At 42.9% G+C, this 142,804-nt stretch overlaps 3 protein-coding genes across 9 annotated transcripts in view; 1 reads left to right on the top strand and 2 right to left on the bottom strand.

The window, feature by feature from the left end:
- Positions 1–25,555: 25,555 nt before the first annotated feature.
- On the bottom strand, positions 25,556–60,592 carry UTP18 (UTP18 small subunit processome component). Of its 2 annotated transcripts, XM_066263988.1 has the most exons (14): positions 60,243–60,592; positions 58,504–58,616; positions 55,452–55,550; positions 54,048–54,115; positions 51,406–51,494; positions 49,513–49,638; positions 49,241–49,415; positions 47,625–47,725; positions 47,254–47,344; positions 35,485–35,608; positions 33,689–33,863; positions 28,357–28,499; positions 27,036–27,074; positions 25,556–26,287 (listed from the first exon to the last, which is right to left on the bottom strand). In XM_066263988.1, exons 1-13 carry the CDS (start codon positions 60,579–60,581, stop codon positions 27,050–27,052), a joined length of 1,668 nt encoding a protein of 555 aa, XP_066120085.1. In that variant the 5' UTR covers positions 60,582–60,592; the 3' UTR covers positions 25,556–26,287; positions 27,036–27,049. The 2 variants fall into 2 exon arrangements, with proteins under 2 accessions (XP_066120085.1, XP_066120086.1); XM_066263989.1 differs by lacking the exon at positions 33,689–33,863.
- A 313-nt stretch (positions 60,593–60,905) lies between these two features.
- On the top strand, positions 60,906–127,524 carry MBTD1 (mbt domain containing 1). 6 transcript variants are annotated; one of them, XM_066263984.1, is made up of 18 exons: positions 60,906–61,046; positions 61,973–62,036; positions 65,854–65,951; positions 87,308–87,509; positions 90,135–90,274; positions 91,574–91,688; positions 92,914–92,996; positions 101,404–101,521; positions 103,632–103,766; positions 105,325–105,413; positions 105,582–105,816; positions 106,460–106,515; positions 106,854–106,958; positions 112,389–112,536; positions 113,449–113,531; positions 114,313–114,547; positions 115,046–115,123; positions 125,918–127,524. In XM_066263984.1, exons 4-18 carry the CDS (start codon positions 87,356–87,358, stop codon positions 126,034–126,036), a joined length of 1,893 nt encoding a protein of 630 aa, XP_066120081.1. In that variant the 5' UTR covers positions 60,906–61,046; positions 61,973–62,036; positions 65,854–65,951; positions 87,308–87,355; the 3' UTR covers positions 126,037–127,524. The 6 variants fall into 6 exon arrangements, with proteins under 6 accessions (XP_066120081.1, XP_066120082.1, XP_066120083.1 ...); XM_066263987.1 differs by lacking the exon at positions 60,906–61,046 and adding an exon at positions 61,080–61,331 and having other exon boundaries at positions 90,135–90,268; XM_066263982.1 differs by lacking the exon at positions 60,906–61,046 and adding an exon at positions 61,080–61,331.
- An 8,240-nt stretch (positions 127,525–135,764) lies between these two features.
- The window catches only part of LOC136327122 (nucleoside diphosphate kinase B), an 8,008-nt gene continuing 968 nt past the window's right edge, over positions 135,765–142,804 (bottom strand). The window contains exons 3-5 of the mRNA XM_066263980.1: positions 141,262–141,363; positions 138,189–138,301; positions 135,765–136,020 (exon numbers count right to left, since the gene is read on the bottom strand). Coding sequence (XP_066120077.1) covers positions 135,903–136,020; positions 138,189–138,301; positions 141,262–141,363 — 333 coding nt within the window. The 3' untranslated portion in view covers positions 135,765–135,902. The remainder of the gene's footprint in view (positions 136,021–138,188; positions 138,302–141,261; positions 141,364–142,804) is intronic.

Genomic DNA, 142,804 nt, shown 5'->3' with positions numbered 1-142,804 from the left:
TCATGAAAGATACTACATAAAAATAGGGCTCTGAGCCCTGACTGGGTAGCCCCATTGGTTAGAGCTCATCCCAAAGTATAGAGGTTGCCAGTTCGATCCCGCTCAGGGAACATACGGGAACAGATCTGTTTCTCTCTCTCTCTCTCTCTCTCTCTCTCTCTCTCTCTCTCTCTCTCTTCCTCACTCTCTAAACTTAATAAATAAGAAAAAAAGATTTTTAAAGAGCTCTGAGAATAAACTTGAGGAATACTACCTTGTTGGGCAGATAAAATGTATTATGCTCACTTTGTTAAAAATGGCGCTGCCCACGTGAGGCCATCGCCCAGGTGATATTAATGTGTGTTGAGAATCCTTGTAGCCTGGGGCTTGGTTTTGGGATTAAGCCTTTCCCACCCTTTTTGATGTGGGGTGGTACAATCCAATCATGCCTCAGAGAAGTGACTTTGTATTAGAGACTTCCCTATTTTGTATATTGGATTAGAGGTTGTGAAGCTACACTATAAAGTGGGGGCAGAATGAGAGTTTGTGCTCTCTTGGTTCCTGGGATGATTAGCATGAGAGAGCAGAGGGAGAAGAGCAGAAAGCAGAAAGAGGCCATGTGGCCAGGAGAAGCAGCCAAGATGGCAGAGTATTGAGTGAGAGGCCAGTTTGTGCAGTTTGACGCTGGAGAAGGAAGGAGATGGGGAACTGAGGAGAATAAGGCTGGTGAGCTAGAAACCTTTGATTCTAGGAAACTCAAATAAGTCAGTGGCTTTGTGAGCACTGAATGTGAGTGGGTTTTGGAGCCCAGTGTATGTTTTTACTTGCCTGCCGGGTGCAAGCTAGGATTGGAGACTATGGCCCACCAGTTTGTGGCTCCGTTGTTTCTTTACCGACTGTCCAAATCCAATGCGAACCTGCATGAGCCAGGCTGCTGTGATGGTGGCCCTGGCTCCTGGTTTTACATACCTGCTATGTCCTCCTCCTAAAAAGTCACACAGCTTTTTAACAATTTAAAGACCTTGAAGAGTCCCGCGGTAAAGAGCCTGGGTTCTCCAAACTCATTTGACTACTTTTTCATGCAGTACATACTTAACATTCCACAGAATGTATGTCAGGGAAAGGCTGCCATAAATTAACTCAACGGCCACAGGGAAAGTGCCAACTCTGACGTCAGCCCCGGGGACCGAAAGCTCTTTAATTGAATAGTCCATCGCTACACGTTTCCTGTGCGGGCCCATGAGCAGCACAAATGCCCTGGTCAAGCCCCAGGCTTAAGGTTCCCATCCCCAAGGCGAGGGGCGGGCGGGGCGAAGCGCACGCTCACGGTTTGATCCCTGGGAAGGAGGAGGAGGAGGGTGACTGGGGCTGGCTTAACGGAGATTTACTTCCCCGGCAGCCTCTGGAATGGATATCCTGCATGATTGAGCCGGGCTTTGTTCAATTCTCAAAGCAATTTGCCAGGAGTGAGAAAGGAGTGCTTAGTAAAGCAAGTTGGTCAGTCCTGGATGATTACTTCTTATTCCAAAACAATTACTATAAAGGTAAAATGGGTTGTGTTGCTGTAAAGAAATATGACTCTCTCCAAATAGTAACACATGAATTCCCAACCAGAGCCACCGGGCCACGGCCAGAGGCAGGCCCGGGCGTGGGGAAGATGCGTCTGCCCTGTCAGACGTACTGGTTGTGTCTGCCCTGTCAGACGTACTGGTTTCAGACGATTAAAACAGACAAGGGAGGGCTAGGTGAGTGGAAGGAGTGGGAAGTGATGGGGAGCCCTGGGCAAGTACTGAGCCCGTTCCTAGAGAGAACCTGGGGAGGAGGGAACGACCGCGCCAGTGTCTTTCACCCGGACCCCCAGTCCCATTGAACCTTCTAAAGCAATCATATTGAGCAGGATTTCTCAACCTCGACGCTACTGCTACATCGAGGATTGGGTAATTCTTTACTGGGGGCTTCCTATAGGATGTTCGGCAGCATCCCTGGCCTCTACCCACTAGATGCCAGTACCAACCCCTCCCTGCTCCATGTTGTGACAACCCAAGCTGTTGTGACAGAAGCCAACGGGCGTCAGGGAGCCTTCCTGACAAGAAGCCAAGGAAAGCATTCTAGGCAGCCTCTCTCTGTCCCCTGCTGGCTCCCAACCAACCCCCTGCTGCCTGAAGGCTGGCAACTTATAACAGAAAGGCGTCTTGTAAGACCTGGAGGCCGGTAGAAAGAACTTAAGACTCTTCCTCATTGTTCCCCCAGTGGCAACCAACTGGTGACGTTGCTACACAAGGACCTCAGTCTGTTTCCCACAATTTATGAACAACCCCCTCCACCCCCCCCACCCCCCCACCCCCCGTTAATATCCACCACCTAGGGAGGGCAGAGGGAGGAATGCCTCTGCTCAGCGCTGGATGCTCTGGTGTGGGCTCGGATGCTAACAAAGACAGTAGCAGCACCCACCTCACCAGGTGGCTTCAAAGTTTGAACAGGACAGCATCTGTGGAAGTGCTCTGTAAATGGTCTGTTGTTTTTATTAACTCAAAAAGTATAAGCAGAGTTGCAAAGCAAATCAGTTTTAATTCTCTAAATGTAGTCCCCGCCGTGCAGACCTTTGCAGAGGAGAGTGAGAAGGAATACCTGCTGTGAATTAGTGATTAAGAGCAGCAAAGATGGGGGAGGGAGGGTAGGACAGCGTTTTTAAGATTTTAAGAGCAAATACTAAAACATCTCAAACTCTTAGGTACACTGAGAAATGAAATAGCGTTGCTCTTCAAAGTGGTCCTTTCTGTCTCTCTTTTTTCCTCTCCCACCCCCCAGTTCTTTAGACCTTTGTTCTCTTTTCCCCCCATTCACCTCATTTCCACTGTGGCTCAGGCCCCTCAAGTTCACTTCCTTGTCATTGCCAGCCTCATCCAGAGTCCCTGCGAAGATTTTACCTATTCATGGCACCGTACCAGTCACTGTACTGAAAACATTCTTTACTCTTGGTGTAGGAGGGAGAGAGGGAGAGGCAGAGAGAACAGAGGAAGAGAAGGAGGGGGTGAACAGAAGGAGAAACTCGCCCAGCCTGAGCTTTCTGGGGCTCTACATCTCAGACTGGACATACAAACCCAGAAATGGAAAGGGAAATTAACATTGTTTGGGGACCTGGACATGCCAGGCGTTTCACAGGGCTCATTGCCTCTAATCCTTGCTACAATCTAAAGGAGAGCAGCCTTTCCCAAAGTATATTCCAGGCAATGCAAGTTCGTTTTTTGATTCATTCATTCAGCCAACATTTGCTGTGTTTTCTCTATGCCGCTGGCACTGGACTTAGTAATGATAAAAGCAAATATTTACATATATTACATAGCCATTTGCCAGGCGCTTTTTTCTATATGTTAAACTCCTATAATCACAACTTCATAAGGAAAATTTTATTACAGTCATCCCAACTTTACAGAGGAGAAGGCTAAGGCACAGTATAAGTTATTGCGCAAAATCACAACTCATGCGACAGACCAACTCTCAAATGGCCCCTGATATTCTTGCCCTTGTGTAAGCTCTCTCCTCGAGTGTGGGCTGGCTGAGTGACTGCTTCTGACCAAGAGAATATGGCAACGGTGACAGGCTGTCACTTCCACGGTAAGGCTATGTAAGACTATGATTTCCGACCTGCAGGCAGACTTGCTCCCTTGCTGGATTTGAAGAAGCAGTCTGCCACTTTGGAGAGGCTCACACAGCAAGAGAAACTGAGGGCAACTTCCAGCCAACAGTCCACAGGGAACTCAATCTTGCCCACAACCTCGCGGGCTTGGAAGCACATCCTTCCGCAGCAGAGACGTCCGCTGAGACCCCGACCCTGGCCTGGGGAGAGGCACAGACACAGTGAGCCAGCTAAGCTGTCCAGACGCCTGACCCACAGAAAAGTGAGATAATAAGCGTGTGTTGTTCTCAGCTACAAGGTTTGTGATCATTTGTTAGGCAGCCGTAACTAACTAATACAACTAGTAAGTGGCAAAGGTGAGGCTGTACTCAGGCAAGGTGGCTCCCGAGTCTGTGTCCTGACCCACTGCACCTCATCCCCTTTCATATCAATAGCTAAGGGAGTATTCTGTTTATAAGAAAAATGCAGTAAAATAAATTTGGAAATATCGACTATTATACCCCCCTCTTAAAGATTCATATTGCACTAGGTTCTCTAACAAAAACATTCTTTATCTTCACCTGACCCCATGTTGCCCACATTGATCTGATCACAACTTTCCATTTATGTGACACCTAGGGCACCCCACTCCCAAAGCAGGATTCCATAGAAGATATTTGAGAAAATATAATCCCTTTACTCTGCAGATGAGAAAACTGAGACTCAGAAAATTTAAATAATTGTCAGAAGTCATTCATGAAGGTGCTGAGGCTGCACAGTAGACATAAAGAAAGCATCTAATCATCATGACCGCTTGAACCTCAGCCAATCAGCACACAGCCAGCTCCACCGAATGCACCTCAGCCAATCAGCACACAGCCAGCTGCACATCAGGAAGCATCAGTGCCCAGATTATGTGACTGGCACCGCGGGAATGAAGGAAGTCTCATTCCCTGTGGCCACAAGGGCAAGAGGACTATGGTGAGAAAGGATGGGTGAAAGGTGCACCCTGGGACCTGTGTCTAGGCATATGCAGTGACAGCTTTCCCTACACGCCTTGCTTTGCCTGGTCAAACGGGTCCTGAGGCCCTAAAAGTGCTGCCCAGAAGTGACCTGAAGATCTGCTGTCCTCTTAGGATTGGTGGCCATCTAGAACCATTTCCTGTTTGAGGGAACTTAGCCTTATTCCACCCAATTAGCTCCCCTTTTCAACAGCCTCTAAGGAAAGTGAGGGGAAGGTGGGAAGACCATTGCCAAGAGGCTGAACTGTCTGCCCCCTGCTAGACGCCGAGTCCACATCATAGCACTTACTCCTCCTAGCCATCTTATGAGCTGGGACCTCTCCTCCCTCCCCCATTCTACGAATAAGGAAACTGAGGTTCACAAAGATAAGGCATCTGCTCAAGGTAAGTAGGTAGAAGTCTAATGGAAATCCTTTCACCTCTCTCTGCCTTTCACGTAAGGGTGATGGAAAGTGGGTGTTTGGGGCTCCCAGAGAATGAGCAATGCTAAGGGAAGACTCCTATCTCTTCAGCATGGGAAACAGCCCATGTTCCAGAAAACCTTGGTGCTAAAAACACCTCTAGAAGGGGACATTTTGCCTCATCTGTGGACAAATGTAGGAAAACACCCTTAGGTTTAGCCTAGAATGTGAGTTTTAGGTTTCTTTTTAATGGCCATTTTTATAAATAAAACCAAAAGAGCTATACTTCCTGAGATAGCAGAGAGGGAATTTTGTGACCAGGATGTTTTGGAAGCCTCGTGGCTCAGACGGAGCCGAGTGCACCCACAGCCTAATTTCTGCCTTGTACAAGGTGCGATGTTGGTACACTGTTGGCATACCAACGAAAGCAGGCTCCACAAACAACCCGTGTGCAGACAAGCTGTGGAAGCAGACATCTCAGTTAATATTCTGCCGGGCTACTCCTGGGCTCACATTCCCTTCTGAGTATGTGTGCGTGCATGTGTGTGTGCGTGTGTGTGTTTTGTAAGACTCAATCACCCCTAGGTGGGCAAATAGCTATAAATCATTCCATCAACTCACAAAGGAACGTGGAAGAGGAAATTTGCATGTAATGAAGTCACCCCCAACTCAGCATGAGGTGAGTTAGTTTGGGCAAAGCTCAGCCTGAGAGGTGGGCCCTCTCCCACCTGCCCTCACCTGTTTACAGATGAGGAAAGGGAGGCTCTGAGAGGTTAGGCTACCTGCGCAGGACCACACAGCACATCCATGGCCAAGCCAGGATTTCACCTTTGCTGCAAAACTTACTCCTATCCTCTGTACCATGCTACTCCCTAAAGGAGGGACAAAGGAGAAAGGGGAGGGAGCGAACACTGACAGTCCCACCTGCAGGCACGGTGTCTGTGCTGGCCACATTACACGTGCGATGCTTACAGCAGCCCTGCAAGAGAGGGCTTATTATTCTCACTTCACAGATGAGAACGAGAATGAGAAATCGCTGCAAGGTCAGGGGTGACCTGAACCTCGCTGTGTCTGCCTCCGAATCCCGGGCCCTTTGTGCCACACCATCAGTACTCACTGCCACCAGGGCCCTTTGTGCCACACCATCAGTACTCACTGCCACCCGGGCCCTTTGTGCCACACCATCAGTACTCACTGCCACCCGGGCCCTTGGTGCCACACCATCAGTACTCACTGCCACCCGGGCCCTTTGTGCCACACCATCGGTACTCACTGCCACCCGGGCCCTTTGTGCCACACCATCGGTACTCACTGCCACCCGGGCCCTTGGTGCCACACCATCAGTACTCACTGACACCCGGGCCCTTTGTGCCACACCATCAGTACTCACTGCCACCCGGGCCCTTTGTGCCACACCATCAGTACTCACTGCCACCCGGGCCCTTTGTGCCACACCATCAGTACTCACTGCCACCCGGGCCCTTTGTGCCACACCATCAGTACTCACTGCCACCCGGGCCCTTTGTGCCACACCATCAGTACTCACTGCCACCCGGGCCCTTTGTGCCACACCATCAGTACTCACTGACACCCCCTGACCCTCTTCCCCACCCCACCACCCCTCTGCTCTCCTCCCACCCCTTCCACCCAGCTCCTGGCACTCTGGGAGGAAAGAAGCAGGGACAGGAGCTAGACTGGTCATTTGGGCACCAACACACAGAGGGCGGTGGGGGGTGAGTGTTGGTCTCTGCCAACGTTGGTGAGAAATGGTGGATTCCTGGCTGCAGCTAAGAATGCTTTTCACTTAATTCAGCGATGAGTACACACTGGTTGAGAAAGGGGGTTGGGTTAAGGAAAAAGCATGCCTTTGTTGCCTCTGGCTTAGTAATTGTGGTCACTTAGCTTCAGTGGTCCCAGCTGTAAAGTGTGGTCAACACAAGCAACCGTCCCCCGAAGGCAGTGAACCCTGGAGGGAGCTGCCCAAGCTGGGAGAGAGGAGGTAGTTTCTGGGGCGAAACAGCACAGTGACGCAAGCGCCTTCGGTCCAAAGCCAAAATCAGGCAGCCCCTAGAGGCCAGAGGAAGCTCACACAGGACTGGACACGCTCGTCTTAAACTCTTGCCTGCCCTCCTCCACGCTCCCTCCGCTCTTCTAAAAGATCCGTGAACGGTGTATTAGCAGGTCTAGTCTGTTTACTTCTGCCTAGATGGGAACCAGTTCGCTTTCACTTTTTGTCAGATTACATTATGTGACTCCCAGGTTCGGTTCTCTGCATCTATTTAGGGAAGCGTCTTTAGAATGACGGAACGTGTTCCTCAGTGTTTCCAAAGTGAGCTTTCATCTCCTTGCAGGAGGCCAGAGGTCCCAGCCTACCGTTCCGTCCTGGTCTGTGTTCCCTCCAATCCAGGCACAGCGGGCTGCCTTGAGTCATGACTCCCTCTCACAGCAGCTATCCGTCTATTTGTCAATTCCCTCATTCACTGAAATGTGTTTGTTATTTAGTTAACAGTCGCCAAGTCACAGACAAGTTGGTTGCTTGGGAAACATGGTCATGGATAAGCAAAAACTAGATACTGTCCTTCTCCTTATAGAAGTTGAAGTCTAGTGGAGGAGAAAGAAATTAATCACTGGCAAAAAATATAATTAAAAACCGTGATAAGGAACAGTCCTTGATTCTTTTAGAAGGAACAGTCCAGGATGCTTTGAGAGCAAATAACACAAGGCCCTGACCTGGTTGAAGAAAGCGAGGTTTGATATGAGATCTAGAGGCGGAATGGGGCTGGGGCTCCAGGACAGTCAGGTCTGTATTTCGAGAAGACCCTTGGATATAGTGTAGAGAGTGGGACGGAGGCGGGAGCAGTGGGAGAGCCTACTCTCCTGGGAATAAGAGGAGAACAGATGGAAGAGTGCCCCGGAACCCCAGGAGAAAGGTGATGGTACCCTGAACTAGGGTGGTGCCACAGGTGGAGGACAATGAACAGATCTGCAACCTATGACAGCGATATGGTTGATCAGAGGGTGACACATGGAGGTGCTGAGATTGACTTTGGCCTTGAATCCAGAGAACTGAATGGTTGGTGGTACCATTTTTTGAACTGCCCACCTACCACGTGCCCAGCACAATGCCCAATGCCGTGAGAGCACCAGTCTCAGGATTTCCTCTGCGTCGCTGCCAGACAAATGCCAGGTTCCATAATCTCTCATCCAAACCCCACCCAGGACTTAGGCCCACTATGAATGCTATCACGACTCCCGGTGAGCTCCCAACCTGGCCAGAGTGAATCCCACATCCTGTCTGTCCCAGAACATGCCAGACTCCATTCTATTGATAGATTCAGCAGTAATTAAACAGTCACGGCATCAGCCCTGGTGTGAAGGTGGGCCTTCCCTCCCCAGCCAGTCCACAGCCCTACTCTCAGCCACTGTCTCAGAGCCTTTGGCTGGGCTGTGACCTGGTTCCTAGCATCCCTTCCATTCCAGTTACCAACAGCCTCTCGTGCATGATCCATGGCCCCATCTCGGCTGCTCTGACGACTGAGTTTGGCTCTCCCGAAATTCATCCTTGTGCACCCTGAGGTCAGAACTCTGCTCTCCCTCTAGCTCCTCCCATCGTCCCTGCAAGTCAGTCTTCTTTAACAGAAACAACTTGAGAGAGTCATTAAAATCCCCGTGACAAAGAGCATGAGTGCGTCCATTTTTGTTGTTTTTTGTTTGTTTGTTTGTTTGTTTTCAGAGGAGAACAGTAAATGTGTGAGAAGGTGATAATTACATGATTCAAGATTATCAGAGAGCAAGAATGAAAAGTGTCTAGATTTTCCTGTGAAGTCACCGCTATAAAGCTGGGTCAGTTTTCTCACGAAGAAATACTTACCAGGTTCTAAAGAAAAAACCAAGTTTGCATCCCCACTTAGCTGTTTATTTAAGTAACTGATATCAGAGAGGTTAATCTTTCTGAGTTTGGTTTTTCTCTCCTGTAAAATAGGAAAGAGCATCCACCCAATAGGGTTGGGGGTCCAAACGGGGTCGTGGTGCACAACGCCCCGTACACCACTGGGTCTCATGACTGCTCACGGTCCGCGGGCTCATTGTAAAGCCTCCATCCTCACCTCCACCTTCTCAAACATGTTTCCTCTGCCCTCTGCTCCAAGGGCGCTGTGGGCAGCAGACTTCCCAGAGGCCTGACGGACACCGCCTCCTCTCTTTTATCCCCAGGAGAAGGGAGTGGTGCATTCCAGTCCCAGAATTTCAGCCCAGCGGTCACTCTCCCTGGGGAGACCCCCCAACCCTGTCCATTCATTCATTCATTCAGTAACTACTTAATGAAAATCAATTCTGTGGTGGCCATTGTTGGGTGCTGGGGGTCCAGAAGTAAAAAAAAAAAAAAAAGACAGCACCCTGTAAGAAGTTCATGAGGAGGGATGGGGAATAGCTAAGTTAACAAGCAAGTATCCTATGATAAGACATGATGGGTGGTTAAGATAGAATGGCAACAGGGGGAGATTTAACCAGGAGGAGTCCAAGAGGTTCACAGAAGAAATGAAGCTTGAAGGGGACACGGAGCAAATGCAGTCAACCTGTGATCTTCACGGGGATCATGAGCAGAAAAGAAGATGCTGAGGACAGGAGGGCTTTCTGGAATGAAAAGGAGCCGTGTTGGAAACAGCACGAGAGAGAGTGCCCTTCCCTCTCACCCCTCTCCGGGCGGTTTTGGGTCAGGCCAGCGAAGCTGTCTCCGCCCAGAACGCCAGCCTTCTTGGATTGGAGAGTGAGACTACTCACTGACACATGCTCTTTCCAAAGCATGTTCGTGATGGAACTGGTGACCTGGGAAGAGCCTACCACAGGCTGTCTTCTTTTTATTTTTATTTTTCTTTGCTTTCCCTTTTACCTGAAATGAACAAACATGATCTGTACCACACATGACGATAAATTAGCCACAAACCATGAGCTAAGCAACTCTAGGACAAGTATACCTTCTTTTGTAATGATCACACACACGCAATAATCAAGGGTCAAAGAAATTAGCAAACTCTTCCAGTTACATTCAGAACCCGGTCCCTGGCATTTCCTTGAAAATATGAAGCACCTGCGAGGCAAATCACTAAGTGGCTGAGCAATCTCCACCGCAACATTTAATGATGCTGATAAACCCTAGAAGAACTCTTACGAAGCTATTCCTGTCTGGAGAGGAAACTGTGCTTTCTGTCTCTGAAATTGTGAATGCTTAATTACGTCTAACAACATCAGTTATCAATAAAGCATGCATCTGTGTCTGAACTCAATTTGTCTCTTTCTCTGTCATGCTGGGTGTCCAGAATCTCTCTGACGGGATTGGCAAACTTTTTCTGTAAAAGTCCAGATAGTGAGTATTGTAGGTTTTCTGGCCAGACTATCTTTGTCACGACTACTCATCTCATCTCTGTCACGGTGAGGGCAAAAGCAGCTACAGAAACTGTAAGTGAACGGGCAGGTCTGTGTTCCAACAAAACTTCATTTAGGAACACCACAATTTGAATTTTCTATAATAATTTTCATGTGTCATGTGGGTGGATTTCGCCTGCCAGGCATAGTCGGTCTAGCTCTGATTTTGAATGAACTGGGCTATGTGGGAGCAGTGCAAAGACCATGAACTTTGTAGGTTTCTTTTTTTTTTAATTGATTTAAAGAGAGAAGAAGGGAAAGAGAGAGAGATCAATTTGTTGTTCCACTTATTCTTCATTCACTGGTTGATTCTGCTATGTGCCCTGACCAGGGATCGAACCTGCAACTTTGGTATGCAGTATAAGGATGATGCTCTATCCTACTGAGCTATCCAGCCAGGGCCTTAACTTTGCCTTTCCACAGTTCTTAAATATGGGCAGCCAGGCAAGATCCTTAACCTCCCTGGGTCTCCATTTCTCCTCTCCAAAATGAGGATAATCAGAAGGTCTTGGTGAGAATTAAATGAGGTGATGTATGTAGACAGAAGTTCTGGAAGAATCCAGAATGGTTTAGCTCAGGAGGGATTTGAGTGCTCTATAAATACCAATTCTCATTCTTTCCCCTAATTGTCTTCCTACCTATATTTTTTGTTTATTTCTCTTTCTTTGTATTCAGTCTTCCTTCGTACAACTAATTCAATAATGAAGCGTGAGAATGGATTTGCTCCCAACAACAAAAAAGCCAGCCCCTTCCCTTGTCGACTTGAGCCCTCCCAGCCTGACCCTTGTCCTTTTGATGGTGGTGCCTGAGCTGGTCCCTGGAGAGCCAAGTGTCAGCTACTATTAAGTATCAGGGAGAGACTAATGAAGCCATAATTGATCATCAAGCTGGACGCCATCCCCCATGAAGGCATCCTGTTAGAGATATGGGGTGTCTTTGAGAGGCTTTACAGCAGAGGTCAATGTCAGCGGCAATTATGTGCACCTCATCCTTCTTAGCAGAACTCCCACTTCCCCTCCCCTCCCTCAGGCTCCCTGAGGTTTGCAATGACCACAGCTACCAGTCACAAGAACAGCAGGTCAGAGTATCCTCTGCCAAGCGCGGTATGTCCCACAGGCCGGATGGGGGCGGGGTGACATCTCTCCCCAGCATGGAAAGAAAAATGAATGATGAAGCCAAGGAATCACCAAAAACAGATTCTCCCCAACTCTGAAAATATCCAGAAGTTATTTTAAAGTGTCTACTGCTTCTTGAGAAAAGGGATCGGAAATCTACCAATAGCAAATGCTTTATATCAGGTCTTGAGAATATCCAAGGAAGTCTACACCCACTGGCCAAGACTCCGAAGCTGAACAGATGTCATGGGAAGAGCTGAGATGCACCCGAGGTGATGCAGGAAAAGCAAGCAGAACGCGCACTCCGAACACAGGAGAGGGGTGGGGAGCCTGGGTTGTCCGGGTCCAGCCCACAGGTGAACCGGCGCTCACATCCTCTCCACGACCTCCTCCAGCCCGGTGCAGACAAACGTCATCTCCCAGTTCTGTCTACTGAAACAGTCTAGAAACAATAACCGACCTCAGTCGTGACAAGCGAGCATCACTAACAACCAGAGTGTGCGGTCTTGAAATATAATTTCTCATTCAAAGCAACCAGGAATCCTCAGAGAAACAGCCGGCGGCAGGCCCGGTGCAGGAAACGTGCAAGACGAGCCTGGAACATTTTGTCATAGCAGCTAGTGAGGAAGCCACAAAAGGAAACACCACTAGTGTCATGTCAAAAGGACTCAGAACCCAACCTGAAGAAGCTCCCACTGGCCAAAGATGGCACAACTGAGCTTCAGTGATAATAACTGCAATAGATTAAAACCCATCAAGTATATATAAATCCATAGGTTTGTAATGATTTTATATATATAAGGTCTACTGGAAAGTTCTGTCCATTTTTGGAATAAAACAAAATACAAATTTTTCTTACTGTCAATAAACTTTATTAAATAATGTAATTGCCATTATTATTAATGATTTCTTGCCAGCGTGAGGGCAATTTGTATATCCCATTTTTGAAAAATGTTTTATCTTCTGATGCGAAAAATTGAACCAGTGCTTGTTTGATATCTTCTTCATTTTTGAATTTTTTGCCCTTCAAAAAATTTTGTAAAGACAAAAACAAGTGATAGAGGGTGCTAAGTCCGGGGAATATGGTGAATGCGACAGACATGCTTTTGTAGCATTTCTTCCTTGTTGAAATTACAGTGGTGTAAATGAACTTTATCAGTAGCCATGAGTACACTATCACTTCACACATAAGACTAACGTGAATCAACTTTGTTTTAGTTAATTTGCTATGTCAGTATGTATACATTAAGTGATAAAAATAGAGAGGCACACATGCGCCAAATAAACATGTGGCTTATGTGTCGAAACTTGTGATAAGAAATGGACAGAACTTTCTGGTAGACCTTATATATACATATATAAAATCATTACAATAAATAAATAAATAAAATCATTACAAACAAAAAAAATTATATATATATATATATATATATATATATATATATATATATATATATAAAGATTGGTCACCCTTAGAGGATGATAAGAAGCTAACTGGTTGTCTTGGAAACTGTAAAGGGAAATAATCCAGTATTTATGCTGCCTTTCCTATGACCGTACCACTGGGTAGCCAAATGATAAAAGAGGGTATCTCTTTATAAAAGCATTCCAACCACACATGGAAAAAATTACAGAATTAGAATATTACCATTCTGCAACCCGGTGAAAAGAAAACCACCAAGCATTATGTACCTACCCCCTATGGTTATACTTAAGACTCGCCCATAGTCACACCGAAGATAATTTCTTGCATGAGGAATTATCCTTTGTAGAAAGTGCAATAGTGTAAAACTCACTAGTACCTTTTCAGTGACATCATCTATATATTACAATATCTGTTACACGAGTGAAGTGATTCTGCCATTTTCAAATGCATAAACTTATGATAGGTCTTATTTCAAACTGGAAGGACTCAAAGTAACTCCACTGAATAGACAGTTAAGTGAACTCCCAGCTGAAGGCTCAGGTCATCCACTGCATGAATGAACCTTGCAGCCATTTAGATCCTTCCTGGGACAAAGCTGCATCCCATGGGTCTCTGAGTGACAGGGGTAGTTTTGACCCATGGGTTTCTGGAAAGTAGCACCAGGTAGGATTCTGGCAGGAAGTAGAATTCAAAGATGTGAAAGCTGATCAGGCATATTGATGCCCAAGGGAAATACCATTCATTCCAGAGGCCACTCTAAGAGTGGAAGGATCACTGGACTTGGGGTCAGGACTCCGGGAGTTCTGACTGCCATTTACTAGATAGGTGACCTCAGATCAAGTCATTTCACATTTCTGAACTCAGCTTTCCCGAGGGGTATAAAAGGGTTAATAACACCTGCCCTGCCTACCTCCCAAGGCTGCTGTGAGATCAGGCGAGAAAATAAAAACAGCTGGCCTTTACTGAGTGCTTGCCACGTGCCCAGAAAGGGCTGCGTGCTTTATCTGCTGCAGTTCATTCTCCATTGGGCCCCTGGAGTAGCCTCTGTTGTCCTCTTTTCCAGGTGAAGAAACAGAGACTTGGAAAGCATAAATAATTTGTCCCAATTAGGGCTGGCATTGAAAAGCAGGTAGATTGACTCTGGGTTCTGCGCTCTTAACTATAACGCTGTGAGGCCACCTGGAGCACGTCTCTAAAAGGGCTCCGTGTCCTTAAAACGGCACAGCTGAATATGCAGCGTAGCCACCAAGGGGCACCTACAGGGTAGTGTCTGCACACGCAAGGCGGAAGGGATGCTTTGAGGACATCTCCAAGCAAAGACTGAAGGACAGACGTAGGGAGGTTCAGGAATACAGGTCCTCCAGATAGGGCAGACTGGGAACGAGCAGGAGGGGGCACTGTATTCACCCCACCCCACCTGCCGGAGAGACAGTGAGAGGTGTTCCCTGGAGAGGCAAGTGTTCCTGGGAGTTTCCAGAGTTGCAGGAGACAAGTCCACTTTTTTTTTGCAGAAGAGATAAGAGGAGCTGAGACACAACCTCAAGGCCTTTGTCACCCTTGTGGTGGTAGCTAGCGAGCAACCAAACGGAGCCCCGATTGGCCCACCATGAAAGCTGGAACGCCCACTAGTGGGCAGGAGGAACCAGGTTGACCAGCACTGCAAAAGTGGGTGGTTTTTATAGAAAGGTTCGCCATCACGGAACTAGGGTGTAACATTTCTCCTGGCTAACTCCTACTTGCTCTTCTGATCTCAACTTAAACATGGTTTCCTCAGGAGCCTTCCAGCACACTGTGGGCCAAGTCAAGTTTCCCTGTTCCATGTTCCCAAAGCACTGTGCCCTTCCCTTTCATCATACTTGTTTAACTGTCATGTGTATGCCTGACCTGTGGTGGCGCAGTGGGATAAAGCGTCAACCTGGAAATGCTGAGGTCGCCAGTTCGAAACCCCGGGCTTGCCTGGTCAAGGCACATATGGAAGTTGATGCTTCCAGCTCCTCACCCCCCCCCTCTCTCTCTCTCTGTCTCTCCTCTCTCTCTCTCTGTCTCTCCCTCTCCTCTCTAAAAAAAATGGATAAATAAATAAATAAAATTTAAAAGGCCCTGGCCGGTTGGCTCAGCGGTAGAGCGTCGGCCTGGTGTGCAGGGGACCCGGGTTTGATTCCCAGCCAGGGCACACAGGAGAAGCGCCCATTTGCTTCTCCAATCCCCCCCTTCCTCTCTGTCTCTCTCTTCCCCTCCCGCAGCCAAGGCTCCATTGGAGCAAAGATGGCCCGGGCGCTGGGGATGGCTCCTTGGCCTCTGCCCCAGGCGCTAGAGTGGCTCTGGTCTTGGCAGAGCATCGCCCCCTGGTGGGCAGAGCATGGCCCCTGGTGGGCGTGCCGGGTGGATCCCGGTCGGCTGCATGCGGGAGTCTGTCTGTCTCTCCCGGTTTCCAGCTTCAGAAAAAAAAAAAAAAAGTTACTGTCATGTGTGACCTTCGCTCCATGAGGGAAGGGGTTGTATCCGTTCCTGAGTGCTGGGAATCCAGCATGAACCACATAGTACCTGACATACAAGCTGCTCAATTGACATTCACGGGGTGGATGCATGGATGGATGTTCGGAGGATAGATGGATTGATGTTTTGGATGGATGAATGGGTAGCTGAGTGGGTGGGTGTGTGGATGGATGGATGATTTGAAAAACCAGATGAGGGCAACAGGAGGAAGATGTTACATTTGAGGAAGCAAGGAAGAGTTTGAGAGAGAACAGAAGCATATAAAAATAGCAGTATGTCACCTTACTGAAATTTCTGGGAAGTTGATTTCATTTTACTGGGCCATGCCCACACATGCTCTCTGCAAAGAAAGCAGGACCTATGATGAGGGAATTTTATCCCCACTTAGCTGTCAATGAGAACATGCATTTGCCAGCTGCTGGCTGACTTGAAGTTTCATGGTTTATTTTCAACTCATGATCTATTTTTAAAATTACTAACTTGAGTTTCGCCTCTGGCTATCTACAGTTCATCTTTCCTTATGCCTCAGCATTCCCTCTTAAGCTCTTCTTTACAAACTTAACCTCCAAAATAGTCCCAATTCCAAATATTCTGACCTGCTATCTGTATAAACCATATAAACCATCAAAATATCTCAGAAGTCTGTCATTTCTACATTCGTATTGTACCGTCAAGACACACACACCTGAGTCCCAGAAATCCCTAGTCAATCTATGTACATTGATGTGGGATTCAGAAAATGTGCTCTAAGCCTGGTCTGTGGTGGCGCAGTGGATTGAGCACCAACCTGGAACACTCAGGTCACCAGTTCAAAACCGTGGGCTTGCCTGGTCAAGGCACACGTAACAAGCAAGCAATGAACAATGAAAGTGAAGCAACTAGGAGTTGATACGTCTCACTCCCCGTTCCTCTCTCTCCTCTCTTGTTGGAAGCCGATCAACAGCTGTTGGTTGACAAGGTCACAGCAGAGATCAACGGCTGCTGGTTGACAAAGTCACAGCAGAGAAAAGGCACAAGGATACTTCCCCCTTTAACTTTTTGAATTAATTTGGCCTTTTATCCCCCCTTTTCTGGGTGTGTGTGCTATCATTGATGGCACAGGGATAATAGCACCGTGCTTTCCCTGCAGATTCGTAGTAATTTCTTTGGAAATGAGACAGAAGGTGTGAGTTCCACAGAAAAGCCTGTAAGCCCCTTTGCCTGGGCTCATAGACATAAGAGGCTGACTATGATATCTCTTGAAAAGGGTTAAGTTTGTAGGAGAATTCCTTCTTATTAATCATGTTAGAAAAAATAGATTGTGGCTTATGAATAGGTAGGAAACAGTAACTATACACAGAAGCACCTTTCAGCCTTCACTTAATTCATTACATTACCTCCCTAGCCTTTTCATGTGGTAGAGAAACTTTCCTTTCTTCTTACATACCTGACCTGCAGGTGGTGGAACACTCTGAGAAAAATTAAGTTAGAACTTAACTAGTATATGAATATAGTAGGCAAATAAAATTTGACTAGACAATAGGACATTAGGTAAGGTAGAGTTATTAATCAGTACTGACCTTTTAGAAGTTTGTACCAATATTGTTATTGCTGTTCAAGTTATTGTATAAACTATACTTAGAATGACTTATCACCTGATTTATAGCTTGTAGAAATGAATTCACTGTTGCCTAGAAATATGTAACCATAGTGAAACAAAAACAATTATTAATCAATGTATTCTGAATACCATGTGATTGTTACTTAGTATGTGTATATAAAAATAAAGCTAAACTAGCCATTGGCAGAGATGCCTGGCAGTGAATGCTAAAAAAGAATTCGGCTTTCTCACTTGATTCACGCCGACGCTGTCTCTTCCTGTGGGACCCCTGGATTCCTACCAGGGTTGGACCCTGGCACTCTCTCTGTAAAATCAATAATAAAATCTTAAAAAAAAAAGAAAAGAAAATGTGCTCTTAGTCATTGTTACCCCATATTTACCCTTTGTTTTCTCTGTTTCAAGTCAGAATTTTTTAAGCTTATAAAATTATGTGTCTTATATACGGGACAAGCATTCAGCTAGATGCTGGAGATACAAAGATGAATAAAATACTAGCAAGAGAAGAATATGTTAACAAATCCTGTCAAGACTGGGAGGTGGGGGGTGGGGGGGAGACTACTTTCCCAGCAGAATGAGTATTAACTTCCCTAATGGAAAATGTGAGTCATATAACTTTTGTTGTCCTTTTCCAATAGAAGAAATAAAAAACACAGCCTAATCAACTAAAAAACAATAGGTATAATTTTTCACTCATTAGGTTACAAACAGTAATATCTAGTGATGACATTTTGTCACTGCTTAGCTGTCATAGCCCCTTTTGAGAACAAGAACAATTTTTATCAAACTTTTTAATTAAATCTTTCTTTCTTTTTAAGTGAGAAGCAGGGAGGCAGAGAGACAGACTCTGGCATGAGCCCCAACTGGGATCCACCAGGCAAGCCCACTAGGGGGTGATGATCTGCCCATCTGGGGCTGTTGCTCCGTTGCTCAGCAACCAAGCTATGATAGCACCTAAAGCAAGGTCATGGAGCCATGTTCAGCGCCCGGGGCCAACTTGCTCCAACTAAGCCATGGCTACTGGAGAAGAGAAAGAGAGAGATAGAGAAGGTAGAGGGATTAGGGTGAAGAAGCAGATGGTCTCTTCTCTTAAGTGCCCTGACTGGGAATCAAACCTGGAATGTCCATACACTGGGGCCAACGCTCTACCACTAAGCCAACTGATCAGGGTCTAATCAAATCTTTCAATGTGTTTATACTGAAATTCTCCTTCCAGGTATCTCCTCTGGAGAAATACATATTTGTACAAAGAGACCTGTATAATAAAGTTAACAGCTGTCTGACCAGGTGGTGGCACATTGAATGAACATTGGACTGGGACGCAGAAGACCCAGGTTCGAAACCCCAAGGTTGCCGGCTTGAGTGCAAGCTCACCAGTATGAGCATGGGGTTGCTGGCTTAAGTGTGAGATCTTAGACATGACCCCACGGTCGCTGGCTTGAGCCCAAAGGTTGCTGCCTTGAGCCCAAGGTCAGTGGCTTGAGCAAGTGGTCACTCGCTCTGCTGTAGCCCCCAGTCAAGGCACATATGAGAAAGCAATCAATGAACAACAAAGGTGCCACAATGAAGAATTGATGATTCTCATCTCTCTCCCTTCCTGTCTGTCCCTATCTGACCCTTTCTCTGTCTCTGTGTCTCACACACACACACACACACACACACACACACACACACACAGTTAACGGCAACATTCTTTATTATTATTGACTTTAAAGAGAGAGAAACATCAATTTGTTGTTCCACTTATCTATGCATTCATTGGTTAATTCTTCTATGTGCCCTGACCAGGGATCGAAACCACAACCTTGGCACATTGGGACGATGATCTAACCAACTGAGCTACCCAGTCAGGGCTTAACGGCATTCTTTATCATAGTAAAAGACAGGACTATGCAATAGTTACAAAGAATGAGATAAATCCGTATGTACTGCCTTATCTGCTGGATAAATGAAAGGAAGTGAAAATACTGACTTGGAGAATATTATAATTTCGATCCATTGCTATTAGGAAACTAAGACAAAACAATTTTTAAACGCATGTATGTAGCTGTAGTAAGCGCAGTTGGTCTTTTATAAGCAGTCACGCTCTCCTCCCACTTCCTCCTTGCAAACAGAATGCCCAGAGCTTTTCTAAGCAACAGCCGGATAGCTGTGTCCTCAGGAGCAGCAAGCCTTGCGATGAAGTGTAATTGATTTTATGGAAAATCAGTTCTTTTTGCCAAGGAAACATGAGGAAAAGCCTACAGGGTGACTTCTAGGACAAACTTCCTCCTTTAATCAAAAGGGAAAGGCTTGTCAGGAAAGAAGCTGCTTTCTCCCCGCCCCCTTCCTTCCAGCTTCCTTCCCCATGTTGTGTGAGGACGTGGGACTTGGGGTGCAGCGGCCATTTTGTAGCCATGAGACCCTGGCAAAGAGAACCACAGACACGCCAACCAAAGACGGAGCCTTGTTGAGCAACCTAATGGATTCTGAAGCCAGTCAGCCACCTCTAGAATCCCTAAACAATAAGTGTCCTTATGATTTAAGCCACTATTTTTCAGGTTCTGTTTCTTGCATCAAAATACATAACGGACTCAACAACAAAAACCTACTAGCAAGCTATACATCAAACTGTTCACAGAGGTTTCCAGGGGGAGGGAGGAAAAAAAGACACTTTCTAAAAAAACACATTTTTCATAAAACATATTTGAGTTTTGCTGAGGTCAAAAATGGGGGGGGGGATACAGTTCAACTTTAGTCACCATGTGTGGTCTACATATTTGGGTTCTAATTCCCCGTCTTTGCCCAGGCCCTGGTTCATGTAGATTTTCCCTTTGGAGTGTGTTTTGGAAAGGCACTTTACATCCTACATGGAAAGTCTAAACAAACATATGCAAGGAGGGCTATAAGTACAGTAATAGAAGTCCACCTCTGTCTGGCTCGATGTGCTGAGTTTGAAAGGCACGAAAAGAAAAGGCAAGGAGGGAACATGGGCAATGACAGTCATGGGGGAGAAAACAGCCGCCTATTCAGGGAAATTTTGAATAGCTCACGATTCCTGGAGCATAAGGTGAGTGAGAAAGCTTGAGACGGGAAGAGACAGAAATAATGGGCCTCTCTACCGAGCGAAGGAGCCTGCATATCCGTCTTGTACCCAACCGTCGTAATGATGATAATGACAGCAGCTAGCATTCACTGAGAGCTTGCTCTGGGCCAGGTGCCATTCTGAACCTAATAACTAGTCCTTCAAGGCAGGTCTATTTTTATGCTCTTTCCATAGATGGGGAAACAAGTTTGGGCAAGACCAACTGCTGAAGGGTTTCAAGCAAGAGTAGCAGGTTGAGATGTGTATTTTTAAAACACATTTCTATACATACTCAAATATTTACAGATCAAATGAGATACATCGTGGCTTGGATTCAAAATAAGCAGCGAGCCTGTAAGTAGGGATAGACTCCCAGGAGCTGATCGTTGCCGAAGCTGGTGATGCAGCCAGTTCATTATAGCAGCCGCTCTTCTTTTGTGTGTTTGAAACTCTTGAGTATGTAACACCCCCCCATAAACATACCGTTTATAAATTATCCACATGATCTACAGTATAAATACATTATAAAACAAAAATAGTTTTGCACAGCGTACAAGTTCTCTTTTCTTTCCACAACCTAATGAGCTGTCCCATGCCGTTAAGAACATGCACACCCTGCATTATTTACAATAGCCAGGGTAGGAAGCAACCCAAGTGCCCAGCAACTGATGAGAGAATAAAAAGGCAGTGGTACAGATATACAATAAAATACTCCTCGATCATAAAAAGAATGAAACCTTACCATTTTCAACAGCATGGATGGACCTGGAGGGTATTATGTGAAGTGAAATAAGTCACAGAAAGACAAATACCGTATGGTTTCACTTACATGTGGAAACTAAATAAAATAAAATTGAAACAGACTCAGAGACAGGTTGCCAGAGGGGAACAGGGTTGGGAGACTGGGTGGAAAAAGTGAAGAAATTAAGTGGTGATGGAAGGAGACTTGACTTGGGGTGGTGAACACACAAGACAATAGATCATGTGTTATATAATTGTACACCTGAAAACTATATACTTTTATTAACCAATGTCACCCAAAAAAAGTCAATGAAAAGGTATTGTAATTTTAAGAAGTACACACTGGTAGTTACAAAATAGTCACGGGTGTCAAGTACAGGACAGAGAATAGAGTCAATATTCTAATAACTATGTATGGTGCCAGGTGGGCACTGGAAATATCGGGGTGGGACACTTTGTAAAGTATATGATTGTCTAACCACTGTCCTGTACACTTGAAACTAATACAAAATAGTATTGAATATAAACTGGAATTTAAAAAAATTTAAAAGTACGCACATCCTACTTTGAGAACTACTCATCTAGGTAAGGATGATGGCTTTAAGGTTGGAATGTCCAACCTCTCTGGACCTCAACTTACTTCCTTATAAAAAGATTATTACTCCCTATACAAAGGAACAGTGAGGATTCCCTGAGGTGACCCATACATCCTCATGTCAGCACAAATACGCATCAGGAGCTCAGAAACGCTGTCCCGACCCCCTCTCCCTTCCCCCCACACCTCTGACCCCAGCACCATCTCCTCCAGGTAAGAACGGAAGAGACCGCCATGCTTTCTGCGTTCTGTGTGAGGAATCTGGAGATGAATTTCAGTGAGATCCCAAGTCACTGAAGAGCAGACTGCAGGCGTAAGCATCCTTTCCACGGGCAGGGTCCGCTTCCATCCCATTCCCAAGCTCAGGTATAAAAACGCTGGTCACAAGTCCTGCAGCTGGTCGCCTCGCTCTCTGCAGGCCTAGGAAGGGTAATATATCCTCACCAGAAACACACAAGCAATAAGGCAAGAGACTTCTACCTGTAATTTTTTCAATGAGAAGGAAGTTTCTGAGATTTAAATAAAAAATTTTAATTGATTTTAGAGGAAGGGGGAAAGAGAAGAAGAAAGATCTGTTTGTGCCCCGATTGGGGATCGAACCGGCAACCTTTGTGTGCCAGAACAACGCTCTAACCAACTGAGCATCCAGCTAGGGCCAGAGAATAGAATTCTTTAGTTTAATGAGTATTAGTGGGAATGGGAGAGATGAGCGGGATACACCAGACTTCAACTTGTCCATTCATCACTCCAAATAAACCCGAGTATACCATGTGGCTCTGGATGGCAAAATATCACCTCGCAGCTCAAGATAATCCCCCCAAAACAGAAGTATGAGCTACATTCATGTTAACTTAGCAATTGCCAGTAGAGAACTGTATAAATGAGTTCATCACTGCAGCTCTCATCTCCTTGGAGAGTGAACTCTGGTTCCAAAGAGAAGCATGAAGAACCTGACCCAAATCCCCAACACCCACTGAGAATGAAAAACCACTAGAAGATACAGGATCGGTAGCATCTCTGTCTGCAGGACAAATAGCATTTATCTATCTTGAAGATTAGAACTGGGAATTCTTGACTCTACCCCTAGAAGAGTATGAACTGACCCAGAGGTTTTGGAGTGAAAACTTAGAATACTGCTTCCATCCTTTTCTCTACTAACTTCCTATAAATCTTTCACCCTCTGAAAACCATATGCAAAATAAGCACATATAAGGCTTGGTGTCTGCTTCTGAAAGAATGGCTTAGCAGAAGGTAAAGACAAGGTGGTAAAAAAAAACTACCAAAAAAAACCACCTTCCTTCAATTCCTCTCATAATCCAATGCTGCCCTCTAGCAGCTCAAGAGAGAAATAACACTAACAAGGCCAACTGGAGTCGGGAATCTGAAATGTTTAGCATTGTATTATTTACTATGAAAAATGCTGCTACAATCGGAGGGGACAGTCTCCATAATTGTACAGCAAAAGCCCATCTTAACAGAAAGATGCTGGATGTGTTAGCACAATCCACACCTACTGGGGTGCTCTAGGGCATTGCCAGTCACCCTGGAAGGGCCGCAAAGGCACTGAAGATACCCTCCATTGACCTGCTTGTTTGAACACTAAAGTGGGATTACTTTTCTGGGCAGAGCCGTGTTTTGTCCCTGGAAGAACTTTCTCCTCCCAACTGACTTTTCCATGTTCAGCACAGAGGTGGGGTAAAAGCTCTTAGACCTACTTGATACTTCTCATAACCAATACAAATACATGGTCCAGTGTCAGTTTTTCCTAAGAAATGTAGGGAACCAGGGGTTGGGAACCTTTTTGGCTGAGAGAGCCATGAACGCCACATATTTTAAAATGTAATTCCGTGAGAGCCATGCAATATGTTTAACACTTAATACAAGTAAAAGTGTGCATTTTATGTAAGACCAACACTTTTAAAGTACAGTAAGTCTCTGAATTCTTTTTAATAACGTTGTTACACTGTTGCTAAGCAATGATGAATAAAGTACTTCTTACCATTAATGCAACTTCTGGTGCTGCATGGTTTTGCTGATGGCTTTGTAGTCTGGTTGATACGTGGTGAGGTTAAGCTTCATGCAGGCGTTGAGACTTCTATCCGTTAAATGTGATCGTAGGTTGGTCTTAACGTTCTTTAGATGTGAGAGACTGCTCACATGCATAGTAGAACCAAACATTGTCAGTACAGCAATACTCACATGCTGCAGTGTGTGGTATGTGACAGGAAGCGCATTCCAAGTTTTGACAATCAGCCGGTCCGCGGGTTGAAGTTTTTTCATTTCTCCCTACTTGTGTTTGCTCGCCAACTCTGCTTGCTGTCGTGCAAGTCTTTCTAAATCTTCAGTGACTTGAACTTATTCACCCACATGTCTGAGGCCTTCCAGTCAGCAGCTTGTAGCTCAAAATCTCTGACGGAGACACTGGGGATGTAACTCAGGTCGGCGCTGTCTACTGCACACTCGTGTGGATGGGTGATGAACTTAAAAAGACGAGTGCACTCGCGAAATTCTCCAGAGCGTGCTTTGAATGACTGCAGATTAGATGTGAAGCTCACTAGCTGCTGGAGATCAAGATGTTGAGCAGGGTCACTTGCTGTGCAAGCATTTTTAAACTCTCTAGTAAACGACCTGTTTCAATGTCGAGGATGAAGAGTTCCAGCTTGTTTTCAAATGCAAACACTGCTTGTTGAAGAGATAAGACTATATTTCCAGCGCCTTGCATTTTCACATTGAGCTGGTTCAGATGTTCAGTCATGTCCAAGAGATAGAACTGCAGGAGCCACTTAGTGTTAGCTAACTCAGGATGCTCAACGTTTTTCATTTCAAGAAAAGTCCGGATTTCGCTCAGACAAGCTGTTAAATGCCTGAGCACCTTCCCTCTTGACAACCAATGCGCATTGCTGTACAGCAGCAGACCTGGATAATTATTCCCAACTTCAAGCAGTGTTTTAAACTGGCAATCATTTAAAGTTCGGACAATAAAGGACCAGCGACATCCCCTTACCAAGCTGCTCGCCACACATCTGAGCACAAAGCACCTCCTGATGTAGGATGCAATGAAAACTTAGGATGGGTCTCTTTCCATGTTCACGAGGAAGCGCTACAAATCCTGTTTTTCCCCACCATGCACGGAGCACTATCAGTACACAATGAAATGTTTATCCATCAGTAATTTTTTTTCTTTAGCAAACTCAGTGAAAGACTTGAATAAGTCCTCCCCTCTTGTCTCTTTCATAGGCAAAACAAAAGACTTTCCTCATGGAGTGTGCCACCGACAGCATACCTTGCAATCACGCTGAACTGGGATAAATGGCTTACGTCTGTTGACTCATCCAAAGCAAGAGAAAAGAATGGTGCTGCATTTATGTCCTTCACTTGTGTTGCCTCAATTTGATTTGCCATCATGATGGTACGATCGTGAAAAGTTCTTGCCGACAGAGGCATGTCTTTTATTCATTTGATTATCTTGTCTTTATCCAAAAAGTCGTCAAAGTTCATTGGCAACATCAAGCATGAATGTTTTGGCATACTCCTCATCTGTGAATGGCTTTCCGTTTCTTACAATTGCTAAAGCACCAGCAAAGCTAGCCGAATTCCAGTCACCTTGCTGGGTCCAAACACGGAGTTGCTGCTGACTAGCTTGCACTCTGCACAGTAGCTCTTGACATGCTTTCTTCCTGCTGTTCCCGCTGGATATTTCAATGCAAAAGTAGTATGGCGTGTATCGAAGTGCCACTTTATATTCGTTTCATCGATGCAATTTTATCATTACATATCAGACACACTGCAGAACCTGCTCTCTCCACAAAGGCAAATTCCTCTGTCCATTCCTGCTGAAAAGTACAATACTTCTCATCTTTTTTTCTTCTAGCCATCTTCGTCAAAAGGGTTTCTGCAATTAGCTAGCTGACTACTTGATTAAAAAAGTAATTTACTTTCTGACCTCACAATGACCCGTGTACATTAAACATTATCCAATAAAAATCTGTTGTTGTCCCGGAGGACAGCTGCGATTGGCTCCAGCCACCCGCAACCATGAACATGAGCGGTACGAAATGAATGGATTGTAATACATGAAAATGTTTTATATTTTTAATATTATTTTTATTAAAGATTTGTCTGAGAGCCAGATGCAGCCATCGAAAGAGTCACATGTGGCTTGTGAGCCATAGGTTCCTGACCCCTGGAATAGTCTAATGCAAGTTTTTATTACAATTGAAGAATTATGTAATCAATTGTCAACATTAAAACGTCAAGGAAAATTTAAGTTGGTGTAATGAGTATTTCCAGGAAGGGAAGGAGGCTATAGTAACAGGTTTTCACATGCCTCCATTTCCAACAATCACAACCATTTGAAGTACTAAGGCCAGAAAATCTTTTCATTTCCATAATCACTTTTTCAGGACACCTTGGAAGTTGAAAATTCATTCTGTAAGATCTCATCATTCTCACATGAGGCAATCCGTGCCTCTGTTGGTTGTCACCCTGAAACAGGAAGGTCTATGCAGGGAAAGGAGGAAATATCAATCAGGTTAATTGTGAAGTATGAGAACATCTGCCTGTTACTTCTGGCTAGCAAGAGGTGTTGTCAACCTCTCACATTTGGTCTTAGAAGCAATGCACCCAAGTTAGTGTGCCTGTGTTTAGGTGGGGAGGGAAGAACTGCATACATTTATTTTCAAACAAAAGTTGCCATGTGTTTATTAAAACATTTCTATTAACTTAAATAAAAATCTTTATCCATATCTTCACACATTCTGGAAAGTTTCTGAGAAGATATATCAGGACGGGCTTCTCTTGTGACTCAACCGAACCTGAGGAAAGAACAGAAGAAATTACACACTTGATTTTTAACTGCTGATCATCAACAAATAACAGGTGTTGGCAACGTAAGTTTGGAAGGCAGGACAGCTGGACACTTTTCCCTCCTGGCTAATGTTTTGTTCAACATTTTTCTACTTTCAAAATTTATTTTCTCTATTTAAATCTAGATGTGCTCCCAGAGTATCTCCTCAACAATATGAACTTCAAAGAGCACAACTGCAGAGCTCAACCTCAGAACTACCACCATGTCTCAAAGATCAAGCCAGGAGACAGGAAGCACAAGCTACTGTTTTGAATTCGGGGCAGCAAAACTAATGACCAGACATTAACTAGGTCTGTGACAAACTCTATTACTCAGCTACAAAGCAAGCCACTTATGATCTCTCAAGAACACAAAATAAAAGGACTTGAGCTCATGGAAGCCTTACTTATATCTGAAGATACTATCTCTAGCTGTTCAGTCTATTCTCCTTTGTGGATTAAATGTTCAATACTTACAATACTAGAGAGCTGATCTCAGAAGAGAAGCCAGATTGTTGTGATTTGGGATAAGAAATTCCCAAGAAAGAGTCTAATTCAACCAGGCTCTTCCTGATCTCCTTCCATCACCCTCCCCAAACTGAGCACAGAGCAACCCAGGGGCAAAGAAACCAAGACCAGCTAACACGGTCCCTCTGCCAGTGACAGCAATGGGTGGGACTTAAAACCCAAAGAAGCAATTTAAAAGGATTTTCTTACTTCAAATAATGTCTTTAGAAGTCTGAGTAATGGTGCAACCTGCAAAAATAAAAGACAAGTCATCTAAACCACTTTGCGGTTACCCAGAGTACTGTCAATCACATCACAGAATGGCACTTAGGGATCCTTTCAGGGGAGAGGGTGGTGAGCACATTCTCCCCAGGCAGCCAGGGAACGACTTCGCAATCTCACAGGCTGAAGGATCCTAATGCTAATACCTTAGATTTTAGATAAAAGCATTTAACTCGCCCCAAAGCATCAAACTGGAGTCTATGAAATACCTGATCAGCCATACCCAATAAAAGTGGTGTCAGTCCAATCTACTTGTTAGAAACGCTCACTAGAAAGCAATGCTCTAGTGAAAACTCTAATGGCCTTTGGGGCTTACTTAAAGAAAAATTCAGTTACAATAAACCAAAGCTTTGGATGATAATTTCTAAGTGCAGTAATACTCTGCATTCTTTTATAAAATCTGAACTAAATCAACAAAAATGATCTGAGATGAGAATGATAGAATATATATCAATTTTCCAGGTATAACCCGTTTTCCTTTCAAAGTAAACAGAACTTGAAGCCATATATTGTTTGCTCTATTATTCTCTTCTCACAACTATATCCTCAAAATCAATTTACATGCCTACTTTTCTTCACTCCAGATCTCATTCTGTTGAGAAAGCAGGCCTTCCCTGAAGCGTACACACATAACCACAGGCCCCTAGACACACTCACTGCCCACCCAGGGAGCAAGAAAGGGGCTCTGACTGGAGACGCAGGCTTCCAGCTCTTCGTTCTCCCTCCAGAGCCCCCTGTCCCCTGCATCTGGCAACAATACTACCGGACTTCACCTGTTCCTGCTTTATAGCAGTACATTGAGTGCAGAAGAGAAGCTGCACAGGGCCTAACTTCTGGGTAGCTTACAGCTGCAGGGAAAGAAACATCATTTTTAAAAATCATTTAAATCTAATGGAGTCAACAGTGAGCTGCCAAATCAAAAGGTTCATCTAAACATAAGGCACCAAGAAAAGGGCAATATTATTAAAGTGGCTACTTTTCCTCAACTTGACATTCACAAACTAAACAGCTCACTCAAAAAAAAGAAATTCTCCAGGTGAATGTTTCTGATAGTGCACATTTTGTTAAATAATGAAGATGATATGTCAAGCAATAATCTATAATTTGTTAATAACTTATTATTGTAATAAATTATAGAATTAACATATTGTATATAATTATAGAATACGGAATGTAACAAGAGCATCTCTTCACATTTTCTAAAGAAGATTATAGGCATTCCTGAATTTTACACATAAATAATACCTACCTATACATCACAGCCTTGCCCTTTTCATTGCCCAAAGCAAAATAGCCACTTCTTGGAGAAAAATCCATGGTATGAACAAGAGAAAGGTTCTTCTTTTTGAAGACTGGGAAGTTTGAAAACACTGTACAGGAAGGAAGGTGAACCTGCAGGAAATAACAACAAGCTTTCAACTGCAACAGCTGGGAACTCAGCTCTCTCCAATTTTCATCTTCACCCTATCTTTTAGCTAGAACAGAGAATTCATTTTGATTGTAGCAATATCCTAAAATTAAAATGTGACTTCCTATGTGCCATTCATTCCCTGATAGGGAAGGGAGAGGAAAAAGGGTTTCCTGGATGCTTTGATGCAGCACCCAGCAGGGAGCCTGGGTAGCCAGGTGTTTGCTGAATGAATGAATGAACTAAGCTGAACAGTCGGCAGCAATACCCATCAGTGCCCTAACTTAAGGACCACAGGAAAGAATATGAAAATCTGTCACAGGGAACAGACACTTTAAACATTATGAAGAGTCTGATTTTATGTAACTGAACCTACGCAAAGTCATACCAACCAATTACTCTAGTATCATATCATTTCCTTCTCTCACTTTTACTTTTCAACTATGTGACACATTCTTTGCCTTTTGCAATCTCTCCTCCTCAAGGAGAACTGAATTGTGAAAACCTAGCTTCTCAAGTGAGACTGTGTTCTCATTTCGAGCCAAAAGCTCCCCTCAAGGCCAAGCCTAAGCACAGAGGGACACAGTCTCTTTCTCCAACCGAGTCTACTTCTGGGGAAAATGAGCCCAAGTCCAAGATAGGCGACACAAGTCCTCACCCAATGGGTAGGTAAATAAACCCAAGCAGGGAATCAGTTACCTTAAGCAGAGTAGGATTTTAACTGTCACTTTCAAATGTTCCCTAGCTCTTCCAAGAAATATAGCCCCTTCATGTTCAAATACATAAAGCTACCATTTAGCTATTCATCTCTTTATTTATATTTATTTATCTTGGTAGTATGTCATCCTCCACATTTCTAGATGAGACTGTAATCATACAATCAAGGGGGTTTTCGTAGACAGGTACCATTAACACATGCACCTGCCTATTCAACAGGTTCCACAGTCACTCGTTAGGGCCTACTCCCTGACTCTGTGCCTGCTGACCAGTACGTCAAGAAGGAAAGTGTACAGTGAATCTTCAAGCCATTTTCAATTACTCTCAACTTCTCCCAAAGACAGGCTCTGACTGCACAGCATGGCATCAGTGCAAAGACATAAGTGCTAACGAGAAGTGGTCTTGACCCACGAAAGCGAAGAGGTTGGCAGTATCCAATTTGATTTTAACTTTTAAACTTTTTAAACACCACTGTGTATAGGTCCTTTGAAAATTTAAGTGTGTGTATGTGTGTATTTAATAAAGCAAAATAGTATTTTAGGAGACATGTCATAATACTGATATTGCAAAATGTATTTATACTTTGTTTTAGAATGCAGAAATTGAATTTGTAACAAGTGATGTGGTGCCTGATCTGGTAGTGACGCAGTGCAGAGAGCGTCAGACTGGGACCCGGAGGACCCCGGTTCCCCGAGGTCGCCAGCTTGAGTGCAGGCTCATCCAGCTTGAGCGTGAGGTCGCTGGCTTGAGCGTGGGATCACAGACATGATCCCATAGTTGCTGGCTTGAGCCCAAAAGTGGCTGGGTTAAGTAAAGGGTCACTCATCACTCTACTGCAGCCCCTGGTCAAGGCATTTATGAGAAAGCAATCAATGAACAACTAAGCTGCAACAATGAAGAATTGATGCTTCTCATCTCTCTCCCCCCTTCCTATCTATCTGTCCCTCTCTCTAACTCTGTTCCTGTAAAAAAAACCAAACAACAAACAAAAAAAACAAGTGGCGTGGTTTAATTGTTTTGCTTGGTTACTATAAGTCTGCATCCTCCAAGCATGCACCAACTTTGAACAGGCATCATGGGAGCAGACCATCAGGAAATAAGCATTTGCTGCAAGCGCCAAGGACAAAACTGTCCTCGATATAACCTAATAGTCTTAAAGTATGCCTATATATTTGCTCATTAACTTTTCTATCATGACTTAGAAGTTTGGGGAACTGTTTTTCTGACTCTTCCAAAATAAAATATACCAGAAGCAACCTTCCTACTTGCATGACTTCCTAAAGATGATTATATTAAACCATCCTTTTTATTTTCTGACTGAAATTGGGAAGAACAGTCTCCTACTTTGGATTCATGAACTTTATACTTAAGTCAACTGCTTATCATAAGTAAGAAGCTCCCTACAAGACAAAAATTGGGGCATGAGACACAAAAAGTCCCAGAAATACTGTGGTGAATACATACACTTAGAAGTTTATGATGTAATCAGCACCCCCTTAGGTGTGGTGCCTTCGTAAGACAAATAACCCACACAACTGTACCCAAAGCCATTCCTTCACACAACAGGCCGGTGTGTTCTAGAATAATGGGGGAAAACACCAATTTACCAATACCTCTTTTTCATATTTTATCTCCTTTTATTGACTTGGCTATTGGGAACAAAAATAAAATGTTTATCATGTCCTCCTTAGAGACTCAGCTATATCTATAGGCAAAGCCACTCACCAGTCAGCTATATCTATGGGCAAAGTCCCCAGTGTAATCTACCACTTTATTAATACACCTTCCCTCAGACCAATGACCCCCATCTGGTTAGACGGTGGCTATGTTCTAATCTCTCTTTATGGCCCTTGTATTAAAAGCTGTAATTGAAGCATTAGGAAAAAGCCCCATAAAAACCAAACTTCTTCACCTTAGAAAAGTTCCCTTGATCACCACCCACATTTATGATTACAGTTAAGGACCCAGATATCAAAAGTCAACAAGTAAAAGCTAACTCATCCTTAATTTAGTGGGTAAGAAGTTCTACAACTTCCTACTACATTTAAGATTATAGCTGTAATAACAATTTAACTTCTGGGTCTCTTCCTAGAGCAATGGGTGTAGATCTATATTCATGGCGTTGTGCTGGGTAACAGAATTGTTTGGCTCATTACAAGAGACAGCGTTTAATGAGGCTAACACTGTTTCTCTGAGCTATTCTGAAGCTGCTAACCTGGCTTCTTCCCAGTAGATATTATGGTTGACTAACATGTAAAAAATGGGGTTTGGCTGTTACTGATGAATTCCTTGTATGATTTTGCCACAATAAAACACTGTAAGTGCTCCATGATCAGTGAAGCAAAGTAGGCAGAACCACTAGACGTTTTGCAGAATATATTATGTCACCATGAGATAGAGTCCATGGTTTTGTAAAACAATTTACTACTATTAAAATGATAAAAGATTAGTGGAGATTTTAAAGCTGACTTGAATTAGAACCTTCTTGTTTATCAGATGATTCACTCAACAGAGAGGCAATAAAACAATGCTAGGTTTTTCAAACACTTTGTTCTAGCAGAATCCTTCTCCCTCAAAGAAAACATTACGTGGAATGCCAGCACACAGCAGGCGACAGGGAAGCAGCTCCTCGTGACCGGGGGAGCGCAGCGCAGCCTCGTCCCGGACCTCTCTGCCCTCTGAAGTCCTGCACACACTCTGGGCTCTGAGGACCTCAGTGGGAAAACAACTGAAGTGCTTGAAAAAATATAGAATCTAGAAGCACAGTTCTGCCCTTCACCCTGCCCCTCACTCGCTGCTGACTTGGGGTAATCTAATCCTCTGAGAACTGTTATTTGACTCACAATTTTTTATAGACTTCCTCGTAAGTCTTTGTAAACTATACACTATTACAAAAAGCTGATGGAGTACGCAAGAGTCTTTGCTCAGTGTAGGATAAAAATAATGGTCTCTGTGAAGCGCTTACAACCTGGTAGTAGACAGGTGACAGCACAATGCAGTACTAATATTCAAAGCTCTGTGCCATCTGTTTACCTGGCGCCTAGAGCAAGTCACTAATGAATGAGTAAACTGAGCCTGCCTAAAGGGACACAAGTTCACAGAGAGGCAGAGAGGCAGCCACACTGAAGCTGAGCTCTGAGAGGAGGCAGAGAGGAGTTAACACAGGCCGAGGCTGTTACCTCAGAAAGGCAGGGGTGGCCCTGAGGTGGCATCTGGGAACTTTCTGGTAAACAGTCCCCTACACTGATGTGAAACGTTCTCTCGATGACAAGGATGGCTGCTATGCCTAAACCATCTGTACAATGTGGTCCACACTAAACACCAGCTCTACTTCTGGAGCCTAGAACTTTGGGACGTGCTAGGCAGAGAGAACCTACACGATCAACCACCAGGAAACAGGATGGCACTGAGTCTCTACCGGGCCTGCTGGTGGAAGACGCCGAGCACACGCTGCCGCACTCCCTAGAGGAGCTCCCTCCCTAGAGGAGCTCCTTAGAGGAGCTCCCTAGAGGAACTCACTAGAGGAACTCCCTAGAGGAGCTCCCTAGAGGAGCTCACTAGAGGAACTCCCTAGAGGAGCTCACTAGAGGAACTCCCTAGAGGAGCTCACTAGAGGAACTCCCTAGAGGAACTCACTAGAGGAACTCCCTAGAGGAGCGGTACGTGTCCTGTGACTCCACAGCAGAGGACTGCAGGAAGCCCGCGCTGGGTTTCCGCCAGACTTCGCCCCGTGCTGACTGTTCATATCCTTTCCCTGTGGTAACTCTTAGCCTTAAGTACCACCTCACACTGAGTCCTGTGAGTGCTCCTACAGAATCATCAAACCTGGGAGGGGTCCTGGGGACTCCTGGCAGAGTATATGCACAGTACTATCTAGCTATTTAAAGCGCAATCCTTTTACACAATTTACTTTCCAGTGCAATTTATCTTCAAAATCTAAGACTTGCCTCCATTAAGACAATAGGCCTTAAAAATAGATGAAGAAAACTATAGAGGAAAAGAGCATTTGCCTTAAATATATCCCTTAATAATAGGCTGAAAAGAAACTTCTGATGACAAAAACCCACTTAAATGTTAATAAACAGCAGTTTTCCCAAAAGAACGGACATAAAACAATTTGATGGCTACTGTGCATCTTTTCCACAACCACACCCAAAAGCTATGATACTAGTAATTTCTACATTAAAAGAAGTTACTCTTTTAAAAATAATCCAAGCCCTGGCAAGATAGCTCAGCTGCTTAAAGTGTTGTCCCAAAACAGAGGTTGTGGGTTTGATCCCTGGCCAGGGCACATACAGGAACTCATCAACGTTTCTCTCTCCCTTCCTCTCTGAAATCAACTAAAAAAAAGTTCCAAATAAAACATTAAAAATAATCCAACACCCTCCTATTATCTTTCCATGTCTTCAACTTAAACTTTAATATTATCAATGATAAAAGGGTTAAGAAATATTACCAATCTGACTGCTTCTTTCATTTTTTCTGAAGCAATGGCCAGGATTTCCGTGGTGGGATTGAAGGTCAGAGAAGAAACACCTGTAACCAGGTTCATTATAGCTTTTACTGGCTTTGGGTTTGTTTCCTGGAGACAAGAATCCTGACTGTATATGTTTACCACTCCACAATTAGAACTGCAAAGAGAGAAGGGAATACAACAGATGAAAAAGAAGCAGACGGGCCAAGATGGCCCCAAGCCGTGGAACACCTCGCCCCACCGGCTCCCCTCAGCCTGGCTGGAGCGGTCAGGTGTGCCCACCACTGCTCGCTCTTCCTCCAGGGCAGGAAAGGGAGGGCACCAAGAGCTGCAGGGGCACAGGAGTCCTGACCACCTCTGCCTCTGCCCCTGGAGCAGCCGAGGCTAGTGCCTGCTGGGCCCTGGGTCCCTCGGCTGAGGGCCAGGAAGGCAGACTGCCGGTGACCACATGTCCAATGACCCTCGCCCCGCCAGAGGCCGGTCCACGCTGGACCTGGAGGGATGGGGAACCCCAGCGTGATCCGGCCTGTGGGCTGCACTCTCCGGGGGGCCTCCCCACACTCCTCACAGCCTTGTTCCTGGGCTATACATGGAGCCCGTTTGTGTGCTCAGCTTCCAATCCAGCCCCTGCCCCTTGGGAAGGGTTTACTGGGGCCCAGGATCTTAGCCCGTTGTTTTCAGCGACCCCCAAAAAGGCCCAAGAAGCTCTGCCTTTCTTTCCCCTCGAAGTCCTGCTAGTTGTGGACTGCTGCCTAGTGCACGCAACTCGGGCCAACGCTCGGCTCCTGCTGCGAAGTCCCTCCCTACGAGACCGCACAGGGGTGGTGACCAGAGCTACCACGGGAAGAGGGGCCTTAACCAGCGCACTCCACACCGAGCGACCTGCTCCTGTCCTGTCCACAGCACATCACACGGTGCTGCCCTGGTCTCCAAGCACCGCTCCTGCTTCCACTGTCCTCTGCCCCCAGGCCCCAAAGGTAGCAGCTGAACAGTTTTCAAATGTGGTAGGATGTTTACAAACCATTTCCCCAATTTTCACCCCAAAGGAGGGAATAAAGTGAAGAAAGAATGATAAGTACGCTATCCTTCTAGACAGCAAGACTCACTGGACCTCCCACCATTTGATTTGACAGAATCTCTACGGATCAATTGTGTTTAGTCCAAGAAAGTCATAAAAATCCACTTCTGGTGCTGAGCAGTGGTTAGCAGGGACCAATTACAGGTAAGTCTCTAACGCCTCCTCCTCCTACCCTGCATCTCTAGAATCAAGCAGGGGAGTAAAGCTATCTGTTCCCCAGTGTAATAACCATTTCTCCCGTGATCACAGAATAACGTGCCCTAGCTAATATTCTACGATACTAGCAAGCAGTGTTCCCAAGGAAAACGTTTGGTTTATACCAGCTCACCAGATGAGGGCAAACACGCCTGAAGTATCTTAAAGACGTAAACCCAAGCTCGCCTTATTCTACTTCCTCACCAATGACAAGCAGCTGAAACAGAAATAGGAACTTGATGTGATCAAATGGATATTTCAAATATAAGAAAAAAATACAATGATTTAAGGCGGTCCAGTATGTTCTTTGCTAAAGAACTGATAAGCCAACAAGATTATTAGATGTTGCATCGAGACGGCAAAATGGGAAGGACCTGGTTCACCGATTGCCTATTACTAAAAAGTTTAAGAACATAGCTACTCGAGCACTCTAGTACAGTCAACCCTTCAGTATTTCTCATTAGCACAACGTGATTCATAGTTACAGGAACCTCTCTTTACTTACCTACAAGCCACATACTGTCCATTCCTAGATGCTGCAATGCTCAATCCAAATGAACTGCCTTCATCAACAAATCTGTTCAGGCACTTCCTGGAATTCACGTCCCAAACGTAAACTTCCCCATCCCCTGAGTGGAAAAGTCCAAAGAGGTTTGGTTAATTTTGCTATACACTTGAAAGACTGACCATTCTTCGTCCCTTTCGAATAGTACAAGGGACTACAAAGGAAGACCTAGCTCTACAAAACTGGCCTAAAAGTAATTTCTGCATGCATTCCCATATACAGAAAACTGCATCTTCAATTAATCATTAATAAATAGTATCTTCAGATTTAGAGTGAAAAACTCTTGGCTTGAGTTGTGCTTTTAGAAAAAGCTTCTACAATTCACTCAGCTTACAAAAGCAAATTTGAAAAAAGGACAAGAAACAAAACACCCATCAGCAAAGGTCTTCCAAAAGCTATCAAGAGATATTAAAGCACCTAATATGTAAGACGAGGTGATTTAGATAGCAAACTGAAGATGATGATGACAATGACAATGACGACGACGATGACGGAGAGGAGGTGAAGAATGAACTGACCCAGCCAAGGCATTTATAATCTAATTAAGAAGCTACGCACAATTAATCTATTACCAAATAAATAGTAGGAAATGCTAAATATAAGTAAACATAAATAGTTCTGAGGAAGGAGAATTTGTACAAGGGAAGAAAGAATATTAAATCTAAAGAGAATGCAAATATTTTCACAACAGAAATGACCATCTAACTGCCAACACCAGTCCTTGTTTCTCTGCCTCCTCCAGCACTCAATGCTGCTGCTCGCCCTTTCTCCCACCCAGAATGGATTTATTTCTACAATGCCCATACATGCAGCTCAGAGTGGCTGCTCACTCACTGTCAGCTTTCTTTTCTGTGGCTATTCCTCTAAAGTTCACTGTTTTGTATAGTCTCGTCCTCCCAGTGGGAATTCAATAAATCTGTTTCAACCATGTCCTTAACAATAAAACTTCCCAGGCTGGCACGTGGGTCTCGGTTAGGAAGCAGTGAAACACAACTGGAAAAATTTAATAGGGTCATTTTTCAGCACTTTGTCTGCAGGGCAATGGCACAACGAAGGAAGGTGTTTAAAGACTAGCTAGTAAGAGCCTAACACGGGCAGAGAAGGGATCAAGGGCAGGAAGGTCATCTGGAGAGCAGGGCCCTTAAAGGGTCACAGGTTGATGGTGACTTAAGCACAAGGGGCAATGATGAAGCCATGGGGGGGAAAAAAAAACTCTGATAAGGTTGAAAAGATAAATTCTTTTTTCAACTCTTCCTCAAAACTTTATATGTGACAATATGAACAATACGATGCCAATCACATAAACTACTCCTTTCAGAAAAGGAGGAGGGAAAAGAACAGGGGAGAACAACAAGCAAAATACAGGCGACCCCTGGTTACCAAGGTTCGGCCTTGATTACCCCTTCCTGCTTTTTCTTATGGTCAATTTGACCTCCACCATGGGGACCAAATTTGTAAATATTTTACATCTCTATCCAATCCATACCAAATCCTGGCCCTCCACCTCTTCTCTCCAACTCTGACTTTCCCTGGGTCCAAGGGCCATGTCATTAGGGTTATAGCTCTGAACCAGTATTTATTCCTTACCTCTCAGAAAAGCTAGCATAGAAGATGGCGCTGGAGTAGGCGAACGTACCAGCATCTACCTCCCAGAACCAATGTGGATTACAAACAAATTTTATGAACTATCAACTGGAAAAACCAACTTTGGACTAAACTAAAAGGACTCTTCAACCCAGGAACGCTGAAGAAGCCACCCAGAGACTGGTAGGAAAAGCGGAAACGCGGAGAGGGCTGCCCAGCTTCTCGGAGCGAACGGCAGCAGGGAGAGATTCGCGTGGCGGGAAGTGAGTTTAGCAGAGGGGAAAGGGCCCTGAGCCCCAGGAACAAAGCCCCAGCCTGCAGCCCCAGAGCCCAGAAGAAGCATAAGGACAGTATTTAGCTGGAAACAAGTCAGGATACTGTTTGTGAGAGAGTCTGATTTCTCAGACCCAGGATCCTTCTTAAAGGGACCACACAGAACATCTCTCTCACAAACACTCACCCGGGGCTCCTGGAGACGGAGGGAGAGGGGAGAGAACCACAGTAACAGGAAGAGAGTGCAATCTAGGAGGCATAGGGAGAAACATTTTTGGGAGATAGCCACTCTAACCCCTAGGACGAGTCACTCCCCAAAGCTGAAGTGAATATTTCCCCCGGAAACAGCAATACCAGCAAAGGGAAGCAGGAGAGCAGCCAAACAAGCTCCCCCGCGGCATTCAGAGCAGAGTCGCATAGAAGGAGGGAGCTTTCGGGTCTACGGTAGTGAGTCTTAGGGTCCGAGCTGCAACGCCCCCACCCACACGGCTGAGGGCGCACCGGAGAGCGGGCGGCAGCGGGAGACAAAAGCGCGGTTCTGCTGGCAGGGGCGGAAGCCGGCTGGCCACCAGTGGGCTCAGGTGTGAGCTCAATCTTGCCCGGCTAGGGAGAAGGGGGCGTGCAAAAGCGGCTAAGCTCAGCTGCCGGCAGCCTGTAATCCAGCCTCCAGGAGAAGGGCGGGAAACCCAGAAAGGGTAGAAACCAGCCCCGGAGCAAGGGCAGAGGAGCACATCCCTGCCCCGCCTGTGCAACCCAGGCTTGCGGTCTGACTTGGTAGCAGGCTCCTCCCGCGGGGGTGGAGCCAAAAGCCCAGAAGAGGCGGAGTTCCGCTACGAAGCTGAGCTTGGGCACGCAGCCTTTCCTGGTGGTAGAGCCAAGGCTAGCAGCTGTTCCTTGAGTGGGATCATCCTGCAAAGGCAGGGCGAAAGCTCGGAAACAGGCGGAGACCCGCAGCTGAGCAAAGGTGCTCGCCAGTGCCCTCAGGACCGAGCATAACATCACACACGGGGGCGGGGCAAAGGCCAAGGCCACCAACCCTTGTGCACCCGAGCACGTGATCACAGCCACTCTCGTGAAGAGAAAATGCGGAGGCAGAGAAATACAACACAAATAAACCAAGAAAAATCCCCAGAAAAGGACCTAAGTGAATCAGATATAACCAAATTACCAGATGCAGAGTTTAAAATAACGATTGTTAGGATGCTCAAAGATATTAGAACCACCATAGATGGCCATTACGAAAACCTAAATAAAGAGATAACAAATATAAAAAAGGACATTGAAATAATAAAAAAGAATCAGACAGAAATGACAAATACAATATCTGAAATAAAGAATACAATGGAAGGAATTAAAAGCAGGATGGATGAGGCAGAGAATCGAATCAGTGAGTTAGAGGACACAATAAATAAAGGCATGGAAGCAGAGCAGAAAAAAGAAAAGAGACTCAAAAAGTCTGAGGAAACTCTAAGAGAGCTCTGTGACAACATGAAGAGAAATAACATCCGCATCATAGGGGTTCCTGAAGAAGAAGAGAAAGAACAAGGGATAGAGACTTTGTTCAAACATATTATAGCGGAAAACTTCCCCCAATTAAGGCAGGAAAATATTTCACATGTTCAGGAAGCACAGAGAACTCCATTAAGGAGAAATCCAAAGAAACCAACACCAAGACACATCATAATTAAATTACCAAAGCTAAAAGATAAAGAGAAAATATTAAAAGCTGCTAGAGAAAAAAAGACAATCACCTACAAAGGAGCCCCCATAAGGATGACTTCTGACTTCTCAACAGAAACACTTGAGGCCAGAAGGGAATGGCAAGAAATATTCAAAGTAATGCAGAACAAGAACCTACAACCAAGACTACTTTATCCAGCAAGGCTATCATTTAAAATTGAAGGAGAAATAAAAAGCTTTACAGACAAAAAAAAACTAAAGGATTTTACTACAACCAAACCAAGGCTGCAAGAAATGCTAAGGGACCTGTTGTAAACAGATCAAAGGAAAAAAAGAATATAGCAAAAGAGAAAAACAGTTTTAAAGAAAAAAAATGGCAATAAACAATTACATATCAGTAATAACCTTAAATGTTAATGGATTAAATGATCCGATCAAGAGACATAGGGTAGCTGCGTGGATAAGAAAACAGGACCCATACATATGCTGTCTACAAGAGACACACCTTAAATCAAAAGATGCACACAGACTGAAGATAAAAGGATGGAAAAAAATATTTCATGCAAATGGAAATGAAAAAAAAGCTGGGGTAGCAATACTTATATCAGACAAAATGGACTTTAGAACAAAGACCATAGTTAGAGATAAAGAAGGTCACTACATAATGATAAAGGGAGCAATACAAAAGGAAGATATAACCATTATAAATATCTACGCACCTAATATAGGAGCACCTAAATATATAAAGCAGACTTTGATAGACTTAAAGGGCGAGATCAACAGCAATACTATAATAGTAGGAGATTTCAATACCCCATTAACATCATTAGATAGGTCCTCAAGAAAGAAAATTAACAAAGAAACAGCAGACTTAAAGGACATATTAGATGAACTCGATTTAATAGATATCTTCAGAACCTTTCACCCTAAAAGAGCAGAATATACATTCTTTTCAAGCGCTCATGGGACATTCTCTAGAATAGACCACATGTTAGGGCACAAAAGCGGGCTCAACAAATTTAAGAAGATTGAAATCATATCGAACACTTTCTCTGATCACAATGGCATTAAACTAGAAATCAACCACAATAGAAAAATTAAAAAACATTCAAACACTTGGAAACTAAATAGCACGTTATTAAACAATGAATGGGTTAACATTGAGATCAAAGAAGAAATTAAAAAATTCCTAGAAACAAACGATAATGAGCATACATCAACTCAAAATTTATGGGACACAGCAAAAGCAGTCCTGAGAGGGAAGTTTATAGCATTACAGGCATACCTCAAGAAGCTAGAAAAAGCTCAAATTAACAACTTAACCCTGCATCTAAAAGAACTAGAAAAAGAACAGCAAGTAAAGCCCAGAGCTAGTAGAAGGAAGGAAATAATAAAGATCAGAGCAGAAATAAGTGACATAGAGGCTAAAGAAACAATACAGAGGATCAATGAAACCAGGAGCTGGTTCTTTGAAAAGGTAAACAAGATCGATGAACCTTTAACAAGACTCACCAAGAAAAAAAGAGAGAGGACTCAAATAAATAAAATTAGAAACGAGAGTGGAGAAATAACAACTGACACAACAGAAATACAAAATATTGTAAGAAAATACTATGAAGAACTGTACGCCAAAAAACTAGACAACCTAGATGAAATGGACAAATTCCTTGAATCATATAATCTTCCAAAAATCAATCTGGAAGAATCAGAAAACCTAAACAGACCAATTACAACAAATGAGATTGAAACAGCTATCAAAAAACTCCCAAAAAATAAAAGTCCTGGGCCTGATGGCTTCACAAGTGAATTCTACCAAATATTCAAAGAAGAACTAACTCCTATCCTTCTCAAGCTATTTCAAAAAATTCAAGAGGAAGGAAGACTTCCAAACTCCTTTTATGAGGCGAGCATAATTCTGATTCCAAAACCAGGCAAAGACAACACAAAAAAAGAAAATTATAGGCCAATATCCCTGATGAACTTAGATGCAAAAATCCTCAATAAAATATTAGCAAACCGGATCCAGCAATATATGGAAAAAATCATACACCATGATCAAGTAGGATTTATTCTTGGGAGGCAAGGCTGGTACAATATTCGCAAATCAATCAATGTGATTCATCACATAAACAAAAGAAAGGAGAAAAACCACATGATAATTTCAATAGATGCAGAAAGAGCATTTGATAAAGTCCAGCACCCATTCATGATCAAAACTCTCAGCAAAGTGGGAATACAGGGAACATACCTCAACATGATAAAGGCCATCTATGACAAACCCACAGCCAACATAATACTCAATGGGCAAAAATTAAAAGCTATCCCCTTAAGATCAGGAACAAGGCAGGGTTGCCCCCTTTCACCACTCTTATTCAACATAGTTCTGGAAGTCCTCGCCACAGCAATCAGACAAGAAAAAGAAATAAAAGGCATCCAAATTGGAAAAGAAGAAGTAAAACTATCATTATTTGCAGATGACATGATATTGTATATAGAAAACCCTAAAGTTTCAGTCAAAAAACTACTAGACCTGATAAAAGAATTTGGCAAGGTGGCAGGATATAAAATCAATACTCAGAAATCAGAGGCATTTTTATACACTAATAATGAACTGTCAGAAAGAGAAATCAGGGAATCAATCCCCTTTACCATTGCAACCAAAAAAATAAAGTACCTAGGAATAAATCTAACCAAGGAGATTAAAGACTTGTACTCAGAAAATTATAAAACATTGATAAAAGAAATCAGGGAAGATACGAATAAGTGGAGGCATATACCGTGCTCATGGTTAGGAAGAATAAACATCATTAAAATGTCTATATTACCCAAAGCAATTTATAAACTCAATGCAATACCAATGAAAATACCAATGACTTACTTCAAAGACATAGAACACATATTCCAAAAATTTATATGGAACCAAAAAAGAACACGAATAGCCTCAGCAATCCTGAAAAGGAAGAAAAAAGCGGGAGGTATCACACTTCCAGATATCAAGTTATATTATAAGGCCATTGTACTCAAAACAGCATGGTACTGGCATAAGAACAGGCACATAGATCAATGGAACAGAACAGAGAACTCAGAAATAAACCCACAGCTCTATGGACAACTGATATTTGACAAAGGAGGTAAGACAATACAATGGAGTAAAGACAGCCTCTTCAACAAATGGTGTTGGGAAAACTGGACAGCTACCTGCAAAAAAATGAAACTAGACCACCAACTTACACCACTCACAAAAATAAACTCAAAATGGATAAAAGACTTGAATGTAAGCCATGAAACCATAAGCATTTTAGAAGAAAACATAGGCAGTAAGCTCTCTGACATCTCTCGCAGCAATATATTTGCTGATTTGTCTCCACAGGCAAGTGAAATAAAAGACAGGATAAACAAATGGGACTTTATCAAACTAAAAAGCTTCTGCACAGCTAAAGACAATAAGAACAGAATAAAAAGACAAACTACACAATGGGAGAATATATTTGACATAGCGTCTGATAAGGGGTTAATAACCAAAATTTATAAAGAACTTGTAAAACTTAATACCAGGAAGACAAACAATCCAATCCAAAAATGGGCAAAAGAAATGAATAGACATTTCTCCAAAGAGGACACACAGATGGCCAATAGGCATATGAAAAAATGTTCAACATCATTAATGATTAGAGAAATGCAAATTAAAACCACAATGAGATATCACCTCACACCAGTCAGAATGGCGCTCATCAATAAAACAACACAGAATAAGTGCTGGCGAGGATGTGGAGAAAAGGGAACCCTCCTGCACTGCTGGTGGGAATGCAGACTGGTGCAGCCACTGTGGAAAACAGTATGGAGATACCTCAAGAAATTAAAAATCGAACTGCCTTTTGACCCAGCTATACCACTGTTAGGAATATACCCCAAGAACACCATAGCACTGTTTGAAAAGAAGAAATGCACCCCCATGTTTATGGCAGCATTGTTCACAATAGCAAAGATTTGGAAACAGCCCAAGTGTCCATCAGAGGATGAGTGGATTAAAAAGCTTTGGTATATATATACTATGGAATACTACTCAGCCATAAGAAATGATGACATAGGATCTTTTACAACAACATGGATGGGCCTTGATAACATTATACTGAGTGAAAGAAGTAAATCAGAAAAAACTAAGAACTATATGTTTCCACACATAGGTGGGACATAAAGATGAGACTCAGAGACATGAACAACAGTGTTGGGGTTACAGGGTGGGGGGAGGAGAGGGAGGGGGTTGGGGGAGGGGAGGGGCACAAAGATCATGGCTTTTCAGCATTGGCCATATTCCCCCCTTAATCTATAGACAGACAGCAAATATTTACGTATGGTGTTCCCACTATAAAGACTGCTGTCTTAGGGACAAATGCTGACAAACTATTTCAGCAGTTCCTCCTTCTTCAAAGACTTATATGTAAACATAGAGCTCCATGTTTCATAGGACATACTCAAGCTCACTCCAGGCTTCCTGGTGCTTTAGCACAAGGGAATGCCCCCCCCCCTTTTTTTTTTTTGTATTTTTTTTTATTTTTTCTTTTATTTATTTATTTTTTGTATATTTCTGAGGATGGGGATGGGGAGGCAAGCAGACAGACTCCTGCATGTGCCTGACTGGGATCCACCTGGCATGCCTACCGGGGGGAATGCTCTGCCCATCTGGGATGTTGCTCTGTTGCAACCGGAGTCATTCTAGCAACTGGGGCGGAGGCCATGGGGCCATCCTTAGTGCCCAGGGTAGATTTGCTCCGGTGGAGCCCTGGCTGTGGGCGGGAGGAGAGGGACCGGGAGGGGGGAGAGGGGGAGGGGTGGAGAGGTAGATGGGCGCTTCTCCTGTGTGCTCTGGCCAGGAATCGAACCCGGGAATCCTGCACACCAGGCCAATGACTCCGACGGGTCTACCATATCATGCTTTTTACTTAAAAAAAAAAAAAATTTACATTTCTTTTGAAAGCTGATGAACAGGAGACACCAAATCTACCTTCTTTATTAGATCTAGCTAATAACACTGTTCTGTCTTTTTTCCAAATAGCTCCAGATATATGGAAAAGATTTATATAGGCGGATGGGGATCCTCAAACCCCTCAGCGAGATCTTCTGAGAATGGCTTTTAAGATACTAGAGGCAGAAAAAGCCCAATAGAGATCAGGGGGAACTACCAGCTTTTAGGATACACCCTTAAAGGCTCCAGCACCCCAAAGGGGTCTCATAGGATGCCATCTGGGTCTTGCTTCAATAGTGGAAAGGAAGGTCATTGAGCTAAAGCCTGCCAGGCTTACACACCTCTGCTGTGAGGAAACAGGGACACTGGAAGGTGGGCTTCCCCCTCGCTCCTCTAAGGGAGGGTTCAGTCTCTTCCAGCCCTGCTCCAGCCACCTATGACCTAACCTTGCCCAGAATGCTGGGGTTTGCCACTGAAGGCTGAAGGTGCCCAGGGCCGTCGACCCCATCTACGACACTGTGGACGAGCCTAGGGTATTTCTTCCAAGAAGCAGGTAAACTGATCTCATTTGCACAAGGGCCACTTAACTATGTTTTGCCTGAATAGTCAGGTTCTTTATTCTTCCCTCAAAGATCTCTGTTGTGGGTGTTGATAGTCCTATTTTCTGCTGCTTTGCTTAATATATAGTGTTTCCTTTATTCCTCCTACCTCAATGCCCCACTCATATTTCAGGCTTGGACCTACTCTTAATTTAGAGCTCTTTCCTCCTTTTGCCAACTTGTATTATGAATTTACCTTTGCCACCCAGCTTAGTGTATCCCAAGGTTCTCTTTACCAGGCCACAGTCACAGAGCTCCAGGGAAAAGCAACCTGGTCTCAACTCTCCAGGCAGAGGAGAACAGAAGCTCCATATCCACGCATGCTGCAAATGGCTTTTCCCAGTCTACCTGAATCATTACCAGCTAGAAGCAGTGGTCATTGGGACTTGGACATGAGCTGCAAAGTATAGAATGGTGACAACAATTCCAGTGCCATACGGACTTTTCCTGTGGGGAACTTTCCTGGACTCCTGCTCCCTGTGACAGCTCCTAACAGACTGAACTGTGGTTGGGTTGCATTTTTCAGGGATTTGGCATGGTGAGGGGGCCAACTTGGACTTGGGGAACATGTTAAGGACACTACTCATTTATGGATTCTTGCTGTATTGGCCAAGAGTTTGCTTAAAGGCTTTTAATCACTGTAAAAAAAATAGAGGACTAGATGAAGAAGATGGGGCACATATACACCATGGTATATTATTCAGCTAGGAGAAATGGTGACATTGGATCACTTCTAGCGGAATGGTGGAGTCTTGGTAGCATTGTGCGGAGTGAAATAAGCGAATCAGAAAAAAACAGGAACTGCAGGATTCCATACATTAGTGGGACATAAAAGCGAGACTGAGAGGCATGAACAGGAGTGTGGTGGCTATGGGGGTGGGGGGAGGGAAGGAGGGAGAAGGGGAGGGGAGGGGGAGGGGTACAGAGAGAACTGGATGGAGGGTGGCAGAGGACGATCTCTCTTTGGGTGATGGGTATGCAACATAACTAAATGACAAGATAACCTGGAAATGTTTTCTTTGAATGTATGTACCCTGATTTATTGATGTCACCCTATTAAAATAAAAATTTATTTATATAAAAAAAAAAAAAAAAGAAAGAAAACCTAGCATAATGTAGGGAATATAGATACTGTTGACCTTCTTATGTCAGCTGGTTTAAAAAAATACAAATATAAGTAATTCAGCTTTGTAAAAGTTGGACTGTAGGCCAAAACTAGAAAACTTAATGTAAAGTTAATCCTTTTCTATTTTTATTGATGTTTTTTAAAAATTTTTATTGATTGATTTTATAGGAAAAGGAGGGTGTGGGGAGCAAGAAGTATCGACTCACAGTTGCTTCACTTTAGTTGTTCATTGCTTACTTGTCATATATGCCTTGACCTGGTAAGCCCACGGTCTCGAACCAGTGACCTTGCGTCCCAGGTCTTTCTTTGCATTATCCACTGCGGCCACCAAAAGCCAGGCAAGTTAATCCTTTTTTAGAAGTTGATCCTCCTTTAAATTTTTTTTTTAATTTATGTTATCAAATGTTCCTTGCTGAGGGAAAATAAAAATTAAGCTAAAAGCTCCACATAAATTGCAAGAAACCACTTACAAGCAGAACCCCTCCAACACCTCCCACTATCGAACAGCGAGGACCACACTGAGATAGGGACGGCCCTCAAAACCTTCTGGAAAGGGAGCAGGAGCCAAGATGACCCTGGACAGTCAAAACGGCAGGAGAGCAGAGAAGCACAGTAAGAGACATTATCCCCATCAGGGACGAAAAAGAGCTGGTCACAGGACTAGAGACATCAGGGAAGATGAGGCCCAAACTGCTTTCACACGATGGTCAAGACAATTCCAAACATTATCCAAGTCAAAAGTAGCTGGAAGAGCCTGACCTGTGGTGGCACAGTGGGTAAAAGCGTCGACCTGGAACGCTGAGGTCGCCAGTTCGAAACCCTGGGCTTGCCTGGTCTAGACACATATGGGAGTTGATGCTTCCTGCTCCTCCCCCCCCTTCTCTCTCTCTCTCTCTCTGTCTCTCTGTCTCCTCTCTCTAAAAAATAAAATAAAATCTTAAAAAAAAAAAAGTATCTGAAATTAAATACGTGATTTGCCTGACCTGTGGTGGCGCAGTAAATAGGGCATCAACCTGGAACGCTGAGGTCACTGGTTCGAAACCCTCTTGCCCGGTCAAGGCACATATGACAAGCAAGCAATGAACAACTCAAGTGAAACAACTAGGAGTTGATACTTCTTGCTTCTCCACCATCCCCTCCTCTCTCTGTAAAATCAATAAAATCAATCTTAAAAGGGGGGGAGGCGGTAACGATTCTATGTAACGTTCTAAAAGAAAGTCTTAGACTGACTCATCTTTTAAGTAAGTACATCATTTGCATCTTTTCCCCAAACATGGTAGCAATGTATGTTAAATGGCTAGCCCTTCACTATTACTAGTTAGTAAACGAGAAGGCCAATGACAACAAAAATTGCATGCTAGAAATAATACCGATTTGCTTACTGAAAGAAAAAGTCTAAAATCAACCACAATTTTTGGTTAAATCTGAAACATAAATACAATCAAAGCTTCAGAGAAACTTCTGATCACCATGTTGTTACTTACCTGAGGAGGCGAACACTTTCTTACTATCCGAAGAGAATGTGGTTGCAGCAACCCGTCCATTGATTTTCATGCTACCAATCAATTCTTTCGTCTAAAAGAACAGTAAATGCTACCTATCAAACTGCTTTAGGAGGTGCACAGAAGAATCACACTGCATAGCAAATACAACCTACTCCTCCACGTTTTGGCACCGACGCGATGTTTTCCCCTCTATTCCACAGTTCTCCCCAGCTGCCCGCAGCTTCTCTCCAAGTGCCACCGTGCTCCTCTACTTGAGCCGCAGACTTAAGGACACCCTGAGTTATGGTTCAAGACCACCCCACACTAATGTCTTACCCTGGAAGAACAAGCAACAACTAAAAATGCTTCACCTTCATTGACAGCAAATGAAAATATCCAGCAACGCCATTTATGAGCAAGAAGGACCCATCTGGGGAGACTTCGAAGCTCCGTACTATCTTCTCTTTCAAACCTAAGAAAGGGAGGTGAATCAATTGAGTAAGGATTAATATATGGTTTTCAATAAAGCTATCTTTCACTGGCAAATGGGTTTCTGACCTTTTAAAATATCTAAGTGCCTCACATTAAACAAAACCTAGGCTCAGACACTGAGTAAGTCTGACCCCATGCATTGAGTATGACCCAAATATAAGTCACTACAATCTTTAGCAAACTTCTCATCTTGGTTAATATTCACCATTTTAATTGCAGGCCAGAGACTCAACTCTTCTCTGAACAGAACACCTATCAACTAATTTTCCAAATGTAAGCAGTAATATCCACAATTAACTAAAAAGATAGATTATACTTTTGTCACAAACACCATTTCCAGAAGGGAAATACACTGACATTACCCAAAACACAATATACATAAACTAGTTGCTGGCCACCTACTAACATCCCGTGATAAACTGGGAGCCTAATCCTGAACTTTGTGGATACAAAAAGAAAAGGAAAAAAACGCACACACATACACACATCAGTGGACTCTATAACTAATAAGCATCTCAAGATGTGACTCATGTAATCAAGTCACATGAGCTAGGTATATAACCCAGAGTCAGTTTACTTATTTACAAAGGAACGAGTCCCTTTTCCATGCCTGAAAGACTCACACTGACTATGCAAGAGACTCCTGATATCAGATGCTTAGAAGCCAAGTTACTCATTAAACAGTTGCCTAGTGGAAAGGATAGATGAGGAAAGGGCATAGCTGGCTAGCCACCTCCAGGGAAGAGAAGCAGGTGGCCAGAGAAATGAAGCAGAGAAGACTTTTCACTGTGCACCCACTTCTAAGTATTGGATTTTTGCACCATGAGAACAGACTGCCTGGTCAAAAAAAATTATTTTTTAAAAGATTTAAGTTGCTAATTTAAAATACTGATCAGAGAAGGCCCTGGCCGGTTGGCTCAATGGTAGAGCGTCGGCCTGGCGTGCAGGAGTCCCAGGTTCGATTCCCGGCCAGAGCACACAGGAGAAGCGCCCATCTGCTTCTCCACCCCTCCCCTCTCCTTCTCTCCCTTCCCCTCCCGCAGCCAAGGCTCCGTTGGAGCAAAGTTGGCCCAGGCGCTGGGGATGGCTCTGTGGCCTCTGCCTCAGGCACTAGAATGGCTCTGGTTGCAACAGAGCAACGCCCCAGATGGGCAGAGCATCGCCCCTGTGGGCATGCCAGGTGGATCCCGGTCAGGCACATGTGGGAGTCTGTCTGACTGCCTCCCCATTTCAAACTTCAGAAAAATACAAAAAGTAAATAAAATAAAATAATAAAATAAAATAAAATACTGATCAGAGAGCTCTGGCCAGATAGCTCAGCTGGTTAGAGCATCATCCCAAAATGCAGGGGTTGCTGGTCCATCCCTGGTCAGGGCACATGCATTCCTGTCTCCCTCTCTCTCCCCCTGGCACATGTCATCAGTTTGGCTCAAATACACACTTATGGGCTGGAGAGCGAGAGGATGACCAACTACGTACTCAACAGAAACCTTACCTCTCACTTGATGCACAGGAATTAACTTCCCAGCCAGCATATCATAGACATAAAGCACCTTGCTGTGGGTACTTGTAGCTAAAACCTCTTCTCCATTAGCACTAAAACGAGCCTTAAAGATTGGAAACTTTTCCAAATAGATGCTCTGAATTTTAGGATTTGTTTTTCCATCAACCTAGGAAAAATGACAGAACATTCCTTTTGGTTATTTCCATAGACCCTGTACCCTGGTAGAAAACGTCTCACTACAAGCCTTTGTTGAAAGTGCATACCTGAAAGAGCGACACAGAGTTATCCAGAGCCGCGACCATGATCACCTGGGCACAAGGGTGGAACTGCACGGACGAGATCCGAGCAGCAGTAGGGCGTTCGGCATTAGCAGGTTGGCAGTTCTTCATCTATGGAATAATGAAGCTGGAGTTTTATCAATTCAAATGGGTGAACATTCTTTTCTTTAGAGCATGAAGGAAAGGCATATCAAGTGCTTTATCTGCATTAGAGAGCAGACTGGGACGGTAACCAGAACACAGCAGCTCTGCCACCAATTAGCAAATCATTTTACCATACAAAAATCTATTTTACCATCTTTCAAATGAGAGGATTAAATCATTGAGGTCTTGGAGCACCAGGATACTGTCATTTCCCCAAGGTATGCCCTATTCGGGTTAGGAGACTGACTTCTAGGGAAATTTCACTTAATATTCCTACTCGGGCATCTTTGCATCCATGGCACAAAACCAGAGGCACTGTGTGCTTGTCCCCAGGTTTCGATGATTGGCATGAATTGCTTATGTTCTCCAGGGTACATGGCTGTTAAGTAATGAAAATCTCATGCATCATTTGCACTATTTTCAGTTGTTTTTATAGGGTTTTCCCTCTTCTCTGCACTAAAAACTCAATTACATAAAAAACAAAGTATTATATGCATGCTTCCTTTGTAACCACTGAGTTAAACTTTTACAATGACTACATTTTCAATGGAGGTGAAGTCACCCTCTGAAGAGCTCAATGAACTAACTGTCTTCTTAAGGTTGGGGGGAGACACTATCCCTCTGTCTCCTAATAATTTACCATAATAGGGTCCCCTTCCCCACCTAAATGCACGTGCTACCAGGTTATAATGGGGGAAAATATCCATGTCAGAGTGAAATCTGTTCATGTGGCAGATATTTAACTGAAGCACTGTGCGGGCAGGCACTTAGTTACCACAGCAAACAAGCTAGACACTGGCAAGTGAGAAAATAACTAGTGTAGGCCAGTTTAGATAGGATGGCCAGCAGAGACCTTTCTTTTTTCTTTTATTCAGTGAAAGAAAGGGAGGCAGAGAAACAGAGTCTCGCATGCGACCTGACCGGGACCCACTCAGCAAGCCCATAAGCGGGTGATGCTCTGCCCATCTGGGGCATTGTTCCGTTGCTTAGCAAGTGAGCTCTTCTTAGCACCTGAGGTGGAGGCCATGGAACCAAGCTCAGAGCCTGGGGCCAACTCACTTCAATCTAGCCATGGAAAGAGACATTTCTAAAGTGTCATTTGAGCAGAAAGGTAATGAGTTGGCCACTAGCAGTGCTTGAAGAACAAACAGGCAGAAAGAAGAGCAAGAATAGTTCTGAGGCAAGGGAGGACTCGGCTCATTCAAGAAACAGAAAGAAGGCCTATATGGCTTAAGAAATATGGGGGAGAGGTCTAAGATGAAGGTTTAGATGCAGGCAGAAGCCAGATCATGACGGGCAGTGTAGACAATGACAAGGAATTTAGCAATGAACCATGATATGACCTGATGCTGTATTTTTAAAATATCCCTCTGGCTACCACATAAAGAAGAGCTGAGAAGAAAATGAAGTGGAAATGGGGAAACTAGTCACGAAACTACTGCAGTCAACAGGGTGACAGATGACAGCAGCATGAACTAGGCTGAAATCAAAAGAAATAAAGTGAAATGCAAAAAGAGAAATCAGATAGGATTGCTAAAGGATTCCTGGGACAAAATTTGATTTTCTTGATCATTTCTGTAAAGGATAAAAAACTAGCATAAGTAGTTACACCAAGGCAAAATGACAGCAAATGCATTTAACCCCACAGACAAAAGAAATCCACAATTGTAACTGGGAAGTATACTGAATTTCAGAGGTAATTGGCTGGGCAGGCCCAACCTCACCGACTCTCACCTTTAAGATTCCTTTAGGAAGAGAAGTTGATGTGGATATGAAATTCCCAGTCCTTTGCAACAAATCATCTTCGTCCTCTTCGCTTTCATCTAAGTCAAACAAACCCACAAGGCTGACCTTTAGAATCAGTAAGATGGCCATTACCTACACCAGTGTCCACAGTTCAAATTTCAACTCCCTTCTAGCCTCCCAACGTCAACCACTTTATTTAAACTGCAACTGATAAAAGTAAAACAGCAAAATAAATTAGAAATAGGGGAGAAAGACCTTGATATATGGTGAACAATAAAGCCTGGCTCTGGAGTGAAAAGCCACACATTCAGACAGCTGACTAAAACAAGATGGCTTTGGCTTAGGGATACAAATGCAACACCTACGATTAGAAATGAAATTAAATTAGGAGAAAATCTTCCAGGAAGTGAACATTCTAGCTCTGAATCCTCACAAACTCTCCGAGGAAAAAGCTCTGAGACTGCTAGTGCCCCTTGCCCCACGAACTACCCAGAAACAACTACAGTTGACCCTTGAACAATGCAAGTTTGAACTGTGTGGGTCAACTAAACTAACTGAAAAAAAAGACACATGTAAGTGGGCCCATGCAGTTCAAAAGCCTGTGTTGTTCAAGGGTCAACTATATACGTATTCACTGGAGAAAGATACCAGATATCAGTGAACTAGGTCTCTAATCAATGCCATTTTTCATATACAATGTCCAACACTCAATGAAATATAACCAGGTCAAGATAACCAGGTCAAATATAACCAGGACCTGAGCCTGACCAGGCACTAGTACAGTGGATAGAGTGTCGGACTGGGATGCAGAGGACCCAGGTTTGAAACCCCAAGGTCGCCAGCTTGAGCTCAGGTTCATCTGGCTTGAGCGCTGGATCACTGGCTTGAAGCGACATGACCCCATGGTCGCTGGCTTGAGCAAGGGGTCACTCACTCTGCTGTGGCCTCCTAGTCAAGGCTCGTATCAGAAAGCAATCAGTGAACAACTAAGGAATCACAACAAAGAATTGATGCTTCTCATCTCCCTCCCTTCCTGTCTGTCCCTCTCTCTGCCCGTCTCTGTCACATACACACACACACAAAGATAAGGTAACTTGACTAAAAAACATAAGGAAAAATAGACAATCCTCATAGGAGATCTAGATAACGGAGTTTTCAGACATAAACTAAAAACATAATGTTTAATATGTCCAAGAATAATGAAAGACAAGATTCAGAATGGACCCAGAGAAAATGATTTTATGATCTCAAAGCATTTTTTTTTTTTTTTTGTATTTTTTGTATTTTTCTGAAGCTGGAAACGGGGAGAGACAGTCAGACAGACTCCCGCATGTGCCCGACCGGGATCCACCCGGCACGCCCACCAGGGGGCATCGCTCTGCCCACCAAGGGCCCATGCTCTGCCCCTCCGGGGCGTCGCTCTGTTGCGACCAGAGCCACTCTAGCGCCTGGGGCAGAGGCCAAGGAGCCATCCCCAGCGCCCGGGCCATCTTTGCTCCAGTGGAGCTTCGGCTGTGGGAGGGGAAGAGAGAGACAGAGAGGAAGGAGAGGGGGAGGGGTGGAGAAGCAGATGGGCGCTTCTCCTGTGTGCCCTGTCCGGGAATCGAACCCGGGACTTCTGCACGCCAGGCCAACGCTCTACCACTGAGCCAATCGGCCAGGGCCTCAAAGCATTAACAGTGTATCAAAACTAGTTGAAGAATTAGTGCTCTGGAAAACAGATCAGAAAATATAGCCACACTAAAGTACAAAAGCCAAAAAGAATCCAGGCTATGCTGAAAATAAAACCATTCAACATACACATAATTGGTAAACTGGAACAGAAATATCTGAAGAGATAACAGGTAAGAATTTCCAAAACCGAGAAAGACATCAAGGGAGATTCAAAAGCACAATGAAGACAAGGCAGAATACAAACAAATCAAGTTAAAAAAGATTAGGAGCGTGTGGGGGTAAATTAACAAAACAGCAACAAAGAAAAACACATAATACTAGGAATTACTGTTGATCCTTTAGGTGTACGATAACATTATAATTATGTTTAAAAGAGGGAGTAGTCTTTTAAAGGTAATCAAAATATTTATTGATAAAAATAATATGTTGCAAATAACTGTGAAACTGGGTTCTAGTTACCGCAAGGTATATAAGAAATATACCTTGGGCAAGTCAATTTTACCTTGTTGAACCTTACTCCTCTTATCTGTAAAACAAAGGACGCAGACTAGCATATCCCAGATGGTAGCAGACTGGCTAATTATTGACCTAATCCATTTCCTTTTTATCCTGGGCACAAAGTCAAACTTCCCTTTCTCTCCCCTCCCTTTCCCCTCCCTTAGCTATGGCTCCATGGAGCCTCTGCCTCAAGTGCTAAAAATAGCTCAGTTGCAAGCATTGGCCCCACACGTGGGAGTCTGTGGGACTCTGTCTCTGTATCTCTCCTCCTCGATACAGCCATACCACCCTGAAAGCGCCAGATCTCATCTGTATCTACCCTTCTCTCAACTTGGAAAAGACAGATAAAAAGATGTATTTGAAACCCCAGTTTTTAACGAACCTCATGAGAAAGATCCAATAATAACATAACAGAAATAGAATTTATTACTAAGTTAAACAGAGTTATCAACACTCACCAGCTGAAGATGTTTTCCGCTTATTAGTCTCCACCCAGGCAGGCACTCCCCCCATGGCATGCTGGAATCTAAGGAAAAATATGAAAAATTTGTATGATAACCACTACATGTTCACAGAGCTTGCTATGTTTAAAGAATACAGATTAGGTCATCCTTGAGAACATATATACATTCTCTTCCAAAGAAGTATCTTTAAGAACAGAAGGACTAGTCATAAAAAATAGTCCCAACATGCTTACTTTGGAAACTTTCTTTCATGGACCTCTAACCATCTAAACTAGTTCTGGAAACAGGATACCCAGATATATATTTGTTAATCGTTTACAAGTAATTACATGGTGTCCTATTTGTTCATTTCAACACATTTTGGGACTAAATGGAGAAGTTTCTTTGTGCTTCTAAGCCAACACATGATCGAACATGCCTGAAAGAAAATGACGAGATTGCTAACAATACATAAAACTTCCATCATATATCCTTTGAATGAAATGGGAGTTTCACTCTGGAAAAAAGAAGCATTAGGAGAAGCATGACAGTTATATTCTGAAGGGCTGGAATCTAGAAGAGTGCACAGTCATTTCTATCTATGTAATACAGAAGTACAGACAAGCCCACCAAACTAAGCCCATGAGCCATAAAAATACTGGAAAACAGGGCCCTGGCCGGTTGGCTCAGCGGTAGAGCATCAGCCTGGCGTGTGGGGGACCCGGGTTCGATTCCCGGCCAGGGCACATAGGAGAAGCGCCCATTTGCTTCTCCACCCCCCCCCCTTCCTCTCTGTCTCTCTCTTCCCCTCCCACAGCCGAGGCTCCATTGGAGCAAAAATGGCCCGGGCGCTGGGGATGGCTCCTTGGCCCCTGCCCCAGGCGCAAGAGTGGCTCTGGTAACGGCAGAGCAACCCCCGGAGGGGCAGAGCATCACCCCTGGTGGGCAGAGTGTCGCCCCTGGTGGGCGTGCCGGGTGGATCCCGGTCGGGCGCATGCGGGAGTCTGTCTGACTGTCTCTCCCCGTTTCCAGCTTCAGAAAAATACAAAAAAAAAAAAAAAAAGATAGAACTGATCTTCAAGCTAATTAACAGCCTCCCAACACAAAGTTCACCACTTATTAAAAGCAAAACAAACAAAACAAAACAAAATCCAAACCCTGAACAACAGTCACTCACCTCAGAATTCAATCTAAATTACTAAACCTGCATAGAAGCAGAAAAATATGACCCATTACCAGCAGAAAAATCAGTCAAAAGAAACAGACACAGAAATGACAGACGTAATAGAATTAGCACAAAGAGACTCTGAAATAGCTAATAACTACCTGAGAAGCTATTACGGACAAAGACTGAGCTAATCAAAATAAACCACTGGTAAAAACACACCCTGGTTAAGTTGTACGGGAAAGGGTACTTACTCTTCCTTGAGGCGCTTCTGAAGCTCGTGTTTTGAAAGTTTACTTTCACTGACATTTTTCATGATATCTTTCCGAAAACGATTGTTCATCATGTCAACCCTATAAAAAAACAGAAGAGCGTGCATTAACTGACTTTTAAAGAATAAACCTAACTGGTTGTTACCTTTAGTAGTTTGAGAAAGCTGACTTAATTGAATATAGGTCAAGATATGTTAGACGGGGAACATCTCACATGCATATTCTCCATTCTACAATAATAAAAAGGCGTCTCCAACATTCCAGATCATCCACTTTACCTTTTGAAGAGCTAATACTTCAAATTCATAATGCCTTCAAACACAGCTTACACCATTCACTTAAATCAGTGGTTCTCAACTTTTCTAATGCCGTGACCCCGCAATACAGTTCCTCATATTGCGGTGACCCCAAACCAAAATATAATTTTGGTGGCTACTTCATAACTGTAATTTTGCTACAGTTATGATTCGGAATGTAAATACCTGATATGCATTATGTATTTTCCGATGGCTTTAGGCGACCCACAGATTGAGAACCGCTGACTTAAATAAATTCCAGGCCAAACAAAGAATTAAATACATAAAACCAAATTTTAAAATACTATGAAGAAAAAATATAGGCAAATGTTTACGTCTTTCTCTGAAGGACTTTATACTTTTTAACCACAAAAAATAAATAGCCTGCCCAGGCGGTGGAGCAGTGGACTGGGATGTGGAGGACCCAGGTTCGAGACCCCGAGGTCGCCAGCCTGAGCGTGGGTTCATCTGGTTTGAGCAAAGCTCACCAGCTTAAACCCAAGGTCGCTGGCTCAAGCAAGGGGTTACTTGGTCTGCTGAAGGCCCGTGGTCAAGGCACATGAGAAAGCAATCAATGAACAACTAAAGTGCCCCAATGAAAAACTGATGATTGATGCTTCTCATCTCTCTCCATTCCTGTCTGTCTGTCCCTATCTATCCCTCTCTCTGACTCTTGCTCTGTCTCTGTAAAAAAAATAAAAATAAATTTAATAGATAAATAGATTCCTATAAAAATTTAAATATTCTGTCAGACAACATTAAAAACAAATTAAAAGGCAAACAGAAAGCTCAGAGGAAAACCTACATTAAACATCATATAAAGGGTTGAGATTCTCAATATGCAAGGAGCTGATATAGCAATATCATTAAGAAACAGTCTCATCCTGCCATTGTGACATGAATGAACCTGGAAGACACTATGCTAAGTAAAATAAGACAAACAAAAATACTGAATGATCTCCTTATATGTGGTATCTTTAAAAAGTAGACATGTAGAAGGAGCAAGTAGCGTGATAGTTACTAGGGGTGGGGAGGTGAGGGAAATGGGGTGATGTTGGTCAAAATTGCAATTATGTAAGATGAATAAGTCTACAGAGCTAATTAATGCACACACAATGACTACACTGCATAATACTGCATTGTATACCAGAAATTAACCAAAAGAGTAGATTTCAGGTGCTCTCACCACAAAAAAAAATTGGAACTATATAAGGAGACAGATATGTTATTAATTAGCTTGACTAATCAATTCACTATTTACATCAAAACATCATGTTGTACACCTTAAATGTATATACTTTTTACTAAAAATATAAAGTCTCCAGTAGAAAAATAAACACAACAGAGAATATTTTTAAGTAATACCAATGACTAGTAACAAAAATGTTTTCTCAACACAAATTAAGTAGATATTTTCTACCTATTAAAGTAACAAAGTCTAGCCTGACCAGGCGGTGGCGCAGTGGATAGAGCATCGGATTGGGATGCGGAGGACCCAGGTTCGAGACCCCGAGGTCGCCAGCTTGAGCGTGGGCTCATCTGGCTTGAGGAAAAGCCCAATCAGCTTGAACCCAAGGTCGCTGGCTCCAGCAAAGGGTTACTCAGTCTGCTGAAGGCCCGCAGTCAAGGCACATGTGAGCAAACAATCAATGAATAACTAAGGTGTTGCAACGCGCAATGAAAAACTAATAATTGATGCTTCTCATCTCTCTCCGTTCCTGTCTATCCCTCTCTCTGACTCACTCTCTGTCTCTGTAAGAAAAAAAAAATTTAAAAATAAATAAAGTAACAAAGTCTAAAAAGAAAAGTCATTGTTTGTAAGAAGGTAGTGCAAAGGGACACGACACCTTTCAATGGGGCAGTATACTGGTGAAACAGAATCTCATGCTCACTCGGGCAGTAGTTATCCAGAGCCTTAAAACTGTCTATGTTTTTTAAATAATTCTACCTCAAAGGCTCTTTCTTACAGAAAAAATTAGAAAAGTGAGACACTATTTTTACATTGATGTGTTCCTCAACATTAACTTATTAAGGAAAAAATAAAAATACTTCCCATCAACAGCAATGGAAATTATGGTCACTTCATACAATGAACTATATTATACAGTGTTTTCTAACAGCTGGTCTATTAATGGAAGACTACAGACTCAATGATTATAGACTCTACAATCATTCACACAACATCAGTGGTTAACTCTTTCGCAGACCAGAGGTTGAAAAACACTGCTATAATACACCTCTTTAAAAATGTTTATGAAGGTTTCTTTTTTTTAAAGTGCGGAGAAATGTTTACAATATAGCTGTTCTCATCTACTAAAGTGTATATTGTGTGTGCCAACTTTTTTTTAGTCTTTTCTCAGTGTCAAAGCATTGTGCTAAGATCTCTACATACACTATTCCATTTACTCTCAAGAGTCTTCTGATATAATTACTATGATACCTCCATTTTACAAACGAGAAAAGGCAGCTCCAAACCTGCTCGTGGTCAGTTAGGAACTGGCCAAATTAGGGGGCAAACTCAGGTCTAGACAACGTGGAAGAGAAGAGAAACGAAAAGAAGTATGCCAACATGTTAAAAGTGGTTATAGACCAGTGGCAAGATTATGAATGACCTTTTCTTTCCAATACTTTTCAAGTCTTCACATAACCCCATATCCATAAAGAGAACTTTTATCAAACCTGCAGTATAACTTTTAACGTCTTCAGACAGATTCTGGAAGAAAAATTTGGCAACTTACATTTCCTCATCATCATCTTCTTCATCCACCCAAACTGGCTTCTTTCGAGGCAGAAAATTATCTTTTGCTTCATTTTCCACTTCTGAGTCACCTGATTCTTCCTGGACTTGAACCTAGAGAAGACAAAATGCCTTCAAGCACTGTTTTTCACATCCCATGGTAGCAGACACACAGACCTTGACGTTAGGTGGCCTACAGAACGCTTTGCCTCATGGCCCTCTGATGGAATAATAGGCTAGAATGCTACCACAGCAAATGCTGGAGGAAGAAAAGAAAAGGAGGAAATCAGAAAACGGTACCGCATACTGGGCAGGTGAAGTAGGATGGAACAGTCAAGCACAGAATGTCATCATGCCCAAAGAAAGAGAGCAAGCAAGACAAGAACAAAAGGTGAGTTGACAAATGAAGAAAGGAGCAGGAAAAGTCCCAGAACCACAGAAATTACAGGACCAGAGGCAGACTAGCATCAAAGACCAAATAACATGACTGAATGTCATAGTCAACTCATATTTCACTCTTAGACACAACTCCACTTTTTGTCATGCCTGACTCCCTACCTTCTTAAGAAATGTTATACTGTACCATCAAGTCTAAATCTAGACCACAGAACACCCCCAAAGTAAGCTAGAGCTTTCCCCAAGCCACATAAAAATAAGAACAAAAGATTTCTACTGGCTGTTACTGGCCTAGGGCCTCTCAATGCCTGATAAATCCCACCTCACATTGACTGTTTCGTTTCCTGACAAAGCAAGTCACACGCTTCAGCATTTTTCCAGAAATGGTTCTCTCTCTTCCCCACTAGATTTCTGCAGCTTCTCCCACAAGCACCCCCAAAGAGTTTCTGGTAGTCAGTTGATACTAGGGAGGTCCCCATTCATTCATCACACTTCAATTCTCAGTGAGGTTCTACCTGGCCTCCCTAGGTAAGATTTCACGGGGCTTCTCAACACACACTTATCTCCTTTTCCCCCGAATGCTTTTATTTTTTTCTCTTCGGCACTCAGTGAGTTTCACAGTAGTTCTCATCTCTTTTACTTTCTGCCTCTGCCACTAGTACATGAACTCCACGAGGGCACGGGTTTTTGTCATTTTCCAGTGCTGTTTTTCTTCCAGTGTCTACAGCAATGCCTGAGATTCCCTGCCTTCGAAGAAAAGCCAGGTATACACAATAAAGCGATGGTTTTTTAAAGTACGCAAAAACTGTCATCACGCAGGGCTGGTTTTTTTCTTTTTTCTCATTGTCAGGACGAATATTTGGCACTCAACAGGCTCAAAAATATTTGTCGCACAGATGAACTCGTGGTCATTCTCAAAAGTTTGCGAGTCAACCATTCAGACAAGCTACTGTTAACACGCAGTTCTATCCCCAGGCCGTGCCCACGAATTCGGATTCCACAAACGAAGTGGAACTCCTGATCACGCAGGCGATCAAAAAACACTTGAGTCTGAGCACAGCGAGGCTGAGCCACGAAAGATGCTCATGACCGCAGCTCAACAAATCCACATCGAGCGCCTGCTCAACACCCGGAGCAGCAGCTCCCAGGGGCGGGGAAAGGCGCGGTCCCCGCCCTCCGGAGACCTTCCGCCTGGCCCCTCGGCGCCCGCGTTCTCCGGCTCCCTCCCACCTGGGTGCTCCCGGGGGCCCCGGGTCGCCCAGGCTCCGCCCCCGGGTCGCCGCCTTCCGCACGCCCCGCCCGATCGCGCCCGGCCCGCGCACCGCGCGCCGCGGCCTCCCTCACCCGCGGGCCTCGCAGACGCCGCAGCAGCGCGTCCTCGTTGTCTTCGACGTCGCCGAAGACCAGCTCCTCCAGGCAGCGCTCCACTGCGGGCTTGTCCTCCTCCAGCGCCAGCCGGTTCCGCTGCCTAAGCCGTCTCTCCTCCTCCGCCGCGACTGCGATCGCGGCGGCCGCTGCTCCCGGCCGGGCCGGCGGTCTCCGCTGGGATGAATAAGCAGCCTTTCGGGGCGGCCCGCCCGGCCCCGCTCCGGCTTTCCGGTCCGGCTTCATTCGGGTCTTCTGGTTTGGCCTCGCTCTGGTTCTCCGGTCCGGTCTCGTTCGGCTCCTCCGTTCCGGCGGCATCGCTGGGTTTCAGAAAAAACGCAGGCGCTCACGTGGAGCCCCACTGCGCGTGCGCCGAGGCACGGAGCTCTCCGCTCTGGCTAAGGCCCCCGGAGGCCGGAAAGAGCCTGCGCAGCCTACTAACACGTGACCAGGTCTCTCGCCCTACGTAACGCCCACTCTCCTCACGAGCCCCTCCCCGTATGGGAGTTTCTCGGGGAGGACCAATCTTTCCGGGTGGAGGGGGAGGCGGCGTGTCTGGAGTGGAAAATTTTTTCCAACACAACTTAGCAGCTGCCACTGATTGAAAAGAGCACAAGAAAGCTGGAGTATAAACTGAAGTGACTGAATGAAAGTTTTACTATTCCTCCTGGCTTTTTAGCTACTCAACACGAACCCAGTTACATTTTCCACCCCTCTCGTCTTAGTACGGTCCTTGGAGTACGGAGCCTGCAGAGGGTCCCACGCTGGAAGAGAGCAAGGAGGGTATGTAGGGAAGTGGGCCAATCGGGGCGCGGGTCACGGCGCAGGCGCGCTGGGGAGGGAGGGCTATGCTAATGTTGTTGATATCCTGGGGCCACCCTAGTTAAAGGGGGGAAATCCGGGGGCTGCCGCAGCCGCCGCCGGTCTGGGCCCAGCCGGGGCACCCCTGTAGTCGCCGTAGCCCCGGGGAGAGGCGCCTGCCCCCAGCTCGGGGAGGGGGCGCCGCAGGTCCGGGGAGCACGGACAACCCCTACCCATGAGGCCCTGATGGAAAACACAAAGGATCTGGTGAGAGCCGAGCGCGGCAGCCGCTTTGTGTGCCAGGTGGGGGGGACGCCTGCAGCTCCCCGACCCCAGGAGCCCCTGCCGCTCCTTGACCCCGCTCCCGGGCCTGCTTCTCCATCCCACGCCCCCTCAGCCTCCGGAGCTCCCCTCCCCCTACCGGCCGTTAAACGATGGGGGCTCCCTTCCCCCAACCCGCTCAGTCCCGGACCCATCAGGTTTATCTCTACACTCTACAGATGCTCTTGGGAAGGAGAAATTGGGAAGAAAGTTTTTCTTCGTCCCGCCCCTCCCCCTTCAGTTCTGGCTGGGCGGTTTGGGGGGCGAAGCTGGATCTGAGACTTACTTTTTCAGCCGGCCGGGTTGGAAGAGTGGGGTCCTCCTTTCCCCCTGGGGTTGGGGGGCAGAGCTGTGGTGCTCTGCCCGGGAAGGCGCCCAGCCGCTTTGGGGCCAGTGCCGCGAGGCATTTCGCACGTGGAGGTGGAAATATTGAAAGGGGGCGGGGTGGGCACGTGTGGGAGGGAGAGGTGGGAGTGGTGTTGAAGAAGCAGCCGTCTAGGCCGCCTTAGTTTGGAAGGGTTTTTAAATGGGTGGGCTTCTATGACCGTTGCATTCTCTTTTGTGAAATAAAAATCCTAACGTTTCAGAGTCGGAAGAGACGTTAGAGGTCACCCAAAGCAGCCGTCCCCTCTGCAGCCTCTCTGACAAGTGGTAGGTAGTCTGGCCTCTGCTTAAACCCCTGCAGACACTGAGCAGTCCCTGCTACCCAGGAAAGCCCGTTCCGTTTTTCAGTAGTTCTGATTATTTGCCTACCCTTAACGGACCCTGGAGTCTCATTCATGTCCGTATTCAGTTGCTGTCTTTTACTTCTCAAATTTTCTCCCACATCCTCCTCACCCACCCACCGCTCATTGGCCTATATTTTGTGTGCCAGGAAAGAACAACAGGGAAGTGCAGGGAGGAGGGTTTGAGAGAGAGTGAGGGCCAGCAGAAAACTTTGCCGGGTCAGTTTCAAAGGTGCTGGTTTATATGTCAGAGAATGGTTGATATGTTTCTACAGGGAGCTTGGGAATTAAGGCCTGGGGAGTTTGGCTGTTTTCTCTAGCTGGGGCATCTTTTTGAAGTTAGAAATTTAAGCATCATCACTGTCGTTTTTCCTGTTTCAAAACACCTTTGCTTGTTGTCTAAATCACTTTCCCTAAGGATGTCTAAAATTGCCTCTTGGGGATAGAACTGAAGCTGTTAGAAGCATCTCCTGGTAGAGGGGTGATCAAAAGAGCCCTTTCGTCTCCTCCTACACATTGCTTTCATTTCTTTCTCTTTTTTTCTCAACTCTTTTATGAGATTTGAAGCTTTTGCAACACTTTAATATTTGCTTAGAGTTTGCAGTATTTTTCATGCTACTTACATTAATATGCATCAGTCTTTAGCATGTGGTAGTTGAGATAGTTCAGTTTCTACTGTTGTCTATCACTTAGCGTTTTTCTAATGTTCTCTTCCATTTGGTTAGCTATACTGCCACTAAAAGTTCTGTTGGCATGAGAATCTAGGGGGGGAGCACATGATTTCCTCTTCCTAATATAGTGAAGTGGGAGTCAAGACAGCAGATAAAATGTAGAAGTAATAAACCTGGTTTAAAAGTCTTAGAACAGCAACATTTTTTCTCTCCCCACTTTATGACTTAGAAGACTGTTGTTGCTCTGCTCTCCTGTGCTTAAATTCTGTGTGTGTGTTTCACTTGTTTACCTCAACACCAAAGAGTGTTTAGGAAGAAAATAGCTGTCTTTTTGCACCACCTCCTCAGAATAACAAATTGCTTCTATTTATATAGAACCCCATTCCAGGCTTCTGGATGCCTTGCAAATTATAGCAAGAACTGTCTTAAATGAGTATTGGTTCATAAGTATCTTATTTGGGTCATGTTTTTTAACCATTTAATTTTTATTTTTATACAAACTTTGACATATAGTATTTCCTCTAAATTTAGTCACTGGAATTTAGCATGGCAATGAATGCTGGGTACTGAAAAGAATTAATAGAGCTATATAATTCTGTCTTTAAAGTATTAAATACTGTAACATGGAACTCCAAGTTATTTCCTGCTTGCTTTAAACATGAACTGTCATGACATAAGTTGACTGACTTTGGAGACATTTGCATTATAAACGTACTAGACAGGAACAACTGGTTTTATTTTAAAGAAGACATTGCTGTGTTTTTTATGGCTGGCTATATGTTAGCCTAATTGGTATCTGAACCTTCCTAGGTATTCAGGTGCTTCTTGTTCCTCAGTTACATTGAAAGCTAACACAATGTAAATTGTTTTAAAACATGACATAGTGGTCAAAAGGTAAAACCATAGCTTAGAAGTGAACACAAGTATTAAGGCATAAATACTAAACCACTAAATTACTATAAACCACAAGCGCTCGGTGGCCACATTCTAAAATTAGACAAGTCACTGTTCTTTTGGTTCCTCCTTGTTTCTCAATTTTCTCAACTTTAAAATATTTGCTAAATACGATTTAACCATTTCACGTTTATAATTTTAAGGTAAGCCAAATGAAATGTGTCATTAGTTTCAGGATTTCAGATACAAGAAAGGTAAAAACATCAACACAATAGAAGAGAAAGGACTTAAAGCAGTTAACACAAGCCAAGATCTGCCTTCTAACACCAGGATATTCTTAACTGTCCAAAATTACTATTGATTTTGGGGGGGGGGGGGGGTTAGGATTTTATTTATTGGTTTTGTAGAGAAAAGGGCAGGGGAGGAGTGAGAAGCATCAACTCTCCCATATGTGTTTAGAATGGGCAAGCACGGGGCTTTGGACCAGTGACTATATTTCCATTCCTGCTTCATTCTTACAGAACTGGTTGTATACAATAATCCTTAATTAGTATAGTAATTTGCCCTCACTACTCTTTGGCCATTGTTTACAGTCTCGTCATAGGGCACGTTAAACCTAACACTTTATGTATTTCTGGTGCTTGGCATAATGATTTGTGTAGATTGCTCAAAAAATATTAGATAATACCCGAGACGGGTGGGAGGTGAGGGAGTTATATTCAGTGGACACTTGAACCCATGTAAACACAATAAATTAAAATTAATAAAAAAAAATTTTTAAAGAATAAAAAAATATATATTAGATAATACCACCTATTACTTTGAGACTTCAAAACTTTAGTTAGCTAGTGTCAGATTATTTTATACACCAGAGAAATAACCCCCTGTTTACACATAGGTGTTTAGCCCTATTTTGTTTTATTATTAAAACTCCATAGTTATTACTGTTTAGTGATTTTTATATCTTCTGAGCAACTAGCTCCAAGTATAGTTTTAAAAGCTAAAGCCAAGAGGATCTGACCTGTGATGGCACAGTAGATAAAGGGTCAACCTAGAATGCTGAGGTCATTGGTTCAAAACCCCAGGCTTGACCGGTCAGGGCACATACAAGAAGCAACTTTTTTTTTTTTTTTTTTTTTTTTTTTTGTATTTTTCTGAAGCTGGAAACGGGGAGAGACAGTCAGACAGACTCCCGCATGCGCCCGACCGGGATCCACCATGCACGCCCACCAGGGGGCGATGCTCTGCTCCTCCGGGGGGGGGGGGGGGTCGCTCTGCCCCGACTAGAACCACTCTAGCGCCTGAGGCAGCAGTCAAGGAGCCATCCCCAGCTCCCGGGCCATCTTTGCTCCAATGGAGCCTTGGCTGCGGGAGGGGAAGAGAGAGGCAGAGAGGAAGGGGGGGGGGGTGGAGAAGCAAATGGGCGCTTCTCCTATGTGCCCTGGCCAGGAATCGAACCCGGGTCCCCCGCACGCCAGACCTACGCTCTACCGCTGAACCAACCAGCCAGGGCAGAAGCAACTATTGAGTTAATGCTTCCCACTCCTCTCCCCCGCTAAAGTCAATAAATAAAAACTAAAAGAAGATTTTAAAAAATATAACACTACCTGACCAGATGGTGGCACAGTGATAGAGCGTTGACCTGGGACTCTTTGAGGACCCAGGTTTGAAATCCCGAGGTCACCAGCTTGAGTACAGGGTCATAGACATGACCCCATGGTCGCTGGCATGAACTCAGAGGTCACTGGCTTAAAACCCAAGGTTGCTGGCTTGAGCCTAAGGTTAATGGCTTGAGTCGAAGGTTGCTAACTTGAGCAAGGGGTCACTAGCTCAGATTGAGGGCCCGCCCTATCTCTCCCTCCCCCCCTCGTGCGCATGCTCTCTCTCTCTTTCACACACACACACACACTAAGAAAAAAACCAAGAGAATATCATTTTACATTAATATTGTTAGATTGTATCAAATCAGCATGATGCTGAATAACCTGTTTAACTTGCTTTCTCAAAATTAACATATTAATAAGTCATATCATTTGATTGCTCAAACTACATTTGCACTGCAGCTTTTAGTATGAATTCAGTTATTTGGTAGAATTGATTGCTAATAATAAGCTTAAAGACCCTGTAGGCGACTGTGTTTCAGACTCAGTTTTGACATGGCCATCTTCTTTTTAATAGCTTTTCAGGTTCATACTTAAGGATTCATAGCTTTCTTCTGAAGAACTGAAAGCCCATTCATGTGACTTATTTATTTTATCATACATCCTTCCTGCGTGGTAAGTGGTGTTTTCCTTACTTGGAAGAGAAGGAAACTTGAAACCCAAGTAATAGTTATATCCAGAGGAATAAGTGGTAGAAGCAGAACCCAAAGAAGTAGAAATTTGTATTTCTTACAAATCAAGAATAGTGCGGGTTTTTGCTCACTGTTACTTTAAGTCTGAGAATATAGTTACATATTATATTCATCTCTCCTGTCATTCTCAGGGTACTTTTCAGTTTCTATAGATGGATTATTTAGGATATTATTGTTTTCCATTTTCTTATGACTGTATCATTGACCTAAGTTTATTCTTTCTTTTAGTTTGAATTTATGGGAAACAATAACCCAGTAATCCAAAATCCTTACCATTAATTTTCCTTTTAATAGTAAACTTAGAAAGAATGAAGGCATATCTGTGTAGGCCAGTGAATTGTAGTACTATGCTAGACTGTTTTTCATCCTGTGGTGGAATGAGAGAGAGACCAGTGAAAGCTAAATAGCTCTTCAGCGCCTACTGAGTTCGGTCATCATACGTACCTATTTTTACTTTGAATTTTGTAAGTTCACACATAAAACTTTCAGATTTAAAGATTTAGAAAACTTACATTCCTCAACTAAAAATAAAACTGAAGTTTTTTATATTTATATGGGCCACCCTATTGATTTGCAAAATGGAGAGTTAACTTTTGATGAATTTATTTGCATCAAAATATACTATTATTTCTTGGTTGCATATTTATATATATGTATGTTTGCGTTGAGAATCTCAAGTATTTTCTGGAAAATTTCTCCTGTAAGTGTTTATATGCTTCCAGGGGAACTTTAGGTTGATTATACCAACAAGGTAACAGCTGTACTTTTTACTTTGTAGATTTTGTAGGGAGAAAGGTTCATTAGAGTGACAGTTATATTAGGGAAACAAAATTCTGCTGATTTGTGACTATAATATTGTGCCACTGTAAAAGTCTCCTTTTGTTTTACTTTTCATTACAGAAGTATTACATATTTGCTGTTTAAAAAAAAGAAAATGAAAAATATGAAGTTTAAATTATTCCACCATCCATCTTCGCCCTGTTAAGGGTTTAGCTATTCCTTCTAGGATCTTTCTAAATGCATATATAAACAAAAACAGATATTTCAGTCTGTGTTTATACCTGCATGTTTGTTTTTAATAAAAAGTGAGTCATAATATTCGTATTTTACCATTTACACTTTTCACTCAGTATTTTACTTATTGCTAATCATTCTCCTACTGATGGTTACATTGTCTCCTATTTTTCCCTGTTACATTATTGCTGCAAGAAACCCTTCCACACAGATTCTTGTGTCCTGTGAGTATCTCTGAAGGACAGATCTCTAAAAGTAGAATTAGCTGGTCAAAAGGCATACTCTTTTATATATATATATAAGTTTTCATCAGTAATGTCAAATTGCATTTCAAAAGATGGCATAAATTTGCTTTCCTATGTAAATTTGCCAGTGCCAGAAATCATCAATGTCTCCATTTTTATCGGTTTAATAAATTTTTAAAAAGTAGGTTATACTTTATAAAAATTAACTTTTGCTTTTTTAAAAGACATGTATTTGATAGTACAGAGTTAAACAATATAAAAGTACTGCCCAAAAAAGTATCCTTTTCTCTTTCCACTTTAGCTCTCAAGAGATGACTACATTTAGTTCTTTTAGCTTTTTTACCTAGTCTCCATTATTCTCAGTATTGTACATATTGGGTTTGTATTACTCGGCACGTGAATTTTAGATGCTCTCTTTCAACTTCCTCTGTGATGGATGAAGAGTCATATATGCCCACCTGCCGTCATCCCACCACTGTGCATTCAACGTCCTAATCACCTAACATAATTTTTCAGTTTTCTTTTGAAAAGCGAAGGGTTCAAAAGGCTCATTACCTGGAACAGTTTTATTTGATCCTTGTTTTCTAAGCTTGCAGAAGTTGCTAACAGAACCATAATTAAGAAAAAGGGCCTGACCTGTGGTGGCGCAGTGGATAAAGCGTCGACCTGGAAATGCTAAGGTCGCCGGTTCGAAACCCTGGGCTTGCCTGGTCAAGGCACATACGGGAGTTGATGCTTCCAGCTCCTCCCCCCGTCTCTGTCTCTCTCTCCCTCTCTCTCTCCTCTCTAAAATGAATATATAAAATAAAAATTAAAATAAATAAATAAATAAATAAATAAAAGAAAAAGGAGAAAAGCGGCTAAAATTTAACACAGATTTAAGATTATTCCCTTGATTCACACTACTAGTATTCATTTTAGCTGCATGACCTGGGGCAAGTTGCTTAGTGTATTTGAGCCACTGCTTCCTCATCTGTAAAATGGGAATAATAATACCTGTAAGGATGAATACATCACTACACACTAAGTGCTTAGACTAGGGGTCCCCAAACTTTTTACACAGGGGGCCAGTTCACTGTCCTCAGACCGTTGGAGGGCCGAACTATAAAAAAAACTATGAACAAATCCCTATGCACACTGCACATATCTTATTTTAAAGTAAAAAACAAAATGGGAACAAATATAATATTTAAAATAAAGAACAAGTAAACTTAAATCAATAACCTGACCAGTATTTCAGTGGGAACTATGCTCCTCTCACAACCAATGAAAGAGGTGCCCCTTCCGGAAGTGCGGGGGGGGGGGGGGGCAGATAAATGGCCTCGGGACAGCATGCGGCCTGCGGGCCGGGCGTAGTTTGCAGACCCCTGGCTTAGACAGTGGCTAACACGTACTAAGTGTCCTACAAATATCAATTATGTTAATAATTATGAAACCTTTTACAAATCACTAGCAAAAATAATCCTACAAGAGGTTATTAAGGAATTTACAAATAAGCTCGTGTAGGACAAACTGTGTTTCTGAACCAAATTAGATGAAAAGAAGGAAAACTTACTCTGGAAAGCGGGTAGATGAGCAAGAAAGTGAATGTGATGACAGGCAAATTGATTCAGAAAGTGACAAAGGCAGTATTTCTCAGATAATATATTCCTATGTGCTAATTAAATATGCATGTATAGACTTCTGGGTCTAGCTTGAACCAGTTTTCCCACCCATCTTCCTATAAAGCTATAATACCAACAAAGAGCACATATAAATCACAAACTAACCATGCCTTCCGCGTTGTTAAGGAACAGGTTGGTACAACCTTCAAGTTACCTATAAGTAGAGAAGTAAGTCAGATTCTAAGAGCCTGCTGCTTGTTCCTGTGGATGGGAAGAATGGAAGTGGGAACAGTTAGCAGGCTCGCTGAAAGAGTTTAGGGGCATGGAAGACTTAGAAGCACAAATTAGCACTTCCAAAAGAGAAAATTCCAACACTAAGTTCCAAAATATTGAATGTAGGTTTGAAATTTGATAGATCTCAGCTCTTAACCACAGAGAAGAGCTTGAGAGTGAACTACGAGCATCAGTAGCCCTAATTATAAACATTGCTTCATAGATGTGGAGTGAGGATAGGGAGACTTGGGAAATAGCGGTGAAGAAGGGAAAAAATTAATGCTGCTCCAGGAAAAGAAAGAATGTATACTTAAGATGTATTCATGAACTGAGAACTCGGAACATAAAATGAATAGAAAGGGAAAAGAGTGGACCTCATCAGTGCAGAACTGCTGTAAGAAAAAAACGGAATCGCCTGACCAGGCAGTAGCACAATGGATAGAGCATGAGCCTGGGATGCTGCGGACCCAGGTTCAAAACCCAGAGGTCGCCAGCTTGAGCTCAAGCTCGCCAAATTGAGCATGGACTCATACGCATATAACATCATAGTCGCTGGCTTGAACCCAAAGGTCGCTGGCTTGGTTGGAGGCCTGGTTGAAGCACAGGTGAGAAAGCAGTCAATGAGCAAGTGAGGTGCCACAACGATCAGTTGATGCTTCTCATCTCTCCCTGTATGTCTTCTGTCTGTCCCTCTCTCTAAGAATTAAATCACAAGTAAGTCTGAGGACATAACTGGCATCATGCCGTTTCTAGAGCTGGACAACTTAGATTTTATTCATCAGCCTGTTGAACTGTTCCTTTTTCAAAAACCATCCAAAATTCTTCTGATATTCTTATTAACTTGTGGCTTACTAAATCAAAGCTGAATTTGTTGCACGTTCAGTGTCATCTCCTTCAAGAATTAACTCATCTTTCTGCGCTCAAGATACTGAACTAGCAACATCTCTCATCTGAACCTTGCCAATGTATTTTTCACCCAAGGAATTTCTGATTTCAACAAGAGAACCATTCTTCTGAATAACGACATTGTTGGGAAAGGAAGCATACATCACTATCTTGTAATGGAAGCCCAAGGTAACACCCTTGATCATGGTCTGTACGGGAATGCAGATGGTGCAGCCTTCGTTTCTATTTCCCCACCATTTGTCAACCTGGAGCCTCTCCTTCTTTCCGAGGAGACGGAGTCCCTCACTGATACGATGGAAGTCCCGCATGGGGTGCCTCTGGGGCCTTCTACAGATCTGTACATCGCTGCCGGGCGATGCCGACATTTTCTGGAATGTCGACAGTCTACTGAGAATGGTCTTTATCCTCACAGTGGATGCAGCAAGAAAAAAATGTTTCACTTGTCTTTCTGAGCTAAGATTAAAGAATAGGAATGTAGAGAGAAGAATAGTACCTACATACCACTTGTTCTGACAGACAAAGAATGTAGCTAAAAAAATTAGCTGACGGGAAAGGGAAGGAAAAGGAAAATCTAGAATAACAATGAGTATAGTTTAGCTATTAGGAGTGATTTAGAAGATATCATCAAAGTGAAAGACCAGAAAGTTTAGATAACCAAAAGATCCTTGCTGTCCTGCAAAAGATACAGGCATACAGCCTGACCAGGCGGCAGCGCAGTGGATAGAGCATCGGACTGGGATGCGGAAGGACCCAGGTTCGAGACCCCGAGGTCGCCAGCTTGAGCACGGGCTCATCTGGCTTGAGAAAAAATAAAACAACTCACCAGCTTGGACCCAGGGTCACTGGCTCAAGCAAGGGGTTACTCGATCTGCTGAAGGCCCGTGGTCAAGGCACATATGAGAAAGCAGTCTGACCTGTGGTGGCGCAATGGATAGAGCGTTGACCTGGAACGCTGAGGTTGCTGGTTCGATACCTGGGGCTTGCCTGGTCAGGGTGCATACAAGAAGCAACTACTATGAGTTGATACTTCCTGTTCCTGCCCCACTTTACACCTACTAGAACTACTACCAGAATAAAATAAATTGGCAAGAGAAAGCAATCAATGAACAACTAAAGTCTCACAATGAAAAACTGATGATTGATGCTTTTTATTAAAAAAAAAAAAAGATACAGGCATACCTTGTTTTACTGCACTTTGCTTTGTTGTACTTCATGGATGTTGCAATTTTTAAAACTGAAGGTTTACGGCAACCCTGCACTGAGCAAGCTTATTGGCACCATTTTTCCAACAGCATTTGCTCATCTCATGTCTTTTATGTCATATTTGGTCATTCTCAAAATATTTCAAACGTTTTCATTATTATATCTGTTGTGGTGATTTGTGATCAGTGATCGTTGATATTATTATCATTGTAATTGTTTTGGGGTGCTAGGAATCATGCCCATGTAAGACAACAAATTTTTTTTGTGTGACAGAGACATAGACAGACAGGAAGGGAGAGAGATCAGAAGCATCAGTTCTTCGTTGTGGCACCTTAGTTTCTCATTGATTGATTTCTCATATATGCTTTGATCGGGGGCTTCAGACCAAGAGACCCCTTGCTCAAGTTGGTGACCTCAAGGTGTCAAACCTGGGTCCTCCATGTCCCAGTTCGACCCTCTATCCACTGACCAGCCATTCCTCGCCTACCTATTCCTTAAGACAGGCGTCCCCAAACTACGGCCCACAGGCTGCATGTGGCCCCCTGAGGCCGTTTATCCGGCCCCCCGCCGCATTCCCGGAAGGGGCACCTCTTTTATTGGTGGTCAGTGAGAGCAGCACTGTATGTGGCGGCCCTCCCAACGGTCTGAGGGACAGTGAACTGGCCCCCTGTGTAAAAAGTTTGGGTACCTCTGCCTTAAGACATAACGATATTGAAATTTGGCCAGTTAATAACCCTGCAATGGCCTGACCTGTGGTGGTGCAATGGATAAAACGTCAACCTGGAAACACTGAGGTTGCCAGTTCAAAACCCTGGCTTGCCTGGTCAAGGCAGATATGGGAGTTGATGCTTCCTGCTCCTCCCCTTTCTCTCTCTCTCTCTCTCTCCCTCTCTCTCTCTCTCTATCTATCTCTATCCCCCCCCATCCTCTCTAAAATGAATAAATAAAAAATTTTTTAAAAATAACCCTGCGATGGTCTCTGTTCAAGTGAAAGGAAGAGATGCACATTTTTCACTTACATCAAAAGCTAGAAATGATTAAGCTTACTCAGAAGGATATGTTGAAAGCTAGGTCTCTTATGCTATATGGCCAAGTTGTGAATGCAAAGGAAAAATCTTTATATTAAAAGTGCTATTCAGTGAACACATGAATGATATGAAAGTAAAATAGCCTTCTTGCTGTTAATGAAGAAATTTTAATGATCTGGATAGGAGATCAAAACAACCACAACGTATCTGTAAGCCAAAGCCTAATCCAGAGCAAGGCCCTAATTCTCTTCCCACCCCTGAAGGCTGAGTGGTGAGGAAGCTGCAGAAGAAGTTTGAAGCTAGCAGCGGTGGGTTCAGGAGGTTTAAAGAAGGAAGCCGTCTCCACAACATAAAAGAGTACAAGATGAGCCTGACCTGTGGTGGCGCAGTGGATAAAGCGTCGACCTGGAAATGCTGAGGTCGCCGGTTCAAAACCCTGGGCTTGCCTGGTCAAGGCACATATGGGAGTTGATGCTTCCTGCTCCTCCCCCTTCTCTCCCTCTGTCTCTCTCTTCTCTCCCTCTCTCTCTCCTTTCTAAAATGAATAAATAAAATAAATAAATAAAATTAAAAGAGTACAAGATGAAACAGCTAAGTGCGGACGGCTGCAGCAAGCTATGCAGAAGATCTGGCTATGGTAATTAATACAGAAGGCCAGACTAAAGAACAGATTCTCAATGTAGATGAAACAGCCTTATGTTGGAAGAAGAATGCCATCATGGACTTACGCAGGTGGAGAGGAAAATGAAATGTATGACTTCAAAGGACAGGCAGACTCTCTGGTTAGGGGCTAATGCAGCTGGTGTAAGTTGAAGCCAGTGATTATTTACCATTCTAAAATCCTAGAGCTCTTAAGAATTATGCTGAAACTATTTTGCCTGTGTGCTCTATAAATGGAATAGCAAAGCCTCCATGACAGCACTTTGGTTTACAACAAGGTTTACTGAATATTTTAAACATACTGTTGAGACCTACAGCTCAGGAAAAAGATTCTTTGCAAAATATTACTGTTCATTAACAGTACACCTGGTCACACAACTCTGATGGAAACATTAAGATTATGTTTTCATGCCTGCTAATATAACATCCTTCCTTTAGCCCATGGATCAAAGAGTTATTTTGACTTTTAAGTCTTATTTAAGAAGACATTTTATTAGGCTGTAGCGATCCCTAGGGTGGATCTGGGCAACGTAAGTTGAAAACCTGGAAAGGATTCACCAATCCAGATGCAGTTATAAACAATTTACATCTCGTGGGAAGAGATTAAAAAAAATCAGCATTAACAGGAGTAGAATTAGAAATGGAGCCTAAAGATTAGACTGAATTGCTGCAGTCTCATGATACACTTGAACAGGGGAGGAGATGCTGCTTCTGGATGAAAGAGTTGTTTCTTGAGATGAAATCTCCTGGTGAGGATGCTGTGAAGACTTGAAATGACAGCAAAGGATTTGGAATATTACATAAACTTAATTGATAAAGCAGCAGTAGGGTTTGAAAGGAATGACTTTAATTTTCAGAGTTCTGTGGGTAAAATGCTATTAAACAGCATCACACACTACAGGGAATGTTCATGGAAGGAAGTTAATGGATGTGGCAGACTTCATCCTTGTCTCAGAATAAGAAATCACCACAGACACCCCGCCCCTCAGGAACCTCCACCCTGATCTGTCAGCAGCCATCAAAGTTGAGAAGGCCCACCAATTACGAGTCACTGAAGCTCAAGTGGTAGCATTTTTTAGCAATAAAGTTTTGTTTTATTTAGCGAAAGACAGGAAGGGAGACAGATGAGAAGCATCAACCTGTAGTTGTGGCACTTTGGTGGTTCATTGATTGCTTTCTCATGTATCTTGACTGGGGGTTCAAGCAACCTTTGGGCTCAAGCCAGCGACCATGGGGTCATGTCTATGATCCCACACTCAAGGCGACGACCTCAGGGTTTTGAACCTGGGTCCTCAGTGTCCCAGGCCAATGCTCTATCCACTGTACTACCACCTGGTCAGACAACAGTCAAGTATTTTTAGTTAAGGTATGTACTTTGTGTTTTTAGACATAATGTTATTGTTCACGTAGTAGACTACAGTATAATACAAAACTTACACTGGGAAACCAAAAAATGTGTGTGACTTTATTGCAATATTTGCTTTATTATGGTGGTCGGGAACCAACTGCAGTATCTCCAAGGTATGCCTCAGACTACTGCAATGGTTAGTAAACTCATTAGTCAGCAGAGCCAAATATCAACAGTACAACGATTGAAATTTCTTTTGAGAGCCAAACTTTTTAAACTTAAACTATATAGGTAGGTATATTCCTTATTGAGGTAGCGCCCGCATGTTGTATTTTGTGGGAGAGCCACCCTCAAGGAGCCAAAGAGCCACATGTGGCTCACGAGCCACAGTTTGCTGACCAGGGCCTCAGAGCATCACTAGGTAAAAATATTTACCTTCCAAACACTGAAAGGAATTTTTTTTTTTTTGTATTTTTTTTCTGAAGCTGGAAATGGGGAGGCAGTCAGACAGACTCCCGCATGCGCCCAACCGGGATCCACTGGCGTGCCCACCAGGAGGTGATGCTCTGCCCATCTGGGGCAGCGTTGCTCTGTCGCAACCAGAGCCATTCTAGCACCTGAGGCAGAGGCCATGGAGCCATCCTCAGCGCCCAGGCCAGCTTTGCTCCAATGGAACCTTGGCTGCGGGACAGGAAGAGAGAGACAGAGTGGAAGGAGAGGGGGAGGGGTGGAGAAGCAGATGGGCGCCTCTCCTGTGTGCCCTGGCCGGGAATCGAACCCGGGACTCCTGCACACCAGGCCAACGCTGTACCACTGAGCCAACCGGCCAGGGCCTGAAAGGAATTTTTAAAGGACCAAAGTTGTTTTCATGAAGTGAAAAAAGGATTACATGGTAAATATTACATAACGCACCCATTAAGTATAACAAAATAATGTGACAGAATTGGAATCAGACATACTGGTCATATCAGTGAAAATTGTCTAAACAATTAAAGAAGCTTTTCAAATTAGCTCAAAAATCAAAACCCAACTTTATTACATATAAAAGTCGTTTGAAACAGCTAAAAATAAAAGAGTGGACAAATTTATACTAGGCAGATAGAAATAAGAAAGCAGGAGTTGTGATGCTTATAGCAAAGGAGAAGTAAAACCAAAAAGCCTTGAACAAGACAGAGGAAGACCATTTATAATGGTAAAAACCACACTTTACAGCAAAGGTAATAGCCATAAATATATACCAAATAAAACATCAATAATCTGCCTGACCTGTGGTGTACAGTAGGTATAAAGTGTAAGCCTGGAACGCCGAGGTCGCTGATTCAAACCCTGGGCTTCTCAGGTCAAGGCACATATGAGAAACAATGAACAACTAAAGTGAAGCAACTATTGAGTTGATAACTTCTTGCTCCCCCCACAACCCCCATAAAATCAATACATAAAATCTTTAATAATTAAAAAAAGACAGCAATAATCTTGTATAAAACAGAGAAATGCAAACAGTAAAATGAAACACTAAAGATAGGCTTTAACACAACAAGATTGGTATAGTGAACAAAAATTAGGATGTAAAATCTAAATGACATAATAAGGCAGATCTGGCCTGACCAGGTAGCCTAGTGGATAGAGCTTCAGCCTGGGACACAGAGGACCCAGCCTTGAGCACAGGGTCACTGACTTGAGCAAGGGGTCCTTGGCTCAGCTGCAGGTCCCAGTCAAGGCACATGAAAAAGCAATCAATGAGGCCCTGGCCAGTTGGCTCAGTGGTAGAGTGTCGGCCTGGCGTGCAGGAGTCCCGGGTTCAATTACCAGCCAGGGCACACAGGAGAAGTGCCTGTCTGCTTCTCCACCCCTCCCCCTCTTCTTCCTCTCTCTCTCTTCCCTCTGCAGCCAAGGTTCCATTGGAGCAAGGTTGGCCCGGGTGCTGAGGATGGCTCTGGTTGCAGCAGAGCAGTGCCCCCTGGTGGGCGTGCCGGGTGGATCCCGGTCGGGCGCATGCGGGAGTCAGTCTGACTGCCTCCCTGTTTCCAACTTCAGAAAAATACCAAAAAAAAAAAAAAAGAAAATCAATGAATAACCAAGGTGACACACAAAGAATTGATGTTTCTCTCTCTGTCCCTCTCTCTGTTTCTCTGTCTCACTAAAAAAAAAAAAAAAAGGTAGATCTGCAGGTATATCCATCACTACCTGCTCATAATAAAGAATATACTCTTTCAAATACTGTATTCACAAAAATTGTCCATGTGGAGGGAAAACATCAGTAGGGCCCATACAAGAATACAAAAAGCAAAAGGGCCCTTCCACCTTAAAATCCAGAAACCCCTGCCTGACCAGGCAGTGGCGCAGTGGGTAGAGCTTCGGACTTGGATGTGGAGGACCCAGGTTCAAGACCCTGAGGTCGCCAGCTTTAGCCCAAGGTCCCTGGCTTGAGCAAGGAGTCACTCGGTCTGCTGTAAACCCCCACCCACCCCCGTCAAGGCACATATGAGAAATCAATCAATGAAAACTAAGGAACCGCAATGAAGAATTGATGTTTCTCATCTCTCTCCTTTCCTGTCTCTCTGTCCCTATTTGTCCCTCTCTCTGACTCTGTGTCTCTGCCACAAAAAAAAAAAAAAAAAAAAAAAAATCCAGAAACCCCTCCTATCATGTTAGAAAGCTTTAGATAGCAGGCCCTTGAATAACATCATTTTGTTCGACATTGCTTTGTTGTAACTTGGATGAAGAAAAAAACTGATTCTCTGCTTAGCCCACTTTCCATGTGGAATTTGCACGTTCACGCTAGGTTAATTAGCATGTCTGAATTGTCCCAGTTGTGAGTGAGTGTGGGTGCGACAGTTCCCTGTGACGGAAGGGAGTCCTAGCAGAGGGCTGGTTCTCGCCTTGTGCACTGCCGCTGCCAAGATGGACTCCAGACACCCTCGACCCAGAACTACAGTAAGTGGGTTGGAAAATAACCTTTCAGAAATATATGAATAGCTCACATTTATTTCAGTGTTTAATATTAGAAGTGTTTGGGGGTCTTTATTTAGAAGTTGAGTAATGTTTCTGTGATCAGAAATAATCCATAGGAATTTAAATCTTGTTTGTAACAATTAGCCTGTGGTAAAATTGGTTCTTCTATACATAGTTTCACTTAAAGTCCCAGTTTCCAAAAACATTGCCATGTTAAGTGAGCACATACTGTAACAATGTTCATAGCAGCTTTATTCATTATAATCAAATATGGATGGAGAAGGGATAAACAAACTAATACAATATTACTGAGCAATAAAGATTACTGAACCGTTTATACATGCGATAACATGGATAAATCTCAAAAATGCTGAGAGAAGTAAATTAGATACAAAAGGGTCAATACAATTTTTATCCCATTTATGTAAAATCTTAAATATATGCAGCAGTAACCAATGATGCTAGAACTCTTCCAGGGAAAGATGAGGGGTAGGCTGGGAAAGGACGTGGGGTGGCTTTCTTCAGTGACAGAAAAGCTCTGCATCTTGATACACATTCAAAATTATGCCTCAGTTTAAATAAGGAAAGAAATTGCCTGACCAGGCGGTGGCGCAGTGGATAGAGCGTCAGACTGGGATGCGGAGGACCCAGGTTCGAGACCCCGAGGTCACCAGCTTGAGCGCAGGCTCATCTGGTTTGAGCAAAGCTCACCAGCTTGAACCCAAGATTGCTGGCTCAAGCAAGGGGTTACTCGGTCTGCTGAAGGCCCATGGTCAAGGCACATATGAGAGAGCAATCAATGAACAAACAACTAAGGTGTGACAATGAAAAACTAATGATTGATGCTTCTCATCTCTCTCTCCGTTCCTGTCTGTCTATCCCTGTCTTTCCCTCTCTCTGACTCTCTCTGTCTCTGTAAAAAAAAAAAGAAAGAAAAGAAAAAAAAAAAACTCTTGGGTAAATGCGGAATACAAACAAATTACAGTTTCTAAACAATAAATACTACGTATCAGCACCTGGGGAATAAATTAAAAGCAGTGAGCACAGGAAATTTTTTATAGTCTTAAACACCTGTTTCAGTTTTTAAAGAACAAAATTCAATTGAGAAAATTTTAAGATCTTACTGGCTTTTTCAGCAATCTCAGAAAAGGAGCTCTGAAGAGAGATTTTTATAGACAAAGTGAGCAGAACAAGGAAGTTATACTGGGCACTTGCTGATTGGTTCAAGCAGGTTTACTTCCCCTAATTGAGCAGAGGGAAATCTTTGAACTGGGGCAGGTAACTTGTGCTGAGCAGCTCAGTACTGACAAATTGACCTAAGCCTGCCCTTTCTAAGAGACCCAAGTGTTGGAACTTGGTAAACTTTGGTTTGCTGATGTGTAGCTGAGCATGAGCCACTCCATCTTGGACATAATCTGGTTACTATAACAAAAATTTTTTAAATTCATAAATTTCTAACTCAGAAATAAAAAAGAACAAACTAAGCCAAAGGAAAAACAAAACAAAACAAAAGAAAGGAAATAATAAAGATACGTGTAGAAATTAATAAGTTAACAAAAACTATGTATCAAAATGATGATTCGATCCTGGGCCTTTAGAGAAAAAGTTAGGATCTAGATATATCACTAGCTAATTTAATCAAGGGGGAAAAAAAGCACAAATACACAACATAAGAAATGACAAGAGGGGCCTGAGCTGTGGTGGCGCAGTGGATAAAGCGGCGACCTGAAACGCTGAGGTTGCCAGCTCAAAACGCTGGGCTTGCCTGGTCAAGGCACATATAGGAGTTGATGCTTCCTGCTCTTCCATTCTCTCTCTCTCTCTCTCTCTCTCTCCCCCCCCACCTCTCCTTCTCTCCCTCTCTCCCTCTCTCTCTTTCCCTCTCCCTCTCCCTCTTCTCTCTAAAATGAAATGATGAGGGAAATAACTTGATAACAGAAAATTGAAAAAAAATGGATGTAACTGCCCACATCTGTGCAAATAAATTTGAACACAGGTGCACCTAGCTCTTTATTTCTAGTATCATGTGCCAGCGAAAGGAAATAATGCTCTTCAAAGAAATGGTTGATTCCAGGGCTGGAATAGGAAAATGGGTATAAGATAAGCCTAGAATATCTTATTATATTAGAAAGCAAGAAATTACTAAAAGAAAAAAAAAGAATGATGCCGGAGTCAGCTTGATGGGGCTCCCACTGGCCTAATTTGGCTCAAATTGAGCTTTTAAATAATTAAGGACAGCAATTAATTTTAAGGCACTGAAAAGGAGGAATGATGAGTTGGTACCCAAAATAGGAAAAAGAAGAGGAAGAGGTATCCTCCTTACTGAAGAAATTCTGGTGTTGGAAAAGCATAAAGATTGGGCAAGAATCATATGCAGAAACTGGAATAGGATTTTTAAAATTGATTTTATTGAGCTGACACTGGTTAACAAAATTACACAGGTTCGAGGTGCACACTTCTTCACATCTCTGTACACTGTACTGTGTTTACCTCCCCCAAGTCAAGTCTCCGTCCATGACCATTCACCCCTTCCACCTCACTGTAGCCACCATTGTTATTTGTGTCCATGAGTTCTCTTTCTCTCTCTCTCTCTCTCTCTCTTTCTCTCTTTCTTTTTTGCTCAGTTCATCCACCTAGAGTGGAGTTTTTGATGGCAGAATATTTGCATAGTCTTAAATTGTCTCTCTATAGAGTTCTTATTAAAAGAGGGAGACAGAAAGGAGAATGAGACCACACCTAGACCAGGTCTTCAAACTTGTATTACCAATAAGAGGCAGATGGACATCATGTAATCTGGCTTTGTTGTTTGTGTTGTATTTCAGCTGGGATGTAACACCCTGAATCTCATCATGTGAAATCCTCAAATGAATAGAAATATTTATTTTAGGAAAGGGAGGAAATCTGTGTGAGAGTTTCCCAGATAATTTGTGTAATGTATTAACTCTACATATATGGGGTTTTATTTACCTGTTCGGTTATTATAGTGGTTTACCTATTAAGATAATCTTATTTCTTTATGAGTTTTGTTTTTGTGTCTTTCAAGGAATTGGTCCATTTCATCTAAATTGTCAAATTTATTAGCATAAGGTTGTTAATATTTTTACTGTCTTTTTAATATCTGTAGAACCTAGTGATGTCACCACTCATTCATGATCATGGAAAATTTGTGTCTATTTTATTTTTAATTTTTATTTATTTATTCCTTTTTAGAGAGGAGAGACAGAGAGAGACAGAGAGGAGAGAGGGACAGGGGGGAGGAACTGGAAGCATCAACTCCCATATGTGCCTTGACCAGGCAAGCCCAGGGTTTCAAACCAGCTACCTCAGCATTTCCAGGTCGACGCTTTATCCACTGCGCCACCACAGGTCAGGCTGTGTCTATTTTAATCTCTTCAAAATAGATTTAAAGCTTATTAATCTTTAAAATTGATTTAAAGGACTGACCTGTGGTGGTACAGTGGATAAAGCATCAACCTGGAATGTTGAGGTTGCCACTTTGAAGCCTTGGACTTGCCTGGTCAAGGGACATACAGGAGTTGCTTCCTGCTCCTCCCTTCTCTCTCTCTCTCTCTCTCTCTCTCTCTCTCTCTCGCACTCTCTCTTGCTTTCTCTCCCACTCTCTAAAATGAATAAATTTTAAAAAAATTTTAATAGCTCAGTTGCTGAGCAATGGAGCATTGGCCCCAGATGGGCAGAGCATCAGCCCCATACAGGGCTTGCCAGGTGGATCCCGGACAGGGCGCATGCGGAGTCTGTCTCTGCCTCCCTGCCTCTCAAAAATAAATATAATAAAATTGACTTAAAGTTTATCAATCTTACTGCTCCTCTCAAAGAACCAGCTTTTGCTTTATTATTTTTTAATTGATTTTTAGTTGGAGCTTTGAGTATATAGATTTTCTGGCAAGTTTTTTTGTTAGAAGTTTAGATATTTTATCTCTCTTGCTATTCAGTCCATTGATTTCCCTTTCTTTTTATATAGCATGGTATCTTTCTTGAAGCCTTTTAGTGTCTTTATTGTCAGTGTTCTGGAATATTTAATACAGTGCACCTTGGTGTCGGTTTTAAGTCACTAAGTTGGGCTTGCACAGTCTCAACATAGAGCCTCTGTCTTAGTGCTGGGATTTTTTTCCTTTATGAAACTTTTCCCCCATCTGCCTTGTCTTCAGTATTTCTGTTCTTTGGGTTTTCGATCTTCTGGATTTGATTCTTATCTTTTTTATTTTCTAGCTTTTGTCTCATGTGCACACATACACATTTGCTTTTTTTGAACGATTTTTTAAATTTTACTATCCATTTATTTTACTTATTTTGTTTCTTCTGTTTTTAAATTCCAAGATCTGTCTTGTTCCCTGACGGCATTTTATAATATATCTGAAGAATTCATTTCATTTTTTGAAGTTTTCTTTTGCTCCCTGCATTGCTTCTGTTTCCTATAGATAATGTTTTCCTGAAGATTTGATTTGGTCTGTCACATTCCTAAAGAGGCCTTTGTCAAATGATTGGTGGTCCTTGCCTGTCAGTTCACATTCAGTGGTTAGTTTCTAAGCAGCTAATTGGTGATTGGTGGTCCTTGTCTGTCAGTTCACATTCAGTGGTTAGTTTCTAAGCAACATTCCCGAACTGAAATACAGTATGTACCTGAGTTGGACATGTTGACCAGTGAGATTCACTGTGGTGGTTGGTTGATTTTTAAATCTTCTCTGGTGTTCTGCAATTTTACTATGATCTATTTAGATGTAGATATCTTTTTGTTGTGCTTAATATATATTGTCTGTCTGTGATTTTGTACTTTCTTTTTTGTGTGTGTGACAGAGATGGAGAGACAGATAGGGACAGACAGACAGGAAGGGAGAGAGATGAGAAGCATCGATTCTTCGTTGCAGCACCTTAGTTTCTCATTGATTGCTTTCTCATATGTGCCTTGACCAGGGGGCTACAGCAGACCAAGTGACCCCTTGCTTGAGCCTGCGACCTTGGTTCCAAGCTGGTGTACTTTGCTCAAACCAGATGAGCCCGTGCTCAAGCTGGCGACCTCAGGGTCTTGAACCCGGCTCCTCCACATCCCAGTCCAACGCTCTATCCACTGCGCCACTGCCTGATCAGGCTGTATTTTCATTATTTTTGCAAACTTTTTAGCCAGTATTTCATTCAACATTACCTTTCTCCATTCTCCATATTCTCTCCTTATTAGACATTTATTAGCTCATTTTGTTCTATGCTCTTTTAACCTTCCATTTAGTTATGCACTCATTGGTTGCTTCTTACATGTGCCCTGATCAGGGATCAAACCCACGACCTTGGTGTACTGGGTCAACTCTCGATCCACTGACCCACCTGGCCAGGGCTACTTTGATTTCTTGACCATCTAGGAAGGGTAAGTTATGACCAAGACATACTTAAGAGGATAGCACTGTGATGGCAGACTCCCAGAGAAGCCTCCCTATCCAGAGCATGGGCAGAGAAGGCTCCCTTGTAGGGCCCCTTCGCATGTAGTCAAATTATTTTCCTCGCCCACCCTTCCAGTGAAGTTGCAACTCCCTTATGCATTTTGGTTTGATGCAGAAATTTCCAGTTAGGCTCCCCTACAGTAAATAAATGGTAAATTTTACCTAGCATAAATTGATTACAACTTATATGCTTAATTAGTATTCTGTCCTAATCTAAGAAAAATTGTTAAGGCGCAACATTCCCGAACTGAAATACAGCATCTCAGTAGGATGCCTTGAATTATGTGATGTCAAGATAATCCTTCCTACAGTACTGGGGACAGTCAGAGCCTCAGTCTGGGTACATCCAGGGGCTTATTCTTCTTGTATTGTATCAGGCGTCCCCAAACTACAGCCTGTGGGCCGCATGCAGCCCCCTGAGGCCATTTATCCGGCCCCCCACCGCACTTCCGGAAGGGCCACCTCTTTCATTGGTGGTGAGAGGAGCACTGTATGTGGCGGCCCTCCAACGGTCTGAGGGACAGTGAACTGGCCCTCTGTGTAAAAAGTTTGGGGACCCCTGTTATAGATAATCATTTTCTGTGTGTGCTGGGGCCTTGGAAAAGGTCAGAGAGCTTTTCTCTAGAACATTGGTCCTTCAGTATTCTTTGGGAAACACTGCATATTCTATATCTCTCTTTATCATAATGTTCATAAGCATATTACAGGCTTAAAGAGGCCTTGAAGTAAGGACAATTCTGAAATTATTTGACCATAGTACTTTTTGTAAAATGTTAATAGCCCATAATTACTGAAACTCAGTGTTTAGAATCATCGACCCCCTAAATTTCAGGGTTATATTCTCTGAGAAGCAGCATCAGAATAGATACTTTGCATTGGCATTTAAGGGTCAGTAAATATGCATGAGCTGCCAGTGCATTAACTGGCTATAAAGCGGACGAGCCTGTGGAAGCAGTGGGTACAAAAGGTTATCTCTGTGTGCTGGTGGGCTGTACGAATTTATTAGAACTTAGACTTCCAGCCAGTGTTTATTAGGTGTGTCTTCCAGGCACTGTGATAAAGTTTTATAATGTCTTCCCACTGCCCTCTGGGAAAATACCAGTTCTTTACCCAGACTTTTAAGAGCCGTCCTCGGCCCTGGCCGGTTGGCTCAGTAGTGTCGGCCTGGCGTGCAGAAGTCCTGGGTTCGATTCCCGGCCAGGGCACACAGGAGAAGTGCCCATCTGCTTCTCCACCCCTCCCCCTCTCCTTCTTCTCTGTCTCTCTCTTCCCCTCCCGCAGCCGAGGCTCCATTGGAGCAAAAGATGGCCCAGGCGCTGGGGATGGCTCCTTGGCCTCTGCCCCAGGCGCTAGAGTGGCTCTGGTCGCAACAGAGCGAGGTTCCGGAGGGGCAGAGCATCGCCCCCTGGTGGGCAGAGCATCGCCCCCTGGTGGGCGTGCTGGGTGGATCCCGGTAGGGCGCATGCGGGAGTCTGTCTGTCTCTCCCCATTTCCAGCTTCAGAAAAATACAAAAAAAAAAAAAAAAAAAGAGCCGTCCTCATGTACGTCCTCCTGTGACCTCACCGCCAACACCTCTCACACTGGGCCCCAACCACACTGATCTTTCAGTGTGCCAAATGTATTCCAGTCTGAAAGCCTTTGTCTTGCTTTTTCCTTTGCCTAGAACATTCCAGCACCAGATATTTAAATGAGTGCCCTTTTTGTCCTAATGGTCTTGTCTCGGTTGACTACTCTCGCCTTAATTACTGTTATCACAGGTTCTTGCTTGAATTTCTCCAGCCAGCAGGCGTGTCACCTTTGTGAGAGACATGGGTCTTGTCAGCTCCGGACCCCACTCTGTCTTTAGCCTCAGTCACTGTGAGACACACCAATGCTTGATAAATAGCTGTTGAATGTTTCATGAGTGAGGATCTCATAACTTGCCCCAGCTCACAGCTGATAAATGGCAAAACTAAGTCTCAACTCTGGGTCTTTCGGAGAGCTGTGTTTTAAGCACCACTCTTTTCCCTGCACAAGGACTGTCCCATTCCCTGCCACCTTAGCAATTGGGATGCCTTAAAACTCGCCTTTATTCTTTTGAAATCTCCTAGTGGTAGATTTTTGATTCTCTGAAGATAGATTTGAGTTGTAGAAATATTTGAAAGTTATTCAGAACCAAATCTGCTGAATAAGATGGGTAATCAAACTAAAGAAAACTGTTAGGAGAGATGGGAGGATAATTCTAAAGTGACCACAAACAATAGTTGTTGTTTTTAATTTGGGTCTAAAAGAGAGTTCTAGAAGAATACTAAAAAGTATTAGAGGTTGTGGCAACATTAGAACATGTGTAGAGACTCCCAAGGGACTTCCTTTATTTATTTTTTTTTAAGATTCTATTTACTGATTTTAGAGAGAGGAAAAGATAGAGAAGGGGGTGGGGAGCTGGAGACATCACGTCCTAGTTCCAAGTTTCTGTATTTGCTTCTCATATATGTGGGCCTTGACCAGGCAAGCCCAGGGTTTTGAACTGGCAACCTCAGCATTCTGTTGACGCTTGTTCCACTGCACCACCACACAACAGGCACCAAGGGACTTTTTTTTTTAAGTGAGGCGGGGAGATAGTGAGATAGACTGCCAGTGTGCCGTAACCAGGATCCATCTGGCAACTCCCATCTGGTGATGGTGCTCAGACCATCCAAGGTATCCTCAGTGCCCGGGGCCGACACTCAAACCAATTGAGCCACTGGCTGTGGCAGGGGGGCTAGAAGGAGGGGAAGAGGAGCATATGGTCCCTTCTCATGTGTGTCCTGACCAGGATCAAACTCAGGATGTCCACCGGGCCAACACTCTATCCACTGAACCAACCGGCCAGGGACTTCTTATAAGGCAGTATTTGCCTGACTGGTGGTGGCACAGTGGATAGAGCATGGACCTGGGACACTGAGACCCCAGGTTGAATCCCCCAGTCACGGCACATAGGAGAAGCAATCAGTGAACAACTGAAGTGATGCAACTACAAGTTGATGCTTTTTACTCCCCTCCCTCTCTCGCTAAAAAACAAACATACAAACAAAAAATAGTATTCACTTGGATACAAAATATTTCCATTGTGTGGATTAAGAAACCGGTTTTGTTGCTTTGGTAATTACACCTGATACAAGTGCAAATCAATTTCGCATCTCAGTACACCTGTTTAATGCCAGCATACCCAAAAATGACAGTTCATTCAATAAAACTGAAGCGCATTTAGATGGCTTTATATTGTCAGACTATGAACAGCGATTTCAGCTTTGTTATCGGTCATGTTAATTTAGACAAGGCAGAAAAGAAATTGTGCACAAAGTGTAAGAGGATACAAAAAATATTGATTGAAGCAAAAGAGTAAGGATGGATACCAAACTAAAGATTCTATGTTGATTATATTTGCTTTAGTTGTAACTCGCTACATGTTTAATGGCGGCTTGTTTTTTTCCCAAAATATATTTTTTTTGTCTCTTCCTATTTTCTTCTTACTAAAAAGTTTTAGAATTTATTTCAGGAGAAGTTGGAGTAGTGTATATTAGTTTCCAGGGGTATTTTCGTTGCTTGAGTGAAGGAGTATTTTTTAGAGGAACATAGGAGTAGCATTCACTGCAGAATATGTACTGTCTTCATGCTTTTCCTTTCAAAAGAAAATATTTAGCTTGAGCTAATTGGGTATTTTTAAACCACTCTTTCTATTAAAGAGTAACGTAAATGTAAATGAAATAAGGTTGTATATGCATATATATCTTCTTTAATTTTTGAAATAACTACAGTATAAAAATTGTCCCTGATATTTAAAATTCTCAGTTAACCTTCTAGAGCTCTTAGCATTGATTTTTTAAAACATCTTTGTATTTCCTGGATGCGCTAAATTATTATAGTCTAGACCAGCAACTTTTGACCTTTTTCATCTCATGGCACACATAAACTAATTACTAAAATTCTGTGGCACAACGAAAAATATGTTTTTTGCCGATCTGACCCCCCCAAAAAAAATAGGTATAGTTTTGATTTACAAAATAATAATAATAGTAATTACCCCTTTTACTGCAAAATGACTGTTTTTAAAACCAGGTGCCTATACTTGTATATAAGAATTTCTGCGCGATGTGCCCAGTAAAATAAAACTCTTAAGGGAAAAGAGGTCAGTGCCCCTGATATTGAATGTTTTAAAAATTCTTGAAGCATATTGGTTAAAAATCACTGGTCTAGACCTTTGTAACATTTGAGATGAAAAACAAATTAATAAATCATGTTATGTGTATTTCGGCACATTTTTTAAGTCATGTGATCTCTTTTATAGAGAAGAGACACACCTAGTATATGGCAAAACTTGAATTACTGGATGATCTGATCCCGTCAGTATTCTCACCATCATGATTGTCAGTTTTTTTCGCTAACATTGTAGCTGACAGATTTGTCCCTGAGACTACATGTAGGATTCCATTTTGACACAAGTTGTTTAGCCTTTCATTATTACTTCTAAGCCTAGATTTTCATTTTTCAAATCTCATTTACCAAAATTTGAACTAAGTTTGTTTAGGGAGTGTAGATGAGTGCTGTGTCATGTATTATTAATTTCTTCTACTTTGAAGATTGAACATTCTTCACGATCCGAAAGGAAAAGAAGAGACTCGTTCGGGATGTTTGACGGCTATGACAGCTGCAGTGAGGACACAAGTAGCAGCTCCAGCTCCGAGGAGAGTGAAGAGGAAGTTGCTCCTTTGCCTTCTAATCTCCCGATTATCAAAAACAATGGACAAGTCTACACATACCCAGACGGCAAATCTGGCATGGGTGAGTCTAAATAAATGGCTCAGCCTTCGGTGACAGCCGTCACCTGTTACCCAGCGTGAGGTCTACGGCTGTGTTCTGATTCCGTTCCTTCTGTTGTTTCTTGTCCTTAGAAATGTTAAAAGGGCAGTTTGAAAAAACTTACAGTTCTAGAGTTCAGCTCTTTGCGTTCGAGCTCTTTATTTTGTCTGTGTACCACCTTCTGGTGGGAAGCAAGGAGAACAAACTGAAAGCAGAAGGCTGTTGAGAAACTTAATGTGGGCTTAAATTTTGTAATTAGATAATAAAACCCTATGTAATTGAAAGTGTGTAGGGATAAAGAGACATAGATTTGAACGAGATTTCTCTATAACAATTCCTTATAAGAAATTTGCTGTTTTAACACTTCCAGTGATTGAGTCCTCCAATTACAAGAATATTCTTTACTGTATTGAACCAAAACTGTCCTTGCTTTCACATTTGCCTTTTGTCTTAATGTTGTTTTGTAAAGGTACACAGAATAGTTATTTCTGTCGTGTTGACGTAGTTCTTGTCTATGTCTAGGGCACACTGAGTTAAGCCAAGCCTAGTTGCTTCAGCCATTTCTCATAGTATCACAGCGGTTTCATTCATTAATATCCTGCTCCCTCTGTTCTGGGGATACTTCAGAGGATGTGGTAATAGGGTGACAACATCCCCACATCCTGGAGAATAGCTTAGGAGAATGGTTTGTCACTGTGGTTAGGGCAGAAGCTGTTCAGTCTCTTAGCTCCCTTTATTTCAGGACAGTGTATTTCCATTCATGCCACCAAAAATGGCATTAACTTGTTGGAAGCTGATCCTGAGTTTTCAAATAACTAAAGCCCTTGGATCTTTACCACATGAACTGAGCCGATCTAAACCAGTCTTGTGCTTTTACAGTTGATTTTCTTCTTAAACCAAGGTGTAAGACTTGAAAACTCTCCAGGTAACCTTTTACTTACTAAATGCGGTGTCTTAATAATGTTTTGTTCCTATTTCTGTCATCTAATGTCGAGTGTTGTGTCCTGTTATCTTTCAGTTTTGTGTCATTTGCAGTTGGGCTTAGTCTTTTGATTAAAAAGTTGAGCAACACAGGGCCGCGTACAGAGTCCTGCAGACCGCGTCCGAAACTTCACTCCCTTTATCAGGACGCGTGGGGTGTGGTTGTCCAACCAGTTAACACCTACCAAGGTATCTCCTGCCTGGTAGGGTGACTGTTATCAGATAGACTACAAGAGGTTAACAGCTGTGACACTGATCTAGGGAAAAAGAAACCCTGGTGCACTGTTGGTAGGAATGTAAATTGGTACAGTCATTACGAAAAAGAGTATGGAGGGTCCTCAAAAAATGAAAGCTCCAACTACCATATAATTAAGCACTCCCACTCCTGGGTATATACCTGTTTCTTTTTGAGCTTCAGTTCTTGTGACCCTTGTTCTTCTAGTCAGCCTTTCAGATTATGGTCCATTATGATCATTTACAAAAGAGGCACAATAGTCGTTTCATTGCCCTCTGTTACTAGTTAACAATAAGAGCATATTGCCCTCTGTTACTAGTTAACAATAAGAGCATATACCTCAATCTTGAGCCCTACCCCCTTTATCTTGTACCCTGAACATATATCCCTTTTTTTTAAGATTTTATTTATTGATTTAGAGAAGACAGAAAAAAGGAGTGGGGATGGAGCAGGTAGCATCAACTTGTAGTAGTTCAGGGGTCCCCAAACTACGGCCACATGCGGCCCCCTGAGGCCATTTATCCGGCCCCCGCTGCACACCCGGAAGGGGCACCTCTTTCATTGGTGGTCAGTGAGAGGAGCATAGTTCCTCTGAAATACTGGTCAGTTTGTTGATTTAAATTTATTTGTTCTCTATTTTAAATATTGTATTCGTTCCCATTTTGTTTTTTTACTTTAAAATAAGATATGTGTAGTGTGCACAGGGATTTGTTCATAGTTTTTTTATAGTCCAGCCCTCCAACGGTCTGAGGGACAGTGAACTGGCCCCCTGTGTAAAAAGTTTGGGGACCCCTGTAGTAGTTGCTTCCCGTGTGTGCCTTGACAGGCAAGCCTGGGGTTTCGAAGCTGCGACCTCAGCATTCCAGGTCGACGCTCTGTCCGCTGCACCACCACAGGTCAGGCTCCCCTGAACATATCTTGAGAGAATACTTATGTCACCCTTAGCAGTTTTCCAAGAATCGGTTCTTCTTAGATTTCAATCTTGGCAATAGTTTAAAGGCTTATGCAATACTTTGTATTAATTCTTAGTTATGTTACACTTTTCATCTTTTGTTTATAATCCTTTCAAACACTGCAGCTGATAATGTATATGAAAATTTGGGCATCTGGTAAACACTAAGAGAATGTTTATTGTTTCTAACTTTTATTTCTTTTGTCTTTTGACCCTTTTAAAGCCTTCCAGACCTTCTGGAGATCTAGCCATGGCATCATACCAGTGTTTTCTCTAACTTGTCTAGGCTTTTCTACCATTTGTGTACAGAAGAAATTTTCTACCTGTTAGAAGAGAAACTTTTAAATGAAAACTTTTAGATAGTTGAAGAAATTATTAAACTGTTAAAATTGATTTTATTATATGATCATGACACCAGTATTTTTATTTTTTTCCTTAGCTACCTGCGAAATGTGTGGGATGGTTGGTGTGCGAGATGCTTTTTACTCTAAGACAAAGCGTTTTTGCAGCGTTTCATGTTCAAGAAGTTACTCGTCGAATTCCAAGAAGGCAAGCATTTTGGCCAGACTTCAGGTAACGGTACAGAAACCTTCTTATTCTTTATATGTTTTTATGGCTTTCACTGTGTATCTGTCATCTGTGAGTCACTGTACTCCACTTCTGCCTCATTGGTCAGTTACAGTTTTACACCCCACCTGTCTGTCTAGGAAACAGGCAGGCTCCCATGTTTGTTCAGTCTGTGAAATTGACAGCTACTATAAACAGACAGGGCATAGTATTCAGAACAAACTGAATTGTGTAAGTGAAATAAAAGTACCCTTTTTCTAAGTACTTATAAATATAATAAATACCTTTTTATATACAGAAATCAAAGCCATTTTTCCCCCTTGTTTTCTTTTGAGTTAGCATTAAGGTGGAATCATTCAGCATTTGAGGGGATGTAATTTTACCATTTGGTTTTATTTTCTCATCATCTTTGCTTTGTACTTTTGATAACAACCCGTTTGATACCTTGACAAAATGTATTTGGTTAATCCAACTAACCTACCTGAAAGTGTTCATGATAAAAAGGAAAATCGTCTTTCTCTGAATGTGCGTCAGCATGTCCAACAAGACTGGACAGCTGACCATTGGTCCACGTTGTTACTGTTGCAGCATAGAGAAAACTCTTTAAAGGGTTTACATATCTCATTTTTGTAACGTGTTTTATTTTGGTGATCACATTTTTCTTATTCTCCTTTAACTTATTATTGTGATCATTACATAGCACTGAAAGCATTATATAAGTCCCCCAAATAAGGAAATACATCACTTAGATGTATTTCTATATTTCAGAAAGACAGTGTCTAAAGATCCTGAGCATTGGTCTGTACCCAAATGGATGGCAGTTTGTCACACTGTGAATTTGGCCCATGATCATTTTGTCATTGATCTTTTGCGTTAGCACTAAAGGTATAAACCTCAGTCACTTGCTCTTTAAATGTTAAGTTATCTTTTCTTACCATATAAATAGCAATGCTTGGCAACCTGCATGAGTGAATAACCACTGGTTTTATCAAGCAAAAAAAAGATTCAAGTCTCCACCACAACCTATATTTTAACATTTTATGGGATGTAATTTTTTATTAACATATTAATTTGCATATTGCTATTTTTGTCTGTGCCAGCTCTGCTACCAATATTAGATACCTACATTGTGGCAGAGCTCCAGAGAACATTTCTCATGTTAAAATTCCTTGTATGTTTCCTCTGCTTTAATAATTTTCTAAACCCTCAATGTTTACTTAAGCAGAATGAGTAGTATGCAGTCAAGTTAGTTCTTGGTGTTGAAGGGGGGGTATGAAAAGAATCCTATTTACTTAACTCTTCTTGTTTTAGGGTAAGCCTCCAACAAAGAAAGCAAAAGTTCTTCAGAAACAACCTTTAGTTGCTAAACTAGCTGCTTATGCTCAGTATCAAGCTACCTTGCAAAATCAAGCAAAGACTAAAGCAGGTAATGTGGGTGAATGTAATAAAGGTGAAATATTTGATACTGATTCATCTAGTTTTAGTGACATTTTAATTTTGAATTCTAGTTAGCTATTTCTATGCCTCTCAACACATGACACTGGGCTTCCTGATGATGTTTTGATTTCAGTAAATTACTCTAGGAGAGGATATTTGCATTCATAAGGTCCAGTGCCTGTGACAGTCTCCTTTATATTGATGATTTTTATCTGGTTAAGTACTTATTTTTTGTGTACCGATTCTCTTTGCTTTGGATGGTAAGGAGCATTGTGGAGATAAATGGCAAAGAAATAGGGCATTTAGCAGCTTTAAAGGGACTGGGGAGATCCTGGCCGATTGGCTCAGCGGTAGAGCATCGGCCTGGCATGCAGGAGTCCCAGATTCGATTCCCGGCCAGGGCACACAGGAGAAGCGCCCATCTGCTTCTCACTTCTCCCCCTCTCCTTCCTCTCTGTCTCTCTCTTCCCCTCCTGCAGCTGAGGCTCCACTGGAGCAAAGATGGCCCAGGCGCTGAGGATGGCTTTGTAGCCTCTGCCTCAGATGCTAGAATGGCTCTGGATGCAACAGAGGGATGCCCCGGAGGGGCAGAGCATCGCCCCCTGGTGGGCATGCCGGGTGGATCCCGGTCGGGACATGCGGGAGTCTGTCTGACTACCTCCCCGTTTCTAGCTTTGGAAAAATGCAAAAATAAATAAATAAATAAATAAATAAATAAAGGGACTGGGGAGAAGAGAATCCTAAGAGGAAGGGACCGTTTCTAGTAGGAGATTCTTAACAGATGTGCAAAGGCAAAGGCAAGGAGGAGGTAAGTAGGGAGTAAGGTCATGAGAACCCCTAGTATAGTGGTAGAGCCTGCAGGCCTCTCCCGGAGGTTCGCCGTAAGAGCTGCGTGGGGATGAAAACAAAAGCAGCCATAGCCGTGTTTTTACCATGAATACATCTGTTCTCAGCTTTTCTTGGCTTCTCGCGACTGGGAGTCCTTCACTTCTGAGAGCACATGCTAAATGTAAAAGACTTAAACTGCTATTTGTTGGCAAATATGATTTATGTAAAAGTTGATATTTGTTTAGAGAAGTTCTTTAATCTTTACAGGAAAAATAACTTTAAAGGTGATAAATTTTATATCATTTCACGTTTTAAAACAATTGCCTTTTAAAAAAATCAAAAGATTTGAGAATTGTAATATATCTAAATTTATTTTATTTCAACAGTAGTCTCCATGGAAGGTTTCAGCTGGGGCAACTACATCAATAGCAATAGCTTCATAGCAGCTCCAGTCACCTGCTTTAAACATGTGAGTATGCATTTCTCACGGCATATGAGATGTTTGTTCTCTGCTTAAATAGGAACTACAATGATACCTGAGCCATTGCGTCCTTAAATCTTTAGACCTTGTAATGGAAATTTATTTTATTACACTTAACCATAGCTAAAAAATAACTTCTTTAAGTTTTGTAAGTAAAAGCTTTGTATAAAAAAATTACAATCTGAAATTATTTTAAACAAGGAAAAATACTAGTCTCATTCAGGTTTTATATTAAGTTGCTGGTTTGTATATCAAAAGTAATTGTACATTGGCAATGTCATATGGTTCACCGAATGGAAACTATTGTGTACATTTCTAAATCTTTGTGATTGGACCTGATAATTCAGAAAAGAAAGGCTCTTTCTTCCAAAAGTAAAGTCTCCAAGAGTAAAACCACAAAAGCAAAGAAGGAACTACTAGTAATATAGTACAGTAGGCTGAAATACGTAATACATAGCATGTAAAACCCTTTGCATCAGAAATAATTCAGAATAATGTTTAAAATGTATCTGACCAGTGTTTTCATTTGGATTTTATTCCTCTTTAATCAGTTATCTGTGATGAATTATCTATAATGCTTTTTTAACCTAACTACAAGTATAATTTACATTTAAAGGTTCTATCTCCTACTGACCAGGTACAAAAAGAAAAGAGAATTTAGAAAATTAATAAATGAAATTTTGTTTACCCGTAACATTTTATTAAGTTAGGGCTATACTTTTAAATAACAGTGTTTAAACAAAACTGAGTTTGAGTTCTTGCAGTGGAAATCCAAATAAATTTTCATTCATTCGTGGCCAATACAGGATCTTGATCAAGGCCAACCATATTAACTTAGTGGTAGAAATATAAATTAAAGCGTTCATTCATTTGCTGGTTTTCTTTCTTGAAAGAATAGGTGTTAGCCCTTAGTCCTGGTGGCACGCTCACTAGCTGAACTCACTTAGGTTTCCTCTACATTCTGCACATGCCTTGTCTTCAGCTGGAGCACAGGTTGGGAGCCTCTCCCTGCTCCCAGGGATTCTTTATTCAGATACAATTCTAAAAAACAGCCTGTGTACAACATGGAAACAGGTGTTCTGATTGAACCAGCAGTTGAGGGTTCAGGCGGTGTCAGATCCCTGGCTTCTTTGCTTTTTTCTTTTTAACATAACCCAACTTTCTGGAGTAAGGATCCCAGGTACACAGTTTATATTTTTTAGCACTTCAATATGATTGTGGTTTGTCCTCAAATTATAGAATTTTAAAAGTAGAATTCCTGCCCTGGCCAGTTAGCTCAGTGGTAGAGCATCGGCCTGGTGTGCAGGAGTCCCGGGTTCGATTCCCAGCCAGGGCACACAGGAGAAGCGCCCATCTGCTTCTCCACCCCTCCCCTTCTCCTTCCTCTCTGTCTCTCTCTTCCCCTCCCACAGCCAAGGCTCCATTGGAGCAAAGTTGGCCCAGGCGCTGAGGATGGCTCTGTGGCCTCTGCCTCAGGCACTAGAATGGCTCTGATTGCAGCTGAGCAAGCATCGCCCCCTGGTGGGCATGCAGGGTGGATTCCGGTCAGGCACATGTGGAAGTCTGTCTGACTGCCTCCCCGTTTTCCAACTTCAGAAAAATACCAAAAAAAAAAAAAAATAGAATTCCTCTTCTGGGAATGAAGTGTCTGTAGATTTATAGTAGTTTACATATATATCAGACTTATAGTAGTTTATGCATATCATAGAACTATATATTCTCTTTGATAATTGCTGTAATTATACGTAGTGGTTTAAACTCAATCACAACAACATTTGACTTCTTTGTATAATTTAGCAATGGAAAGGAAGCCCAGTTGTCATTAAATCTATTTAGAAATCTGTATATGTATTTTATTTTCCAAGATTTTATTTATTGATTTTACAGAGATAGGAGAGGGGTAGGGTAGGGAATAAGAAAAGTATCAACTCATAGTTGTTTCACTTGAGTGATTCTTTGATTGCTTGTTGTATGTTTCTTGACCCAGCAAGCCTAGGATTTCGAAACAATGACCTCAGCGCTCCAGGTCATTGCTCTATCCACTGTGCCACCATAGGCCAGGCAGAAATCTTTATGTTATATTGCCACATATCTGTTTTAGCTTTTATTTGATCTAGGAGGTCGTTTTAGACTTTTTTTTTTTTTTTTTTTAAGCATTAGGACTCCTCTTTCCCCTAATAAACACAAGTAGCATAAGAGGAGGCTGCTCTGATTGGCCAGGGTGGGTGGCTGGGATGGCCAGAGCCCGGCCCCTGGCCCTCAGCTCCCCCTTTCTTGACAGTCTCTGAGGTTAGAAACCACTGAGTTAGATAATATCACTGTTAATTAGTCCTAAGTTATATGATCACAAAGTTACAAGTCATCTTAAAAACCATTTAGCTATCTCATTATAAATGAAGAAACTTGCTATTTTTAGTAGCTAGATTATAATTTTCAACATTGGGCTTTCCCCTGCATTTCATAGTGCAAAGGTTTTTGGGTTCTTTCGTGTGTTTAACACCGATTTGAATTCAGCCCCTGTAAGGAAAACGCGCCTGCAGTTCTTGACTCACACGCAAGCACTACACAGTATACCTGACACTGGACTTACGGGTTTTCCGTACATCGGGCAGCTCTCTGACACCACCTAGGTATCTCTTAATTTAGTTCACTTCTTATGCTACCTACGTGGAGTTAACGTCAGATCCCACAAGATAAGGGCTCAGACACCAGTCAGAAGTTCCTAGTTGTCACCTGTACTTCTGACAGACCAGCTATAAATTAGTGTTTCCTTGACCCCTTGGGGTCGATAATTTGCTAGAACAGCTCACAGAACTCAGGGAAACACTTACTTGCATTTACTGGTTTAACATTCAAGATATAATAAAGGACAGAGATGAAGAGCTACATAGGGCATGGCACATGCAAGGGGGCAGAGCTTTCATGAGGTCTCAGGGTGTGCCCCTCCCTCAGCACCTCTGTGCGGTCACCAGGTCACCATCGCGGGAGCTCTCTGAGCCCTGTGTGCTGGGCTGGTTATGGAGGCTCTCACACAGGCAGGAGCTCCCTTTCCGGCCCCTCGCGCTGCCGCACTGTGGTTGGTGTTCCTGGGGTCCAGCTCCCATCCTGAAGCCCTTCAGAAGCCCAGAGCTCCCTCATTAGAACAGAAAGCACTTCTTCACCCAAGACATTCCAAAGGATTCAAGCTGTGTCAGGAAGCAGGGCCAAACACCAAATGTTAGAACAAAAGATGCTACTAACATCTTTATTACTTAGGAAATTATGAAGGTTTTTAGAGCCCGGTGCCAGGAACCAGGAGCAGGGACCAATATATGTTTTTTCTTATTATTTCATAGCCTCTAAAAGCAGTATCCGTGTCTGCCTATGAAAATTTTCTAACATGCTACTACAGAACCACAGACAGTTAGGTACCATCTATACATCAATGAATTTCTGCTATTAGTCATTTCTGTTTGGACCCAGGAGAGCCGCCAGTTGATCTTTGTATGTGCTGAATGTTTAGCTTTAAAGCACTGGGTTTTTTTTAAGACTGCAGTCTCTAAATTGAAGCACTCTTATTTTCCATTATTTGCCTTATAAAAACAAGTTTTTGCTAGGCATTACGTGTGGGGCAAAATATGCTAATGTCAAATGTACATGAATCATACAAAATCTAAAATTATACTCCTTCAGTAATGTATTCACAGATTTTATAATTCTTTTGTTTGGCACCTGGACTGTATACTCTGGTGTCTTGTTATTGTCATCGCTAAAGCCAGAAACATAATTATCCTTTTTTTCCCTTGAAAATAGTTGTGGTTTTGTATTTTTTAAAAGGTCCCTTCCACACATGTGCTATAACTTTAAATGTATATGTTTTCATCCTGCTTCCACCAATATTTCCTGGTATTTTTTATAGGATATTTTCTAATCCTCTCTTTGGTACCTGACTTGTATACCAGCTGTTTTGAGGGGATAAAATTATCCGTATTTTTTACATCTATCATGAGTATATTTAAAATTTTAAGAATAAAAGAAAAGCCCTTTGTTTGTAGGTACAGTAACAGTAGTTTATAGTAAAACTTACCTATTTCCTAGATATGTGCTTATCAGTAAGATAATTTTTCAAGTAAAAAAAAATGTTTTTCTCTAACCTCTACCACACATACGCACTTACACATGACTCCATTGAAAGTTGAAAATAAATATCACTTTGCCTCCATTTTAACTGTTAAAATATTCACTACAGATGAAGCATTTCTTTGTAATGGAAATAAAACTTATATTATTTCTTGCACTTACCCTGTTTCCCCAAAAATAAAACCTAATGCAATTTTTTTCAAGCTTAGAAATATAAGACTTCCCCTGAATATAAGACTTAGCATGTCTTTAGGAGCAAAACTTAATGTAAGACACTGTCGTATTTTCGGGGAAACAGGGTAGATTGTTGTACATGGAAATAGAGTCACAAGAAATTCTTGATGGAATTCAGAGTTTGGCTGGTTATGCTGATGTTTTTGATGACCTATGTTAATAAATGTTGATATTTTTTTTTTGTTCAACAATAAATATAAATTCTTGTTCATGAAAAAGTAAGACATCCCCTGAAAATAAGACCTAGCATGTCTTTAGGAGCAAAAATTAATAGAAGACAGTGTCTTATTTCCGGAGAAATACGGCAGTAGTACCTCATCTGAGTGACTCCTGTCTTACCACAAAAGATTCTCTGCAGGAAAGCAGTGAACTGGAATTAAAAATCAGTTGTTTCTTTGTTTGTTTTTTGGTTTTGTTTTGGGTTTGTTTTTATTTTTGTTTTTTAATTAAATCTAGTTTATTTTTTTTAATTTGGTCTGTTTTGTAAAGTGTTTTTCTGTTGCAGTCTCCCAATTCTTAAACAATGTTAGCTTTATCGGCTTAATGTTTTTTTTTAATAATGTACTGTTGTATACCTTTCAAACTAGTGACCTCTGCTCTTTTTGTGTGTGTGTGTGTGGTGTGTGTGTCAGAGAAAGGGACAGATAGGGACAGACAGACAGGAAAGGAGAGAAATGAGAAGCATCAATTCTTCGTTGCGGTACCTTAGTTCTTTTATTTCTTTCTCATGATTGCCTTGACCCGGGGACTATAGCAGAGCGAGAGACCTCTTGCTCAAGCACGCGACCATGGGGTCATGTCTATGATTCCACACTCAAACCAGTGATCCTGCGCTCAAGCTGATGAGCCTGCGCTCAAACCGACAACCTCGGGGTTTTGAGCCTGGTTTCTCGGCATCCGGGTCCACCGCTCTGACCACTGCGCCCCCGCCTGGTCAGGCCCTGCTCTGCCTCTGCGTGCACCTGGCGCTCTCCCCTTAGGGCTCTCCTTGTGCGCCCCGCCTCCCTGCCGACACCGCCACAGAGTAGATTCTAGTACCAGGATGTGAGTGGGCTTTCAGGAGAAAGAGGGAACATTTTGTTTTTTCCTGTTTCTGCTTCCTGTTAATTCTAGCAAGTAGTATTTAAGAGTTCTAATTTCTTTCTCGAAATCTTTTTCTTGTAATATTTTCTCCCTTTTTTTAACCAAATAATATTTCATCGTTTTCTACTTGATGCATTTTAGTGATCATATGCCTGTTCGTCTTAAAATATTTTAATGGTGGCATTCTCAGCGTTTTCCCTGTCGGGATTTTGGTTACCTGTGTGCAACTTCAGGGCTGACCTCTGCCCACCGCAACTCTGTTATTGAAGATTGTGTGTGATTATCCAAAGTTACCGGCCGGCAGCCGTGTGGGTGGAAGTCTGCGTTCTGCAGTGAAGCCTCATGTGCACAGCGTATCCGTCCTCTGGGATTCTAAACGCTAGCTGTCCGGGTTCTTGGACTGTCTGGGGATGTTCTTGAAGGGCAGGAAATAAGACCCCCCACCGCGTTATTTTCTCAGACAGTCAGGTGGAGGTTATGACACATTGGTGCTGGGGAGCCCTCAGCTTTGGATCTGGCCGTGTCCTGCAGGACCTGATGACAGCTTACCTTGCAGGGAAGGAGAGTCGCTCCCAGATAGCCCCCCCGAGTGGCCCTGGGGCAGGAAGTGGTGCAGCAGATCTTCCTGGTTTGGGAGGAGCCTGAGGTGGACCTCTCGTCCTGAGTCTGGAAGGTAAATTTGTTGTTACCTGTAAATTATGGTTCTGCTAGTTCATGCTATGCCAATCCAGACTCTCAGAGGTATCCCTCCTGCCAGCAAGAGAAGACAGATGACTTGGACGAAGATGGCTGTCAAGCCCTGGGTCATTTAGTCTTCCACAGTTAAGAATATTCATCTTAAACAAAAGGGCAGATATATCTATGAAATTACCTTATGATTTTAACACATTGAGCACATACTATGCAGGTGCTCTTATTTTGTTGTCATTTTTCCTTTTTTTTTTCTTAGAGTAAACCATATGGATTGGTTTAAGAGGGCCTAGCAGAACCACAAACTTACAGGCAAGAACAAATGTCACTTTCTGCTACTTTCTCCTATACCAATCCAGACTGTAGGGACCAAAACATAATATCCCCCACTAAAGTCAACATTAACTTTATTTTTTAAGTGAGCATATTGACACTTTGTTTTCTTTAATAAATGACTGAAAGTTACATTCTTCAAACAATTGTTAAGGCTGTTTTGAAAAAGTTAATATGACATTTTCATATCACCTTCAAAAGAGAGTACTCTATACTAAATTCACTTAGCAGTATGCCAACATAACCCCCAAAGTGGTCAGCAATACCATGCCTCTCTCTTCTCAATGAAAAATAAACCCATTCCATAAGATTTGGCAGCCAAACAAAAAGGAATACCCTACCTAAATTCAACACATACACTTAACTACATCTGTCTGCTCTAATTGGTTCATCCTCACAGAATTGAATACGTGGTCTTTGTGTTAATTTATCATAGCTTAATCTATGTTCCTATCTTCCTTCCAGCCTCCTTTTCTGGTCCTATCTGCTGGCAATAGGGATGGCCCTACAGTCTAGAGTGATATAGGGGGAGGTAGCAGAACCTGAAGAGTCCAGTATTTCCATTTTAAAAAGCAGAAAGAGGTAGTCATGATGGATGTGTTAATTTTTGCAGAGCTCAGGGTGATAGTTGTGTGTACCCTTCCAGAATAACAAACAGTTGAGCAAGGCCACTGTCTTCAAGTTATTGAGGCAGATGTATTGCTTGCTACTTCAAGCAATAGCCATAAATTGATTTTGTATTTGGTGCCACACTCATCCTAGCTCAGTAGCATTTGACACTTTCTCCCTCTCCTTCAGAAATTCTGTTGCACTGTTGAGAGGATAGGGCTTAAGTACTGTTGCAGGCTCATCCTCCTGTTGGGTTAGCATTGCCAAGGTATGGGAGGCCTTGCATGGGAAGCATTGCCCAGTGCTCAGATTGGCTAGTTCATATAACTCCCAGATGTCTTTTAGCTTTGAAGCTATTTTGTCTTTTCCTGACTTGTTTGTATTATCAGGTCTTTTATAACCTCACCTAATCCCTTTCTGATATCAAGGGCCACAGACACTGTTTAGTATATCAGCATTTATATTACTAAATTTACTCATTTGATTTAATTAACCATTGCATATGCTCCAGATAATTATAAATGGCCTCAAGTTGTAAGGATTAAAATGTAATGGAAATTGTAATTTGGGAACATATGTGAGATTTTGGAAAATCCCTTCATGATTTGGTTGGTTTTCTGAATCCCCATCTTAACCATTTGGTGTGGAGGCTAGCAATTACTAGTTCTAACATTGACCATTTTCTCTTATATAGTAACTCTTGCATGAGAAACTTAGAAATAACAAATTATTTAACAATTTACCATGGTACGCATCTCCAAAAACTCTTCAACTCCAGCTATTAAATAACTTTACCCAGTGCTTCTGCTCCATATCTGTTTTAACAGGCTATATTTCTGTTCTGTGAATTTAACTAAGTCAGAAATACAGATAACTAAGTTTTGTTTCTCCTTTGTTATTGGAAACCACCTTGCTGATGGGAATTATTTTTCTTTGTGCTCTTTGGTGAGATCTTTTAAAATTAGAAATTAAGATAAAGTGCATTCATTCAGTTTCTTAAGTCAACTTTGTCCTGGGAAATCTATCAAGTTGTGATTCCTTTTACAAAAATTGCTACTCAGGTTTTGTATTAGGGCAGTATTGGATTTTGAAGTCAACATGGATATAATATATGTGAGTCCTCTTCATCTTGAGCTTGACCCTGTCACTGGATTTTCCAAACAGAGTTCTGTGAAAAGGGGAATAATAATTACGTTTTTAAGGAAAAGTGAATGAATTGGCATTTTGAGTCTAATATTTTTATTATTGATGGTAATGCTTAATTTTGAATGGTATGTTTTAGGCTTTATGGTAATAAGATGATAATTTAATAATTTTTATATGACAGGCACCTATGGGGACCTGCTGGGGTGATATCTCAGAAAATGTGAGAGTAGAAGTTCCCAATACAGACTGCAGCCTACCTACCAAAGTCTTCTGGATTGCTGGAATTGTAAAATTAGCAGGTGAAAAGCACGCATACTGTACTAGAAAATGCCGATTACATTTGTAACTTGTAAGGAAGTATATTTGTAAATTTTGCACATGTTGCCAAATAAATAAATATGGTCATAGGCAGGGGTTGACAAAGTTTCTGTAAAAAGCCAGACAGTAAATATTTTCAACTTGTTGGGTGATACAGTCTGCCACAACTACTCAACTCAACATTGTAGCATGAAAACAGCCATAACAGATACATAAATGAACAGGCATGGCTGTGTTTTAGCAAAACTTTATTTATAGGCACTGAAATTTGAATTTTATACAAGTGTTTTTCTTCATTCCCACTACTTTTGTGTACCCTGGCCCTTACTACCTTATTGCTCGTGAAACAAATGCATTAGGTATTTACTATGTTAGACGCTATAGGCAAATGGTGTGCGAAGCGTTAAGACTTGTCTTTTTTCAGCAGCTTACATCTGCCAAATGTTGCATATGTTCATGACAAGGTGCTCAGTGAGTGGTGGTGGCATCCGGCACTGGAGTACTTTGGGGGACGGGCAGCCACTCAAATAAGAGAAGTTGTTCTCAGATCAGTAGAAGGAATGTCATGCTCGTTTTATCCTTTCTAGCCCTATCTCCAGAAATGCTCCCCCAAACACCTTGCCTCCCGTCCATTAGGTTCTGCTGATGGACCTGAACACCTGAAAATGATCTCAATTCCATGTTTTTCTGCTCAGATGCCTTTATTGGCTTTTTGTCCTTAAAGGATGAAGATGGTCAGCATCTATGGCTATTAAGTTGCACCATACACCAGTGATCAGGTGTTTTACTGCTCCCGGCATAAGTGATCTGTTCCAGTGACATTAACCTCCCGCCTCCCTCCTGTCCCGTGTTCTCTGTCACTTTGCTTACTCTCACAAGAATGTCCCATGCTTTGTACTTAGCATAGAGCCCAGTTCAGTTTCCACCTTTTCCTCGAAACTATATAAGCATTCTTTAAATACTTTTGTTATTCTCCACACTGTAATTTCAACAAGCGATATGTTGTTTCTGTCCTGAGTGTTTGAGTCAGTTGCATTTAATATCCAAAAATTATTTCTGCCTTCCATCTCTGGTTTTACATTTCCATTTAATCTTATTGCCTCATATTTGTTATTTGAAGCCACTAATAATGTTTTAGAGGTGAGCCTGCCGGTAGTGATGAACTAGAGCTCAGCAGCATTTAACAAACCGAACTCATGAAGTGTTCTGTGAATTACTGAGTTTTAAAACTAAAGGTTTAATGCCATAAAATCTTACCATAGATATTATTAACAAATGAAAATGCTAATGAACTTAGCTCCCAGCTGGAAATTGGGCTTTTTGCATTCCACTAAAGACCCTGAATTAAACAATCGATTTCAACATAAGGTTTATTAAATTATAAATAGATTATATCACACAAATTCTGGTTTTTTCTGTGAAATACAGCTTCCTGTTTGCTTAATACGTGTCATTTTTAAGTGATTTTACATACTTTTGTGTTTGTTGGATTTTTTAGCTAGCATTTTCAAGTCTTATTTCCAAATAAACAAGACAAAAAATTAGATTCTTGAGGTAGCTAAATCCAACTTACGCAAAAATAATTGTTCACCTAATTGACTGGATAAAGAATTTCTTTGAAATATACTTTAACTAGATTTCTATGACTTGAAAAGGTTTTATTAACCACACACTTTTCATTTTCAAAGCTACACATTCTAGTAGAACTTTCTCAACACTGTTTTCACAGCTGATTTCTTTTTTAAAATGTAAGAAACTATGGGTAAAATGAAAATATATTGAAAGGAGGAACCCGTGCTCTGAGAACAGTTAAACTACATAATTGCATTGTACGAACGGTCTCAAAGTCTGATCCATATACTGGGTGCACCAGCATCACTGGGGACTTGTTAGAAATGTAGCTTCATAGACTCCCCCAACATCTATGAAATCAGAACATCTGGGGTGGGGCTAGGCCACCTGTCTATTCACCAGCCCTACAGGTGTTTCTGTGGCAGGTGCACACTGACGTTCTCAGCCACTACCAGCAGCTAGGCCCCGTTTGATTTCATTCATTTTCTCCTTATGTGGTGATTGATTTGTTGGTTGCAGGTTACAATGCCCTTTTAAGATATGAAGGATTTGAAAATGATTCTGCTTTGGACTTCTGGTGCAATATATGTAGTTCCGATATCCATCCAGTTGGTTGGTGTGCAGCCAGTGGAAAACCTCTTGTCCCTCCTAGAAGTAAGTAGTTTATTTATCCTTACCATAATTTAAATATATATACTTTGCCCTGGCCAGATGGCTCAGTTGGTTAGAGCATCGTCCTAAAGCACAGAGGTTACCAGTTTGATATCTGGTCAGGACACTTACAAAAACAGGGGTTCCTGTCTCTCCTGCTCTCTCCCTTCCTCTCTGTAAAATCAATAAAATAAACATTTTCCCCCCCAATATATTTTTTTAATTAATTAATTTATTTATTTATTTTTGAGACAGAGAAAGAGTCAGAGAGAGGTATAGACCGGGACAGACATGAACGAAGAGACGAGAAGCATCAATCATTAGTCTTTCGTTGCGCATTGCGACACCTTTGTTGTCCATTGATTACTCTCTCACATGTGCCCTGACCGCGGGCCTTCAGCAGATCGAGTAACCCCTTGCTCGAGCCAGCGACCTTAGGTTCAAGTTGGTGAGCTTTGCTCAAACCGGATGAGCCTGTGCTCAAGCTGGCGACCTCAGGGTCTCGAACCTGGGTCCTCAGCATCCTAGTCTGACACTCTATCCACTGTGCTACTGCCTCTTCAGGTTCCCCCCCCAATATATTTTTTAAGAATTAATTTTAAAAATAAAAAATACAGTGGTAGAGCGTCTGCCCCGCGTGTAGAAGTCCCGGGTTTGATTCCCGGCCAGGGCACACAGGAAAAGCGCCCATCTGCTTCTCCACCCTTCCCCCCTCCTTCCTCTCTGTCTCTTTCCCCTCCCGCAGACAAGGCTCCATTGGAGCAAAGTTGAGGATGGCTCCATGGCCTCCACCTCAGGCGCTAGAATGGCTCCGAATGCAGCGGAGCAACGCCCCAGATAGGCGGAGTATCAATGCCTGGTGGGCATGCCGGGTGGACCCTGGTCTGAGGCATGAGGGAGTCTGTATCTCTGGCGCCCCCACCTCTTCTCACTTTGGAAAAATACAAAAAATAAGTAAATATAAAATAAAGACACATACTTGAGTTAATTTTCGCTCATCGTGCCTGACCAGGCAGTGGTGCAGTGGATAGAGTGTTGGACTGGGATGCAGAGGACCCAAGTTTGAGACCCCAAGGTCACCAGCTTGAACTCAGGTTCATCTGGTTTGAGCAAAAGCCCAGCAGCTTGAGCCCAAGGTCTCTGGCTTGAGCAAGGGGTTACTTGGTCTGCTGAAGGCCCGCGGTCAAGGCACATATGAGAAAGCAATCAATGAACAACTAAGGTGTTGCAACCCGCAACAAAAGACTAATGATTGATGCTTCTCGTCTCTTCATTCATGTCTGTCTGTCCCTGTCTCTCCTTCTCTCTGACTCTCTCTGAAAAAAAAAAAAAAAAAAAAAAAGATTTTGCTCATCGTAACATTTAGATGATAGAGAAATTAAAATTATACTTTTTGGTTTCTGATAACTTATTTGCTGGCAAGACATACTTGTTTTCTCTATTTTTGTTGTTGTTCTTCAGGACATTAATATTCTAACTTGCAAGGAAATGTGTTCCTTTTTTTATTTTGATATTTTCCATTCCACGGTTTGCCAGTGTAACAAATTGTCTTGTGTTGCAGCTATTCAGCATAAGTACACAAACTGGAAAGCTTTTCTGGTGAAAAGACTCACTGGTGCCAAAACGCTTCCTCCCGATTTCTCACAAAAGGTAAAGATGGGCTTTCCAAAAGGACTGACTTCCAAGTTATTTATGTGATTGTTTTAAGTTACTGAGCCAGAGCTGTATTAAGTATCGGTATTTTTAATAGTGTAATAACAAAATGATCTGTAGACCTCCGTCCTGAATTCCAAAGAGATTTTGTCTGCTTGTTCCAAGGTTTCAGAAAGCATGCAGTATCCTTTCAAAGCTTGCATGAGAGTAGAAGTGGTTGACAAGAGACATCTGTGTCGAACCCGAGCAGCAGTGGTGGAAAGTGTGATTGGAGGAAGGTTAAGACTAGTGTATGAAGACAGTGAAGATAGAACAGATGACTTCTGGTGCCATATGTACAGCCCGCTAATCCATCACATCGGCTGGTCTCGCAGCATAGGCCATCGTTTCAAAAGATCTGGTAAGCACCTGTCGCAAGAACTCCTGGTGACAGTATCGTTGAGGCTGAAGTGTACTGCTTGGTGATTTTTCTCTCCAGAATAGCCTAGGTCATAAATAGCATTCTGTTGTCTAGGCTGCTCATTCTACCTTAATTAGGAAAGCTTCACACCAGAATGTTTGTGTCCTAATTCCTTTATATTCCATCCCCTTGTTCTCAATTAGAAAATAATGCACTTTTGGTCACTACTACATTTGTTTTCTTACATTTTTCCTATCCAGCCCATTTAAAAGATAAGAGATAGCCTTCCCCTTTCCGTTTAATATTAATCAAAAGAGCAGGGTTACATGTGGTTAGACTTAATACTAAACACATTAAAACAGACGTCTACAGCTGTCATTTCCTAATTAGTGAATTACTAGCATTCTGGTTGGCTAGGTGTACTTGATGGCACGTGTACTCTGAAGAGAGAAAGACTGTTAAAGCTTATTCATAGAGAAGAGTTTGGAAAAAAAAAAAAAAAGCTTATTCATAAATGTACAGGGCATGTATTTTTGCCATGTTTTAGAGCATACATATTTTGCGAATTTGAAACCTTCAAAGAAATGTGGTTTTTGGTCTTCTCACAAATGCTGACAGATTAGTATGTAACTTTTCCTTGTAGATATTACAAAGAAACAGGATGGACATTTTGATACACCACCACATTTATTTGCTAAGGTAAGAAGTTTTTATAAGAACCCTCATTTGTAAATTATGTTTGAAAGAGGGTTGTGGGTTTTCTCCTAAAATTATAGAAATCACAATTACATGTTCACTTAAAAGGATTAAGACCTTGTAATTCATAGGTGTCACAAACTATTTCTTATAATTATTTTTAAATTCTTTCTGTCTGCCTGAATTCTTTCTGTTCCCTAATGGAAGTTTGAGTTAAAATGTTAGGTAGGTAGGAAAAGGCTTTTGGTATTTGCATCTGGTAAACCTTTTCAAATGGTAACATTTTCATTATTGAAATGATAACATTTGTAACAGTAGAGTGTTTTCATGTAATTCTTTAGGTAAAAGAAGTAGACCAGAGTGGGGAATGGTTCAAGGAAGGAATGAAATTGGAAGCTATAGACCCATTAAATCTTTCCACAATATGTGTCGCAACCATTAGAAAGGTAAGAGAATGGGTTTCAAAATATAGAAATATAGTTATAAGAACTGTTTTTCAGGTAATAGAAGAAGGAGGCCCCTAACATAATTCATTTTGACATAAAATGTGTGTTGAATTTTCACTAGGGACACAGTTACCAGCAATTTCAAAATGAATTTGAATTCCCTTATCAAAGGTTCTCTTGTTGTATAGCTTCTTGTCAAGACTGTCATCCGGGGCCGCCTGCCTTTATTCGTTGAAGTATATCCTAAGTCAGAGGAAGACTGTTTATTGAAGTTACTTCCTGGTCAGAGCTAGTACAGCACAGAACTGCAACAAGGCCGGCTTCTCTTCAGCTTCCTGTGCCTTTTCTTTCCTTTTCTTAGTACTCTTTTTCTTTGTTTAATTTTCTCCTTTTTAAAATTTTTTTCATTTTCTTCTTTTCTGAAACTGCTTTAAGAAAAGTTCTAGAAGAGCGGCCTCAGTTCTCAGGTATCAGAATTGCCTGGGAAACATAAAAATAGGTAATCCGGCCTCTTGTTTCCCTTTCTGATTTAATCAGTCTGATGTGAGGCCCCAGCGTTGGCATTTCTTTAGGTCCCTATATAATTATTTATTTTCAGCAACATAGAAGAAGAGACAGGAAGTAAGGGAGATGAGAAGCATCAACTCATAGTTGCATCCCTTTAGTTGTTCATTGATTGCTTCTCATGCGTGCCTTGACGGGGCAGCGGGGGGCAATGGGGCTCAAGCCAGTGACCACGGGATCCTGTCGATGATCTCTCTCTCAAGCTGGCAACCTTGAGGTTTCAAACCTGGGACCTCCGTGTCCCAAGTCGATGCTCTGTTCACTGCACCACCACTGGTCAGGTCCCAGGTAATTCTTAAGCACAGCCATGGTTAAGAAGCACTGATTCAGAATGTATTTACATAAATCTATAGCTTAAATTGCTATTTGCATTTTAATCCAATTTAAAACCTTAAACCAAAAGAATTAGAAACAGTTATGATGGCTGCGCTCTCAAGCACCTGTTCAAGGTCACAGTTAGACAAGACTGGCTCCAAGCCCTGTTCTTACTCTTTCCCTGGCTAGTGATCAGAATCACCTGGTATAATTTAAAACAGATTTTCATGACCTATACCAGACCTGCTCAGTCAGAATCATAAGGCAGATTGCCCAGAAATCTGTTTTTCTTTTCAAAAGAAAGAGAAAACAGAGTTCTCTGAGTGACTGACGGTCATCCAGGTTTGGGATCCAGTGCTGCTAACACCGTGCTGTTTTCCAAAGGCGTGTCCGGGAGGACATTGTCAAGCGTCACTCAGAAAATGCTTAGCTGCCTGACCTGTGCTGGTGCAGTGGATACAGTGGCAACCTGGAATGCTGACAGGGTCACCGGTTGGAAACCCTGGGCTTGTCCAGTCATGGCACACATGACAAGTAATCAATGAACAACTAAAATGAAACAACTATGAATTGATACGGCTTGCTTCTGCCACCCTGTAAAATCAATAAATCTGTAAGAAAAGGCTTGGTTAATACCTTCCATGCTAGGATTGGTGGGGACTCTAAAAAAACTTAAGTCTTGTAGAACAAGGTAAGATGCACAAAAATAAGTTGAATTCAAGATTGACTTATGAGTTAAAATAGGTACAAAGTACAATTGTAATTCAGGTAAAGGAGAAATGACATCGACTCAGGAATTGGCGAAATCTTTACAGAAGAGAAAACATTTGAAAACTTCATCCCGATGGATGGAAGATTGGGCCCAGCAGAGATGCAGGAAGACACTCCTGTGGGCAGGGGATGGACACAAAAGCGTTAGGGTAGCCAAATACGGGCCACGTGTATGAAACGGCGAGTAGTTTACACCAGTGGTCTCCAGCCTTTTTTGGGCCACGGGCCGGTTTAATGTCAGAAAATATTTTCACGGACAGCCTTTAAGGTGGGACGGATAAATGTATCACGTGACCGAGACAAGCGTCAAGAGTGAGTCTTAGATGGATGTAACAGAGGGAATCTGGTCATTTTTTAAAAATAAAACATCATTCAGACTTAAATATAAATAAAATGGAAATAATGTAAGTTATTTATTCTTTCTCTGCAGACCAGTACCAAATGGCCCACGGACCGGTACCGGTCCACGGCCCAGGGGTTGGAGACCACTGGTTTACACGGTGCACATCAGACAAGTGCATTGACTCTTCTGCGCAGGGCCTTTTCTTTATGAGAAACAAACCCATCCAAGCTGGCCCAAGGGGAGTTCCTCTAAGCACACAGTGGACAGTCTTACAGACATGGGAGGACAGGGATGAGAACTGGAACGGCATGAGCCATACTCCTACCACCCATCGGGGGCTTCTTTGTCCCCCTCTGTTCTGAGTCTGTCGTGCTCACGGCCCGCACGTGGTGGCCCCTCGTCCTGTTGTGTATCACAGCCTTTCAGTTCCAGCTCTGGCACCTGGCTTGACAAACAGTCTCTGTGCATTGATTCTAGATTCTGAGAGAGAATCTAGCTGCACTCACCTTCTAGCTTGGTGCCCTAAAGGTTAGATACAGCCCCTGGTTCAGTCAGCTGTATTTAGAAAAGGAGAAAGGAACCCCGTGTGAGTGGGATAGTCCTTTCCAGAGATCTTAAGCAAAGCTGTTAGACTTGAAGAGAAAGTTATTATCCACAGGGTAGGGCAAAAATAGGTTTACAGTTGTAATACACATAAACAGTGTAATAATAAAAGAATAAACTATGTTTTGTATACTCAAACTGTAAACCTACTTTCGCCACACCCTGTACCTACCCACTATAGTAGAAAACACTAGAAGGAAGGAACTTGGGAGCAGAGACTAAACGATCATGTGGAACCCAGCTAGTGCAGACTTTGCATGCTTGATCAGACCATCTGAGCTTTCTTTTTTTCTTTTGAGTGACAGAAAGGTAGACAGATGAGAAGCATCAACTCATAGTTGTGTCACTTTAATTGTTCATTAAAGTGCCTTTAATTGTTCATATGTGCCTTGGGGGACTCCAGCCGAGCCACTGACCCCTTGCGCAAGCCAGCAACCATGGGATCATGTCTCTGATCCCACATTCAAGCTGAGTAAGTTCACACTCAAGCTGGTGACCCTGGGATTTCAAACCTGGGTCCCAGGTCGATGCTCTATCCACTACGCCACCGCCTGGTCAGGTCATCTGGGCTTTCTTTATTGACAGGCAAAGTTGGTAAAGCATTCTGTTATAAACAGAGGTCATACCAAAGGAAGGTTTAACTGCAGAAAGGGAAACTGCCCAGAGAAGAAGGCTGAAAACAATACTGTTAAACAGGATAGTGGAGAAGAAAAGTAAAGGCAAAGGTAAAATGTCCGAGTGTTTGTAGAGGGAGTTGTGGGACCTGTGATTGGCAGCCCTTGGCAGGAGTAAGAGGAGTTGTTGGTGTGGTGCCCTGTGTCAACTCTCAGACAGTACGTTCAGCCTGCGGGTAAATGCAGGACTGAGCCTGACCCGTGGTGGCGCAGTGGATCAAGTGTCGACCTGGAATGCTGAGGTCACCGGTTCAAAACCCTGGGCTTGCCTGGTCAAGGCACGTGTGGGAGTTGATGCTTCCTCCCCATTCTCTCTCTCTCTCCCTCTCTTTCTCCCCCTCTCTCTCTCTCTTCTCTAAACTGAATAAAGAAATAATTTTTTTTTTAAAATGCAGGACTGAGAAAGGAGTGGAGACAGACTCGTGATAAAACTTGAGGGATTGTTGGCATAGAAGTTGGTCACTGAAGCATTGGGTGTGGGTGACAGCACCAGACAGGAAGAAAAGGGCCGAAATCAGAAACTGCAGAGTTGAAGTGAAAGGGAAGTCACAGTACAATGTGGGGGAAAAGTGATCAGAGAGGTGAGAAGATTGGCCAGTTGGCGGCACTGTACTGAGAGTCTGGAAACTGTTTCAGAAGTTACGAGCGGTCAGCAGACACTCGATACTCAGGGAGCAGGAGTTTGAGGAGGAAGAGTGTTGGGGAAAAAGGCACTGGTGTTTTGGAATGGGTTTTTTTTTTAAGATTTTATTGATTTTAGAGAGGGGGAGAGCAGGAGCATCAACTCATAGTAGTTGCTTCTCATATGTGCCTTGACAGGGCAAGCCCGGGGTTCTGAACTGGCAACCTCAGCATTCCAAGTCAGCACTTGATCCATTGTGCCACCACAGGTCTTGCTAAGGAGGCACTGGTTATTAAGTATGAACTCTATTCTATAAAAAATGTTTTTTTTCATTTGACAGAGAGAGAGAGAGGAAGGGAAAGAGAGAGAGGGGGAAGCATCAACTCATTGTTCCACTTGTGCACTCATTGTTTACTTCTTGTATGTTCCCTATCGGGTATCGAACCTGGGACTGTGGCGTGCCAGGATGATGCTCTATCCATTGAGCCACCTGCTGAGGGCCTAAAATATTTTTAATGTTAGTAGAAATTGGAAGACATTAAAGTATAAAAGATGGTGTTTTGGCGAAGGTACCAGTAGTAATAGGACCAGATGGAGAGGTTTGTCTTGGGGGAAAGGGGCTATTTACAACAATTTGAAGTACAGAAGAAAGGCTGGGTGACCCTCACATAGCAGGCCTTCGATTCTGTCATAGGAGAGCATGGTTAACTGGAGCATAAGGGAGAGAAAGTTGGGCCTTGACAAAGGTGTGGAAAGTTTGGAAAAACTTCTCCGTGTTACAAATCCAAAGGAAAGAAGTAAAGTTATTATTACTGAGTAGGATTTAAAGCCTAACCCAAGAGTAGATAAATTAACTGTAAAAGCGCCCTCTGCCCAATTTCATGATTTCACAGCCCCAAGCAGTCTTAGCTGTGGGCAAAAACTTTGTTTTTCCTAGACCTCTGAAGTCACTGCTCTGTAATTCTGCTTTTGTTTCTAGTACATGCTAGAATTTACATAGCCCATTATAATGTTAGTTATTTAACAATTCAGTAAAGAAGCATTCTTCACCTTTTTTTTTTTGTATTTTTCTGAAGTTAGAAACGGGGAGAGACAGACAGACTCCCACATGCGCCCAACCAGGATCCACCCGGCACGCCCACCAGGGGGCAATGCTCTGCCCCTCCGGGGGCATCGCTCTGTCACAACCAGAGCCACTCTAGCGCCTGGGGCAGAGGCCAAGGAGCCATCCCCAGCGCCTGGGCCATCTTTTGCTCCAATGGAGCCTCGGCTGCGGGAGAGAGACAGAGAGGAAGGAGAAGGGGAGGGGTGGAGAAGGAGATGGGCGCTTCCCCTGTGTGCCCTGGCCGGAATCGAACCTGGGACCTCTGCACGCCAAGCCGACGCTCTACCACTGAGCCAACCAGCCAGGGCGAAGCATTCTTCACTTTTAAGAGAACTTGAATAGATTTTCTCTTCTTTTAGTATGTCACTTAAAGAATGATTTTTGTAATAGTGGTGTTTAATTTCAAACACTCCAAATTCTTTCCATTGAAAAGGTGCTGGCTGACGGATTCCTGATGATTGGGATCGACGGCTCAGAAGCAGCAGATGGCTCTGACTGGTTCTGTTACCATGCAACCTCCCCTTCTATTTTCCCTGTTGGTTTCTGTGAAATTAACATGATTGAACTTACTCCACCTAGAGGTACTTGATCCTAATATTCACATTGGGTTTTTGTTCTTGCTTTGTTTTTACATGGTATCTGTTTACAACATTTATCACAGCCCTAGATTTCTTGCTGTGTGTGAATATCTAATATGTATTTATATATTGCATAGGTAATTATATGCACGCATAACAAGAGCTGTGCAGTGGCCTAAGAACAAAGCACTATATTCTGACTAGCTTTAATAAATTACATCTGTATACTTTATAATATGAATTAGTATTCTCAAGGCCTGTTGAGATGGTGATATAGGCTCAGTAGGTTATTGCATACATTAACTTTTTTAAACTATTTATTGAGTGAGAGACTAAAACATTGATCTGTTTCTGTATCTTTTCTGACTAGGGATCGAACCAGCAACCTCTGTACTTTGGGACTATGCTCTAACCAACTGAGCTATCTAGCCAGGGCCATTAACTATTTTTTTAATAGATAACTTTACTAAATACTCTCATGGCTTAACCAGCTACTTTCCAAATTTCAGTGTCTGTGTCTCTCTTAAGAAAAAGGGGAAAGCCAAAACCAGCAGTCTATAAAAATAGTATTTGTCCAGCCAGTTTTCTTTCATGCAAAGAAAGAAAAATGTTACCAGGACGTGTTAAATGCTAGACTGTTTAAGCCCTGGATTGAAGGAGCGGAAGTCCCTCCTTCTTGGAGCAGACAGGAGGGGGAGTCACTTTCGCAGTAGGCTAAGTGGGAGTACCACGTCTGTCCGAAAAGAAGGAAATCCTTGCACCGTGGAGGAAGTGTTAGCCTCAGCAGTATTAGGGCGTGCACTAAGTTTATCGTGTAACCTGACATCTGAGGCTGTACTGAGTTAACTTTTTATCTGCTTTTAGTGTTAAATTAATTTTAAATGAACTGCTACTTAAACCAGTTGTGTCTTTCAGGTTACACTAAACTTCCTTTTAAATGGTTTGACTACCTCAGGGAAACTGGCTCCATTGCAGCACCAGTAAAACTATTTAATAAGGTAAATTTACATAATTATGTGAAATATTACAGACAAATGTAAATCTTTATTGATCAAAATGTCTTTGCTTTATATTAGGATTTCATAGTATAGTTTCATATATAAAAAAAAGAGTAATAAAATAATATAAGTACTTCCTTTACCTCGGAAGTGAAGCTTGTTTCCAAACTTTCAGGGTTTTTGTTTTTGTTTTATAATTTTTCCAAAGTGAGAAGCAGTGGGGAGGCAGAGACAGACTCCCGCCTGCACCCGACCAGGATCCACCCAGCATGCCCACCAGGGGGTAATGCTCAACCTCTCTGGGGCGTTGCTCCGCTGCAATCAGAGCCATTCTAGCGCCTGAGGCAGAGGCCACAGAGCCATCCTCAGCGCCCGGGCCAACTTTGCTCCAATGGAGCCTTGGCTGCGGGAGGGGAAGAGAGAGACAGAGAGGAAGGAGAGGGGGAGGGGTGGAGAAGTAGATGGGCGCTTCTCCTGTGTGCCCTGGCCGGGAATCGAACCCAGGACTTCCACACGCTGGACTGATGCTCTACCACTGAGCCAGACAACCAGGACCTGTTTGTTTTTTAATCTGAGTAAAATAGAAATGAATACATTGCCCAACTAGTTCTTAAATGTTTCACCTTCATATGTTTCAGTAACTAAAGAGTTATTTGGGACTTTTTTTGGTTTAAATTACATTATTTGGTTGTGTTGCTTTACTTGTTATTCCTCTCACAGTGATAGTGGAGGTGCACGTTCTTCTTTTCACCAATTGTCGTGTTTTGCTTCTCTACATCAGGATGTTCCCAATCACGGATTTCGTGTAGGAATGAAATTAGAAGCAGTAGACCTCATGGAGCCACGTTTAATATGCGTAGCCACAGTCACTCGAATTATTCACCGTCTCTTGAGGATACATTTTGATGGATGGGAAGAAGAGTATGATCAGTGGGTAGACTGTGAGTCCCCTGACCTCTATCCTGTAGGGTGGTGTCAGTTAACTGGATATCAGCTACAGCCTCCAGCATCACAGTGTAAGTTGCTATACAGAAAAGGTGCCCTTTTGTAAAACTCAGCAATTCTTCAGAGGACTGTCTCACATAAATCATCTTGTGAGCTCACAGGACCAGAATGTACCTGTGTCTGATGGGTTGCCAGGTAAGATCTTAAGACTCAACAACAACATCACAGAATCAGACCATGTGTACCATGGCTGGGTGAACTCAGTAGTCAGTTACATAATGACTTTGGAAACAGCAGTATGAGCACTCACCAAATGAAACTAGACTTATTTTAATGAGTTTATAATAATAGGCTAAAATGTTACTTGTATATGATAAGTGCTTATTAAATAAATAGTGGAATCTGTCAGTTATTGAAGTTTATGGTTTTATCGGAACAAGCACCCTTATTCTCAAAGCATTGTGTACTTTCACAAGCATAATGGTCTTGGTAAAGATAGTTCATCTAATTTGTACCTGTAGTTAGTTGGAAGCAAGTATCTGGTACCAATTTTCCCTTTTATTTTTCAGCATCAAGAGAAAGCCAATCAGGTTCATCGAAACAGAAGAAAAAGGCTAAGTCCCAGCAATACAAAGGACATAAGAAAAGTGGGTCACCTCGTGGTGTTTCTGTGTATTTCCTAAATTGTTAACCAACTGGGGTCATATTTTTGCACAGAAAACGGTATCCCCTTTGAGAGCTAGTGACTGTGCATTGTATATTATGCTTAAAGGTGCAGTATGCCATAAAAGGCAAACGTTCTCAATACTGAGAACATACTTGAATTGATAGGAAAAACAGATGCCATAATATTTATAACCTATATGGTAAAGAATAGAGTCTATAAATGATTCTTGAAATAATATGTAAACCTATTGAAAATTAATTTTTTTAAACCTTTTTATTAAAAAATTTTGAAAGCAGATGCTTGAGGCTTATAATATAATAGACTTGGAGCCTAATAAACCCAAAACTTTTATAACTAAAACTCTCTAGAACAATACTTTAAGAAATTCAGGTTGATGGCTAACAAAGTCAGGCTTAAGAAAATTTTCCTAAATAGGCTTTCTGTATCATATTTTACCTTACAGTGAATGATTATTGGGATTAATAGCCAAAATAGGCTAAGATATATTGATAGCTCTATCTTTTTTTTTTTTTTTTTCTGAAGCTGGAAATGGGGAGGCAGTCAGACAGACTCCCGCATGTGCCCCACCGGGATCCACCCAGCACGCCCACCAGGGGGTGATGCTCTGCCCATCTGGGGTGTTACTCTGTTGCAACCAGAGCCATTCTAGCGCCTGGGGCAGAGGCCACAGAGCCATCCCTAGCGCCCGGGCCATCTTTTGCTCCAATGGAGCCTCGGCTGCGGGAGGGGAAAAGAGAGACAGAGAAGAAGGAGAGGGGAAGGGGGTGGAGAAGCAGATGGGCGCTTCTCCTATGTGCCCTGGCCAGGAATCGAACCCGGGACTTCCACACGCCAGGCTGACGCTCTACCACCGAGCCAACTGGCCAGGGCCTCTATCTATTTTTTTTGAAATTGTTTTTCCCCACCATAGAAAGCCGCAGATTCTTTTCATGAAGATGGTCATGGAATATTTCATTCTAAGATAATATTTTTATATAGAGATATTTTTAAAAGTAAAAAGTACTACATTTGAGGATTAAAACTAAAGCAGTTTTTTTTCCAGCTGACATGCTATAAGTTAAATCAGTGCTAATCTGTCTCATTAACAACCAAGAGACTGAAGAAGCATAAAAAATCAAATATAAGCTTACCTTTCTGATTATCAATGTTGCTTTATAATTCTTGCAGTGGGGAACTGAACAGCTTCTCCCGGCCCTGCAGTGGGGCTTTAGTCTCCTTCCCACGTGAGAGCCAGCCCAGCCTCACAGCAGTGGGAACTGGAGGCCTGTCCCTCACCCTCTCTTTTGTATTATAAGCATAAGCCTCCCTGTAGGCCCAGAGTTATTTTGCCCACTAGCTGCTCGCCACGTTTGGTATTCACCCAGAGGACTTGAGAGAGCGTTGTCAGACTAGGAGATCAGCGTGATTGCCCATGTATCTGGAAATAGCTAGGGAGAAGTCACGTGGGAACTCTAACCATGTAGATGGGATCACGAGTCTTCCTGTAGGGTTGAGTGGCACTGGTTGCTTTAGCTGTCTTATCACTTTCTATTGGCCAAGATAAGATTTTGGAATTTTCTTTCCAAGATGTTAAGAATGTTTTTTATTACTTAGTGGTTATATGACCATACTTTCTAGAACTAATTTCTGAGCGTTGTATACATAATTCACATGCCTCCCTCTAGTGGGACTCTTACAGGGTCTGTTTCTGGTTTAAAGCACTCAGTGATTTTGAAATAATGGCTGGGAACATGAGAAGAAATACGAAATTAATGAAGTGATAATATCAATACTCCTTTTTAGTGACATTTTTTTTAACATCAGAATTGTGGGTTAGCTGGAAAGAAAGAATTAACTATATATGTGTTCTTTAACATTTTAAAAGTTCATGGCATCATCTCTAATGCTTTAGACATAGAAAGGAAGAAAACTGTGAACTCAGAATCCCTTGTTAGTGAACTCTGGGGGCTAGAGGTGTTTTGGAATTCACAATTTTGGGGGTTATAGGAAAGCACACAGTGCATATAGCTCGTATTAATGTAATGCCCCTTGCAGACTCGGGAGCATTTTATAAAGTAAAATATATATCAATATTTACATTGAATGTGCCAAATAAAGATTATAAATAGTATGACCAAGTGAGGTCTGGTTTTGTTACCAAAATTTTACAAAACACTTTGAATTTTGGAATTGAGGATAAGGAATGGTAGTCCATGTGAAGGAAGAAGAAAGTTCCCTTAGACTGAAGGGAACTTTCCGCCCCTTTTTTATAATACTCAACAAATCATGTCTTAGAAATTTTTTGCACAAAATTTTACCCAAATAAGAGAACGAATTTGGGGTCCTGAAACCTAAGTCGTCCGTGACATTCAGATTTATATCAGTAGCAGGTAGGCCACAAAACTTTTCATTTGTTGAACTTTGCCTACAGATTATTTTATTCTGGTTCTGTTGTTTTCTTCTTATAGTTCTTTGATCTTTCTGTACCTGAAGTCATCCTTCAGTTTATTCATCAGTAATACTTATGTTTTACAGAAGTAGACAGTTGATTGACTTCATTATTTAAGCTTGTTTTATAATGGCTGAAGTCATGCTCTAAAGCAGGGGTCTCAAACTCGCAGCCCGCGAACAATTTTGTACTGATATTTTTTTGTTTTCAACTGCAGTGAGAAAATGTTGCGTAACAGTTGCCTTTTGTAGACCTAGTGCGGCCCGCCGAACGGCTGTGATCTTGTTCTGCGGCCCACATGCTGAGTTGAGTTTGAGACCCCTGCTCTAAAGGGATAACTGTTAATCAGTACTGTGGAAAAATAAGCCATATTCTGCCAAGAAGATCATACAAACTGTGTGTGCATGTGCTTTGTCCTACCTGAAAAGCCTTTTATTTCCCTTCAAGTTTTAGTCATTCTAGAACCAGAAAACCAGCACTGATGTGCGTATCAGCTTCTGGGGCTATTAGAAGTAGAAGAGAGTTGGAGATTCTAGGGGTGTAGTGTGTTTAAAAAGGTCTGAATGATTGCTGTGCAAGATTCCGGTTTGGCAGTTGACTTGAATGTGTACTTGCTAGTAGCTCAGTTTCAGACCATTTTGCAGAGGAATACTGTCTGACTTAGATTTGTCTTTAGTCCTGATTTTGTGAAGCATAATTTCTGTTTGTCCTTGCCTGGATAATTTGTATACTCTGGAAGAAAACAGATACAATTTATAGTCACAAATTATGTAAGTATTCAGCTTTCAACCTGACTAATGCAGTATGCTTGGTTGTTCAATATTTGCAAAGTTTAGAATGTCTTTTGTTAGTGAAAGCATTGTATAAATTTTTGAAGGCTTATGTTTGGTTATGAAACTTTTACCAAAGGATGTTTAAAAAGAAATTAGACTGCTTAAAAACTTGAAAACACCTGACCAGGCAGTGGCGCAGTGGATAGAATGTTGGCCTGGGACGCTGAGAACACAGGTTCGAAACCCCGAGGTCACCGGCTTAAGCACAGGGTTGCCGGCTTGAGCATGGGATCATAAACAACATGGTTGCTGGCTTGAACAAGGGGTCATTAGCTCAGCTGTAGCCCCCAGTCAAGGCACGTATGAGAAAGCAATCAATGAACAACTAAGGTGCTGCAACTCTGAGTTGATGCTTCTCATCTTTCTCCCTTCCCTGTCTGTCCCTCTCTCTCTTTCTTTTCTCTAAAGAAATTTTAAAAACTAATAAAAAAGAACTTGCAAGCAATAAGCTTTAAGTTTTAGAATTGCTGTTCAGAATTAAAGTTAATAAGTGTCGTTGGCTAGACAGCTTGGTTGGTTGAAGCATCGTCCCGATGTGCAGAGGTTGTGGGTTCAATCCTTGATCAGGGTACATGCAGGAGCGGATCGATGTTTTCGTCTCTTTTTCACTTCCTCTCTCAAAAATAAATTAGTAGGTCAAGTTCTAAGTGTTTTCTAAAACGGTGGACTGTAAACCAAAAGTTAGGGGAATGCATTTCATATCAGTAAAGCCCTACCACCCAGATAGTACATTGAACTGACTTCTCCCTGAAGGTCAGTGTTCGGGCTTCAACGGGCAATGAAATGGTTCCCACAAGTAGGGTCTTAAAACCCTCTCTCTCTTCCATGGGATTTTCAGCTCCTCTCAAGCTGAAGTTTTCGTAAAAGGAATTAGCCACCTATTTATATTAAATGCTCTCTGTAGTTCATTTTGCTTTGTTTTGTTTCAAATTTGAGAGTCAGGAACCAGGATTACCAGACTCTCAAGAGACTAGAAATAATCTCCCCCATCATGGACCTCCAACACACACACACACACACACACACACACACACACACACACTCCTTATTCTTAGAAATACAGACCTTGCATAGTTCTCTTTCAGAGTATCCTATGCAGTACAACTCCTAATTATATAATGCACTTTTCTTGCCACGCATGGAAGTGAAAGCTTACTTTAGTCTGACTTGATGTTTAGAGAGGAAGATGCCAGTTGGGAAGAAGCCTGTCAGTTTGTCGCGCCCGCCCATGACAGGTGGGGTGCGGAGGAACTTCTCTGGGGATGAAGAGTTGACTCCCCCTCCATATCGAACCCTTCCAGCACAGACAGCCCCGGAGGCCTTCCCGCCTCCCAGCACTAGCCGAGAGTTCGGTGCCAGCCTCAAAACAGGTAATCAGTGACCTGGGCACCGCAGGAACTGCGCAGGGTCAAGTCTGGGGAGGGCGGTGGGAGGCCACGCATGGCCTGGCATGCCAGGGACTGACGCATTCAACTTTTCTTTTCTTTCAACAAAAAGCTTCATTTCACTAGCGCTTGGGAGTCACCTCACTAGGAGAAGTCATCACGAGAGGACGGTGTTTTTGTTTTGTTTCGTTATAAATCATTTCTGAGCTTCGAAGTAGAGTAAAGCTGTAATTTCAGTTTATGGACTTGTGAAACGACTTGGACTAGTTCATGGTTTCATTTCAATAGTTGAACATCTGCATGGCAGAATTCTATGTGGCTTGACCTAGGGGAGAAATATGCCATTAGGGACTGATCCGATTAACCCGATCCAAAGACAAGGCTTCGGTCATAGCATCCCAAGGCGTCTCATTCATCAGACATCAGAAGGGACGTGCTTTCTGTTTCAGTGTAACGGTGGTTCTGGTGGTAACATTTACCACAGCCTTTCTTTGAATAACATGGACTTGGAAATACAATACCTGTATAATTTTGCTGTTGAATTCGAGTGAAATGTGTTCCCGTAATTTCTTGTTTATTTATGAAGGAAATTATATCTTAATTTGAGTTTACTTGGTTAGGCCAAGCTAGTAGATGGTAAGGAAGACTAGAAGATGTTTGGCCCTATGAATTGCTAAGAACAAACATATTATCATATGAGTATCAGAAAGACCTCACTTGCATGTGGTGAACTTTAGTAGGTTGAAAACCAAAGTTGCATCTGCCCTAGCATATATCTGCCATATCCGAACTGTTGCTTTTAAGCTAAGTTGTTTTATCTAACCAGCATTGTTTAAAATGCCTTGTTCATTTAAAAACCCAGGTAGGACATAGTACCTGTTTTCTTCTCGTTCCTGTTTGCTAGTTTGGTTGGTTGGTTGGTAATATTTTTGTACCTCAACTTAGTTTTGGGTGGGGTTTGGTTTGGTTTGGCCATTTTAAGATGTGTTCCTTAGCTTTTTGTCTTCGTTACAGTGTTACTGGGTCATCTTGACCCTTCCCAGTCTGTTTTCTCGGATATCCTTGTATCTAGAGGAAATTACTATACCTTTTTTTATATATAAATATATAAATTATATTAGAACTGCACATCCAAGTTTATCTGCTCTTTAACTAGAAAAACTTCAAAGTCTGTCTGAAAAACCTTACAGTTGTCTTTCTTATTTGTCTCCTTAATTTTTTTCTTTTTCCATTTGTTCTTTATGACGTAGTCTTCTTCAACCTAAGTAGTTTATCGTAAACACTGTGAGCTCTGGATATATTTCAATTTTTATTGGACTTTTAAGGTATTGACTTGAAGCATTAGACTGATCCTGAAGTGTCATGTTTTGTGAGAGATTACTGATTCATGTAAAACGGAACTTGACTTCTAGGATTGGCAAAACCCAAGCACTTAGAATAGGTTCATGGGATGGAAACCACAAGGCCTCAGATGATGTCCTCTTTGTACTAGTGTCTGTGGTGTCCTCTGAGCTGGGGCACAGCTGTGAGACCAGTGTGATTTTACTCGGGTGAAACTGTAGGGGCTGTAGTATCTTAACTGTGTAAAAGCTACCATTGGTTAGCTGTTGAGTTTATTATATTTATGGACTTCTTGCTAGGAAAATGTGATTTCTGTTCGTTTATCTCCTGAAATGTTAGTGGTAAGAATCAGCAAAGTGACTTCCTTTTAAAAATAGAGCTAAGAAAATGCATTTGTGTTGAAAGTGAAATGTAGCTGCAGGGTCTTTTTTGTTGCGCCCATCCTCCATTGATCTGGAAAGGGGACAGGATTAGGGTGAAAGTTACCAAACAGGCCTTGTTTTAGGTTCCATTAAAACAAAAACTGCATTAAAGCATTCCACATCTGAGTGAATGTTCCACCTTTCTCTTGAGTTACTTTTTTTTAAACACGTTTTCATATTTTAACATGAGGGGAAACAGAATTCAGAAATTTGTTGTTAATAGTAAATGCTGATAGTTTCCAGATGTGCTTTAAAACCTCAACTTACCTTTCTTGCATTTAAAAAAAGAAAAGAAACATCTGTTTGAATGGATCATGTTTGGTCTTGAGCACAGTAGTTCCTTTATCATTCATTTAGCCATCTGATCATCATATAACAAGATGTTGTTTTAATCAACCTTTTATTGTGGGTACTGCACCTTTAATGAAAGTTGGGGTTTTTTTCTTTTCATGTGTTTTATTTTCATGATATTGTTCAGATGAACTTAACAATGCATGTTGGTTAGATTTGAAGGTAACTATCATATGTTTGATAGTCTTCATGGAAGCATTTTTATTAAGTAATTTTTTTTTTTTTGTGGAATAACAAAAGCTTTATTGAGTATTTATTAAGTAATTTTTTTAAAGAAAGGACAAACTGCACAATCTTGTTTGTTTTACCTTTCAACAGTCTGATTGGTATTCATTTTGTTATTACAAGTATAGTGTATTCACTTTTCTGTCTTTGGGCTATTAATTTTTAACATCATTATGGAAACAAAATTACATACTAAAGTAAAATGAATTGGCATTTTAGAAAAGATTGTTCTTTAAATTAGTAAATAAGATGTCAAAGACCATTCTTTCTTAAGGTAATCTTTTGTAACTAAAATCAGAACGTGATACTTTTCTATGACTACTAATTGACTTTAAACATGTAGCCATTTAAATATTCTGCATGATGACAGTACTGAATTTATGAAAATTTAGTTGGCTTACTGTTCATCTAACTACTGAATCCTAATTCTCCTCATATATTAAACTTTTTTTTTTGTATAAGCAGTTTCCAATTTACATTCCATAGATATACAACCCCTCACTCCCATTGTAATAAAAAGATCCATAGTGGAGGATCCAGAATACTTTTTCCTTGGAGTCAGTGCAGCAAGAAGCAGGCAAGGCGCTGAGTGAGTCCCACAGTGTGACGCGCGTGTGGGAGCCCTGTGCTGCCGCCACCGCTGAGACGCAAGCAGCCGTCAGGTCCCACTGCTCCTGGCCCTTCAGGAAGGCGAGTCTCCTGCTGCCAGGGTTTTGTGGGAAATCCCCTTGTTTCAAAATACTCGGGGAAACCATGGGACACAGGTGAGATGGGGAAAGCACAGCTTGTTACCTCCGCCTTAGCTGGTCTGTGAGAAGAAACAGCATTGCTCACCATGGGAGAAGATTCCAGTGAGTATGCTAGCGTACAAGATCGCCTGTTCTTTAAATTATTTGAAACTTTACCAACTCAATTTGAGTTAAAATAATTACTCCCTAAGAAACCAGAATACATCTCTTAGATTTTGGTTGTTATTAAGACTTGGTTTTCATACCTAGCTGAAAGCATTTTTATTAAAAAAACTGGGAAAGTAGCCTGACCAGGCGGTGGCACAGTGGATAGAGCATCGGACTGGGATGCCGAGGACCCAGGTTTGAGACCCCGAGGTCGCCAGCTTGAGCACCAGCTCATCTGGTTTGAGCAAGGCTCACCAGCTTGGACCCAAGGACGCTGGCTCAAGCAAGGTGTTACTTGGTCTGCTGTAGCCCCACGGCCAAGGCACATATAAAAAAGCAATCAATGGGCCTGACCTGTGGTGGCGCAGTGGATAAAGCGTCGACCTGGAAATGCTGAGGTCGCCAGTTCGAAACCCTGGGCTTGCCTGGTCAAGGCACATATGGGAGTTGATTTTTCCAGCTCCTCCCCACCTTCTCTCTCTGTTTCTCTCTCCTCTCTCTCTCCCTCTCTGTTTCTCTCCCTTTCTCTCTCCTCTCCAAAATGAATTTTTTTAAAAAAAAATTTTTAAAAAAGAAAGCAATCAATGAACAACTAAGTTGTTGCAACGAAAAACTGATGATTGATGCTTCTCATCTCTCTCCGTTCCTGTCTGACTGTCTGTCCCTGTCTATCCCTCTCTCTGACTCTGTCTCTATAAAAAAAAAAAGGGAAGTAATTTTTTGGAAAGGAGCAGTTCTGTAAGAAATAGGGGGCAGGCCCTGGCCAGTTGGCTCAGTGGTAGAGCATCGGCCTGGCGTGCAGAACTCCAGGGTTCGATTCCCGGCCAGGGCACACAGGAGAGGCACCCATCTGCTTCTCCACCCCTCCCCCTCTCCTGCCTCTCTGTCTCTCTCTTCTCCTGCAGCCAAGGCTCCATTGGAGCAAAGTTGTCCTGGGCACTGAGGATGGCTCTATGGCCTCTGCCTCAGGTGCTAGAATGGCTCTGGTTGCAACAGAGCTACGCCCCAAATGGGCAGAGCATCGCCCCCTGGTGGGCATGCCAGGTGGATCCCGGTTGGGCACATGCGGGAGTCTGTCTGACTGCCTCCCCGTTTCCAACTTCAGAAAAATACAAAAAAAAAAAAAAAGAAAGAAAGAAATAGGGGGCAGATCTCAGTGAAAGGAATTAGGGAAGTCTGATATTACTGGGCAATTGTGTGGAGGGACTGCTATTTAAGAAAGGTTTATAAAAAGAGTTAGCCAAGTGCCTGACCTGTGGTGGCGCAGTGGATAAAGCGTCGACCTGGAAATGCTGAGGTCGCCAGTTCAAAACCCTGGGCTTGCCTGGTCAAGGCACATATGGGAGTTGATGCTTCCAGCTCCTCCCCCCTGCTTCTCTCTCTCTCCTCTCTAAAATGAATAAATAAAAAAAATTTAAAAAAAAAAAAAAAAAAAAAAGAGCCAAATCTCAAACAGCTTCAAGTTTGTGCATAAGATCCATGCTGGGCCCAGCAAAGAAAAAATTCTATGTCTTCATCCTGGCCCGGGCACTGGAAAGAGCCCTTCTGTCACTAGAAATTCTGACTGGCGCCTGACCAGGCGGTGGCACAGTGGATAGAGCATCGGACTGGGATGCTGAGGACCCAGGTTCAAGACCCCAAGGTCACCAGCTTGAGCGCGGGCTCATCTGGTTTGAGCAAAACTCACCAGCTTGGACCCAAAACTCACTGGCTCGAGCAAGGGGTTACTTGGTCTGCTGAAGGCCTGAGGTCAAGGCACATATGAAAAAGCAATCAATGAACAACTAAGGTGTCGCAATGAAAAACTGATGATTGATGCTTCTCATCTCTCTCCGTTCCTGTCTGTCCCTATCTATCCCTCTCTGACTCTCTCTGTCCCTGTAAAAAAAAATGATCATCAGTTTTTCCATTATTTTAGTTTTACTGTAAATGTTTTTCTAATACCAGGTTTATTATTTATTTTGTAATTACGTTATTAATATATTTATATAATTCATATTCTATTTATATTATAGATAATATTTTGTGTTTGTACTACTTTAACATTATTTAATAACATCTATTTATTTATTTTTATTTATTTTTCCAAAGTTAAAAATGGGGAGGCAGACAGACCTCCGCATGCGCCCAACTGGGATCCACCCGGCATGCCCACCAGGGGGCGATGCTCTGCCCATCTGGGGCGTAGCTCTGTTGCAACCAGAGCCATTCTATCATGGCCTCTGAGGCAGAGGCCATGGAGCCATCCTCAGCACCCAGGCCAACTTTGCTCTAATGGAGCCTTGGCTACAGGAAGGGATAAGAGAGATAGAGAGGAAGGAGAGGGGGAAGGATGGAGAAGCAGATGGGCGCTTCTTCAGTGTGCCCTGGCCAGGAATCGAACCCGGGACTTCCACATGCCGGGCCAATGCTCTACTGCTGAGCCAACTGGCCAGGGCTAATATCATATTTATATCTCTTTTCTGCAGGGAGTCCTTTTAGTAAAAGTACTCCTTGTAGTTAGTAAGATTATATTAAAGTTATATTTATTGTGTTGTTACTTATTAAATATAGTGCAGGACCATGCAAGGTAAATACATCATTGTTTATATAGACATTGACATAAAAGTGAATACCTAGCCATAAGAAAAATTCTAATTATTCTAGTCAAATTAGTGACTTCTGTTATCTTGAATGGTTTGTTGAAGATATCTAATGTGCAGTGTTGTTCTATTTTGGAACTCCCCTTAACTGCTAATACACTTTGAAAATTAAAATTACTTAAACGCTTATGCTTAACTATAAAGCTAGTGGAATATGAAGATGGAAAGCAAATCTGAATATTCCAGAAAGGCATAATGACATATCCCGTGCATTTGTCTCTTTCCTGCAGTGACTGCATTGCAGCTGAAGGAGGAGTTGATAGATGGAGAGGACTATAACTTCCTCCAGGGAGCATCAGATCAGGAAAGCAATGGCTCTGCTAACTTCTACATCAAACAAGAGCCCTGAGGCGGCTCCCAGACTGAGGGTGGGCGGGGAGACTTTTACATGGGACTGATTTGTAATCAATCCAGCTGTACAGCGGGGCTCTTCTACTGGGACATTTTGCTAAACATAAGAGAATTTCAGTTCCAGATTTTTCAGGTGGGTGGGGAAACTATTTTAGTCGTGGGGGGAAATTTTTCAATTTATAAAGATGGACAATTTTTGTGTTGTATTTGAAGCTTTTGAAAGAATTTTGTAATATTTTACACATTTGGATTTATGTGCATTGTTAACGAGAACTGAAATTCTAACTTTTTTGGTAAGATTAAAGTTTAGGTAGCAGGATTGAAGGAAATGATTTAAGAAGGATATAGTTGTAAATGCAAGTGAACTGTCAATACAAATGAACCTTTTTGGTACCTGTTGGGAGATTGGGGGATTTTAGAAGTTAGGCCAGTCACATCTCCAGCTTCCTTCGCGGCAGAAATATGCAACTGAACCCCCTCGCGGAGGGTTCGTCACCACAGGGGTCACGGAAGGGGTGTTTCATTCTGCTCGGCGTTTTATTGCAGCCCACCTTAAATGTTTGTGCAGAAATGTTTTTCATTCTGTGAACATTTATTTGGAGTTCTATGTGAAACTGGAAGAACTCTGGGTACTTTTATATGTTTGTTCTCCTTTAATTAAAAAAAAAAATGGTTAAAATTATCCTGACACTAAAGTGTTAAACTGGAATGGTTGACAAGGTATACAGGATGTCAGTGTACACGTTGAGGGGTTGGGGGAAATGTTTCTTTCTTTTTCCTTACTACAGTGTAGCCCATAAAGGGGACTGGGATTCGTTCTCTGCCACTTGCCCCGATCTGTGAGATAACACTCGGAATAACCACACCTCAAACCAGATGTTCTGTACTCCCAGGAGAATCAGACTCAAAGTTGTTTAAAGCCAAGATCAGTTTAGATTTCAAAATCATTCCAGCTCTGCTTTTAACTGTCCTGGATTTGTGAGAAAACTAATTTGAAAGAGAATTTAATATTCTTTAAATTCCATAGATATCTATATAGTATGAACTGTCTTTGTGTTCAGAATTAGTTTTAACAAGAATAGCCGATTTGGACCATTTTGAACATTCCCTATTGTAAAATTCACACGGCTTCCTTTCAAAACAGAATCTAAGGGTAAATTGGTGAAAGGTTTGCTCTCTGCATTTTCTAACTTTCTGAGTTGTGACTGAATAAGAGAGCGCTAGCGTTTACCAGTGAGGTTCATGAACTAAACTCTCAGGAATTACTGCATCTGTTCTAGAAGTGCTTCTGGGTCTTAGCCTGGCCTCTTCAGAGTGGTACCATTGACCATCTCCTCTGGAATATAGGTAGGGCTAATTAGAAATTAATCAAAATGATTAAACTCTACAGTCCTTCAACCTATGGAATGCTTTAAAAAATGTTAATGGAAAGCCCCAGGAGACCATTTTAGGTGAGATTTTTGTTTGAATTTTAAAATGCATAGAACGTTAAAAACCAGCAATTTATTTTCTAAAATAATGCTCTACTTTTGGGAATAATAGCATTGGTAATACGCACAGGTTTACCTCATTCTATGCAAGAGGGGTTAATAACATAAGGTTTTGTAGTTGCTACTGGAAGTAAAATTTGTTACTTTATAGTATAAGAATGTATGGAATCGCATGTCAACATTTCTTAATACTGACTTTAGGGGCATAAATGCAGATCATATCAATGCCAAGGTGACTCTCGTGTGTCAAATATATGTGAATTCAGCTGTTAAATTACTGGATATTTATCTTAAACAATATTACTGAGAGGGACCTACTGTAAATGTGATATCCTCACACTTCCCAAATCTTTAACTTTTAAGGATCTTCCCATAAATGTTCTCCTAGAAGACTTCCAAAGCAAGAGTTACACAGTCTTTATTCTCAGACTCAGTGAATTAAACCCAGGACTCTGGTTTCATGATACAGGCACAAGAAGCCAGTTGTATCGCATGCTTTACCAGTACCTTGGGCTTAGGGGGCTCTCTAGGGAACTGAGTAAGTCAGAAGGGATTTGATTTGGAGCCTGGTAATTAGTTCTGTGAAATGCTCATTTGTTTATAAGCTTCCAATTCTAGAGCAAAGCCAGGCTCTGAGTGTTTTTGACTTTCCCACCTATTCATGGAGGTGTTCCTGTCTTGATCCCATGACCAACAGTTAAATGTTGGTAAGGACTTCCTACAGTCTAAACACAATCTGAAGCCCTCTTCATTATTCAGACTCTTTAAACTCCTACTGCTGTTGAACAGAAAAGAATGCAGAGGAGATTTCTGTATTAGCCATAACTCCAGTTGTACAACTCAATAGCCCCATTATTTTTTACGGTTCAAAATGTACTGCTGACCTTGGGTTTGTTTATATTTTTTTCCTGTTAGGATTATTTGGGGATTTTGGTAGTTTAAATTCGTTAACCTTTTCTTTGCTGTGTATGAGGAAGCTAAAGCTGTTATCAACTTCTTATTCTACGGATACTAACACGGGTTTTCAGTGTTTGTTTGTTTTATTATTATTAATTTTGCGTGATGTGAATACCCTCTCCCATCAATATTTGTATTATGGTGCTATATATTTGGTAATGATCCTTTACTATTGGGAAGGGATTTTAAAAATACTGTGATTAAACTGGGTTTCTTCCTTTGATTTACATATTTTAAATAAAGCCACAGTCATTTATACAAAAGAAAAGCATCTGTCCCTGGGCAAATCCTTTGAGGGCAGAGGTCAAAGTAAACTGCATAAGGTTTTTACATCATTTCTGTATGTATTTGATATATAGACCAATATCTGTACAAATTTAATCTTTTATTTTCTTGGTAACTTGTGATCATTGAGAAAGTATTTAAACTTTCTCAGGAAGTGTATATAATGGCGTGAAAAATTCTTCAAAGAAATTTATGTTCGTTTCATTTTTACCAAATTGCAAATTTTCAGCATGGATGTGAAAGCATTAAAATTATAACTTTGTGTACAAGATGAAAATAATTCACTAAATTTGCCCTTTTTTACACAAAATAAAATGTTAAAATGAAGTTGTATTTGAGCAATTCCTTAATATCCTAACCCCGGGCCCTGACTCGGGACCGGCACCCGGCCCCTGCCCCTGCCCATGGTCCCTGCCGCTGGGCGCTGCCCCCACTCGGCCTGCGTGGGGGATGTCTAGGCCCGCCCCTGGCGGTGCCAGCCGCCCCTTCAGGCCCCTCGCGGGGCGGGGCACGCGGCCTATGCAGGTGGGGCATCCGCTGCAGCCGCCGTTGGGCTCTGCGCTCACCCTACCCTTCCGGGATCTGGCATGCCCACCACCATGGAGCTGGAGGACGGTGTGGTGTACCAGGAGGAGCCCGGCGGCTCCGGGGCCGTGATGTCGGAGCGGGTGTCTGGCCTGGCCGGCTCCATCTACCGCGAGTTCGAGCAGCTGATCGGGCGCTACGATGAGGAGGTGGTCAAGGAGCTGATGCCGCTGGTGGTGGCCGTGCTGGAGAACCTGGACTCGGTACTTGTGCGGGAATGTAACCAGAAAAATGACCTGTGGGTCCAGCTGCCTGTCGCCATGAAAACCAATTGCAGGACACATTTGCTGATGAGAAGGAGAGAGGTTTATTCTGGCACCTGAGAAAATAGGGACGACTGCTGTCCTCAGCCATCTCGTTCTTTCCGTGCCGCCAGGAGATTTTAGAAAAAGGGAAAATAAAAATAGAACAAAGGACTCAGGAGGAGGGTGTTGAGAGTTCTTTGCTGAAGTGTAGGCGGGTGGGTCTAATGCAGCATTTTTCAACCTGTCCATGTACAGGTAACTGCCAGAAATTTCCTGCTGGTCTGCAAGAAAAGTAACCACCCGCCTGACCAGGCGGTGGCGCAGTGGATAGAGCGTCGATCTGGGATGCTGAGGACCCAGGTTCAAGACCCCGAGGTCGCCAGCTTGAGCGCGGGCTCATCTGGTTTGAGCAAGGCTCACCAGCTTGGACCCAAGGTCGCTGGCTCAAGCAAGGGGGCACTCGGTCTGGTGTAGCCGCCCCCCCCCCACCCCCCTCCCCCATCAAGGCACATATGAGAAATCAATCAATGAACAACTAGGGAACCACAACGAAGAATTGATGTTTCTCATCGCTCTCCCTTCTTGTCTGTCCCTCTCTCCGACTCTGCCACAAAAAAAAAAAAAAAAAAAGCCCTGGCCGGTTGGCTCAGTGGTAGAGCATCAGCCTGGTGTGCAGGAGTCCTGGGTTCGATTCCCGGCCAGGGCACACAGGAGAAGCGCCCATCTGCTTCTCCACCCCTACCCCTCTCCTACCTCTCTGTCTCTCTCTTCCCCTCCTGCAGCCAACGCTCCATTGGAGCTAAGTTGGCCCCGGGCGCTGAGGATGGCTCTATGGCCTCTGCCTCAGGCTCTAGAATGGCTCTGGTTGCAACAGAGCAACGCCCAGATGGGCAGAGCATCGCCCCCTGGTGGGCATGCCGGGTGGATCCCGATCGGGCGCATGCGGGAGTCTGTCTGACTGTCTCCCCGTTTCCAACTTCAGAAAAATACAAAAATTAAAAATTTTTAAAAAAAGTAACTGCCCTGATGGCTGTAGGAAGATGACAGAGTCTCTGATCAGTGGATCAAAGAACAGAGGAAAGAGCAGCACAGCATGCGGAGCTGGCACACCTGAAAGTGAGAGCTCATGTCCTTGGGTGTTTCAGGAATGGAACTAGTGGGTAACAAACTAGCAGGTAACACAAACTGGGCTCTTGTTCTATGTAACAGGTCCCCGCGTTCCCACAGGCAGGTTGTCCTCAACCTCAAACAGAACCAGAGCTGCGAGCCTCACCATGGAGGGGCTGAGGAGAAGGGGTGGGGGTTCCCCTTTGATGTGTGACGGAAACAGGCCTGTCACCTGTAAAGAGCTTGGCCAGGGAGGAAAGGACAGGGTCCATGATAACTTTTGATTTGTTACAGAATGGTTGTAAGAGCAGCAAACTGGATTTAACATTGAACAGGAACCCTTTGATAAGCTTACTTTGTTAGTACATTCTTCTTCAGCTCTATTTTATGGCTAGTCAGACTAAGGTCAGTAAATCAGTAATACGTTTATTCCTGGTTACAGGACCAGGAGAACCAGTTGGAGTCTACAGTAAAACCCAAAGCATAATGAAAGAAGATAGTTCAGATTCTTCAAGCGAAGAGAAACGACAGCTGCCCAATGCTCTCACCAACAAGGCTGAGAGCAGCAGCCCTCCAGAGACCACCCACAAAGGTTAGATACTCAGGGCTGGCTTCTGAATAGTCCACGCAGGCTTGAGCAGCTTGCCTCCCACACGGCGTGGACGGGGTTCCGGCAGGACGGATGGGACCCAGTGAATGACGCCTGAGCGCACCGAGATGAAGCTGATACACTTTGCTTACATTTAGAAAAGCCCATTTGGCACATTTGTACCCCAGTCTATGAGCGGAGGAAGGGGTAACGTTTAGCTGGAAATGGACTTCTCCATACTGTCCGAATGCAGTTACAGGCAAAAAAAAACAACAACCAGTTGCTGTCATAGCACATATTAAACCGTGGCCAGGCCATGCGTACGCCTGTCTTGTCCAGAACATCCTCATTGGCGATACAGATGTTGGTAAATTAAGCTTTTTGCTACAGTTTGACATAAGGTTTCAGCCAGTGCATGACCTTACTATTGGTGTAGAGTTCAGGGCTCGAATAGCTATTTTTTTTAAAAAAAAAAAAACAAACATGAATTTATTCGCTTCTAGTTCTGAAGACCAGAAGCCCAAATTGAGTCTAACAGAGCTAAAACCAAGGTGTAGGCAGGGCCACGCTCCTTTTGGAGATTCTAGGGGCAGGCTGTTTCTCGCCTCCCAATTCCTGGTGCCTACGGGTGTCCTTTGACTTTTTTTTTTTTTTAATTTATTTATTTATTTTATTTATTCATTATAGAGAGGGGAGAGAGAGAGAGAGAGAGAAGGGGGGAGGAGCAGGAAGCATCAACTCCCATATGCGCTCCGACCAGGCAAGCCCAGGGTTTTGAACCGGCAACCTCAGTGTTTCCAGGTTGACGCTTTATCCACTGCGCCACCACAGGTCAGGCTCCTTTGACTTCTAATGGCATCACCCCAATCTCTGCCTCTGTGGTCACGCTGCCTCCTCTTCTGGCCCGAATGGTGGCTGCTGATGGGAAACAAAACTTCAAATGGAGGATACGGCAGGGTGAGGGTCCTCTTTCATCACAAGGTCGTGTTACAGAGGTGCGGTGAGGCTCTCCTAGTGTAGGATACTACAAGGAGAGGTACCTTCAACCACCTGACAATCTGGTTGGAAGGTGTCCGCCAGCATTCCAATTCCAACAGGGTCATTATGCTTATTGGAAATTAAAGTGATTTTGAATCTAGAAGAGAAGTAGTAACAAAAGAAGGTGGACCTTTTGCACGAGAACACAGACTTATCTTCATAGAAACTTTTTTTTAACAAATTAACCCGTATATTTTAGGCCAGCAGTGTTTCAAACTGTGGAGCTTCTACTGGTCTATTGATTGCTCCCTGACGGCAGATTTACTGGAATGGCAGAAATGGTGATGTTGACCCAGGCGCCGCCAGCTACTGCATCCACGCAGGGACCACACACAGTGCCAGATCCTCACAGCTCTTTTCTTACTTAATCTTGGTTCTGCCACAGAAGGAGCAGGTGTTCTTGGCATGCCGGCTAATGTCAATTCAATTTTCTTCATTTTCCTGAGGGAGGCGCTATAATAGGTCCCATATTCACCGAGATTCCAACCTTCTTGGTACAGTTAGCCGTGTCGCTGCAAACTAGGTCAAAACCTAAGAGGAACTTTGTAGAAACATGCTAGCACTGCTTCCAATATAATAGAAGGGGCATTAATTAATAAAGCAAAAGAAAGGTATGAAAAACTCCAGAGGAGTCTTCCCTGTACACAGAAACCATCACATTTTTTTTTTAGGTGAGAGGAAGGGAAATAGTGAGGCAGACTCCCACATGTGCCCCAACCGGAATCTGCTCAGCAACCCCATCCGAAGCCAATGCTTGAGTACTGAGCTATCCTCAGCACCTGGCCCCATGTTCAAACCAATCAAGCCACTGGCGGAACCACTGCCGTGGGAGAGAAAGAGGGAAAGAGTGGGAGAGAGAAGAGGAGAGAAGCAGATGGTTGCTTCTCCTGTGTGCCCTGACCGGGGATCAAACCCAGGACATCCACACACCAGGCCAATTCTCTATCCACTGAGCCACTGGCCAAGGCCAAAGGGTCTTATTTAAGAAGTGGGGGGAGACAAAAATATGAACAGCCTGGCCTGTGGTGGCACGGTGGATAAACCGTCAACCTGGAATGCTGAGATCTTAGGTTTGAAACCCGGGCTTGTCCAGTCATGGCACATATGACAAGCAATTAATAAACAACTAAAGTGAAGCAACTGTGAGTTGATACTTCTCACTCCCCACCTCTGTAAAATCATTAAAATCTTTTTTTAAAATATATGAATAAAATGGCAATAAATACTTATCAACAATTGAATCTAAAAAACAATGAACAAGCAGAACAGAAACAGACTTATAAAGAATATTTATAAGTGGCCACATGGGAGGTGGCTGAGAAATGGGTGAAACTGGTGAAGGGATTAAAAAGGAAATTGGTTGTTGCAGAAATCATGGAGCGGGACCAGAGGTGACACAGTGGATAGTGTCAACCTGGGACACTGAAGTTCCAGGTTCAAAACCCCAAGGTCGCCAGCTTTAGTGCAGGGTTGCCAGCTGGAGCATAGGATCAGACATGACTCCACGGTCGCTGGCTTGAGCCAAAAGGTCGCCTGCTTGAGCAAGGGGGTTTACTGGTTCATCTAGAGCCCCCCAGTCAAGGCAGGTATGAGAAGCCATCAGTGAACAACAAAAGTAACACAACTGCGAGCTGATGGTTCTCATCTCTCCCTTTTTGTCTGTCAATCTCTCGCAAAAAAAAAAAAAAAAAAGAAAAATTTAAAAAGCCCAGAGAAGGCAGGGGGATGTAAAGTACAGCATAGGGGATACAGTCAATGATATTGTAATAACTATGCACAGTGTCAGGTGGGTGCGTGACTTATTGGGATGATCGCTTAGTCATGTAATGTCTAATCACTGAGGTATACTAAAACTAATATAGTAATGTATATCAACTATAAGTGAACATTTTTTTTTTAATTTTATTTATTCATTTTAGAAAGGAGAGAGGGAGAGAGAGAGAGAAGAGAGAGTGTATTTTTTTTTAATGATTTAAAAAGAAAAAAAGAGACCCTGACCTTTGGTGGCTCAGTGGATAAACCAGCGACCTGGAATGCTAAGGTTACTGGTTCAAAACCCTGGGTTTGCTTGGTCAAGGAGCATATGACAAGCATTCAACGAATAACTAAAGTGAAACAACTATGAGTTGATACTTCTTGCTCCTCCCACCGCTGTAAAATCAATAAATAAAACCGTTAAGCAAAAAAAGGGGGGAGCAGTCCATTGTCACTAAGCTTCTTGATAGTCCAAACCTAGGTAAGATAACTCTCAGTAAGTACTTTGCCACCTCTCAGTAGCTTTTTCTATTCTGGTACGAAAGGCTTAATCCATCATTGAAAGTGTCTGTAGCCTAGCCTGACCAGGCGGTGGCGCAGTGGATAGAGCGTCAAATTGGGACGCGGAGAACCCAGGTTCCAGACCCCAAGGTCGCCAGCTTGAGTGCGGGCTCATCTGGTTTGAGCAAAGCCCACCAGCTTGGACATAAGGTCGCTGGTTCGAGCAAGGGGTCACTCGGTCTGCTGTCTGTCCCTATCTATCCCTCTCTCTCTCTCTGACTCTGTCTTTAAAAAAAAAAAAAAAGTGACTAGCCTAACCAAGCAGCAGTGCAGTGGACAGAGCGTTGGCCTGGGATGGAGAGGACACAGGTTCAAAGCCCTGTCACCAGCTTGAGTGCAGAGTCGCTGGCGCGAGTATGGGATAACAAACATGACCCCATGGTTGCTGACTTGAGCCCTCGAGCAAGGGGTCACTGGCTCTGCTGTAGCCCCCCACCCCCCAGTCAAGGCACATATGAGAAAGCAATCAATGAACTAAGGTGGTGCAATGAAGAACTGATGCTGCTCATTGCTCTGCCTGTAAAAAGCTTAAAGAGATAAATTTTGTAAACACTCACAGCTCTGGCCCAGGAAACAGGCAGGATAAACATCTTACCCCAAGGAAGAGAAAAGGCAGTAGGGTTGCACAGAGCATTCATGCACCCACAGTGGGTCATGCACCAGGTTAACTCCTTTACAGACACTCTTATTTAACCCTGCATCACGAAGATAGCCTCCCTTCACAGATGTCTTTAGGCTTCCGTTTTCTCGTACATGACTTGCCCAATTTGCAATCCACAAAAATGTATATCTGGATGACGGTATGTTTCACTCTATAGTTTTAACAAATTCTTTGTACAGAAACAGACATTTCTACATCAGCTAAAGAGGTTGGTACATTTATGATGTTCATTATTTCATAATTAGTTTCCTTAGATACACTACTAGTGCCACAGGTGGCTCTTCTCAGCCTCACTCCTTTCCCCCCTAGAGTCTTGAAGTATACTGAGGTGCTGAGAAGGATCATCAATCCTCCATAATAAGCAAGATTAATTAGTTCTGGATAATGCTACTCTGACCAGGGACTAAGTCACTTCTTCCAGCTCAGTACCAAGTAAGCACAGGAGGCAGTACCCACTGTCCAAAGTCTTTATTGGTAAATCTGCTTCAGAAAAGAGCGAGTGGCCCTACTGCCTCCAAGTCGATGGAATGAAGAGCTGTGTCCAGGGACACCACCACGTGGGCCCAGGGGGACGGATGCTTCATTCACCTCTTATTCATAGATCCAGTCGTAAGCACAAGACTTGTAGTCAACCAATTCTTCCGGCTTAAACCACAGGCTGATTTCTTTCTCAGCACTTTTTACTGAATCACTGCCATGAATGATGTTCCTGGGAAAAGAACAAATGCTAGTTACCACATTTCGAAGTGCAAAAGTCCGTTTAATGGACAAAGCCAAGGACAAGCGCTGCAGATGTTTCCAGCCACATTGCCCCTGGAAGCAGGAAACTACCCCATAGTATTTCCTCTTAAAAGCAACCACAGGCCTGACCTGTGGTAGCACAGTGGATAAAGCATCGACCTGGAAATGCTGAGGTCGCTGGTTTGAAACCCTGGGCTTGCCTGGTCAAGGCACATATGGGAGTTGATGCTTCCAGCTCCTCTCTCTCTGTCTCTCTCTGTCCCTCTCTGTCTCCTCTCTAAAATGAATAAATAAAATAAAAAATTAAAAAAAAAAAAAAGCAACCACAAAGGTACTTAATCAAGCCCTCGCTGGGTAATTCAGCTGGTTAGAGCATTGTCCCGATGCATCAAGGTTGCAGGTTCGATCCCTAGTTAGGGCTCATACAGGAAGCAAGCAATAACCTGGCCCAGTGGTGGCACAGTGGATGGAGCGTCGGACTGGGACATGGAGGATCCAGGTTCGAGACCCCGAGGTCGCCAGCTTGAGCACGGGCTCATCTGGTTTGAGCAAAGCTCACCAGCTTGGACCCAAGGTCGCTGGCTTGAGCAAGGGGTTACTCGGTCTGCTGAAGGCCCACGGTCAAGGTACGTATGAGAGGGTAGTCAATAAACAACTAAGGTGTTTCAACAAAAAACTGATGATTGCCTGACCAGGCAGTGGTGCAGTGGATAGAGCGTCGGACTGGGATGCGGAAGACCCAGATTCGAGACCCTGAGGTCGCCAGCTTGAGTGCAGGCTCATCTGGTTTAAGCAAAAGCTCACCAGCTCCGACCCAAGGTCGCTGGCTCGAGCAAGGGGTTCCTCAGTCTGCTGAAGGCCCGCGATCAAGGTACATATGAGAAAGCAATCAATGAACAACTAAGGGGTCGCAACGAAAAACTAATGATTGATGCTTCTCATCTCTCTCTGTCGCTGTCTATCCCTCTCTCGGACTCTCTCTCTGTCTCTGTAAAAAAAAAAAGAAAAAAAAAACCCCTGATGATTGATGCTTCTCATCTCTCTCCGTTCCTCTCTGTCCCTATCTATCCCTCTCTCTAATTCTCTGTCTCTGTAAAAAAAAAAAAAAAAAAGAAGCAGCAAGCAATAAATGCATAAGTGGAACAGCAAATCAGTGTTTCTCTCTCCCCTTCTATAAAAAATTCTTAATAAATAATTAAAGTATACTTAATCAAAAATTATCCCTTGTTTCAACTTGACTATGTTTCCAAGTTTCTCCCCTTCGAAACAATGTTCATACCCCAAGAATGCTATACCATAAAACATAACATTCCTTCTCTAATTTTAAAAAATACAGGAAAAGTCAAAGCAACCCATACCAAAACCTGACCTAGATGTGATATTATCAAGGGCATTTTCTGCTGCATTTTCTTAACACTGATTTGCAAAGCCCAACCAAGGCATTCATGCTTATTAACAATCCTTTTATTCCGCCTGACCAGGTGGTGGCACAGTGGACACAGTGTCGGACTAGAATGTAGAGGACCCAGGTTTGAAACCCCAAGGTCGCTAGCTTGAGTGTGGGATCATAGACAAGACCCCCTGGTCGCTGGCTTGAGCCCAAGGTCACTGGCTTGAACAAGGGGTCACTTGCTCTGCTGGAGCCCCCCAGTCAAGGCACAAATGAGAAAACAATGAACAACTAAGGTGCTACAACAAAGAACTGATGCTTCTCATCTCTCTCTCTCTCTCTTCCTACTTGTGCCCCTCTCTCTCTCACTTAAAAAAAAAAATCCCTTTATTCCATTGGAATCTCTTGACTGTCAAGTTTCTGTACAGATTTTGTGTAGGTAAGGGACCCAAAAGGTTATGTGACAGACACATGGACATAGTGCCACAAACAGCAAAGCTGAGGCTAGAATCCTTCCTTGCCCCACACCCTGCTCTTCCTGCTGTCTCACGCAGCTCTCTTGTGCAATGTCTTGGTTAAAACTTGACGTCGCCTAGGGAAACAGCTATTTAAAAACACTTTCATCCGATGATAATTACCATCTAATTTAGAACTTCAAATTCCTCTAAAATTGGGATATGCCAAAAAATGTTTTATACCCCATTTAAATAGCTTTGAGGATATCATAAGCACCCCTCATGACTCACCTGCCCACTTGAATGCAGAAGTCTCCGCGAATGGTGCCTGGCTTAGAATCTGCTGGGTTGGTCTCCCCAAGCATCAGCCTCCCTGTCTTCACCACATTCAGCCCCTCCCAGACCTTGACAGTAGGGAAAAGGAAACGCATCAGATCTGCCATACAGGACCCTTAGGAACAAAGATTTATCCCCACCTAAGAGCACACGTCAGACTAATCATTGGCAGGAGTGTCAGTAGACAGGAGGGGGCCTACATAAAACACCCCATACGCCATCCCAGGGTTACAGGGTATGGCAAAAGTAGGCTCACAGTTGTGAGTGCGCGGAATACAGTTTTTTCTTGTATTATTTATTAAGTACTGTATTATTTTCTATACAAACAACTATAAGCCGTCTGACCAGGCGGTGGCGCAGTGGATGGAGCGTCAGACTGGGATGCAGAAGACCCAGGTTTGAGATCCCGAGATCGTCAGCTTGAGCGCGGGCTCATCTGCCTTGAGCAAAGCTCACCAGCTTGGACCCAAGGTCGCTGGCTCGAGCAAGGGGTTACTCGGTCTGCTGAAGGCCCGCGGGCAAGATACATATGAGAAAGCAATCAATGCACAACCAAGGTGTCGCAACAAAAAACTGATAATTGATGCTTCTCATCTCTCTCCCTTCCTGTCTGTCTGTCCCTAACTATCCCTCTCTCTGACTCTCTCTGTCTCTCTAAAAAAAACAAACAAAAAACTATAAACCCACTTTTGCCCTACCCTGTATTGCTAAGATATAGAAAAAAAGTCTGCCTAACGTGGCAACTTTCCAGTCTAGCTGAGATGAAGGTTAACAATACTGAAGAATCCTTGCGGCCTGACCTGTGGTGGCGCAGAGATAAAGTGTCAACCCCTTGGGCTTGCGCGTCAAAGCAGGAAGCAACCACTACGAGTTGGTGTTTCCCACTCCCACCCTTACTCCCCACCTTTCTCTCTCTCCTCGCTCTAAAATCAATTAATAAAAAATATATTTTTTAAAAAGGAATCTTTTAAAATTATTTTTATTTATTCATATTAGAGAAGAGAGAAAGAGAGAGAGAGAGAGGAGGGGGAGAGGAGCAGAAAGCATCAACTCCCATATGTGCCTTGACTGGGCAAGCCCAGGGTTTTGAACTGGCAACCTCAGCATTCCAGGTCGACACTTTATCCACCGTAACACCACAGGTCAGGCCAAAAAGGAATCTTTTTGCAGCCACAAACACTGAGAAGAAGGTGACGAAAGGGTAAAGAAAAGTGATCAAACTGGAACAGGATCTGTGGACGGGCCTCCCAGAAAACAGAGCAAGAGATAGAGAAGACCCCCTGGGCAGATGGCTCAGCAGGTCAGAGCGCCGTCCCCACGCACAGAGGTTGCCGGTTCGATCCCTGGTCAGGGCACATACAGGAACAGATTGATGTTTCCATCTCCCCTCCCCTTCTTCTCTTTCTAAAATCAAAAGTTATTTAAAAAAGGAGAGAGAGAGCCTGACCTGTGGTGGCGCAGTGGATAAAGCATCGACCTGGAAATGCTGAGGTCGCCGGTTCGAAACCCTGGGCTTGCCTGGTCAAGGCACATATGGGAGTTGATGCTTCCTGCTCCTCCCCCCTTCTCTCTCTCTATCTCTCCTCTCTCTGTCTCTCCCTCTCCTCTCTAAAATGAATAAAAAAAAAAAAAAAAAAAAAGGAGAGAGAGAGATGGCAAAGGTTGACATGAAAGGGGGAAGTGTATTTCAGGGAAGAACAAAGAAACGGTCATCCTTCGGGACCTGAACGAAGATCTACTTTCTCAAGAATCCCAGTGGCTCCCAATCGTACCCTCAGTGTGTCCGTAAAGTCATGGTGCACTTTTGACCGGTCACAGGAAAGCAACAAAAGAAAATAGAAATGTGAAATCTGCACCAAATAAAAGGAAAACCCTCCCAGTTTCTGTAGGATGATGTGGCAGCATGTGCACATGCGCAGATGATGATGTAACACCGTGTATACAGCGGAGCAGCCCACGGCCATGCCAGGCGAGATGTGGACGGTACAGAGGAAAATTCAGTGTGTTCTGTGGCTCGCTAAATTCGAATCTGTGACCAAAGTGCAACGTGAATATCGGCGTGTTTATAACGAAGCACCACCACATAGGAATATCATTACTCAGTGGGATAAGCAGTTGAAGGAAACTGGCAGTTTGGTGGAGAAACCCCGTTCTGGTAGGCCACCAGTCAGTGACGAGTCTGTAGAGGCTATACGGGATAGCTACCTAAGGAGCCCTAAAAAATCTGTGCATGAGCCCACATCGAACTGCACTGAATAGGTATGAAACTGGGAGTTTTCCTTTTATCTGGTGCAGATTTCACATTTCTATCGTCTTTTGTTGCTTTCCTGTGACCGGTCAAAAGTGCACCATGACTTTATGGACACACTGTACTTACTTCCTGTCCCTGCGCTCCCAGTTGGACACTAAAGCCACAGGAAGAAAGAGGCTGCTTTGTTTCTAGTTTGGGATTACACGGGATGTCCTCTAAGCTCAAATCCCCATTGCTTTTTCACCAGGCTCCTAGTTGCTCTGTTAACTAAACTCCAGTGGGCTCCATCTGTAAAAACAGGAATCTGGAGTGGTTGGGGAAGAGGTCTAAAAAATGACAGTCACAGCCTAACCAGGTGGTGGCGCAATGGATAGAGCGTCGGACTGGGATGCAGATGGCCCAGGTTCGAGACCCTGAGGTCACCAGCTTGAGCGCGGGCTCATCTGGTTTGAGCAAAGCTCACCAGCTTGGACCCAACCAAGGATGCTGGCTCGAGCAAGGGGTTACTTGGTCTGCTGTAGCCCCACGGTCAAGGCACATATGAGAAAGCAATCAATGAACAACTAAGGTGTTGCAACAAAAAACTAATGATTGATCCTTCTCATCTCTCTCCGTTCCTGTCTGTCTGTCCCTGTCTATCCCTCTCTCTGACTCTCTGTCTCTGTTAAAAAAAATAATAATAATAAAAAAAATAAATAAAAAATAAAAAATGACAGTCACAGACCACGGCCAGTTACCATCAGCCTTTACTTTCCTTCCCCCTAGACAAGCACTTACCATGGCCACCACCGGCCCCGAGTTCATGTACTTCACCAGCCCTGGGTAGAACGGGCGCTCCTTCAGGTCAATGTAGTGCTGCTTCAGGAGCTCCTCAGACGCCTGGCATTGAAGAGGAGGGACCAATGAGCCACTCAGCTGGAACAACTGGACTATGGCTCCATCGCCTTCTCACAGCCTCCCATGAACATGGCAGACTCTCTAAATGTCCAATTTAGCATTTTAGCCCACACTGATAAGATGTGGGCAGCCTGACCTGTGGTGGCAGTGGATAGGGCATCGACTCGGAACGCCGAGGTCACCCCTGAAGTACCAGGAGTTGATGTTTCCTATGACTCCCCTACTTTCTCACTCGCCTCTCTCTGAAAATAAATAAAATCTAAAAAAAAAAAAAAAAAAATCTCGCCCTGTCTGGATAGCTAGGTTGGGTAGAGCTTCCTCCCAAAGCACAGAGGTTGCTGGTTCAATCATTGGTCAGGGTACATACAGGAGCAGATTGATGTTCCTGTCTCTCTCTCTCTCTCTAAAAATAATTTTAAAAACTGTATTTTTTAATCTCATTCAAAAAATGAAACTGACCCTATATTACCAAAAGATTGTTCTGCTCATGACGACATCCTCATAATGTCAACGACATCGTGGATGTTATAACCCTAAAGTACATGGTTTGAGGATCTAGATTTGGGGATAAAAGTGTTAAATGCATTTGAAGAAAATAGGACAGAAGGAAGTCCTATCAGATGCCTCTGGCCCTTTACAATGTCCTGTTAAACACTTTAGATGTTAGCTGAGAACATTCTCCTCTCCACTGATAAGCTTGGTTAAAATTTCAATACTTAGATACTTATTGTCCCTTAAGGTCCAGATCTGTGTGCCTCAAATTTATTTATTTTATTTTTTTATTTTTTTCAAGAAAGGCAGACTGCCACATGCAGCACCTCATTTGGATGTGTCTGGAGTCTTGGAAGCTTGACTATACTCTACGTTCTCCTACAAATGGAGCTTGAGACTTGTTTGGAGGTTCTAGCAGGGGAGCGCAGCTACCCGTATACCCTTGGCCCAAGAACGGTCCTCTCCTCTATCGGGGAAGGTCGTCCTCTTCGACGGAGCGCGCAGCTTCGTGAGGGACGCACATGGAGCGGTGAGGGAGGAAGGGGACACTCGCCTAGCCAGCCAGATCAGCCGAATCAACCCTGGCGATCAATGGGGTGACAGATGTCGCAGCCAGATCGCCCTCACATCCTGTGAGCCCCAAATTCAATATGGAAAACACAGTGACTGCCGTATGCCAAAGGGAGCCTGCAGAGCAAGGGCAGAGGAAGGGACACCCCACCTAAAACCTCGGTCAGCTCAGGGCTGCAAGGTAAAACACAAAAAGATCCGCGCCTCCCACCTAGGCACAGGTAGACCCCACGTGGGCCAGGGGAAGGAGCCTGGGACGCCGGCTTTCTTCGCTCTCTGCTGCCCCCCTGCGACGCCAGAACAGGCGACAGTCCCAGGCAGCCGGGCCGGAGCAAGGAGTCACGTTACCTCCGCTTAACCT

The sequence above is a fragment of the Saccopteryx bilineata genome, chromosome 2 (genome assembly GCF_036850765.1).
Source record: "Saccopteryx bilineata isolate mSacBil1 chromosome 2, mSacBil1_pri_phased_curated, whole genome shotgun sequence".
Taxonomy (NCBI): Eukaryota; Metazoa; Chordata; class Mammalia; order Chiroptera; family Emballonuridae; genus Saccopteryx; species Saccopteryx bilineata.
This window is presented reverse-complemented; position numbering and strand designations above follow the sequence as displayed.

Coding starts and splice junctions, on each gene's coding strand:
- MBTD1 (XM_066263985.1), top strand. CDS start 87,356: ATGTTTGACGGCTATGACAGCTGCAGTGAGGACACAAGTAGCAGCTCC. Junction 112,537..113,448: donor TGAACTTACTCCACCTAGAG/GTACTTGATCCT, acceptor TGTGTCTTTCAG/GTTACACTAAACTTCCTTTT. Junction 115,124..125,917: donor ATACAAAGGACATAAGAAAA/GTGGGTCACCTC, acceptor TCTTTCCTGCAG/TGACTGCATTGCAGCTGAAG.
- UTP18 (XM_066263988.1), bottom strand. CDS start 60,581: ATGCCGCCGGAACGGAGGAGCCGAACGAGACCGGACCGGAGAACCAGA. Junction 55,551..58,503: donor GAAGATGATGATGAGGAAAT/GTAAGTTGCCAA, acceptor GTTTTTTTATAG/GGTTGACATGATGAACAATC. Junction 49,639..51,405: donor TTCCTAAAGGAATCTTAAAG/GTGAGAGTCGGT, acceptor ATTATTCCATAG/ATGAAGAACTGCCAACCTGC.